At 41.5% G+C, this 141,348-nt stretch overlaps 1 protein-coding gene and 1 long non-coding RNA gene across 3 annotated transcripts; one reads left to right on the forward strand and one right to left on the reverse strand.

The window, feature by feature from the left end:
• Positions 1 to 44,287: 44,287 nt before the first annotated feature.
• ppp2r5a.S (protein phosphatase 2 regulatory subunit B', alpha) lies at positions 44,288 to 103,951 on the reverse strand. Of its 2 annotated transcripts, none has more exon segments than NM_001114844.1 (13): positions 44,288 to 44,946; positions 46,466 to 46,567; positions 48,738 to 48,865; positions 49,352 to 49,471; positions 50,831 to 50,881; positions 56,529 to 56,582; positions 57,406 to 57,514; positions 61,417 to 61,476; positions 61,634 to 61,764; positions 63,284 to 63,376; positions 76,493 to 76,594; positions 80,934 to 81,130; positions 103,342 to 103,951. In NM_001114844.1, coding segments are annotated over 13 exon segments (1,431 nt in total). In that variant the 5' UTR covers positions 103,490 to 103,951; the 3' UTR covers positions 44,288 to 44,810.
• Positions 93,657 to 97,048, forward strand: LOC121394163. The gene is made up of 2 exons (XR_005961523.1): positions 93,657 to 93,806; positions 96,812 to 97,048. It is a non-coding gene; the product is annotated as an uncharacterized LOC121394163 (long non-coding RNA).
• Positions 103,952 to 141,348: the final 37,397 nt, after the last annotated feature.

The following is a 141,348-nucleotide window of genomic DNA, read 5'->3' on the forward strand; positions in this document are numbered from 1 at the left end:
CACGGAAGATAAATGGTTATTAAGAATGATAATGTGATTATCTTGTTCAATAAAGCAGATAATAGTGCCCTGCTGAGTCATGTGATAAGTGTGCATGAAATGGATGAGGTTATTATCTTGTTTTCTTATATAACCGCATGTGCATGGAAAGTAATTGGAAGGCTGAGGCTTTTAAAGGAGAACTAAAGCTTAACTAAAGAAGTAGCTAGAAATGTCGTACATTATGTTTTGGGCTTCTGTACCAGCCCAAGGCAACCACAGCCCTTTAGCAGTAAAGATCTGTGTCTCCAAAGATGCCCCAGTAGCTCCTCATCTTCTTTTCTGCTGATTCACTGCACATGCTCTGTGCTGCTGTCACTTTCTGAGCTTAGGGACCCACTCACAATATACAGTACACATAGAATAGAAATGTCACAATATAAGGCTGATTAGTAATTAATACAGATAATTACTACATGGCAGCACAGAAACCAGTGCAATTAGCATCAGAATTTAATAATCAACCCTGTAGCATCAGCTTATATTACAGACAAACCTCATTTTCTGCTGGATAATTAGTGACGAGCCCTAAGCTTAGCTTCTCAACAGCTGCTCAGAGCCCACTGAGCATGTGAGCGTTGCAGACACTTTCCAAGATGGTGACCCCCTGTGACAAGTTTGAAGTCCTGGATCATTGCTGCTATTGGCAAGCTGAAACTTTAGGCTGGTGCAATAAGTTCACTATATAAAATATGCCATTTTAAGCCATATTCATTTTAGGGTCTTGTTCTCCTTTAATGTCTTTAACTGATAGGTTCCCCACAGTGCTATGCAATATGTTGGCGCTATATAAATACATGTTAATAATAATAATTGTATTCTTCATGCATTGGCACAAACAAAACATAATGTACAATATTTCTAGCTATGTCTTTAGTTAGGCTTCAGTTCTCCTTTAAAGAGTGCTTTGGGATTGCCAAAATTTCTACCTCTGGCTGCAAAGTGGCGGCACCAGCATAACCCACAGCGCCCCTTTACTTTAACTCACAATCTGTGCATGCTTATGCATGGATATTAAAGTATGTATATCTGTAGAACACCAGTTATTAGGAAAAGACTGCTGACCATGTACTTTCCATTACAAAACTAAATATTAACACATGATAAGATCTCACGTTCATAAAATGATATCTGTGGTTTCTGTGTTTCTATAGCTTTTCTTATCTCGACCCATAGTCGACTTGTTTTGATTTGCAGTGATGGAAACAAACCCAAAGACTTTCAAATAAAAGATCCATGACCCCTGATGTCAAAGTCAACAGAGTACTGGGAAAGACTGGTAATCAGTGGAAGGGGCATGAAACTTGGTACTGCATATACACTTGAGCAGCGGAGGGGAAGGGAGGAGGGGAGGGAAGCGAGGGCTTCAGAGGGAGCACAGCAACCTGGACTAGGGGAAGACAGAAGACTATTTAACAGATACCTGCCCAATGCCCACCATCATTGCGCCCTAGGCAGGTGCTTCTTCTTCCCACCCCTAGTTCTGTCTGAGGGTGTTCAGCATGAAGTTGGCACTGACTTTAATGTGCTATGGGTTCTGGGGGTGTTGCACTTGAAGTTGTAGCTGCATTGATGCTGTTATGAGTTTTGAGGGCATTGGGCTTGAAGGTGGAACTGAATTTAATCTGCTATGGGTTTTGTGGGCATTGAGTTGAAGATGGAGCTGCATTGATTCTGCTGCATTTTCTGAGAGTGTTCAACATGAAGTTGGCACTGAATTTAATCTGCTGTGGGTTCTGGGGCATTTTTATTGAAGTTGGAGCTGCATTGATGAGGCTGCATGTTCTGAGGGCTTTCAACATGAAGTTTGGCACCATATTTAATCTACTGTGGGTTCTGGGGGTGTTGCATTTGAAGTTGGAGCTGCATTGATGTGGCTGCATGTTCTGGGGGCCTTCAACATAAAGTTGGCACTGAATTTAATCTGCTATGGGTTTTGGGGGTGTTGCATTTGAAGTTGGAGCTGCATTGATGTGGCTGTGTGTTCTGAGGGCCTTCAACATGAAGTTGGCACTAAATTTAATCTGCTATGGGCTGTGGGGATGTTGGACTTGAAGCTGGAGCTACTTTGATGTGGCTGTGTGTTCTGACGGGGTTCAACAAGGTTGGCACTGAATTTAATCTGGTATTGGCTCTGAGGGTGGTGGTTTTGAAGTTGGAGCTGCATTGATGAGGTTGTGTGTTCTGAGGATGTTCAACATGAAGTTAGCACCGAATTTAACCTGCTGTTGGTTCTGGGGGCGGTGCACTTGAAGTTGGAGAAGCATTAATGCAACTGCGTGTTCTGAGAGCGTTCAACATAAAGTTGGCACCAAATTTAATCTGCTATGGGGTCTGAGGCCATTGTACTTAAAGTTGGAGCTGCGTTGATGCGACTAAATGTTTTGAGGGCATTCAACATGAAGTTGGCACAGAATATAATCTGCTATAGGTTATGGACTTGACGGGGCTATATGTATACTGCTATATGTTCTGAGGCACCATGTTCTGGTATGGCATAATAAGGGTTAAAATGACTTCAAAGGCTGCTTGAGTGGTTTTATGCCGTAAAACAAGAGTTCCAGCACCACAATATGTTTCATATATATCGGAATGTGAAACTGGAGTGGGATATTCAGGCACAGCTTTGGTGGAGAGTATTCCCGTGCACCAGGGCCTAGGGATGAGCGAATTTTTTCACCGTGTTACTGCGCAGAAATGACTTCAATGCATTGTCTAACGGCTACTAAAAAGGCTTAAAACTTTTTCAGAATGTTAATGACTCTTTGCCAGAACTTTGCACGCATTAGAGGCATACATTTTTGATGTGATGTTGCTGCTCTGCTTAACAAGTGGTAATCATTGTGTAACCACAGAAAAGGGCAGGAATTGTATCGGGATGAGGCATTTTTATTCCTGTTCAGGGAAGTTACAGTTACAGTTTTCTGTAAGAATTTTACTTTCCACAGAAAATGATTCACTCAGTAAGTGCACCAATATTTCTCTGGAATCTTTTATATATATCTGTACATTCTTTTACTTTATCTTCATGTTTATGTCATGTGATCACTGGAGGATATTTCCGTGAAACATTTCCTATACATATGTTACTTAACCATTGAGATGTTAAGTGTTCTGAATTCACAACATATTTCACTCCATATTTAAATGAACTGGAGTTGCCATAATGGTTATGTAACACAGAAGAGGTGCTGCTCATGAGTGTTGTTGCTGTAACAGTGGGATACTAGTCTCTGGGAAGGGAGTGTGACTGTGGGATAGCAGGTATAGTAGGGAGAGATGGTGTCTATAGTAACAGTGGATAATAGTCTCTGGGAAGGGAGTGTGACTGTGGGATAGCAGGTATAGTAGGGAGAGATGGTGTCTATAGTAACAGTGGATAATAGTCTCTGGGAAGGGAGTGTGACTGTGGGATAGCAGGTATAGTAGGGAGAGGTGGTGCCTATAGTAACAGTGGGATAATAGTCTCTGGGAAGGGAGTGTGACTGTGGATAGCAGGTATAGTAGGGAGAGGTGGTGCCTATAGTAACAGTGGGATAATAGTCTCTGGGAAGGGAGTGTGACTGTGGGATAGCAGGTATAGTAGGGAGAGATGGTGTCTATAGTAACAGTGGGATAATAGTCTCTGGGAAGGGAGTGTGACTGTGGGATAGCAGGTATAGTAGGGAGATGGTGGTGCCTATAGTAACAGTGGATAATAGTCTCTGGGAAGGGAGTGTGACTGTGGGATAGCAGGTATAGTAGGGAAGAGTGGTGCCTATAGTAACAGTGGGATAATAGTCTCTGGGAAGGGAGTGTGACTGTGGGATAGCAGGTATAGTAGGGAGAGTGGTGCCTATAGTAACAGTGGGATAATAGTCTCTGGGAAGGGAGTGTGACTGTGGGATAGCAGGTATAGTAGGGAGAGGTGGTGCTATAGTAACAGGGGGATAATAGTCTCTGGGAAGGGAGTGTGACTGTGGGATAGCAGGTATAAGTAGGGAAGATGGTGCCTATAGTAACAGTGGATAATAGTCTCTGGGAAGGGAGTGTGACTGTGGGATAGCAGGTATAGTAGGGAGAGGTGGGTGCTATAGTAACAGTGGATAATAGTCTCTGGGAAGGGAGTGTGACTGTGGGATAGCAGGTATAGTAGGGAGAGGTGGTGCCTATAGTAACAGTGGGATAATAGTCTCTGGAAGGGAGTGTGACTGTGGATAGCAGGTATAGTAGGGAGAGGTGGTGCTATAGTAACAGTGGATAATAGTCTCTGGGAAGGGAGTGTGACTGTGGGATAGCAGGTATAGTAGGGAGAGATGGTGCCTATAGTAACAGTGGATAATAGTCTCTGGGAAGGGAGTGTGACTGTGGGATAGCAGGTATAGTAGGGAGAGATGGTGCCTATAGTAACAGTGGGATAATATTTCTCTGGGAAGGGAGTGTGACTGTGGGATAGCAGGTATAGTAGGGAGAGGTGGTGCCTATAGTAACAGTGGGATAATAGTCTCTGGGAAGGGAGTGTGACTGTGGGATAGCAGGTAAAAGTAGGAGAGGTGGTGCCTATAGTAAACAGTGGGATAATAGTCTCTGGGAAAGGGGAAAGTGTGACTGTGGGATAGCAGGTATAGTAGGGAGAGATGGTGCCTATAGTAACAGTGGGATAATAGTCTCTGGGAAGGGAGTGTGACTGTGGGATAGCAGGTATAGTAGGGAGAGGTGGTGCCTATAGTAACAGTGGGATAATAGTCTCTGGGAAGGGAGTGTGACTGTGGGATAGCAGGTATAGTAGGGAGAATGGGGGCCTATAGTAACAGTGGGATAATAGTCTCTGGGAAGGGAGTGTGACTGTGGGATAGCAGGTTATAGTAGGGAAGATGGTGCCTATAGTAACAGTGGGATAATAGTCTCTGGGAAGGGAGTGTGACTGTGGGATAGCAGGTATAGTAGGAGAGGTGTGTAGTTAGTAACAGTGGATAATAGTCTCTGGGAAGGGAGTGTGACTGTGGGATAGCAGGTTAGTAGGGAGAGGTGGTGCCTATAGTAACAGTGGGATAATAGTCTCTGGGAAGGGAGTGTGACTGTGGATAGCAGGTATAGTAGGGAGAGTGGTGCCTATAGTAACAGTGGATAATAGTCTCTGGGAAGGGAGTGTGACTGTGGGATAGCAGGTATAGTAGGGAGAGATGGTGCCTATAGTAACAGTGGGATAATAGTCTCTGGGAAGGGAGTGTGACTGTGGGATAGCAGGTATAGTAGGGAGATGATGGTGCCTATAGTAACAGTGGGATAATAGTCTCTGGGAAGGGAGTGTGACTGTGGGATAGCAGGTATAGTAGGGAGAGATGGTGCCTATAGTAACAGTGGGATAATAGTCTCTGGGAAGGGAGTGTGACTGTGGGATAGCAGGTATAGTAGGAGAGATGGTGCCTATAGTAACAGTGGATAAAAGTCTCTGGGAAGGGAGTGTGACTGTGGGATAGCAGGTATAGTAGGGAGAGATGGTGCCTATAGTAACAGTGGGATAATAGTCTCTGGGAAGGGAGTGTGACTGTGGGATAGCAGGTATAGTAGGGAGAGGTGGTGCCTATAGTAACAGTGGGATAATAGTCTCTGGGAAGGGAGTGTGACTGTGGGATAGCAGGTATAGTAGGGAGAGATGGTGCCTATAGTAACAGTGGATAATAGTCTCTGGGAAGGGAGTGTGACTGTGGGATAGCAGGTATAGTAGGGAGAGGTGGTGCCTATAGTAACAGTGGGATAATAGTCTCTGGGAAGGGAGTGTGACTGTGGGATAGCAGGTATAGTAGGGAGAGAGATGGTGCCTATAGTAACAGTGGATAATAGTCTCTGGGAAGGGAGTGTGACTGTGGGATAACAGGTATAGTATGGAGAGATGGTACCTATAGTAACAGTGGGATAATAGTCTCTGGGAAGGGAGTGTGACTGTGGGATAGCAGGTATAGTAGGAAGATATGGTGCCTATAGTAACAGTGGGATAATAGTCTCTGGGAAGGGAGTGTGACTGTGGGATAGCAGGTATAGTAGGGAGAGATGGTGCTTATAGTAACAGTGGGATAATAGTCTCTGGGAAGGGAGTGTGACTGTGGGATAGCAGGTATAGTAGGGAGAGATGGTGCTTATAGTAACAGTGGGATAATAGTCTCTGGGAAGGGAGTGTGACTGTGGGATAGCAGGTATAGTAGGGAGAGGTGGTGCCTATAGTAACTGTGGATAATAGTCTCTGGGAAGGGAGTGTGACTGTGGGATAGCAGGTATAGTAGGGAGAGGTGGTGCCTATAGTAACAGTGGATAATAGTCTCTGGGAAGGGAGTGTGACTGTGGGATAGCAGGTATAGTAGGGAGAGATGGTGCCTATAGTAACAGTGGGATAATAGTCTCTGGGAAGGGAGTGTGACTGTGGGATAGCAGGTATAGTAGGGAGAGGTGGTGCCTATAGTAACAGTGGGATAATAGTCTCTGGGAAGGGAGTGTGACTGTGGGATAGCAGGTATAGTAGGGAGAGAGATGGTGCCTATAGTAACAGTGGATAATAGTCTCTGGGAAGGGAGTGTGACTGTGGGATAACAGGTATAGTATGGAGAGATGGTACCTATAGTAACAGTGGGATAATAGTCTCTGGGAAGGGAGTGTGACTGTGGGATAGCAGGTATAGTAGGGAGAGATGGTGCCTATAATAACAGTGGATATAGTCTCTGGGAAGGAGTGTGGCTGTGGGATAGCAGGTATAGTAGGGAGAGATGGTGCTATAGTAACAGTGGGATAATAGTCTCTGGGAAGGGAGTGTGACTGTGGGATAGCAGGTATAGTAGGGAGAGATGGTGCCTATAGTAACAGTGGATAATAGTCTCTGGGAAGGGAGTGTGGCTGTGGGATAGCAGGTATAGTAGGGAGAGGTGGTGCCTATAGAAACAGTGGGATAATAGTCTCCGGGAAGGGAGTGTGACTGTGGGATAGCAGGTATAGTAGGGAGAGGTGGTGCCTATAGTAACAGTGGGATAATAGTCTCTGGGAAGGGAGTGTGACTGTGGGATAGCAGGTATAGTAGGGAGAGATGGTGCCTATAGTAACAGTGGGATAATAGTCTCTGGGAAGGGAGTGTGACTGTGGGATAGCAGGTATAGTAGGGAGAGGTGGTGCCTATAGTAACAGTGGATAATAGTCTCTGGGAAGGGAGTGTGACTGTGGGATAGCAGGTATAGTAGGGAGAGGTGGTGCCTATAGTAACAGTGGGATAATAGTCTCTGGGAAGGGAGTGTGACTGTGGGATAGCAGGTATAGTATGGAGAGATGGTACCTATAGTAACAGTGGGATAATAGTCTCTGGGAATGGAGTGTGACTGTGGGATAGCAGGTATAGTAGGGAGAGGTGGTGCCTATAGTAACAGTGGGATAATAGTCTCTGGGAAGGGAGTGTAACTGTGGGATAGCAGGTATAGTAGGGAGAGATGGTGCCTATAGTAACAGTGGGATAATAGTCTCTGGGAAGGGAATGTGACTGTGGGATAGCAGATATAGTAGGGAGAGATGGTGTCTATAGTAACAGTGGATAATAGTCTTTGGGAAGGGAGTGTGACTGTGGGATAGCAGGTATAGTAGGGAGAGATGGTGTCTATAGTAACAGTGGGATAATAGTCTCTGGGAAGAGAGTGTGACTGTGGGATAGCAGGTATAGTAGGGAGAGATGGTGCCTATAGTATCAGTGGGATAATAGTCTCTGGGAAGAGACTTTGGCTGTTCAGTAGCAGGTATAGTAGAGTGAGATGGCAAATTGTAGCAATAGATTGGATAGCCATGCTTTATAAATAATAGAACCCTAAAAATTCTGTTTTCCATTGGGCCACTTAACCCACCAAAAAACACCATTCACCCGAACATTTGCTATTGTTACACACACAGCTGTTCATGATGAGTGGAGCGACGTGAGACCAACTTGATAGCTCATCAGCGAGGCATTGTTCCTGTTGCATCAAAAGGACAAATGGGAAAAATTCCTTCAGATCAAAGTTTCCATGCTGAAATAAGAAGCATGGGACGCTCATGAGACTCCCCTTTATTCCATCAGTTTCAAAATCAAAAGTACAACTGATGTTGTTATTGTCTTATTTTGCCCTGTGGTCTCTGTTGACAGCTGCTTTCTTGGTCTCCTTTGTAGTTTTACTTATGCAACTGCCTGTAATATTGACCCAACAGCTCAAGACCCACCTCATTGGTTGAATGTTAAGAGTTCTGCTTGATAAAATTGGAAGTGGATGCCTCGGAAGAGAGAGTGTTGGCACCGGCTCAGAGATCATTGTCACAGTGTTTGTACAGAACTCTTCTGTTTTGTTCAGGAGGTTTGCACCAGGCCATTACCAAAAAAGTTTGCTTTCAAATAGGTAACCAGATGAGTGGCTGCTAGAATGGGAGCAAACTTTTTATTACATGGCCCAACCTGAAGTTGAATTACAGTTTACATAACTATTAGTCAGATATTTTTATGCCTCTCACAAGATAGAACACCATAGATTACACCAGCCAGATATGCATGGATATGGAAGATACGCCAGCCAAATGTGCATGGATATGGAAGATACACCAGCCAGATATGCATGGATATGGAAGATACACCAGCCAGAGATGCATGGATATGGAAGATACACCAGTCAGAGGTTGGCATATCCACTTAATAAGGAATACCTTATGAGCTGGCACCCCACCTAAAACCCTAATGGGGTTTGTTATGGAGCCATGCTGAGAGGAGTGCCACCTTAAGTGGCCTACAACAAAGGAGATGAGCCATGGAGCTGGCAGCATCTGTTGGTAGATTAGAAAGCTCAGTGCAGCCTGGGCCATGGAGAGCTCTCCTGCTTCCTGTTTTGCCCATATGATGCTGAATTATAGGAATGTAGGGAAGGCCATTTTTAAAGCCGAGTCATGCATGCAGAGCTTTTGAAGAACAATCCATGCACCAGAATTTTGTGTTAATGCGTGTTTTTTAATTGTCAAACTGAAAGACAGGAGAGAAATGCATTTCTTGACATGTTAATTTCAGGTAAATAGATGGGAAGTATTTTTTTCAGCTAAAAATCCCCTTCTTGGGTGATATGCAATGTTCCTCTTCCTCAGAAGTTGCTTCACCCAAGCCTCCAGCAAACTGTACACATACTGCACGTCCTGCACTATCCAACTCATGATACTGTGTGGGGCATTACTCTTGCACAAGTCTGGAGGAAGATTTCTCACTAGCTTGGTGCTTGGGCCAGAATCAAGGGATTAAGCCAGTAGTCATACCAATAATGTAGTCTGAACACACAAGTGAGAGGGGGGGCAAGAATTATCTTTTTCAGGGGATCCTGGGGGCTTGAAGTTACTCTCTTACTGAATACACAAAATCAAATGGAATAAGGCAGTAGGAATAGCCAGGACCAGTAATGTGGGTGAGAGAGGAGAGAGAGAGAAGTATAAAAAAGGTAAGGGAGATAGACAGGGTTGGACTGGGCTGGCGGGACACTGGGAAAAAACCCGGTGGGTCCAGACCTGCTCAAAGACGACAGAGAAGTGGACAGCAGAAGGAAGGATGGAGAAGACAGAAAAAAAGGGGGAAATCTGATCACTAATTTAAAAAAAAATTCTTGTTCAAATGTGCCCAAGAAAACCTAGGTAAATACCAGGACTTCAGCATAAATGTGCTCTTGATGGATGAGGCCGTTTCACTAGAAGAACCTGATACCAATGGTAAAGCATGCTGGGCCTGGTCATGACCCATGGCCAAACGATCCAATCTGGCCCTGCATGTAGATGGGCAGATTGGGAGAAGACCCCTTTGTTTGGGAACCTCACCAATTGAGCAGATGTTAATGTGTGTGGGCAGCTTTACTTACTTTACAACACAGAGTTCCAAAAGTGCTGATTGGCTGGTTGAGTGCTCCACCAAGTGCCTGCTGTTATTTTTTCTGTTAATAATGGTAAATTATTATGTTGTCAAGAAAACATATCTGGGAGTCGCTGCAGCACAAGCCTCATCTGCTCTTGTCTCTGTGTCGGTTTTGCTCGATTGCAGAAAACTGTCAGCGGAATGATGTTTCTTGCTGTATCTTTACTTTCCCCTGACAACATCACGGCGCTGAGTTCCCCTGAACAGACAGTGATTTCCTCCTAGAACTCGACACAGATTTCCCCTTGGAATATTAAAGGCAGTTATTTTCCCAACAAGTGGAACTTCCCCGTCCAGCAAAACCTCCAGTGGTTTCCAATGAAAATAAAAAGGCCTCTGTGGATTTGTGTCGTATTTTCCCTTTGTATTTCTCAGCTGTAACCCTATTGTCAGTGTATCCTGCTTCCCTGTCTAAAAGTCAATGGCAACTATTATATACAGTAAACTCTTTAAAGCTGAAAATCAATTGTCCATCAACCATTATGAATTTGAGCTAAATCAGTTTAGGGGAGGCCAGATCATGCTGCTGTCACCCTAGGGCTCGGTTACTATGGCAAGGTGCAGAGCCAACCACTACATTGTGCCCTCATTCAAATGCCTTTAATTTCTTGTGTCTGTAATTCTTCTTCTTTTGTACTTTGTACAGTTGCACCAAATTGTTGTTTGTGTCCACATTGCTTGATAAGGTACAAGGGGTGCAGGTCACATGGATGCAAGGGCACCCTAAAATCAGCACCTGCCGTATTCTTTCCGGGGACCCCTTCCAGGGCTCAACTGACTGGCGTCTAACAAGGGTGCAAATTAGCGTTGGCATTAGTACACTGGGTGAAAGCTGCTGCACCCGCTACTTTGGGAGGGACCTCAATCATTCTGGGAAATTACACTGGGTTGTGAGTAAAAACACTTGACTTGCACCCAAGGCTTTGCTTCATAAATGAGCCACGATATATACCAGTTATTATATATACCCACTGCAGTAGCTGCCCATCATGGACATTTCCATCGTTCTTGGTTTAGTACCAGTGATGAGAGAATTTGTCCCGTTTCGATTCGATTACGAAACGCATTGAAGTCAATTGCCATCAAAATAATTTTGATGCGCGTCAATTTTGGCGCCCGCGACAATTTTTATCCAAATGCATTAAAGTGAATGAGCGTCCGAATACTTTTGATGCTCGACAATTTTTATGCGCACGACTTTTCTGACGCACACCCAAATATTTTTGAGGTGGTGGAATTTTCGCTGACAGTTTCGCAAATTTATTTGCCAGCAGCAAAAAGTGGAAATTCGTAGCGAATCCGCGCCTGGTGAATTTATTCGCCCATTACTATTTAGTACGACAATATGGTAATGTGCCCCTTGCACTATTATGTTCGTCGTTTGTGTAAATAAGTGTCAAACGCATCAGAAAAGCTCTTCTTCTTTATATTTTCCAGTTTGCAGGTACTTTTTGTGAGCACATGAGACGTTGAATAATGATACAGCCCGACACACACAAACAAGGCACCACTGAGTTTTCTAGCAGGCACTTATTGTAGCACTCATCCAGCCAATCAGTGCTCTTGGAACTCAGTCCTGTTATTCATAGCCCCGAGAGAGAAGATGAGTGTGGAGTGACCGTGCTATGGCCCATGGATCAGCAGCTGTATGCGAAAGGGAAAGTAAAGCTGCCCAAACACATGAACATCTACTCATATGGTGCGGTTGCTAAACCAGGGGATCTATATCCAATAGGGCCAGGGCCAAATCAGGCTGATCCAATCATTTACCCTCTAGGACAAAATCATACCAGAGGCTGATGCAGGTCCCTCATACCTGCTGGTACGTAGCTAGACAATTTTTGACCAGATATCTGTTGGGGTGAGGAAGGGCTCATACACAGATAGAGGAACCGCTGAAACAGTCTGATGGGATTCAGTTGGAAGGGGCTCAAACTTCCCCCACATGTTTATTCTTCTGGGAATAAATAAAGAGGCTGCAGTTGTGGAATTATGTGTATAGTCTAGCAAGGTTTGCCAGAGATGCAGAATAAAATTATAAACATGAAAGGTATGGGATCCATTATCCGGAAACCCGTTATCCAGAAAGCTCCAAATTACTGAAAGACCATCTCCCATAGAAAGGGCCGATCCTGTCTATTTTGCCGCCTGAGACGGCCTTCATTTTGCAGCCCCCACCCCTCCCCATGGCACTCACCTTTCAGGGGGTCGTGGGCGGTCCAGTCACTAGTGCAGAGAGTATTGCACTCCCTGCACTAGAAGAGCCAAATTTCCCAGTTGAAAAACGTAAATTCAGCTCTTAGTTACCAGGAGCGTCATTTTTGCCGGCCCTGTCTCCACTCGCCTCATTGGTGGAGCGCCCTTGCCCATAGACTCCATTTTATCCAAATAATCCAAATTTTGAAAAAATGATTCCTTTTTCTCTGTAATAATAAAACAGTAGCTTGTACTTGTTCCCAACTAAGATATAATTAATCCTTATTGGAAGCAAAACCAGCTTATTGGGTTTATTTAATGTTTACATGGTTTTCTAGTAGACTTAAGGTATGAAGATCCACATTATAGTTACATAGGGTGGCAGAATTTTAGGGGGGCGGCATGCTGCTCAACCACACCAACATTGATTCAAAAAAACTGGGGATCCGCAGGAGACACAATAGTTTTTTAAATTTCCTGTACGCCAATCCCCATTGCTCCTGTCCCCATGATGAAAATTTGAGCGAATGAAAGGGAGGAGAGGGGGTGACGAACGACAGCGGGCCTAGGGGTGCCGCTAGGTAAATCCGGCCCTGTATATATTAGTTTGCTTAGGAGGGACAAAGTGGTGTTTACTCTCCTGCAGACAGATTTCTTATCTGCTCATCTATAGTGAGATTCAGGTTCAGATACGGTGTGATGATCGTAGCCTTCCCCTACGTCTCGTCTAATTATAGCGAGTAGGAAGGAAAACCCATAATGTTAATCCTTGCGGAACAGCAACAGAGACACATTTATACTTGAAGCAGAAAGGGCAAAGTCCTAAAATCATTAAAACAAACGTATGCAAGCAGTGCAGAATTCCACTCCAAATGTAACTTGGTGCAGTGATTCCATTACAAGCGGCACATGTTATTTGCGGCACACAGGTGGTATGTGCAATTCAAAGTGGCACGAGTAGGCAAAGCCCGTCCTGTAGGGAGACTAGTATATAACAGCAGATTAAGGCAAGGGGTAAGTACAAGGCCTCCTTGCTTGTGCCAGGGCACTTATATAGGAACGTATGCCAGGTGTTTAAGTGGGTGGAATGTGCCTAAATATGATACTCAACCATGAGACCTCATGACCAGTCCAGTCAGTAATAAAGTCTAACAGGAGTCCAACCCTCACAATGGCGTCACCAAACGTACATCCTTGCAGGATCAGGGTCATATTTAGGCACCTAAGGGGCTTCTGCCTAGAGTGGCAGCTTATGGGGGATGGCTCTTGTGTGCCTATAGAATTAAAATCAATTTTTCAAAATAAAATTAGTAGGTGAAGGATACAGGGTCCATTGTAGCAAAATGCAATTTTTTCGGAAGTGACATCACATGCGTGATGTCATTCTGTTTGTTGGGAGGTGCTGAAGTTCTGGTGCCAAGTTACTGTGCAGGATTGGGAAAAAATGGCATATATACAGGCAGGGAGGAAGTTACTCTACTGGTCCCCCAAGAATTGATTGAGAATAAGCTGAAAGTGCTTATGTAATGAAAGAATCAAAATTTGATCTTCTAACCCATTACCACCCAGTCAGCTGCTTTTAAACACATCTAGTTATTGCCACCTGCAGATTGGTTGCTATGGGTTACTAGATGCATAGTGTATTATTGCATAATGCTACTTATGTTAAAAATGAAGCCTTATTTCTATGGAAAGTTGATGGGGGTTTTTATAGATAAAAATGTAGGAAAATGTACAATTCTTTGACAATTTATATATATATATTTATAGTAATATATATACATAATATAAATGTCATATTTTGTAGCTTTAGAAACCAGGCCATTGAGCCGTTTGGGCATATGTCCAGTGGGCCGCTCCATTTATGGGTTGGGAAGTAGAGCCAAAGCCAAACCAAACAAAAGCCAAGCCAAAGCTGAGTGGGAAACAAAGCCGGAGCTGAAGCCGAACGGGAATCAAAGTTGAGTGGGAGCCAAAGCCGAATTGGAGCCAAATGGGAGCCGAAATAGAAGCCGAAAAAGAAGGATGGAGATGCTGCCGTCGCCTAGAAGGGAGAAGACCCCCTGCCAAATTTTAAAGGTAAGTTTGCACTGACTGAACACCAATGGTCTTTTTCTATTTCCTTTAATTGGCTGGCCACCAATTTCTTTTTTAAATTTTGGGGGTGTGTGTGTGACAACCCAATGCCTTTTTTTCAACTTGAAGCAAGGCTGGCCTCCAGCGACGCACATTTATACGTGGGATGCTTTTTACTCCCAGTCCATCCCCGAGCCCTAGAGCTAAGGCCACACTCAACCTCATGGTTTCCACAGCATGTCGTGTCAATAGGCACTTGTGTAAATGCCATTATAATGCGCCCTGTGAATATGACATAAACCCCTCTCTGGAAATACTACATTTTATTGTACATATAGTACTTCAATTTACACTGGAATTATTGGGGGAAACCTATCATTTATTCTAGGGAATTATTATAAAGCAGAGGAGACACAGGGAGAGTTTTACCCAACAAGATGCTCTTACCCTCCCCAATGTGAACAAACCCTAAAAGTCATCAGTAGTCACATTGGGATGAGGGCTGAGCATTGGGCCTCATTACAGATCTGTGCAATGTATATTTGTTAATGTTTTCATGGGGATTTTATGAACAGTAATTCCATTTCTGCCATGAGTGGGGTAACTCCCCAGAGAACCAGCCGCCCAACCCAATTTGCACTGATGAGCCGGTTGCAGTCACATCTCATTAACATGAAACTTTCCCATGACTGATCTGATGTATTTAAGGAAACTGCTTATACTGTATGTTTAGATTAAAGACACCCGGTGAATCTAGAGATGAACATATAATGTGTAATGATTTGTATGTGTAATGTGTAAGGCACTTTTCTATAACACAGTAAGCCTGAAATCGGAATAAAAACTGTGGCTCTGAATCACTAGCAGACAATTAAGGACTTTTGTTACTGTCTATCAACAGCATATTCAGCCCAATGAACAGCCTCAAGTTACTCAAGTTTTCTAGGATTTTTGAGAGCTGGATGTGGTACTTCAAGGACAGAGCTGCCCAACTGTTTTGTTGGGGGCTTGGTGTGGTCCTTCAAGGACAGCGTTGTACATCTGAAATGTTGTGGGCTCTATGTGGTCCTTTAAGGACAGAGCTGCCCATCTAGATGGTTGAATGTGGTCCTTGAAGGACAGAGTTTGTCCATCTGAATGGTTAGTTATGGTTCTTAAAGGACATAGTTACCCAACAAGATTGCAGGGGGCTAGGAGTGATCCAAAAATGTCTTTGACCTTTGTGCCCATGGCGACTATAAAGGCTGTTTACAAAGCAAATGTTTTATTAGGGGAATTTTTAAAAAAGATCTTTAAATGTTAATATGGGGAATTTATAGAAAACAGGGCTCAGCAGTGATAATGTTTCCCTTTAGCTCTAAAACGACGCGGCCGTAGGTGAAGTTCCGCTAAATATAGAGATGACGTGAATCGGTGGTGGTGCCATTATCTCCATAAAGCTCTAATTGTGGTGCGAGGGAAGAATCTGCCTTTCCGCAAACATTACATTTCTTTAGAGATCGTTCTTTCAGGAATCCCAGGTATTTCATGTTATACCTGTGCTGCTAAATTTAGCATTCTCACCGGTTTGTTTCCTAGTTTGCCTTTATGTTAAATGTGATATGTCCTTCCAGTGGAAAATATGAAAATGTGTATTTTCCTCTAACAACAGTTCATTTGAGCCAATTTAGTACAATCAGCCATATGCCATATGTGTGGCCCTCATACAGGGGCGAGCGGAGGGTAGTCTGTTGGTTTTCTGAGTTGGCAGTTTTTCAGCACCTCCAAAGATCCCATAAATCTGGCCTATAGTATCACATTAGAGTTTTCCAGGTCCTGAGTCAACCACCAGTTAATGTGGCCATAGATGCAAAGATCCACATTGCCAAACGAACGGATCTTTCCCCAATATGCCATTAACGAGCATGGCTATATCGGGGGTAATCTGAACGTTCGGCCGTACGTGCGAACAATCCGATTACGATGGGCAATGGGCTCCGGCGGGATCGGTTGGGTCAAAATCAAACCTGTCCGATCGACCAAACGACCGATCTCCGTCGGATGAAAGATGTCGGCACTCACAACATACGATCCGAAAATCATACGAATCCTCGATTCGTACGATAGGATCTTTGCGTCTATGGCCACCTTTAGAGCAGCTAAATTGGGCAGCCAGGTAGTAATGACACATGTTGGGGAGTCTCCACCTACCGCCCAGCATAGGGGACGGACAGGGTAGTGAATGAGACTCTTGTTGGGCACCTTGTTGTTCCATAGGAAAGGTCTTATCATTGCCTGTATAAAAAATCACACACTGGACTCTGCCACTTGGTGGAGGGTGCAATCATGGCAGTAGCAAAGTCAGAGTGGGCCCCAGCCACAAAGCTTCCCCCAGGGTTGCCAGGTTGGTGGTTTTCCAGCCAAATTGGGCTACTAATTTAAAGCCCAGGCCAGTTTTGAAAGTACAAACTAGCCAAGGTACGGATTTGGGGTCTTTTTTGGGTCTTGTTTTTACTTTGGAAACCAGCCAAAGTTTTTTCTTGCCCTAATGTGCCAAGCCTGCGTCTCCCAGTGCATGTTGGGTAATGTAGTTTAACAATTTGCCAAGTTTCAGGTAAGACTACAATACCCAGCATGCAATGGGACTGACTAGAAGTCAGAAGGCTCTGTACCCCAGTCTCCTGTCACGCTTAAGCATTCTCGCATTTTCCCGTGAATTTCCTCAATTTCAGACAATTTTGGGGCAAAAATCTGGTGGCCACCAAAATGTCTAGAGAGGTTGACCTTTTTTTACCAATATTTATTGAAACTGTATATGAATTAGGGCCTCATGGGGCCCCTATACCTCCTGGGCCCCCCCTGTATGTTGCCATAGGCACTGACATAAAACTGGCATAGGATATTTATACATGTAGAAAATCGTTTGCTCTTCTAGACAGAACCAACCTCTCAGAGATATGCGGGAGTGCCAGAGCATCAGCCAGCGCCCGTGTGGGGAATCCAGCCCAAGGCACAAAATACAAACGATACATTTTCTACTAAAAATGTAACTCTAACATAACTCTAATATAACTCTGCAACATGCCATTTTTTTCAACCCCCCACTGAAGGGCTTCTAGGTGCCAGTCGCTCTTCTAAACTGTGTTCTTGGCTACACTGGTGCCTGAAAGTTTGTTTTAACTACATTTTTATATGAATGTGAACTAAAACATCATCTGATTTTCAAACCAGTCCTAAAAGTAGATGAATATAACCTAGTTAAACAAATGATCCAATAACATATCCGCGTGTGGCAAAAGTAAGTGAATCAGTATTCAATTACCTTCATTCAGTGTTTGTGACCCCCTTTTGTAACGAAACATTGCGGTAACTGTTCATCGGTCCTGCCCATTGACTCTGCCCATTCCTCCATACGGAGCAGCTTCAGCTCTTGGATGTTGGTGGGGTTTCCTCACATGACCCTCTCGCTTTAGGTCTTTCAACTGGATTAAGGTCAGGACTTTGACTTGGCCAGTCCAGAACATTCACTTTATTCTTCTTTCACCATTCTTTGGTAGAACGACTTGTGTGTTTAGGATCGTTGTCTTGCTGCTGGGGGTCATTTATCAACACTGGGCAAATTTGCCCATGGGCAGTAACCCATGGCTACCAATTAAATTGCTGCATTCATTGTTCTACTTGCAGCTGGCTTTAAAAAGCTACTCACTGATTGGTTGCTATAGGTAACTATAGGTAATTCATTATTCCATCAATGATGGCAAGCTGTCCAGGCCCAGATGCACCAAAAACAGGCCCAAACCAGAACACTGCTACCAGTCTCAGGGGGGCCCGGACTGTGGGGCCTGCTTCCTCTATAGCTAATATAAAAACCCTTCTCCCCAGCTGCTCTCTGATCTGTAGCAAGGAAGGGGAAATACAAGCCGGGGTGGGCTGGGTTGGGACAAGAAGTGTACGGGGCAGAGGCTGGACAGGAATTGGATGGGAGTATAGGGATCGGAGTGTGCCGGGGGGGACCAGCACACTCTAGTTCCACCACTGCTGCCACCACCATGTTTCACAGATGATATGAGGTTCTTATGCTGGAATGCAGTGTTTTTCCTTCTCCAAATGTAACGCTTCTCGTTTAAGCCAAAAAGTTCTATTTTGGCTTCATCCATCCACAACACATTCTATTCGTATCCTTCTGGCTTGTCCGCATGATCTTTAGCAAACTGTAGACAAGGATATTTTGGGGGAGAGCAGTGACTTTCTCCTTGCTACCCTGCCATACACACCATTGCTGTTCAGTCCTGATGGTGGACTCATGAACATCAACATTCTCCAATGTGAGACAGGCCTTCAGTTGCTTAGAATATATCCCGGATTCCTTTGTAACCTCTCGGACTATTAGATGCCTTGCAGTTGGAGTTACTGTATCTTTGGTGATCGGACACTTCTGGGTAAGGTAACAACAGTCTTGTATCTCCTCCATTTGTACAAAATCTGACTGTTGATTGGTGGTGCCCAGACTCTTTAGAGATAGAATTGTAACCTTTTCCAGCTTTATGGGCATAAATAACACTTTTTCTGAGGTCCTCAGACACCTCCTTTGTTTGAACCATGATACATATCTACAAATGTGTTGTATGTGTGATCAGGCTTTGCTGGATCCCAGTTCTTTCAATAAAACAGGGTCTCACTCGCATCGGAAAACACTCCGATTTCACCTTCCAATTTTATAATAATCCTAAGGATTCACTTACATTTGCCACACACAGATATGTTATTGGATCATTCCTTTTCAATAAATACACAACCAGATAGAATAACTTTCGTTTCATTTCTTTGACTAGGTTTTCTTTGTCTACTTTTACGGCTTGTTTGAAAATCAGATGATGTTTTAGGTCACGTCCATATGAAAATATAGAATATTTTTAAGAATTTTCAAGCACCAGTAAATGTGCTCACACACAATGTGGGACTGGGGGCACCAATGGCCCAACAACCAGCCCAAAAACATTTTCTTCTTTCTGAGATTCAATGGGTCTTGCGTCCAAGACGGGTGCAGGGGCCTGAATTTCCCATGGTTTTGCATTTTGCACCCTGCCCTGCACGCTAACCATACCTCCCAACATTTTGGAAGTAAAAAGAGGGACAAAAATGTTTTCCCCGCACGTAGCGCAGCAATTTTTTGACCACACCCCTTTATGTGGCCACACCCCCTAATTACCATGTTTGTTTTACAAAATTTGGCAGGTTATGAAATTTTTAAAATATTTCTCCTTATCTAAACTGTGTTTTTGTGTCTCAAAATTGTTACAAAGTATCTTATTTGCACCTGTTAGCTGTTCTGGGCTCTCTGCTAAAAGCCAATTAAGTGAGAAACTTTGTTTCTTTTTCTGGCTGTTCAGTGCAGAGAAAAGAGGGACTTTCCAGTACAAATGAGGGACTGCGGGTTGAGCTGGGACTGTCCCTCCGAAAAAGGGACAGTTGGGAGGTATGGCTAAATGGATTGCCACAAGTCTTCTTCAGAATGCAGAAAAGGGCAATTGGAAGAAACTAGTGCTGCCTTTAGCATATCAACATGGCAGTGCTTTTAAAAAAAATGTGAGAACTGGTCCAGTACAGGGTATGTACAGTATTACCTAGAAATAAATAAACCTTGTCCTTTCTTGTCCCCACACTGCCATCTTGTGGAAGGGACTGGAATTAACAGTCAGTACAAATAACCCATATGTTTTACTCCAGTGACTGTGGCTTTAAAACTGATTGCTCTATTGTTACTTTTGCTTTTTAATACTGTTTTCCATTCAGGGACTCTCCTGTCTGTTACTGAAACCAATGCCTGGTTGCTAGGGTTAATAGGACCATGGCAACCAAATAGCTGCTGAAATTACAAACTGGAGAACTGCTGAACTAAAACTTCTTTTTTTTTAAAATTAAGACCAATTGCAAATGATCTCAGCATACAACTGACTACACTATTAATAATATAAGGTGCCTACTGGGGATTAAACCTACCTCCAATGTAAACACTTGGGATCTTGTGACATTCAATAGGCCAGCTTTGGGATGTGCTATGTTAGTTATGGGTGCATGACAGTGCAGTATCATCACAAAGAGCAGGTGCTCTGCACGTGGTATTGTTTGTTCTCTTACACAACAGCAAATTGCCTGGTGATATTTGAACTTGATTGGGTGCGCAAACAAGGGAGTGCTGATGTCATGACCAGAGAAGGAAGTTGTGTTTCCTTGTGTGCGAGAGGGAGAAAGAGGGAAGTTCAGAGCTCTATAAATATCTCCCGGGCGTATGACCTGAACCCAAAGGTGCTTTGTAACCAACCACAACAGTAAATATGGGACTATTAGCAGATGGCCAAAGGCTAATGTGGTGCGCCACCCCCTAAAAGAGAAATCCCAGTTATATTGTAGTGTAAAGCAGAAGCAGCAACTGGCTCAGGGCCGCACATACAGCCTTTTAAACTTCCCATAAACAGTTACTAACAGGGACAATCATTTGGGGTGAGGGGGCTGCATATGAAAGACCATGGTTATTAATGGCTGCACTGGATCTACTGGTTTCCCAGTCCATAACTGACCAATATAATCAGACAGGGGCACCCAAGGACTAATTTGGACCCACTAGGGGGGAGCATCCATACAGTTTGGGAATCTTTTGTGTCTGCCCACAAGCACATACCCCCAGGAGGCACTTCACTACGGCCTCTGGTGGTGCATTATTTCTGTAAACTGCAGCTCCAGGAGACACATTTTTTTCCCCTTAACTGCAGCCCCCAGAGGCGCATTGTTCCCCTTAACTGCAGCCCCCAGAGGCGCATTGTTCCCCTTAACTGCAGCCCCCAGAGGCGCAATAGTCCCCTTAACTGCAGCCCCCCAGAGGCGCATTGTTCCCCTTAACTGCAGCCCCCAGAGGTGCAATATTCCCCTTAACTGCAGCCCCCAGAGGCGCACTGTTCCCCTTAACTGCAGCCCCCAGAGGCACATTGTTCCCCTTAACTGCAGCCCCCAGAGGCGCAATATTCCCCTTAACTGCAGCCCCCCAGAGGCGCATTGTTCCCCTTAACTGCAGCCCCCAGAGGCGCATTGTTCCCCTTAACTGCAGCCCCCAGAGGCGCAATAGTCCCCTTAACTGCAGCCCCCCAGAGGCGCATTGTTCCCCTTAACTGCAGCCCCCAGAGGTGCAATATTCCCCTTAACTGCAGCCCCCAGAGGCGCACTGTTCCCCTTAACTGCAGCCCCCAGAAGCACATTGTTCCCCTTAACTGCAGCCCCCAGAGGTGCAATATTCCCCTTAACTGCAGCCCCCCAGAGGTGCATTGTTCCCCTTAACTGCAGCCCCCAGAGGCGCAATATTCCCTTTAACTGCAGCCCCCAGAGGCGCACTGTTCCCCTTAACTGCAGCCCCCAGAGGCGCAATATTCCCTTTAACTGCAGCCCCCAGAGGCACATTGTTCCCCTTAACTGCAGCCCCCCAGAGGCAAGTTCTACAAGTTCTAGTGAGTCTAGTTCCAGGGCTGAGTCTGTAGTCTATTTAGGACTATTTATTAGAATAGTAGATTTAGTACATAGTTGCAGTAGCGGAGTAACAGGACTGGCACAAAGGAATCAGCCCCGTGTGATAAGTCTGATTTCAATGGTCAAGTTCCCTGGGACTGATTTAATAAAATAAGCGCTGAACTGTACAAGGGGGGCAATCCATTCTGATGAGACAAATTTGGGCCACAGCAATGTCGTCCTGCTGCATTTGTGCCCTTGCACATCGCCTGTTGCCCTGGTGATATTTACGCTTGATTGGATCTATAAACAAGGGACAGCTGAGTTCCAGAGAAGGAAGTTGTGTTTCCTTTGGTGCAAACTGGGGAACAAGGGGAATTCCATGCTCTATAAACAGCTGCTGGGTGTATGACCTTAACCTCAAATGTGCATGTTCTGATGTATGTAACTTCAACAGTAACATACAATAGCAACACGTCAAGACTTATTAGAAGCATATAAGAATACGCCAAATGCGACTTGCACTCCACATTTACTTACAAGTACTGCCCTGATTGTATATCTATGGATTCATTCACACCATATATAGGAATATAAACTCCCACAGTGCGTTCATCCCCATCTGCCCACATTTATACAAGTCCATATAATACAAGACTCTCTTTATCAATAAGGGGAATCTTGAGCCCCCACTTGCACAGCCCTGGGCTTGGGTATTATACAAAGAACAACATCGCCACCTAGTGGTCACACACGGGCAGTGCTGGTCTATAGAGGTAATGCCACTGAAGAAGTGATCTCTAAAGAAGTTCCCTCTTTCAGCAGAATTGCAAATATTTAAATAAAAGTTCTATGTTCACAGTGTTTAAAGGGGAAATCCAACTGGTCTCCAGTAGCATTGTCTTCTCCATACAGTGGGAACTACATTTAGTTGGATGGTGCTATTTTACAAAGCACCACTGGTGCTCTTCGTATTTATATTGTAAGTATAAAAAGACATGTTAAACAAAAACTAAATCAGTAATAGTAGTGCTATAACGAGAGTTTTGTTACGTCCATTGTCCTGAGCAGGGGAACAGACATTCTCATTTCTTCTAAATAACAAAATCTAAAATAAAACCCCAAACACTTTACCCTGAAAACCCTTAAAGGGTAAGTAAACCTGAAATGTAAAACTGATGTGGGGGCTATTCTAAGCACTTTTGCATTGTACATTCAGTATTTATTTTTAATTCCAAGATATTAAAGGATACATGTACTGTTAATATGAATGAGTTTTGTTACAACAGCGCCACCTGCTGATCATTTTCCCACCAGTCTGACCACCAAGTAGTCAAGGAAGTTGTCAGGAGAAAGAGAGAGGCTGCTCTGATGCTCTTCTGGTTATCCTAAAAAATGGCTGAGCTTTAGTGCAGAGGATAACCCCAAACCTGAATACAATCTGAAAGAGCAGCAATGTTTCACTGTCATATCATATGTAGAGAAGCCAACCTGGTTAGGGTGAGACAGTGTCGGACTGGCCCGGCGGGACACCGGGAAAATACCCGGTGGGCCCCGACCCTTAATGGGCCCCCGCCGGGCCAGACACCTCTCCAGATATCTTTTAAAAAGTTTCCCTCCCGCACTCCCGCAGCGCCGATCAGCGCAGCGCCTTCTGCGCATGCGCCAGGCGCCTTCACGCTGGTGCGCCAAGCGGCGCCTTTGTGTGCGCGCGCTCAGCGCGTCGCAGTAGGGGTTGGGGGGCGGGTCGGAAGGGGCCCTGGACAGTAGTCCCGGTGGGCCCCGGGCCCCCCAGTCCGACCCTGGGGTGAGATGGGCTAAAAGGAGCCAAAAAGCCCTTCCCGTGCAACACATGCAACATAAAGCCTTCTGCAAACATAAGATATTTACTTGCCTCCTGTCATATATATATATAGCACTGTTTTAATACCAAAAATGAGAGTTTAACTCCGCCTATAATGCCTTATGGTATTAAAGGAGAACTAAACCCTAAAAATAAATATGGCTAAAAATGCCATATTTTATATACTGAACTTATTGCACCAGCCTAAAGTTTCAGCTTGTCAATAGCAGCAATGATCCAGGACTTCAAACTTGTCACAGGGGGTCACCATCTTGGAAAGTGTCTGTGACACTCACATGCTCAGTGGGCTCTGAGCAGCTGTTGAGAAGCTAAGCTTAGGGCTCGTCACTAATTATCCAGCAGAAAATGAGGTTGGTCTGTAATATAAGCTGATGCTACAGGTTTGCTGATTATTAAATTCTGATGCTAATTGCACTGGTTTCTGTGCTGCCATGTAGTAATTATCTGTATTAATTACTAATCAGCCTTATATTGTGACATTTCTATTCTATGTGTACTGTATATTGTGAGTGGGTCCCTAAGCTCAGTAAGTGACAGCAGCACAGAGCATGTGCAGTGAATCAGCAGAAAAGAAGATGGGGAGCTACTGGGGCATCTTTGGAGACATAGATCTTTACTGCTAAAAGGCTGTGGTTGCCTTGGGCTGGGACAGAAGCACAAAACATAATGTGCAACATTTCTATCTACTTCTTTAGTTACGCTTTAGTTCTCCTTTAAGGCAGTGCTATGTATATGGCACAAGGCAAGCGAATACTTTGTTTTCAGAAGGTTTTATGCTGTAATATGATATAATCTCAAAGTGTAATAATTTGCAACATACAGTATAACACCATGTGCCCATTAGATGGCAGCAGGGAGCCGACAGAGAGATGAGAGAGAGAGACTGTTTAGACAAGGAACAGCAGTTGCACGTTCTCACTTCTTCTGCACTTTTGAAACATCTGTTACAGCAAATATAAAGGAGGCGTGACGTTACTGTCCTGAAAAGATGATATTTTATAAATGCATAACAAACTGGCAGATTAGCAGTTGTACAGTTGCAGGCAGGGGTGCTTCGCCAGTGAGGCGAGTTGAGGCTGTCGCCTCAGGCAGCAGCGCCCCACTAGGTACCAGGGGCAGCAAAAATGCTGCTCCTGGTACTTTAAGAGCAAATTTCCGGGGGAGGGGGGGCAGCGGGAACTGCTGCTGCCTCAGGCAGTGGAGGGCCCAGGATCTTCCCTGGTTGCAGGGTACAGCTCCCAGCATGCTCTGCTAGCCATAGGCTGGTGTTTGCAAACGGGGTAGAATCCCTGCCGGAGAGGCCTAATTACGGACACATATATTGAAGCACTGTTTTATAGTAGATAGTAGCCAATAGTAACATCTTGATTGGCCCATAATCCCAGAGACCAGGGGTTTGGACTAATAAACCATCACAAGTAATAGGGTGCGTTGCAGGTCACACATTGTCTCACCCCACTGTGACATCATCAGCAAGTCTCTGCTTTTGCCTGTAACGTATACATGTCTCTGCCTGTCTATAAAGATACCAGGTAAAGATTTAGGAAAAGGTATAAAACGTTATTATTAGCAGTTAATTTTTCAGTAGATATCATAGAATGGCTAATTCCTAGCAACTTTTCATTTGGTCTTCATTATTTATTTCTTATCGTTTTTTTAATTATTTGCCGTTTTCTGCTGACTAGGGATGCTCCAAATCCACTATTTTGGAATTCGGCCGAAGCCCTGAATCCTTTGCGAAAGATTCGGCCGAACACCAAACCGAATCCTTATTTGCAAAGGGAAATTAGGGGTGGGAAGGGGAAAACAGTTTTTACTTCACTTGATTTCCCTCCCCGCCCCTAAATTGCATATGCAAATTAGGGTTTGGATTCTGTTCGGCCGGGCAGAAGGATTCGGCCGAATCTGCCCTTAGCCTGCTCCTGTGGTTGGGGATAATATTTTTGGCCAACAGGTGCTCTGGGCTGTGGCAGAGGGAGTGAATTTGAGGGATTACAATTACTGTATATGGGTTTGCTAGTAAAGGGAAGTGGTTAAATCCTTATAAGCATAAAGGTTTTAGTAAGGGATCAAACCTCGTACTCAGTCTGATACTTTCCCTTTAAGGCGGTGTTTACCTTTAAATTAACTTTTAGTATGATGTAGAGAGGGATATTTTGAGACAATGTTCAATTGTTTTTATTTTTTTTATCATTTGTGGTTGTTGAGTTATTTAGCTTTTTATTCAGCGGCTCTCCCGTTTGCAATGTCAGCAATCTGGTTGCTAGGGTCCAAATTACCTTAGCAACCATGCACTGATTTGAGTAAGAGACTGGAATATGAATAGGAGAGGCCTGAATAAAAAGATGAGTCATAAAAAGTAACAATAAAAATTAGGGATGCACTGAATCCACTATTTTGTATTCGGCTGAACCCCTGAATCCTTCGTGAAAGATTCGGCCAAATACGGAACCGAATTCTAATTTGCATATGCAAATTAGGGGTGGGAAGGGGAAAACATTTTTTACTTCCTTGTTTTGTGACAAAAAGTCACAACATTTCCGTCCCTGCCCCTAATTTGCATATGCAAATTCGGATTCGGTTCGGCCAGGCAGAAGGATTCGGCTGAATCCGAATCCTGCTGAAAAAGGCCAAATCCTGGCTGAACCCCGAACTGAATCCTGGATTCCGTGCATTCCTAATAACAATAGATTTGTAGCATTACAGAGTATTTGTGCTTAGATGGGGTCAGTGACCCCCCATTTGAAAGCTGGAAAGAGTCAGAGGAAGAAAATGAAGACCAATTGAAACAATGCTTAGAATGCTTGAATTACTAAAATTAATTTAAATGTGAATCATCCTTTTAAGCTTTGTAGTGGGTTGGGTTTAGAGTTTGTGCTTGGAGTCGTCTAGGAGATGTAAGTAATCCGTCTCGGAGCTGTTCACTATTGTTTCCATTGACTTGGTGTTGTGTTAATTGACATACTGTATATAGAAAGGGTATTTTTGGTTTGTTTACCCTTTAAATGTGACATGAATAGTAAACGCTGCTTACAAGAAGTGTATTTGTGTCTAACAGAGCTATTGTCTCGCCCGTTCCTACATCAGCTGTTGCAGTTTCAGGCAAATCCGGTGCCATTTGTCTGCCCATTGAATGGAGCTTTTATCTGCGTGTGTTCCTGGTGCAGAACAGCAGTTTGAGACAATATCCCCTTGTTCCCTGATACAGAGAAACTAGAAATCTCATTTATACCCTGGCCCGGCTGGTTTGTCAACTTGCACTCAGCAATCAGCATCGGTAAATCTGGGTTATTTAAAGGGCCAAAACCCAAAGTGGGTGTAAATGTTTGGATTGCGCCTCGTACTGGTTTCTCTAATGAGAGAGAACTTACACTGATCCTTATCCTTTTACAAACCGCAGGCTTTTTGTATGAACGACATATTGTTATTAGGCACAACGGCCTGGAGGTGATGCGCCCGTATGTGGCCAGACTACTCGAGGTCTGAGGTTTTCCATATTGCAGCATCTCAAATCTACTTAAAGGGGTTGTTCACCTTCAAACAACTAGTTGGTTTCCGATAGATCACCAGAAATAACAACTTTTTCCAATGACTTTCTATTTTCTATGTGTTACCGTTTTTCTAATATTGGAGTGTAAAGTGTCATTTCTCTACTTCTGAAGCAGCTCTGGGAGGGGGGGTCGTCGACCCTGTAAACTGTTCTAAATGGGTACATTTAGTTGATACATTTCTTATCTTTTTCCCTGCTGAACAGAATCCCTGAGTTTCATTACAGGCAGCTGTTAGAATTGATACAATAGTTGCTAATACTCCAGAGATGCTGCTGAGAAATGTATCAACTAAATGTTGTACAACTGTAACAGTTTACAGTCTGCACCTGAATTACTGAGCTGCCAGACTCAAACACGAACGTTCACCTTTACACTTAGATTTTGGAAAAAACTTAAAAAATAAATAATGGAAAGTAATTGAAAAAAAATCTTTATTTCTGGGGAACAATCTAAAAACAACTGCATTGAAAAAAGTGTTTGGAAGGTGAACAACCCCTTTAAACACCACAAACAGTATATTTGATATGGGAAAATCAATTTATAGAGTCAGGAGCAGCAATAAATACATACATAGTAACATAGTTGTTCATCAAGTTCAACCTTTTGTGTTTTTTTTTAACCTGCCTAACTGCCAGTTGATCCAGAGGAAAACCCATCTGAAGCCTCTCCAATTTGCCTCAGAGGGGGAAAAATTCCTTCCTGACTCCAAAATGGCAATGGGACCAGTCCCTGGATCAACTTGTACTATGAGCTATCTCCCATAGCCCTGTATTCCCTCACTTGCTAAACACCATCCAACCCCTTCTTAAAGCTATCTAATGTATCAGCCTGTACCACTGATTCAGGGAGACAAATCCGCATCTTCACAGCTCTCACTGTAAAAAAAATCCTTCCGAATATTTAGGCGGAAGCTCTTTTCTTCTAATCGGAATGGGTGACCTTGTGTCAGCTGGAAAGACCTACTGGTAAATAAAGCATTAGAGAGATTATTATATGATCCCCTTATATATTTATACATAGTCATCATATCACCCCTTAAGCGCCTCTTCTCCAGTGTGAACATCCCCAATTTGGCCAGTCTTTCCAGTAATATGCAAAACCATCAGTTTATTTTGTAGATTTGCTCCCTGATTTAAATTTGCACTTCCAGAGTGACTTGTAGTCTCCCCCTGGTCTTGGGCAGCCTGGTGTTCTATCCCCTAAACTTATAACTGGGGAACACTGTTGGGGTTTATGGGGCAAAGAAGCCTTTTTACCTTTACAATTTTGCTCAGTGGCACATTAAATTGCAGTTTACTCAAGAAAACTGTAAACAAATTGTTGTCAATAGAAGCTAGGGATGTACCAAATACAGGATTCGGCCAAATCCTTCTGCACGGCAAAACCTAATTGCATATGCAATTTAGGGACGGGGAGGGAAATTCCATGCCTTTTTGTCACAAGACAAGTAAATAAAAAATGTTTTCCCATTTCCACCCCTAATTTGCATTTGCAAATTAGGATTCGTATTCAGCCGAATCTTTCGCAAAGGATTCGGGTTTCAGCCGAATCCAAAATAGTGGATTCGGTGCATCCCTTATAGAAGCCACATTATCCCCTGCTGCATCTGGAGGGGGAACACATAGAGGCCCATTTATCAAAGGTCGAATTTAGAATTCATGTGAATTTTTTTTAAACTCGAATATACTCACAATTCGACTGGGAGGTTATTTAAGAAAAAATTTGAATGCGCACAACCCAAAAATTAGAATTGTATTCGATTCATACAAATCGAGTTTGTCTCCAAAAAAAAAAAAAAAACAACTGGAATGTCAGGAAGGCTATTACCATATTGAAATGGCTCAACGGACTTCGGCCATTGGCTAGTACATGAACTCGGCGGGTTTAGCGTGGGGGATATTCGAATTAGGGCTGTTTCCATGGTCGAGGTGTGATAAATCTAACATTTAAATTTACATTTGAATAGGGGGATTAAAATTCTAATATGTGAATTTTCACGAAAAAAAAAAAAAACCACAAAAATTCAAATTCAGATTTACTATTCAACTCCTACTAAATGTGCCCCCTAGTGACTGAGACAGATTTCCACCGGGTCACTCTTCTTTTTGCCCTTTGTTTGGGGTGATCCACCAGTGATCACCTCCCATTCTGCAGGCAAAGCCCAATCTGTCAAACTGTTTCTTCTTTGTTTTGGTATCACCCATCTATGAAGCCACTCCCCCCCCAGGTGGTGTGTCCACCTCAGAACCCCTTGCTTTTGCCAGGATGATTAGGGGGGTTATTTATAAAAATCTGATTTTATCTCACCATTTTCTGCTACAAACTCCGATCAAATCCGCTCGGGTTTTTTACACTTATTTATTATTACATTTTCCCGAAAAATTGCTTTGCGGGAAAAAACTCAGATTTTGACGATTTTTTGGGATTTTTCACCTGATTACTTATGCTTTTTTGCCCTGAAAATTCCAAAAACTCTGGGGTATTGCACGAAACAAGGCGCACATCAAAATATCATTGGGACTTCTCCCATTGACTTATATGCAACCTCGACAGGTCTGAGAAGCCATTTTTTCTAATTCGGTCTTTTCCATCCTAGGGGTTTAATAAATTCCCGAAAAATTTGTGATTTTTTAAAAGTCAGGTTTTATAAAAAAAAATTAAAAATTTTTCGTGATTTTTGCATTTGGAGTTAAGTAAATACCCCCTTCGAGTGGGGGTGTTGAGAGGAGTAAGAGAACTGGTGGATATGGTGCCTTTCATTTTGACACTTTATAACCAGAGCTGCTGGGCATGAGGAAAGAGGCTCCAGCGCTGAGCTTAGCACTAACACAATAAACTTCTCCCTGAATTGACAGAATTTCCGGATTATCTAAAACACCTTTGCTGCATAGTTGAGCTGTTGCTGCTGGTGATCACGTCCCGAGGGCTCTGTCATGCATCAAGCGCTGAGGCTCCGTCACACAAACATGATTGGAATTTACTTGCGAGGGCGATGAAGATACGCCAGTACCCGGCCCTTTATCTGCCTGATAGGAAGATGTGACAGATTCCTGCCTGAAAAGGCCAAAATGAAACAGAGCATTGAACAAAAGCTACGGGTGAAATCACCTCTTTTCATTGGTGGCTATATATATATATATACTGTACATATATAGACGGTAGAACGTGTTCCTCATTCATAAGAGACTAAGCTTCCTTGTGTTGAAAGGGGAACTATTGTGAAAATGAAAATTTAATATAAACTTCCTCATACTGAAATAAGAAACGTTCTAAATATAATTAAATATTCTGCATTGTTTCTGAAATAATTAATCTTATACGTTTATGTTCACTATCCCTCTCTCAGCATCTGTTTCTCTTCATTCTGTCTTCTTGCAGGAGTTGGGTGTCAGATATTTACTGACAGTTAGATCCAATATATCTTAAGAAGGTCATAGACGCACAGATAATATCGTACGAAAATATATTTTTTTTTTACGATTTTCAGTGCGTGTATGGTGGGAAACGAGCTGACCGATGTCGTTGGCTATTGGTCGGCTCGTTGATCGGGCCGGACAAAAAACATCGGCCATTGTTAGTGCTGAATAGTCAGATACAGGTAGAATTCTATTGTTTCTTCCTGTATATCCGACAATTCAGCTCTAGACGCGTGTGTTGAAACGAACGATCTTTCTTGGAAACATCTTTTCCAAGAAAGATCGTAAATGTTATGTCTATGGCCACCATTATAGGGGGCTGCTTTCCTAGCAGATGAATTAGAGCTCTTTCAAAAAACGGATTCCAGTAAAAAAAAAAATCTAACAAAATAACTGCCTTTTGCACAAATCCTGCATGTAGAGAGACATGATGTCTGGTGATTTTAATAGAGTGAGCTCTAATACATACAGAATATGAAATTGATTGTATTTAGAAAGTTTCTTATTTCAGTATGATGAAGCTTATATTAAATTTTCATTTTCGCGATAGTTCCGCTTGAAGGTTGAACTGTTGCTTAGCAAGAGGCAGGGCAAGATAATCTGACACTAATGTCAAAGCACAATGAGGGTCCATGAGAAGAAACAGATGCAGGTAGAAGACAAGGGTCATTTTAAGCTTCCACACAATGAAATGCCCGGGGGCACAGAAGCTTCAACGTTTTACTAACAGCTCTCCATTGGTCTCTCAGTTGGGAGCAGACGGTGGGGGGGGGGGGGCAAGGTGCAGCTCCCTAATTCTGGGTCAGATGGGGGGGCATAAGGTACAGATCTGTAGTTTCCACACTCAGTCTGTGTAAGAGGAGGGCGAATGTTTCAGATATTTGCAGTTTGTTAAATTGGGGAACAGAGAAAAGTAGGCGAGTTGCAGATCTTCATCGTGTTTGGGGGTCCCAAAGAATATGTGTAAACCTTTAACTGCTGCTCAGTCAGGACTAGATAGGAGGGGACAAGGTGCAGGCTGAGTTATACAGGGCAGGGTCATTCTGAGGTTACTTTTATTAGTTGACAGCAGGGGGCGCATTGTTTTCTATTAAGCAAAGTTGTAGCAAGTCAAGACACCCAGGAGTCCTCTTCTCATTTAGTATTTCAGTTACCCACTGTAACAGTCTCTATGTATCTTATGAATAAACAGAATTGATGTTGGTTGTACAGGCTGTACAGATCTATAGCTCAGCACTGACCCTGGAATCATAAAGAAGATAAAATGTGCCAATCGCTAGTAGCTTTACTTGCACACAGGGTACTCAGCACTCATTTATGATCCTGTAAACTTCCATTCAGCACAGGTGTGCAGGTTACCTCTACTGTGAAACTCACAGGTACAAGGGAGCAAACCGGTTTTTAGGCCTGACCAATCCACATACAGATAATCATAGTACCTGGATACAGATGAGGCTCAGCAGGTCAACACATACCATTTTATCAGTGCATGTATGGGACTGGCTAGTTACATAGTTAAATAGGGTTGAAAAAAAAACCCCAAAGTGCATCAAGTTATAGTTTATATAAACAAGCTGCTGTGTAGCCATGGGGCAGCCATTCAAGCACAGGATATATAGTAGATAACAGATAAGTACTACTATAGTTTATATAAACAAGCTGCTGTGTAGCCATGGGGCAGCCATTCAAGCACAGGATACACAGTAGATAACAGATAAGTACTAGTATAGTTTATATAAACAAGCTGCTGTGTAGCCATGGGGGCAGCCATTCAAGCACAGGATACACAGTAGATAACAGATAAATACTACTATAGTTTATATAAACAAGCTGCTGTGTAGCCATGGGGGCAGCCATTCAAGCACAGGATACACAGTAGATAACAGATAAGTACTACTATAGTTTATATAAACAAGCTGCTGTGTAGCCATGGGGGCAGCCATTCAAGCACAGGATACACAGTAGATAACAGATAAGTACTACTATAGTTTATATAAACAAGCTGCTGTGTAGCCATGGGGGCAGCCATTCAAGCACAGGATACACAGTAGATAACAGATAAGTACTACTATAGTTTATATAAACAAGCTGCTGTGTAGTCATGGGGGCAGCCATTCAAGCACAGGATACACAGTAGATAACAGATAAGTACTACTATAGTTTATATAAACAAGCTGCTGTGTAGCCATAGGGGCAGCCATTCAAGCACAGGATACACAGTAGATAACAGATAAGTACTACTATAGTTTATATAAATAAGCTGCTGTGTAACCATTCAAAGGAGAAAAGGCTCAGGTTACACAGCAGATAAGCTCTGTAGAACATAATGGTGTTATCCGTTATCCACTATTTATCCTGTGCCATATAGCCTTTTTTCAATTTCCGCCATTGCTACTCAGCAGCTTGTTTATACTTGTTTATCAGTGCAGCGCAACACTACGTTATATTGTCATTACATTAAAACACTTTCATTTTTGGTGTTCCTGTTCCATTAACAGCATCACAACATCACCCGGCAGTGCATTCCACAACCTCACTGTCCTGACTGTGAAAAAAACCCCTACGTTGCTTCAAATGAAAGTTCTTTTCTTCTAGTCTGAAGGGGAGGCCTCTGGCTCGGGGATCCTCTTTATGGGTAAAAAAATTCCCCTAGGTAGGCTAGGTAAAGATTTTGGTTGCACCAGGTTTCCTTTGCAGTCTATAGACTTAGACCCAAGCAGAATACGATCTGCTGCCCAACAGGACTCTGAGCTCACCATGAGGCCAGAAGCTATTGGACCACCTCTTGCTTTAACCTTATCCTCACAGTGTGGCTGAAGGTTGTTCTCTGCACTGGGAGTATTCATAGAACAAGTCAGAAGTTCAGACTGGTAGGTAGACTATGTCGTTTTTCGCATGCCTGGCATGTTTTCTATTTTTTCAGATAAGACACAGGGACCAACTGATAATATAGCTGATGATTGGTTTGGAATCAGTCATGTGGAGCTCTGCAAGTTTGGTATCCTGATTTCACAGCCCTACTTATCTCCCCTCTCTCACTATTTTTTGCTTGTAGATCATCACAGCCAATCCGTGGAGTATGATCGCTCTGCTATGCAGCGTCTTTCTGGTTTTATTTAAAGCGGCAGTTTTCGCCAAACTCAGCGTTAAAGGGGACTTTATTTTATCATGTTAGTCAAGCAAAATGAACCTTAATAACACTATAACATTATTTTAGTCTTGTTTCCTTCAGTCTGGGAATTCATAATTATAACAAGCAGGCAGGAGCCATTTTGTGGACACTGTTATTAAGACAAGTCTTGTATCATCTCAGAATCTTGTTTGTGCACCAGAATGGGGGACCTGATGTCCATCCCCATGCCCTGGCTACACAATTAAATGGTGAAGAGAACTGGGGGAATGTGGGGAGAGCAGTGACATCTAGGAAGTGCTGAATGGAAAGTGAAAGTAATTGCCTGCCCCGCCTCTATGCCTAATGGTGGCCATACATGGGCAGATAAAGCTGCCGATATCGGTCGTTTGGACCACTTTGACAGCTTATCTGCCCGTGTTTGGGGCTTCCGACGGGTCTTCCCGATCGATATCTGGCCACGATATTGATCGGGAAGGTTTGATTTTTAACCGACCGACCCGTCGGAGCCCCTTGGCGTATCGTAATTCGATCGTTCTGCCATACGGCCGAAGGTTCGAATTACCCCCTATATAGCCATGCTGTTAGTGGCATATTGGGGAAAGATCCGCTCGTTTGGCGATGTTGCCAAACGAGCGAATCTTTGAGTCTATGGCCAGCTTAAGGTATAGAGGAGGGGCAGGCAATATTTGATTGACAGATGAGATTTTTAATTTCATTTACAACAGCTAGGAATGCTTAAATAAAAAAAATAATTTGGGTTTCATGTTTAATTTGAAAAGGACTTCGTATACAGCTTATAGTCTGGGTGACAGGTCCACTTTAAGTGGATGAAAAGGTAGGAAGGCGACACCTGGAGAAGAAAGCTCGGGAACTGAACCACATAAGCTGAAGCCACTTTCATGATATTTATGTTGCCCAAGACCTAAATGGGATACAGGAATGTATGAGGAAGATGCTGCTTAAAGCCACATCCGTTAAAGGGAAATGACACTGGAGGATGGCAGTTTTACAGACTAACTTCTATAGGTGCTGAAAATACTAAAATCAACACAAACTGTCTGCCACAATCCAACATGGAAACCCAGTTTGTAAATCTTAAAGGATGTTGGGCTGATAATTCTAAATAAACTAAAATGTTTTATAAAATAAAACACCACCTGGGAGAAAACTGGATAAAAATGAAGTGACGTAACAATGTTACTGGGGGGGGTGAGTAAATTAAAGGAAAACTATACCCCCAAAATGAATACTTAAGCAACAGATAGTTTATATCAAATTAAGTAGTATATTAAAGAATCTTACCAAACTGGAATATATTTAAGTAAATCTTGCCCTTTTACATCTCTTGCCTTGAGCCACCATTTTGTGATGGTCTGTGTGCTGCCTCAGACATCATCTGACCAGAAATTCTGCAGCTCTAACTGTAACAGGAAGAAGTGTGGGAGCAAAAGACACAACTCGGTCTGTTAATTGGCTCATGTGACCTAACGTATAGTTTCTTTGGTATGTTTGTGTGCAACGTGAATCATATGATCCATGGGGACGGCCCTTATTTTTTTAAATGGGAATTTTCTATTTATGATTACCCAATGGCACATACTACTAGAAAAGTACTATATTATTATGAAAATGGTTTAATTACATGAAGCAGGGTTTTATATATGAGCTGTTTTATGCAATATCTTGCTATAGAGACCTACATTGTTTGGGGGGGGGTATAGTTTTCCTTTAAGGTTTATACTCCCCCCTTCAATAAAGGGAAGGCAGGCTGCAGCAGAGTTGCAGTTGGCTATGGGAGGCAGCAATATTATATCCAGCTGGTGATACAGGACCACTCCAACGAGGTTCCCATTGTAGCTTTTTCAAGTACAAGTGAAACTAATGACCTGTCACCACTCTGCGCCTCATTAATCATAAAAATAAATGTTCGGGAGCCCTGACCCCCAAGCCCCGCTTCCCACCATGGACTCCATATTTTCTCAAATCTTTTCAGTGAGCCTCTGGCTAGTAAGGTGAGTTTAATGAGGCAGATTCTGATTCACCAACGTTATCCAGTTTTGCACCATGGGCGGTTGGGGACCCATCCATGCCATAGCAATTACTTTCTTAACATAGTACAACAGTGTTTGTTATCAAACTCTGGCATGATTAGTGTATATGACTTCATCTATGACTCCTGGAGTGTGTTTCCCCTTTAAACATTCCACTTCCAGTAGTGATATACACAATTTATTCTTGACATTCAATCCTTGCTAAATTTCCATCAAAGTCGAAAATTGGATGTATTGCCCGAGGTATTTATCTAGCAGATCTCACTCTCCTCGTGGTTCCGCTTTTGTACCGTTAATCAGTGCCGCTGGGCTAAGCTTAAAACTAGGCCAGAGCCTTCTTGACACTGGCTGCTTTTAAATATCTGAACTTACTGCACTGTATTGGTTTCTATTTTCTCTATTACCATAGGAGTGGATTTTTTTTATTTTTTGGAGACCTTAATTACTTGGTTAAAAGCAGGGTGTTGACTAGGCAAATTGCCCCATGAAGAGAACACAGAATATTTAATTTTGAAATATGACATGGGGCTAGACATATTGTCGCATTCCCAGGTGCCCCCAGTCATGTGACTTGTGCTCTGATAAACTTCAGTCACTCTTTACTGCTGTACTAAAAGTAAGAATGATATCACCCTCCTCCTTTCCCCCAGCAGTAGAACAATAGGAAGGTGACCAGATAACAGCTCCCTGGTAGATATAAAAACAACACTCAATAGTAAAAATCCATGTCCCACTGAGACACATTCAGTTACATTGAGTAGGAGAAACAACAGCCTGTCAGAAGCAGTTCCATCCTAAAGTGCTGGCTCTTTCTGAAAGCACATGACCAGGCAAAATGACCCGAGATGCACCTACACACCAATATTACATTTAAAAAACACTTGTTGGGCTACGAATGAAATTGTATATGGTAGAGTGAATTATATGCAGTGTAATTTAGAAATAAAAACTACACCGTAAAAATCATGACATAGTCCCTTTAAACAGAACTGCGTGCTTAGGGGAGCTCATCTGCATCGCAAACATATTCAACATATGGGGGGGGGGGGTACATGTCTAAGGCCCCTAAGCTCACAGCAAAATTAACTTTGCATGAAGGTTGATTTTAGAGACGACATGGACAGGTATTTAAGAGTCACATGGAACATTTTCCCTCCTATTTAGAGGAGAACATTAGCGGAGTGCATCTGTAGCAGTAAAATAAAGCCAAATTCTAGTATGGTAAAACCGTTGTGCTGCTGTAGATCAGATTGGGGCCCTCGGGCATTAGAGACAGACAGGCTTGCTTACAGCAACAGGGCAATTAAGAATGCTGATTAGTTAACAGGAAATCTAAATTGATTACTTAATTCTCCCTGGGAGTCCCCATTGGCTCATTTGCTGCTGCAGCTGCCATGTCTATTCCCTCAAAGTACTTTATTAATTCTGCTCTTAGCACAGTGAGACAGTAGAGAGCAGTACATACAAATGAGGAGCCCACAACATGACAAAAGGTCTCTGCTGGAGGTGCCTGGAAGCCTCTGAACCACAACATACAGGACACAACAGAGACCCATGATAATAGTGTGTGGCTGAAAGGGACCAACTGATGCGGATCGTTTGCATATATTTGCATAGAAACCTAATGAACACAGGTTAAGTGGCTAGTAAAGGCAAGTAGAGGCCTTTGCTTGTGGCGCATGTAACCAGCATACGCAATGCCGTTAGGTGTAATCACAATGTCATTCGGTTGTTGCTCAGCAGTTCAGCGCATCCCTATAGAAAATACCAGGCTCCATTAAAGGGGTGGTTCACCTTCATGTTAACTTTAATTATGTTTTAGAATAGCCAGTTCTAAGCAACTTCTCAACTGGTCTTCATTATTTATTTTTAATAGTTTTTTTTTTTTAATTATTTGCCTTCTTCTGACACTTTCCAGTTTTCAAATGGGGGGGGGGGTCACTGACCCCATCTAAAAGACAAATGCTCTGTAAGACTACAAATGTATTGTTATTGCTACATTCTATTACTAATCTTTCTATTTAGGCCTCTCCTATCGATATTTCAGTCTTTTATTCAAATCAATGCATCGTTGTTAGGGTAACTTGGACCCTAGCAACCAGATTGCTGAAAATGCTGGGTGGAGAGCTGCTGAATGAAAAGCTAAATAACTAAAAAAAACTACAAATAATAAAAAATGAAAACCAATTGCAAATTGTCTCAGTAAAAAGCCTATAAGACCCTCACTTGTGTTTTTAATGGATTCAAAGCTGCAGAGCAGAGCCATCCATCTGGCCGCCATGTTGGTTGTAATTATACTTCTTAAAAAGGCACCTGGCTGCAAACCAGCACATGGACTGTGAGGCTGAGAATCTCTGCACATGCACAAATTTCAACTAAGGCAACTGCACAGGAGTGAGAAAAGCCAAGGCTTTGAGTAAGCAATTGGAAGACAAGGACATTGCATACTTCAACAGATCCATATACATCCTACAATATGGTGGTGTTTGGTTTGGCTTTCTTTCCCTTTAAAACAGAACTAAGCCTGAAAAATGCCATATTTTATATACTGAACTTATTGCACCAGCCTACAGTTTGAGCTTGTCAATATCAGCAATGATCCAGGACTTCAAACTTGTCACAGGGGGTCACCATCTTGGAAAGTGTCTGTGACACTCACATGCTCAGTGGGCTCTGATTGGCTGTTGAGAAGCTAAGCTTAGGGCTCGTCACTAATTATCCAGCAGAAAATGAGGTTGGTCTGTAATATAAGATGATGCTACAGGGCTGATTATTAAATTCTGATGCTAATTGCACTGGTTTCTGTGCTGCCATGTAGTAATTATCTGTATTAATTACTAATCAGCCTTATATTGTGACATTTCTATTCTATGTGTACTGTATATTGTGAGTGGCTCCCTAAGCTCAGTAAGTGACAGCAGCACAGAGCATGTGCAGTGAATCAGCAGAAAAGAAGATGGGGAGCTACTGGGGTATCTTTGGAGACACAGATCTTTACTGCTAAAGGGCTGTGGTTGCCTTGGGCTGGTACAGAAGCACAAAACATCATGTACAATATTTCTATCTACTTCTTTAGTTAAAGGGATACTGTCATGGGAAAACACGCCTCATTTCAAAACACATCAGTTAATAGTGCTGCTCCAGCAGAATTCTGCACTGATATCCATTTTTCAAAAGAGCAAACAGATTTTTTATATTCAATTTTGAAATCTGACATGGGGCTAGACATATTGACAGTTTCCCAGCTGCCCCCAGTCATGTGATTTGTGCTCTGATAAACGTCAGTCACTCTTTACTGCAAGTTGTAATGGTATCACCTCCTCCCTCCCCCCCCCCAGCAGCACAAGTCACACGACTGGGGGCAGCTGGGAAACCGACAATATGTCTAGCCCCATGACAAATTTAATATAAAAAAAAATCTGTTTGCTCTTTTGAGAATTGGATTTCAGTGCAGAATTCTGCTGGAGCAGCACTATTAACTGATGCATTTAAAAAAAATGTTTTCCCATGACAGTATCCCTTTTACGCTTTAACTCAATCTACAAGTGTTCATCTGATTAGGAAAGTAATTTCAAATGAAGACAAGAAATACAAGAGGAACAATATACAAACATATATACTTTATTATTGGTCACTCCCCACCCCACCCCCAGCAACCATCTTTCATTACAAAAGAGAGAGTGGATCACATGGCTGAGAGTAGAATTGGAAAAAAAAAAAGGCAAAAATACTTCAGAGATAAGACTTTCATAGCCGGCTGGTGGTTTATAGTGAGGGAATACTGCTTGCCGGCTACACAGGACGAGGCAATTGAAGCCTACAGGGCAGGGGCACTGACTGCTTTCACATAGATTAACACTGAATGTTGTTCTGTTCTCATTGCCCCTTAGGATATACAGATACCTTCATATTGGACCAATACACAGTTCCCCACACACAGCACAATTTTAGCCACACCCACCGAGAGGAACATCTATACGTTTAGCTTTCAACGTTACAATAAAAATAGACATCTGCCATTCAATATTCCTCCTTGTAATATGAAAATAGCCACTGAATAAAGGTACTTGGCATCACTGATCTATACTGCACAGTTGCCAATAGCAACCAACCCGTTTTTATCAGTCTACTAATAGCTAGAAAACATAAAGCAAAGATGTGATCGGTTTCTAGGCAATTGATCACCGCTGTTTGTGCGAGTGGTACACCTTCCAATTAAAGGGGATCTAAACCCCCAAAAATGAATTGGTGTTACACCTACTCAAGAGTGGTCCTCTGAGCATTTCTGCAATTTTCAGAATGATCAGTTTTAAGTAGTTCCTGAGATATTAGCAGTTTTAGACTGCTTAAAGGTTCAGCTCAACAGCTCCGAGTGTCAGCGGCCATAACTGAGTTTATTTAACCCTTGGGCTGCCTAATCTCGGTTGAGCCAAAAGCCTGCTATTGGCAGTCTAAAAACGACAACATCACAGAAGCCATTTAAATAAAACCTGCAACATTTTTTGTTACCTGTTTGCCTGCAGCTCCTCTCTAAAAAGCCAAAGGGAAGGGATTTCTCTTGCCCATCTCCTGAGCTCAGATTCAGCGGATGAAGCATTTGGAATTCATATAGCAATGCCCTACAGCCATGATCATGAGATTTACCCAGAAATTTAAAGCTGCAATGAAAAAAAAGCATGTTTATTGTGAACTTCAACACTTAAAGAGGAACTAGATGAAAATGTATTATAAGCTTCAGCATACGGAAATATTTCTAAATACAGTAAATGAAATATTCTGCATCATTTCTGAAATAATCAAGTTTATCTTCACTATTCCTCTTTCAGCATCTGTTTCTCTTCATTCTGTTTTCATACAGGAGTTGGGTGTCAGATATTTACTGACAGTTAGATCAAATATATCTTATAGGGGGGGGCATCATTTCCCAGTAGATGTATTAGAGCTCATTCAAATAACTGATTCCAGTATAAACAAAATTTAACAATTGTGCCTTTTACACAATTCTGCATGTAGAGAGACATGGGGACAAATTCGGACGCTGGCGTAAATTCGCTAGTGTTACTTCGCACCCTTACGCCTGGCGAATATACGCAACGGACGTAACTACACAAATTCACTAACGCACGCAAATTATTCTGAACGCTACCTTTTACGCCAGACTTCCTTCGCCACCTCAGACCAGGCGAAATGCAATAGAGTAGTAGATATGGATTGCTTCAAAAAAAGTTAAAAATTTTTCTAAGTCCCAAAAAACGCTGGCGTTTTTTCATTTTTTATGGGTGATAGGCTGAAAAAGATCGAAAAATTTTTTGGGGCTACCCTCCTTCCCCCCCCCTACATTTCCTAACTCATGGCAACTTAACTATACATTGCGCACATGTGGTGGGCAAAATAAAAATTTTATTTGCTGTTTTGAAGGTTTCCCAGGCATTTGTAGTGATTCTACGTATTCCTCCATTGTAACTTCAATTTGGCGGTGTATGCAAATTAATCATCGCTAGTGTAACTTCGCTTTGCTTGGCGAATTAACACTAGCGCAACTTTGCAACCATACACTTCCCCTGAGTGCAACTTCGGATTTTACTGAATTTGCGTAGCGCTGGCGAAAATACGCCTGGCGAAGTGCGTCGAATCGGACACTGGCGCAACAACGAATCTTAGTGAATGTCCCACATGATGTCTGGTGATTTTAATAAGCGTATAAGATATATTAGAACTAACTGTCAATGAATATCTGACACCCAACTGCTGCATGAAGACAGAATGAAAAGAAACAGATGCTGAGAGAGGAATAGTGAATTATTTCAGAAACGGTACAAAGTATGTAATCGATTATATTTAGAAAGTTCCTTACTTCAGTACGCTGAAGCTTATATTCAATTTTCATTTTTGTAATAGTTCCCCTTTAAAAGAAATGTAAAGTGAAACCATTCTCTTTGCCTGGTGTCATCCAAACAAAACAAAATAATGCATTTGAACATAGGTATAAACAGCCCCTTTTAAGCATTTAAAGGCTGTATTCAATTCTTGATAGCGGAGTAGCCAATATTTACAGAAAGTGGGTGGGTGTACATGGTAACGAGTTATTTCTAAAGGTAATTACAAATGCAGAGGGCACTCTCAGAAAGTTCTGTCTCCACCACACAGAAAAGTAAGTGCATCTGTGAACTACCTGAATTAAATCCATGTTTAAAGGAGACCTAAACCCCCTTGCTAATACTGAAACGTAGAAGATGACCCCTGTAAGCTCCACTGCGCTGACTCTGCAACGAGGGTTAATTACCTGCTATGGGGCATTTACTTGTGTTAACACCTGTGCAGGGGGAGGAGGGGATATGGAGGGTAGGGGTTTTTTTTAGCAAACAAGTTTAGTTCTCCTTTAACATGCCCTGTAAAACTAAAGGGCAAGAAAAAAAAAAAAAAAAAGAAGAGTTTCTCAACAGTTCAAGGAAATCTCCGTTTGAATGAAAGAATGAATGCAAGATTAATGTATAATACCAGTAAGAAAAAGCTGCCAGCTTTGCTGCAAGTTGAGGTTAAGATGCATAAAATATTCACTTTGAGACTCCAACAGTCAAAGAGGATCTATACTGCCATGAATATGATGGTGTGCTGCTTTTATAGAGTGTGACCCTGTGGTCTACTAAGCAGAGCTGCAGCCAATCAAAAGCTTTCTTTATTATAAGAAGGGTAGAGAGACATGAGTCTATATAACTTTGGTTAAATTTCGACTATAACTGTACTTTCCTTGTACCCAATCCTGCCCCTGCTACAGCAACATGGCACTGCCAGCCCAGTGAGTAAGAGGTACACGCTGTAAGAATCTATTGCTTTGTCTACAAAAGAAAAAAAAAAACTGATGCCAACAAGCATATTGCCATTTAATTCATATCTAACGAAGGTCAAGAAGAAATTAAAAAGCTTCATTTCTGATGTGCAAACGCTCACTGTGATGAACTGGCCAATCAGATGCTTCTGTGGTCCCATCCATTTCTAGGTTAGCCAATCACCCACAGCTCAAGCAATTTTCTTTATTTGCTGTAAAGTGCTTGGCCCACAGGAACCACAGACAGATTAAAGGCCAGCCAATCCGTTTTGAATTGGAAGAATGGATGAAAGAGCTGCCGTGTGACCATCTTTATCATGGGACTTCCTTACCTTTTGTTAACTACAAAAATATTACCTTGTGCAGGTAATAGTCTTACATATTAGCTAAAGGGGCTTTGCTTTTTTTTTTTTTTTATAACCAGCTGAACTGCTTATTCCTAGTTCAACTTTAAAAAAAAAAACGCAAGTTCAACTAAAAATCCCAGCGTAACAGACGGAAACTAAAACTCTTACAAAGAGACTGAACAAGTGAATTGCTGGATTTATTTGACACATTATGTCTACTTTAGCCGTATACATATATACAGGGACAAACGCCTGCTGAGGGCACAAAAACAACAGACATATAGTAATACTCCCCCCAACACTCTGTATTGTCTAATACTTACTGGAATGATTTGCATAGGTCACCACTAAAATGCAAATGACTGGCGAAGCTGGTAAATCGGTGTTTAGATCGTATAGTAATACCAGCATATCTCCTGTTATTGTTTGGGTTAGGGATGAATCGAATCCACTATTTTGGATTCGGCCGAAGCCCCGAATCCCTCGGGAAAGATTTGGCCGAATACTGAACCGAATCCTAATTTGCATTTGCAAATTAGGGATGGGAAGAGGAAAATATTTTTTACTTCCTTGTTTTGTGACAAAAAGTCATGAGATTTCCTTCCCTACCCCTAATTTACATATGCAAATTAGGATTCGGATTGGCCGGATCCAAGTGCTGCTGAAAAAGGCCGAATCCTGGATTCGGTGCATCCCTAGTTTGGGTGGTACAACGGAGCTTGTAGATTTGGGGATACATATAAATCTCAAGTCAATGACAAATGCAATTCTGTGTAACAACTAGTATAGCTCTCTGGGGATAAAAACAATAGGAATCATGTAATAAATGTGGCTGACTCCAGTAACCCATAGCAACCACCCAGAATAAAATATTTACCATACCTCCCCAACTGTCCATATAATGGTAAAACAGCTAAGAGGCATAAACCTGAGAAGGATATGGGTTAATTGGAGAGTAGGTGGGGTTTAAAAAAAAAAAAACAGTTTGGGTATAGCCTGGGCAGATCATGGGTATGGTCTAGTGTGCCCTGCTTTTTAAATGTGGAATGTATATAGATATATAGATAAATGTCATGGGATAATAAAGCAGACTTATTTGGACGCCCACATACTGGGCTAATGCAATTGCTTGGCCCCTGCTTGGCAAGTCATCAGGAAGCCCCATACACCTTTAGCTTATGATACTACATGACTTATATTTACATATTTGTATATTTGCAATCAATATTCATTATTGTGGCAGGGACTGTTTATCCGGTTTCCTAGTGAGAGTTTGCGTTTCTGTGCTGAATCATGTAAAATGTTTATCCCATTTTATAGCAGGAAGGCTAAGTTAAAGGTTTTTATTAACAAAAAGGACTGGTTTGAAGGTTAGGCAAAAAGCACCTTCTGTTTTTTGGGATTTTTTTTTTTTTTTTTATTTGAAAATAGAAACAGTATTGCCAGGAGCCATAAGTTTTCGATAAGAACCTCCAAAAGGAGAATTGCAGATGAGAAAAACAAATGTAAAACGCCAAAAAAAAAAAATACATAGCAGACTAACACACCTATGTGCAACACAATCAAAAAAATAATATATATATAATAATATTAAAGAATTCAAGTCATAATTCTTACCACTCCCGGAATTATTTTACCTATTTTACAGATTATAAAAATTAATTCTTCTCCCCAGCAATCAATGACTGGATATAGAAAAAATTGTTGGGAAAAAAAATATTACACCGGGTTCATTATCCGGCTGTCAGAAAGGCCTGTAACCTATTGCCCTGCAATGCTCGCTACCGGCCTGCCTAACAGCCAGTCCCTCCAAAGAGTTGGCGGCTGTGTGTGACACTGAGAAGGTTGCTTGCTTGCTTTACATTAGCGGAAAAAAGCCATGTACAAAAGTATATGCCTACGGAGCAGAGGTTATCATCATGTGTTTATTTGGCACTTGCATTGTTCTGTATGTTCTGCACACAGAGAGTAGGGTTCTGCTTGTCAGCCAGAGCTTTCTTTAACAGCAGGTCATCAAGCCTCCTCCACAATTCTTCTCGTTCTAGTTCTTTCTTTTTCTCTCTGAAGGAAAAGGAAAATTAGCTTGAAATTTGTCAATTCTTGGCTATACAGATCGCAAGCCGAGTGAAAACCATTTGCATGTTCATTTAGGAGCCGTCAAGTTCTCGTTGAATTAAACGGCCTATATGCATCTGTTTCCATAAGTAGTGATGCAAAGCAATTAAGCATCTTAGAAAGACTTACATTTCAGCTGCTCTGAATCCTTCAACCTAAATTCCAATAGTAGCCAATCAACAGTCAGCCTTTTTTTTAGTGGATTTTAAAGGAGAACGAATACCATTTTGACCTTGGGGGTGCCAAATGTTAGGCACCTCAAGTTATTACTTACCAGACACCCCGGATCAGTGCTCTGATCAGCGGAAAACCGCACAGGCCCGGGGTTCTTCTAGCGAGCACCACAGAGAGATCCTCTTCCTTCTTCTTCAGGTCTTCTCGCAGCTACGCATGCGCAGTAGAGCTAAAAGCCATATTTTAAAGGGATTCTGCCATGATTTTTATGGTGTCGTTATTACTAAATTGCACTGCAAATAATGCACTCTACAATTTAAAATTGAATTCTTGAACCAACAATTGTATTTTTTCAAGTTGTAATATTGGTGTGTAGGCAGCCATCTCAGGACATGTGCTTTCAGAAAGGGCCAGCTCTTTAGGATGGAACTGCTTTATCGCAGGCTGTTTTTTCTCCTACTCAATGTAACTGAAAGTGTTGTAGTGGGACCTGGATTTTAATATTGAGTGTTGTTCTTATAACTACCAGGCAGTGTTTATCTTGTGTTAGGGAGCTGCTATCTGATTACCATCCTATTGATCTGTTGTTAGGCTGCTGGGGGGGGGGGGGATATCACTCCAACTTGCAGTGCAGCTGTAAAGAGTGACTGAAGTTTATCAGAGCACAAGTCACATGACTGGGGGCTCCTGGGAAACTGACAATATGTCTAGCCCCATGTCATTTCCAAATTAAATATAAAAAAAAAATCTGTTTGCTCTTTTGAGAAACGGATTTCAGTGCAGAATTCAGTACTATGAACTGGAGCATTTTGAAAAAAATTTCCAATGGCAGTATCCCTTTAACGAAAAAGTCGGCTATTTCACTCTACAGCGCATGTGTCTGCCCCGGCAAATTAGAAAATCAAAGAAGCAGGAGGATCACTCCCTGGTGCTCGCTAGAAGAACCCTAGGCTGGTGCAGTTTTCTGATGATAGGCGTACCGACCCAGGGTGTCAGGTAAGTAAAAGTAGTCACTTGGGGGTGCCTAAGTTTTGGAACCCCAATTGTAAAATGGTATTCCTTCTCCTTTAAAAATATGAAAACATGCAACACTCATTGGCTATGACGGGCTACTCTACAGGGGAAAACATTGCCAATGTATTTGCAAATAACCGCAAAAGAAAAACACATGAAGGAATTACAAATATGAATAGTTTGGAAATGCAAGATAAAGATATATTCAAAATTTGTCATCTACTTGGAAAAATCTAGCCAGACACACTAAGCTTATGAACAATCAGTATTCGCATACCTCTGTCGCTCTGCTTTGTATGAGCCTGTTAGTTCATCAAAGAGTTTTCCGTTCATTTCCATTAAGGTTTTCAGCACGTTGTAAACCAGAGCTACAATGGTTCTAAATAAAACATATGGATGTTCAAATCAAATCCATGCGAAAACACAAAAGCGTCACAAACGCCACCTCCGAATATTATGCACAACAAACATTGCATTGGCCTATATTAGACAGGCTTTTAGAAAATGTAATGCACTGTGTGACATACAATTTTGAATATGGCTAATTATTGTGCTCACACATTCAGGGTTCTGCATGTATCAAACACAATATTTGCATTTAGCACAGGTCTCCATATACACAATGCAAAACTATAGCTACAATGTAAACAAAACATGAAAAACGTGAGCAGCTGTGGGGCCACACAGAAAAGCAATGGATGGCTTTTCGTTTTGGGACCAATTAAATGCCTTCAATCTGCTTTATTGTAGGTTTTGTATAGAAGTTACAGGGGTTTAGTGTAGAGCTCTGCATGGGTTTGGCCGGCAGTCTAGTGCCTAACTTGGACCTGCTGACTCACATCCAGAACTGCACCCACCACTAGAGTCCTGCAGCGGGTCGGGTACCTGTGGGTTACCTGCAAAAAAAGCGGGCACCCTGCGGAATGAGGGGAGGATTTTCAGGTGCGGGTATAGATGCGCATTGTGGGTCTCAACTTAATTTCTTATCTTATGTAATATTGTTTATATTTTACTCCTTTTCAAGTTTTACAAGACTTGTTTCTGTCCCTGCCCACTTTTGATGATGTCACTTCCGCTTTGCAGCACCACCACTTCCTGTTTGATGGTGGTCAGCGGGTTGCGGATAAGGCAGTTGCGGGTCCGGGTCGGGTAGCAGATCAAAGTGGGTAAATATGCTGGTTGTGGTTTGGGTCTTAGAAATTGGTTCCACTCAGTACTCTACATCACCCTGATATAACCCCTAACCAAACCACCTACCCGCACTGTGTTTATTTACCACCCGCCTCGAAAGCAGATCTGACATCACCGCGGACTGGAAGTGATGTCTCTGGGGATAGATCAAGCAGGTAAAGAAAAAAAAATAGCTAGATCTTCAAGGGTGGGCAGGAGGGCTATGGACTTCAGCTTAACTGGATACCCAAGTCAGGGCACCCACGGATCACCCACCCAGTTCGTAAATCTCCCCCAAACCCAACCGCTTTGAGGGTATTCCATGGGTACCCGATCCACTGCAGGTCTCTAGTTGAACAGGGCTTGGACTAATCATACTTCGAAAACAGAGTAGCAAAGTAGTTGGCAGCCAAATCTGGACATCTCAGGCCAAGAAGGGGCATGTAAGGAATGCAGCAAGGTGGTAGCCAATTGCAAAGCACTTGATGAGGTTGAAGAGGGGAAGTGTGGCCTTTGTGGGCGGAGGCTCTATGGGAGGGTTACTTATAAAAAAAAAAGTGATATGAGATGGGGTTGATTTAACAGAGAAGGAAAGACAAATTAAGTAAGCTTTATCAGAAAGGTCTATATAAATACACCAGTAAACCCTCAAAGTAATGCTGCTCTGAGTCCTCTGTCAAAAGAAACACCACATTTCTTTCCTTCTATTGTGTACTCATGGGCTTCTGTATCAGACTTCCTGTTTTTAGCTTAAACCTCCAGGACTAGGGCTTGAGCATGCTCAGTTTGCTCCTCTCTCCCTCCATCTCCCCCCCCCCTGTAATCTGAGCCCAGAGCTAAGAGCGAGCAGGGAGAGACTCAGGCAGGAAGTGATGTCACACCAAGCTAATATGGCAGCTGCTATCCCAAACAAACAGAGAGCTTCTAGAGCAGTTTACATCATTCTGCAGAACAAATATAGTCTTATAGCTTGCGCTATTGTGGCTAATCTATTGGCAAACTGCTTCGGTAGCTTTCCTTCTCTTTTAAACAATTAAACCACGGAGTGCTGTCTTAAGTATATATTTCTTGCTTGTCTTCAAAGTGTGAACTCTGTAAAGGCCTGCAATCCATTTAGTAACACAGCACAATTTGTATTAATATTATTTCTTTTAAAGTTTGCTTTTTAGTGTGAGTGTAATGTAAGTATTAAGAGGTTGAATCAATCTTTCCCTCTTCTTTTGTCTTCCATAGTTTCTTTGTGGGTGTTAGTGACTCTGTATCTCTCTATAAACATACAAATCCTAATTATAAATAAAATATGCATCTATGGTTGGTGTATGTAATACTACTAGTACTGTACAATTTTGAGCTTGGAATAAATGTACAAGTTTACGTACGGGTTCCAGTGTTCTTTGGAGATTTTGTATAAGCTACCAAACATGATTGGTAGAATTTTATCAATGTTTTCTTCGATGAGGCTGAGAATGTATTCATTGTTCCAGAAGTACAAGGCTCGTTCCGCAACCTGAAAAATATCCACAATGCAGCTAAAGGAAGTGTTCCTTGGCAATGGAGAGGTGATTGCCACTCAATATATGCACAGATTCTCTCTCTCGCTCAGTGTATATATAGAAATATCAGAATTTAGCTGTAAAAGTCAAACATACGTCCTTATGGGACTGGAGAGACATAATAAAGATTCAGGAAGCTGAGATGCAAATGAAGCTCTGACACAGCTGCTCCAGCTTTATTGCATGAGAGCTTCTGCCGATGATATAAAGGATTATTTAGACCTTTCAAGCACTTGCTAATGATCTAGTAACGCACACAAACACCAACACACATTGCTAATAATAAAGCAGAGGGCTACACCTCCAGCGATCAAGAGCCATTAGCATGCCAGGTTTTGAATTTTATTTGCTCTGAATCCTTAAAGCACAGCTGTATAGCAAATATATAAGGCCTTTCACCAGCGGTTTTCTTTATAGGAAAAGGTATTGCTTTTACCCACCTGGAAATGAGAACTGGAAACACATTTCGATATTTGCTTAAAAAGAGGTTCCTGAATCTTTTTAAACTGCGTTGGCTCAATTACGTCCAAAATTTCCTCGATTTCACCTAAGAACATCACCTATTAAAAAGAGAAAGAGCAGAAGAGAAGCACTTAAGTATTATATGTAATTATATGAATTCACTTATTCACTACAATCTATTAAAGAAGAACTAAACCTAACAAAGAATATGGCTATAAATGCTGTATTTTACTCTACTAGTCCAGAGGGGACCTGTTATCCAGAATGCTCAGGACCTGGGACTTTCTGGATAAGGGATCTTTCCATAAATTGTATTTTTATACCTTAAAGGGGTTGTTCACATTTAAATAAAATTTCAGTAAGGTTAGAGAGTGAAATTCTGAGACCATTTGCAATTGTTTTTGTGCTCTTTGAGTTATTAACTTTTTATTCAGCAGCTCTCTAGTCTGCAGTTTCAGCAATCTGATTGTCAGGGTCCAAATTACCCTAGCAACCATGAATAGACTTGAATAAGAGACTGGAATATGAATAGGAGAGGCCTGAAGAGCAAGAGGAGTAATAAAAAGTACCAGTAGCAATAACAAAACATCTGTAGCCTTACAGAGAGAGCATTTGTTTTTATGTAAAAAACATTTAAACATTAAGCAAACCCAAGAGCATTGTTTTGCCTCCAAATAAAGATTAATAATATCTTTGTTGGGATCAAGTACAAGGTACTTTTACAGAGAAAAAGGAAATAATTTTTTTAAATTTTAATTATTTGATCAAAATGGAGTCTATGAGAGATGGAAGTCATGTAATTCTGAGCATTCCAGATAACAGGGTTTCTTGATAACAGATCCCATACCTATACCAGTAATGAGCGAGGCCTTCTAAAGTGTTTGAACTTTACTTCTCCTTTAAAGGATAACTAAACCCTAAATATATGGAATACGGTTGGAAATATGGTTAGGAATGCCATATTTTATATACTGAATTTATTGGACTACACTAAAGTTTTAACTTCGCAATGATCCAGAACTTCAAACTTGTCACTAGGGGTCACCATCTTGGAAACGAACACGTTTCGTGCCTGTATCTCAGCACTTCCTCAGAGGAAGAGCAGAGATACAGGCACGAAACGCGTTAATTTGCACCCCACTGCTGTAACTTGCAAATGTGTGCTTGAAAAAAAAGCCGATTTTTATATTAAAACGTCTCCCCTCTTCGGATCAGCGCTCGCAAGAGAGGTAGATGATACCGAATAATAAAACAGTACCTTGTACTTGATGGTAACGAAGTTGCATGAATTTGCATTGGTGGCCAAACAATCCTATTTAGCATTTAAATGATTTTTCACAGACCAACGGTATGGAGATTCAAACTACAGAAAGATCCTTTATCCCCAGGTCCCAAGCATTCTGGATAATATCTCCTATACCGGAGTTAAAGTTACAGTAATAGTTTTATACAGCTACCTCTTTCTGGCTGCATGTTTTTGGCCAGAACTTCAGTAATCCTCGTATAACCTGCAGGAGAAGAAAAGGCAGCATTTAAGCAACAAGCTCACAATTGAATTCATCAAAGCATTTCCCATACAAGATGGCTTCGTTAAGAAAACCCAAAATCAACAGACTATTTCAAATCATGAAATCAACCAGGAAGGGGCTCTAACCCCCAAATGTGATATTAGAACACACTCGTCAATCTGCTACGGACAGAGAAGCCCACATTTAATAGTAAAACCCCACCTACAAGGTAGGATTTACCTTCACTTCATTTTTCTTGAAGTCCCATAATTAATTTTAGTATTAAAGAGGTTATTTATCAAAGGTCGAAGTTTGAATTTATGTGAATTTTTTTTTTAACTCTAATAAATTCGAATACACTCTCAACTCGAGTGGGAGGCTATTTACGAAAAAACGAAGTCTAATATTCGATGATGCCTTGACAAAGCCGTACTCGGTGAAATGTGCGTTGGCGTGAGAGCATCGAGGTACTTGGCCTTTTTTTATCCGCGTATGGGAGCTAATAGGAGGAGGCGAGTGCAGTATTTATGCCGGATTATTAAGCCTGGTAAAAGACGCCATATTTGTTGAACTGCCCCTCGCTTCCCAAATGAATATGTGCTAATCTCTCTCATATAAAGTAACTGGATCCCATAACAGAACTGCTGCAAATACCGTCTCTGCCCTAAATAGCTGTTAAAGGTTAGGCTGCACAGTGCTATAACTGTATCCCAGTTCCAAAATTGATTTGAATTGCTGCATCAGTGCAGAACGGTTGTGCCTTAAAAGAAAGCGGATATAGAATCGGCCATCATATCCTCACAGACTTTTTAAAAGAATTAATTTGGATTGGTTAATGAATTCTCATGGGATCATACACTATGGATTTACTCATCTAATAAATTGTTAATGAACTTGAGGCTTACTCTATGCTAATTTGACTCCATATGAATTGATCATGAACCTTAATTGCAAGCTGATGAATTGTGATCATTTGTAAAACAAAAAACAAAACAAAACTTAAGCACTTTATAACTTATTAATAATTGATTTATCGGTCGAGTTAATATGTGGTATATATGATTGATTATTGTAAATATGTATCAATTTATGATTTAACAGTTGATCATTTAATAAACTGGGTGACCTCAAATTAATTGAATCAAATTGAAGTAAAATTACTGTGTGCAGACAGATACTTACATTTACATTTGAACCTTGTTTATCTCCTGCACCACCCAATAATGTCGGCAGTGTAAGTCTTCAAAACATATTAGTTGAGTTCTCTGCCAATGAATTAAAATTATGTCTCATATTTGATCGAATAGTCCCGAGCCGGAAATTCGAATGGAATTTGAATAGAGTTTTGTCAGGAAGGCAATTAACATATTCAAATGGTTCAACGGGACTTAAATGAACTCCGCGGGCTTTAGGTGGCGAATATTCGACTTAGAACTGTTTCTATGGTCGAGATGTGATAAATCTACCATTCGAATTGGTGCTTTTAAATTCGAATTTGGGTGTTTTGACACACAAAATAATCGAAAATTCCAATTTGAATTTACCATTCGAACCTTAATAAAATTGCCACTAAGTGTCTTTGATGGAGAAGATTTTCTTTGCACTACTGCCTCTCCATGACAGCAAACACAACGTGCATTAGAGTTTTCCTGGAATATAAGGGTTAAAAACAAAGCTACATGTGTTTTGTGTTTGATAAAGCCTACAAGACTCAAACCTCTCCTATCATTAGCCCGGTTATTTTTAAAACAGGACACATTTTATCGTGCCGGTGCCGCCTACTTGAAATTAAAACAAACCTTTTTATTGCATTTTCTGTCTAAGCTCAGGATCCAAATGTTGCTTTTGGCTGTTCTTTCCTCAAGGTGAACTCTACTGTTTAGGTCACAGGGATTTGTGAAGGTTTCTGGTCTAGCCGCTTTTGTGTGTTAATAGACATTGGAATTTTGCTTCATATTTCAAATCTGCTTGTGCTCATCTCTTTATTTACCAAAATATAAATACAAATAATAATTATAAAAACCCAAATCCTACATCCCCATTACAGGAGTATTAAATGGCATGAGTGTTTGTTTAGAGTAGGCTGAACATGAAATCCATGCCAATGATCACAGCTGCTGACCTTGAGGCAGATCCCCAGTTCCTGTTTAAGCCAAGTACAGAGTGAACAGCTTCCTTTGCACCGTTTGCTTGGTGAGTTGCAATATTGAAAGAAAAACAGTGCAAAGCAGGAGTCATTTTATTTACAGGGAAAATAAGCCAGCTTTAAAGGCCCAGCATTTCTTTATTTTTTATACAGCCCTAACATATTAAAGGGATTCGGTCATGATGCAGTTTTTATTTCTAAATTACACTGCAAATAATTCACTCTACAATATAAATTTTAATTCCTGAACCAACAAGTGTATTTTCTTTAGTTATAATATTGGTGTGTAGGTGCATCTCGGGTCATTTTGCCTGGTCATGTGCTATCAGAAAGAGCCAGCACTTGGATGTTGTTTCACCTACTCAATGTAACTGAATGTGTCTCAGTGGGACCTGGATTTTACTGTTGAGTGCTGTTCTTATATCTACCAGGCAGCTGTTATCTTGTATTAGGGAGCTGCTATCTGGTTACCTTCCCATTGTTCTGTTGTTAGGCTGCTGGGGGGAAAGGGAGGGGGTGATATTACTCCAACTTGCAGTAAAGAGTGACTGAAGTTTATCAGAGCACAAGTCACATGATTGAGGGCTGCTGGAAAAACGAAAATATGTCTACCCCCGTGTCAGATTTCAAAATCAAATACAAAAAAAATCTGTTCACTCTTGAGAAACGGATTTCAGTGCAGAATTCTGCTGGAGCAGCACGATTAACTGATACGTTTTGAAAACAAAAAACATTTTTCCCAGGCTAAAATGAAAAAACGCCAGGGCAAATCACAAGCGGCGGTTAGTTTTCCGGAGGAAACTTCGGGCGACTTCGGAAAATGGATCGCCGCGTGTGATTAGCGCTGACGAGTCAGGGAAGGCGTTTGGGGAGATTGGTCGCCGCAAAAACGAGGCGATTAGTCGCCAGGAGACCAAATCTCCCCAAAACGCCCTGTGTGGACTAAAGGTCCCCACAGACGCAAAGATTTCTCTTGCCGAACGACCGATTTTAGCGAAGTCCAACCAATCCTTCGAAATTATTGTGCGGTTAGTGGGATTCAAACATCTTACGATTTTTCGGCCCTCAGGAAATTGATCGGCCAGGTTAAAAATTCTTTGTCGGCCCCAGTGCAATCTACCTATGTCTGCAGGGCCAAGCAGGCAGCTCCCCTTTGTTTTCCTGGCAAATTGGTCTTTTTAGTTGATGGACAATTCGTACGATCGTTCCGAGATAATCGTGGTCTCATCTATGGCCAGCTTTAGAATGTAAGGCTAAGGCCACACTAGGCGATAGCGCCGCGATTTGACTCGCCGCGACTTTTAAGCCGCAATCGCTGGGGAAACTTTTGCGCTGGCGTCTATGGCGAATCGCGTAAAATCGCCAGCGTAAAAACACACGCGGCGATCTTTTCTCTACTGTCGCTCGAAATTGCCTCGCTAGGCAAGATGCGTGTGTTTTTACGCTGGCGATTTTACGGCTTAAAAGTCACCGCGAGTCAAATCGCGGCGCTATCGCCTAGTGTGGCCTTAGCCTAATGGTCCTCAGTCTGCCAAGAGATCTGTTAATCTCTAAGTATGGCCTGATCCTTGGAAACAACTGAACAGCCCTGCTGAAGCTTTAATTTCCATAACCTTGAATATTGTCGCTCTCAACAAAGAGAAAAGGCGTTTAGGAAACAGATACCGATCTCTCTAAGCAAACACAGTGAACAGGTAAAAATAAAATATACACTTCAGACAATATGTTTGCAAGTAGGAGTCAGCAGGATTTTATGAGAAGACAACCCACAGCTTATTGTGCTATTAATTAAAATGTTCTAATTAAGCTGGTGTGGAGGAGTTGGTTTAAGGTTTGACACTGCAGGAATCTATTCTGTAACACAATAATTGTTTCCCTTTCAAATGAAATTGAAATGCATCTAATGACTGTTAGATGACTGACTTGACTGCTAAACCCCACCAACAAGAAAAGGTTAGTAAACTAATGTCTGTGCCTTTTTTACTCTTTAGGCAATGCCTCTGGGTAGGGTTTGATTCTCACAGAGAGAAGGTACTGATCTACCTAAACAGCACCATGTTATACAACTGTGTGACCAGAGTACCCAGCTATTGGGAATATTTCTGTTTGCCTTCTTCACAAACAGCATGTAATTGGCTTGACTGATTGAGGATATGTACAGAGATGGGGATTATATACTAGACCCTAAACTATCATAGTATTATTTCATCAATAAAGGATCTGAAAGACCTCTCATCATCATCATTTATTTATATAGAGCCGACAAGTTACGCAGTGCTTTAGTGCTCCCAAAGTAGAAGAGGTGAAATGGTTATCGGGGAACTCCGGCTTTCAAACCAAAATTTGATAAAGAGCCCAGTTACAGTTACCCGTTTCTTTAAAAAGTATGAATAGATGTAATTGTTTATGCTGCAATCCAGCTGGTTAACAGTTCTTCTCTTTCTGCATCATTTGAAATCCTGGCAGGGAAGGGGGGACTAAACACTGATGTTACAAATTGTAACAACTTCTCTACAGCTTACAGGAACTACATAACCCACAATGCATTGCACCACAATCTTCCTTATTTAAATCATGTGTGCAGGGAATTGTGGGGTTTGGAGGATGCAGGCTGAGGATAGATGACTGTTGATCCAAAGTAACAGTAGTCAGACAGCTCAGCAGGAGGCTAAGCTTAGGGAACAGCCAGAAACTATTAAAAATCATGGAAAGTCTGCATAGTTTTTTAATTGATGTAAAGTTGCTTTAAATTAGGTTTACTTTTCAAAAAGCTTAAGTTATGTTTTTGTGGAGTGCGGAACTATGTCACTATATATATATATATATATATATATATATATATATATATATATATATATATATATATATATATATATATATATATATATATATATATATATAGCAATTAGACTGGGACCCGCACTCCAATGTTAAGTGAAGAAAATTAGTATTTATTCATACTTGTGCATCCAACGTTTTGGCCCATGCTTGGGCCTTTATCAAGGTATTCCCTGTCTAATTGCTACATGCTTGAACTTTTGACCCAGCACCCACAGCAAACCTAAGTCTGGATTAGAGTGCGAGTGTTTACCAGCGTGTGTGTGTGTGGTGTGTGTGTGTGTGCGTGTATATATATATATATATATATATATATATATAAGCTGGCCAACTACGTCAAAGTCATCCCATATCTGGCCAGTCCTATGCTCAATTTTCATCTGATTCATTAAGAATTCTATTGCTTCATTATACATTTTATAAAAGGGACGAATACGTTTTACCTGCAACTTACTAGCTGCTTTCAAAGTAAAACTCCTATATATATATATATATATATATATATATATATTATATATATATATATATATATATATATATATATATATATATATATATATATATATATATATATATATATATATATATATATATATATATATATATATATATATATATATATATATATATATTCAAGTTGGAAAAAAAAAACAGAATACTTACTGGCTCTGTGAGAGTTGTGTCTTTCTCCATGAACTGTACAACACAATATGCTAGCTGCATACAAAAGAGAAAGCAAAATAAACCGCTTTTAGCAGAGGGCCATGACAAGACGAACATTCAAAATAAATTGTATTAAAATAGGGAAACTAGTGAAAAGATGTGGCAGAGTTACAGATTAAGAGTTGTTCATTCACTATATAGGCATAGATAAAAAGGTGCAGCAAAGGCATCTTAACACATGCCACACATTACTGACATGGTGCAGATTGGACAATCATGCTAACACATGATTAATATGACACCACAACTAAATGCATAGTAGCAAACAGAATATTCAGGCCTAGAGCTACTCGCATACTTGCCTTCCCTAAATAAAGGTTTCTCCCTGAAGCACCACGAGTATGCCATTGCCTGCAAATGAGTGCTTCTGAAAAAATTGCATTGAGCTGCTGCCTGTCATGACTGCACTATGGAGGAGGGTGTCGCATAAAAGCGTAGAAAGAGATGGAAAAGAGCACTACTATATAATGGAAAGCAAAGTAGGTGGAAGAAACTGAGTCACTGATGATTTAGGCTACCTCAGATTAAAGTCAATGGGACAAGTTGTGGCAGGCAAAAATATTTTTGAGTGAAACGGCATTGCAAATTTAAGTAGCTTTTACACATTTTATTTATAGCAGATTCTTACTGCACGTTTCAACATGGTGTATCATGGAGTGATGTGCTGTATTCCCATTGTCACTTTTTCAAAGCTTTATAAATGCACACCTTTATATCCTTATATTTCTGCCCATACTTTATGTATTGTAATATACAAATATCAGTGAGTTGGAATTTATTGAATAAGTTGTATAAAGGTTTGTGCTCTGGCACTTACCTGTGCATGAAACAAGGCCAAACCCTTTGCTGTGTGCATAGGAATCAGGACCTTCATGAGGAACTGCTTATGTTCCGATTTCAGCGGTAATGCAAATCCATTTATGATACTAAGGAGAAAACAAAGGACAATTAAAAACAAAATCAACGTATTAGAATTTCTAATAATAATTGTGTATACACAAGTACACACAAGTAAGTTAGTGGTAAGTCTTTAGAGAAAAGGACTACACTAATGCTGCTTACTAAGTATTAAATTGGGTTACCCCTTAGAAGTATGGCTGCCTTGTTTTAGATACAGATATGGGACCTGTTATCCAGAATGCTCAGGACCTGGGGTTTTCCAGATAATGGATCTTTCCATAATTTGGATCTTCATACCTTAAGTCTACTTGAAAATCATGTAAAACATTAAATAAACCAAATAGGCTTGTTTTGCTTCCAATAAGGATTAATTATATCTTAGTTTGGATCAAGTACAAGCTACTGTTTTATTATTACAGAGAAAAAGGAAACCATTTTTAAAAATTTGGATTATTTGATATAATGGAGTCTATGGGAGACGTCCTTTCCATAATTCGGAGGTTTCTGGATAACAAGGTTTCCAGATAACGGATCCCATACATGTACACTGAATGCACTGCTGTTCACTAGAAACAAAAAAAAAATAACTGGAAAGGTAAAGCAAAGCAGGCTGCTCTTCTTACCAGATAGAAGAAACAGTTAAACGGTGTGTTTGTGTCTATATAAACATATTTTAGGTACAAACATGTATCTGTTACTTTATTATCAGTGGCACAGCTCTTATGTGAAAGGAATCTGTTCATTGATTCAGTCACTAACCTTGTTCTGAATATAACAAACAATTATTGTCTGGATGCCTCACAATAAAAGAAGGCACGGTATTGGCAGTATTACAGGAGAAGAGAATTGCCTTCTTGCATTTAAGCTTAATGTACTTTAAATTTTACTGTTCTGCACATGATAAAAAACAGAACAACTGGGAGCACAAGCCCAATTCATAGAACTCATGTTTGAAAAAGGAGTAGAGTGCTATATAAGCATGTCTCTGCATAGAATTTACTCAGGATGATAATGTCTGATAATTTAATAAAAAGTTTAAAAGGGAACTATTGCAAAAATGAAAATTGTATGTAAGCTTCATTATACAGAAATAGGAAACTTTGTAAATACAATCCATTAAATATTTCTGAAATAATCAAGTTTATGTTCACCATCCCTCTCTCAGCATCTGTTTCTCCTCATTCTGTCTTCATGTAGCAGTTGGGTGTCAGATATTCATTGACAGATCATATATATATATATATATATATATATATATATATATATATATATATATATATATATATATATATATATATATATATATATATATATATATATATATATTATATATATATATACATACACACACCGTATATACTCGACTATAAGCCGACCCGAGTATAAGCCGAGGTACCTAATTTTACCTACGAAAACTGGGAAAACTTATTGACTCTAGTATAAGCCTAGACACAACTACAGCCCTGTCTCCCAGCAGCACACATTCTGCCAAAGCGACTCCCCCAGCGATCAACCGGACTTCTTTGCAAAGTTGATGGTGACAGAGAATTGCCAAACGGATTACTATGTGCATTGTCCCACTGTCCCACTACCATGTGCAGAGGGTGCTGTGTGATATTGCCATCACTGTTAATCTTTCATATAACCAACAGAGGGCGCTGTGTGATATTGCAGTCACTGTTATTCTTTCATATAACCAACAGAGGGCGCACTGTTATTCTTTCATATAACCAACAGAGGGTGCTGTGTGATATTGCAGTCACTGTTATTCTTTCATATAACCAACAGATGGCGCTGTGTGATATTGCAGTCACTGTAATTCTTTCATATAACCAACAGAGGGTGCACTGTTAATCTTTCATATAACCAACAGAGGGCATTGTGGGATATTGCAGTCTCTCCCCAAGTGAACTGCTGGTATAGGAATGATTAAACCGCTGACCCGAGTATAAGCTGAGGTAGACTTTTTCAGCACATTTTGGATGCTGAAAAACTCGGCTTATACTCGGGTATATACGGTATATATATATCTATATATATCTATATCTATCTATCTCTATCTATATATATATATCTATATCATTCATTCCTAGCAGATGTATTAGAGCTCACTCAAATAACTGATTCTAGTACAAACAAAATCTAACAAATGAACTGTTTTTTGCACAAATCCTGCATGTAGAGAGACATGATGTCTGGTGATTTTAATAGAGTGAGCTCTAATACATCTTCTAGCCAAAAGGAGCCCCCCTATAACATATATTGGATCTAACTGTCAATGAATTTCTGACACCCAGCTCCTGCATGAAGACAGAATGAAGAGAAGCAGATACTGAGTGAGGAATAATGAAGATAAACTTGATTATTTCAGAAACGGTACAGAATATATTTTAAGAAAGTTTCTGATTTCAGTAGGCTGAAGCTTATATTCAATTTTCATTTTCGCAATAGTTCCCCTTTAATAAGCCAATGGGGAGAAGATACTTGCAGCATTTATTAGGCTATACTGGACTGGTGACCGATCTGGAAATAAGTGGTGCACAAGGAACATTTTTCACAAGCCCTTGTCTCATACATCTTATCAACAATGGGCATATTTGCCCATGGGCAGTTACCCATAGCATCCAATCAGATTGTTGTATTTATTGTTCTACCTGCAGCTGCCTGAAAAAAGCCAAGCACTGATTGGTTGCTATGGGTTACTGCCCACGGGCAAATTTGGCCAGTGTTGATAAATGAGCCTCATTGAATGGAATGTAGTGCAAGTTGCTGCCTCAGGGGGCACCAATACCCTTTAAACCAGGGTTTCACACTGCACACTTGTTTCATCCAAAAAGAACAGAAAAGCAAGCCCACTCCAGTAAAACCTGGAAGGTAAGTGAAGCAAAGTTGCTTGGTCTTACATGGCATAAGACAACAGGAAGCAGAACAGCAGCCATTTTCCATAAGAGTAATTAAACAAGGCCCACTATTTCAACCAATGGAGAAGCACCCAGGTGAGTAGCCTGATCATTTATCTTATGGGAATCTGCGTGTCACTGGGTTTCAGCCAATAAACACCCATTTTCATTAAAACTAATGGCAGGACCCTCTGCATGAAATCAGGCGTCACAAGTCAGGGAGACCCATTTATCAATGGTCGAATTTTAGAGATATGTGATTTTTTTTTCTTCTACTAAATTAGATTTTATTCGAAATTCGAATGGTACATTATTTATGAAAATATTTGAACGTCTGAAATTCAAACAAATAGTCTTGACCTGAAATTCTTATTGAATTCAAACTCGGGGGGGGGGGACTTTTTTGCTGCACAACATTTTTTTCTCCCATATGGGCTGCATTTTTGCCTCAAAACTTGGCAAAATTTGACTTATCACTCTTATGAACATTTTCAAATAGTTCAAGGGACCTGTGCCTCGGGTTTTAGGAGACTAATATTTAAATTTGAACTATTTCCAGGGGCGAGCTGTGATAAATCTCACAATCGGATTTAAAATCGAGTTGCTGCGTTTAAATTCTAAATTGTGAGTTTTGACCAAAAAAAAACAAAAAACATGAAGATTGGAATTCAAATTTACCATTCAAACCTTACTGCCTCTTAGTATCCTTTTAACATATTATGGCTAATCTCTTCTTACCTGACATAATATAGTGTAGCAATGCATCAGGGAGCCTTCATCTACAATGAACTTCAAATCACAGCGTTTACAGAGAATGCTCTGTTGTCATTTATCCAAGAAGAAATGTTTTTATCTGGCAGCAGTTATTTATTGTTTAGGAAACAATGGTGAAGCAGGACATAGTTATAAGCTTTTCAGATGAGCCAGGCAGAGTACGAGAACGAGAGTGAGGAGGCGGCCGACCACAAAAGCTTCTTTTCATAATAGTTTACACACAAAGAGGTTTTTTTTTTTTTTAAATGAATTACCTTCCCAGTATTTCCAGCAATTCTGCAACACCATTAAAATGATCCGTTTCATAGATAAACCTGTTCATGTAAAAAAAAAAAAAAAAAAGTAAAATATTTGCTTATTTAACATTCAAATTTATTTCAGCTACAGCATTGATGTGACAATAGAGGCCAAATACCAAATGGATAAAATCAAAACACAAAAGGAATTACATATTCACTAGAACAAGAATACCTGAGAAAAATATTGTTAATCTGTTTCCTTATAAATGCTCTGAGGCCTAGAAATTTCCCATAAATTCGATGCAGCACAGTCTTCAAGAAGTCTCTCTCTCTGGGGTCTTCGCTATCAAAAAGATCCAAAAGCTGTAAAATTAAGAGTGTAAGTTAGCTGATGAAAGAATATTCAGTGATTACAGCAATGCCCAAATGCAACCTAGTACTAATATTCAGAAAACAGATATGGAGGATAAATCTAAGTATTATATGGGATGATTCCAAAAGCTTTGAACTCTCTCCCCTCCGATGCTGACCAGGACATTCAGGTTACCCATCTAAATTGCTTACCTGGCCCATGTCATGTCCAATTAGGCACAAATCCCACCCAGGATCCCGCCAAACTACAATCGCCCCCCTGCAAACCCTGATTAGACCTCGCATTTCCGACAACTCTGGGTTTAACAGACAAGCAGTATACAGGCATGGGATCAGTTATCCGAAAACTAGTTATCCAGAAAGCCCTGAGTTACGGAATGGCTGTCTCCCATAGACTCCATTTTATCAAAATAATCCAAATTTTTAAAAAGGATTTCCTTTTTCTCTGTAATAATAAAACAATACCTTGTACATAATCCAAACTAAGATATAATTTATCCTTATTGAATGAAGAGCCAGCCTATTGGGTTTATTTAATATTTATAGGATTTTCTAGTAGACTTTAAGGGGTGGTTCACCTTTAAGGTAACTTTTAGTATGTTATAGAATTCTAAGCAACTTTTAAAATTGGTTTTCATTATTTATTTTTTTATAGTTTTATAATTTTTGCCTTTTTCTTCTGACTCTTTGCAGCTTTCTAATGGGTGTCGATGACCCCTTCTAAAAAACAAATAATCTGTAAAGCTACAAATGTATTCTTATTGCTACGTGGTATTCCTCATCTTTCTATTTAGCCCCTCTCCTATTCATATTTCAGTTTCTTATTTATATCAATGCATGATTTCTAGGGGAATTTGCACCCTAGCAACTAGATTGCTTAAAATGCAAACTGAAGAGTTGCTGAATATAAAAACTAAAAAAAACCTTAAATAATAAAACATTAAAACCAATTGCAAATTGTCTCAGAATATCACTCTCTACATTATGCTATGTGAACCATACCAGAAGGTATGAAGATCCAAATTATGGAAAGATCCACCATCTGGAAATCCCCAGGTCCCAAGCATTCTGCATAACTAGTCCCATACCTGTACTAGTTTCCCCACTATAGGGTATAATAATCTAAACGTGCACTCTGCTCCCCAACTGCAGCACCTCACAGGTAAGTGCTATTAATCACACCAGTTATGTGCAAATTAACAGAGAAAGCAATATAAGCAGCACATGCCTGCACTCTGTGGCCTACACCTGATTCACACTTTTTCAGGGCATTGCTTGTCTAATCTAACAGTCTTCAAAATCCTTGTGATATCCCAAAATTATTATTTTTTTTTTTATTTTGCCTTGCAACCCCCATGATCCATTCTCTCATTTTACTCTTATCTTATAATATTGCTCCCTGTGTTTTTATTCTCTCATGTGACACTGATTTATGTCATAGAAAAGCCACAATGTTGAAAATGAAAGGGTTTATAGAAAACATGACTTAAAATGTAAAATATAAAATTACCTGCTGTACAAATTTCTGGTCCACAAACCGCTTTGCAATACTAGGCTGAAAATCTGGACTCTCCAAAAATCTGAGGAGAAACTCATACACGAGCTAGAAAAAAAAAAACACAATAATTTATTTAGGGTGCATTATAATAGCCAAATAGTGGATTCTGAACATGGGCCAAACTGGCCAAATTTAGGTGATGGCCTGGGGCCGATAACCCCCCCCCTTTTTCAGGCAGATCTCATTTGGGGAAAGTAGTCCTGAGCTCCTCATATGTGGACCAATGAGTTGCCAACTGTTGCCAGTCTTGAGGGGCAGAGCAGGCCCATGTATACAGGGTTGGACTGGGCCAGCGGGACTACGAGAAAAAACCCAATGTGCCCAGACCAGCTGTTAGTGCTGCCTCCTTATCTCCCACCGAACGGTTGTGGCTGCAATCATAAAAAAGGGTAGGTGTGGGGGGGCCAGGGTGGTTGCAGCTGGGGCCTGAGGTTTCTGTGTCTGCGCCACTGTGATGGCCGCCGGGGGGGGGGCCCAAAGTAGTGACCCGGTTGGCCCTAGCCCCCCCCCCCTAGTCAGACCCTGCATGCATACGCAGTTTAAGGCAACTAATTCCCATCCAATAAGTACACCAACCAAACAGATCTCTTTTAAAGGGAAACTAAAGTCTCAATTAGAATAAGGCTAGAAATGCTGTATTTTGTATACTAAACATAAACATGAACTTACTGCACCAGAAACCTAATCAAACAAATGATTTATGCTTTCAAAGTTGGCCACAGGGGGTCACCATCTTGTAACTTTGTTATACATCTTTGCAAGACCAAGACTGTGCCCATGCTCAGTATGGTCTGAGCTGCTTAGGGATTGTCAAATTATCAAAACAGACAAATAATGTCTGCCAGAAGCCGATACAGCAAGACTGATTGATAATCAGAATATACAGACTGCACTGGGTCCTGTGTTGTCATGTAATCTAATGTGGATTTTATAGTTTTTGTATTGTTTAATACAAACTTTCTCCAACTCTGCAGAACCAGTGGCTGCAGAAAAATAATCCTTTAAATATAATCTCAGTTTATGTGTTTAAATCTGGCTCCATGATCTTTGTCCCTGCAGCTGGAGTTGGAAACAGTAAGGGGATGTAAAGGCAAAAATACAAATCTCTACACAGTCGCTGACTGCTCTACAGGGAAACAAACAAAGCTGCTTGAGTTCTGCATGGCTGGGAAGTAAGGTGGGGGCTCCCCCTGCTGTTCATAAGTATGATTGTTTCCCTGCTCAGCAGTTAGGGACCGTCTGACAATTCCTATCCACAGCAGTAAATGAAGGGAGAATTCCACTGCATACAGTCAGGTTTCTTATAAAAATGGTACAGATGTTTAAATTATATTGGAGATAGATTTTTTCATTAAAGAAAGTATAAAAAGGGATTTTATTTTTTTGCCTTTACATGCCCTTTAAAGACGATTTTGGCACATCATGGTCCTATTTCAAAAGGCACATCTATATTACATTAGGGCAGTGGCACAGCTAACAATCTGGAACATGTTGATGCTCTCAGAAAACAATATAGCTGGAGCCAACAAACCTGGCGGGGGGCTCCAAATCGGCTTTGCAGACATTTTTGCTTGGAACCATGTACGTCTTTATTCAGAGTTACAATTTATTCTTAAAGGGATTCTGTTATGGGAAAACATGTTTTTTTTCAAAATGCATCAGTGAATAGTGCTGCTCCAGCAGCACTAAAACAGCAAATGGATTTTTTTTATATTTAATTTTGAAATCGGACATGGGGCTAGACATATTGTCAGTTTCCCAGGTGCCCCCAGTCATGTGACTTCAATAAACTTCAGTCACTTCACTGCTGCACTGCAAGTTGGAGTGATATCAACTTGATTTATTTTACATGGTAGAGTGAATTATTTGCAGTGTAAACAGTGTAACTTAGAAAATAGAAATTACACCATAAAAATTATGACAGAATCCCTTTAAACGTTGCCCAAATGTGGTCAGCGATTGACAAATAATTGGGTAGAATGGGGTTGATTTCAAATATTGCATGTAAGATTCCTAATGATAACACATGCAATTTCCAATTACAGCATGCCAACTCTACTGCATATATTCTATGTTTCACTTGCTGTCAACAAGAGGAGCGGCACAGTTGAAATGCCCAGGCATGGAAAGGGTTACATATGCCTTAACTCAGCAGATGGTCACTTTATTTATGAGGGTGGGGCTGGTTCTACATAGCAGCATGTGATTGACACAGAGAGGTTTCACTATCACAAGATGCAGCAAGATGTTCAGCATAGGGAATAAGTGTCTGACTGTTACATATAGAACAATGGAGGGCTTGTGACATTCTCTGAAACAAGATTCACTAAACGTCTCCTCTCACTCGCCTGTCTCCTACTAATCAGCTGTCTCTCACACGCTTTCCTGGTACCGCATCTGTCACTCCGTTGTATACTTAAAGGGATACTGTCATGGGAAAATATGTTTTTTGTTTTCAAAACGCATCAGTTAATAGTGCTGCTCCAGCAGAATTCTGCACTGAAATCTGTTTCTCAAAAGAGCAAACAGATTTTTTTTTTTTATATTTAATTTTGAAATCTGACATGGGGCAAGACATATTGTCAGTTTCTTAGCTGTCCCCAGTCATGTGACTTGTGCTGTGATAAACGTCAGTCACTCTTTACTGCTGTACTGCAAGTTGGACTGATATCCCCCCCAGAAGCCTAACAACAGGACAATGTGAAAGTAACCAAATAGCAGCTCCCTAACACAAGATAACAGCTCCCTGGTAGATCTAAGGCAGTGGTCCCCAACCAGTAGCTCGTGAGCAACATGTTGCTCACCAACCCCTTGGATGTTGCTTCCAGTGGCCTCAAAGCATGTGCTTATTTTTGAATTCCTGGCTTGGAGGCAAGTTTTGGTTGCAGGAAAACCAGATGTACTGCCAATCAGAGGCTCGTGTAGGCTGCCAGTCCATATAGGGGCAACCAAATAGCCAATCACATCCCTTATTTGACATCCCCATGGACTTTTTCATGCTTGTGTTGCTCCCCAACTTTTTTTACATTTAAATGTGGCTCACAAGTAAAAAAGGTTGGGGACCCCTGATCTAAGAACATCACTCAATAGTAAAATCCAGGTCCCACTGTGACACATTCAGTTACATTGAGTAGGAGAAACAACAGCCTGCCAGAAAGCAGTTCCATCCTAAAGTGCTGGCTCTTTCTGAAAGCACATGACCAGGCAAAATGACCTGAGATGCACCTACACACCAATATTACATCTAAAAAAATAAACTTACTGGTTCAGGAAAGAAATTCTATATTGTAGAGTGAATTATTTGCAGTGTAAACAGTGTAATTTAGGAATAAAAACAACATCATAAAAATAATGACAAAATATCTTTAAAGCAGGCATGTCAAATTTACACCAGCCCTCAGCCTCCATCATGAAATTAATAATAATGCGGCCCGCCAGCACAGTGCAATCAGGAATCACCTAGGTGTAGCAGTAATATTTGGGCACATTAGTAAAATGATCTGTAGCTTGGTCTATACTGCTGCCTGTGTGCTGAAGGTGTTAGCAATAGACACGTACTGGCACGTAGTGATGCGCCACTTTCTATTTCCTCGTGAGGCAACTTCGGACGACTTCAGAAAACAAAGAGCCGCGAGTGCCATGCCTCAGGCGTTTTTTTCATTATAGCAGGCAGAAGACAAGGAAGCCGTTCGGGGAGATTAGTAGCACCTAAGAAGAGGCGATTAGTCGCCGGGCGACTAAATCGCCCCTAATCTCCAGGTGTAACTTTACCGTAAAGCAACTCTGACCCTAAACTGATCTAAATTGATAAATTTAGTTGATACATTTGTTATCTTTGTCCCTGCTGAGCAGAAGAATCCCTGGGTTTCATTACAGGCAGCTGTTAGAATTGATACAATAGTTGCACAATAGACTCCAGAGATGCTGCTAAGAAATGTATCGCCTAATGCAGCAAATTTTTACAGTTTCGAGTCTGCACCTGAATCACTGAGCTGCCAGGGACATTAAACTTTAAACTTAGATTTTAGAAAAACTGTAAAAAATAAAAAAAACAAAGGAAAGTAACTGAAAAAAAGTCTATTTCTGGAGAAGAATCTGAAAACAACTCAACTGAAAAAAAGTGTTTGGAAGGTGGACAACTTTAAGCAATGGGATTTTGGCCTGAAACACATTTGAGCGTTTTCAATCATCAATTGCCATTATAATGTACGAGAGACAGCCTGAGACGTGGCATTACTCCACTGGCAGGGGCAGGCATATGCTGGGGTGGAAAACACCTGGCATTTGGGCAAGTGCCCCGTAATTCTTGGAGGTGGAGGTTAAAATAATAAAGTGGGATTCAGAGCTGACCTACATGGAAGGGTGTCCATGGCAACCCCCCAGCCCCAGTGATGTGAACATGGCCTTCCATTGCACTCCTCAGAGTTCTGGCCTTGGTAGGTTCTATCATAAAAAACACCATTATACAGAAAGCTTCATAATACAGGTGTTTAAATATACAATTATTTTGTTTAAAGGTGTGGTTCACCTTCAAGTTAACTTCAAGAGATACTGACCTTAGAAAATAACCTTTTTTTATTATCTATCATAACATTGTCTTTGAACGCTATTTATAATTTTGCCATAAAAGTATTTGCCTGATGCATATTTACCTTTCTTACTACCCTGTTCCTATATGAGGGGGCTGCCATATTTGTGCAGCAGGAGTCCATTAGCATTAGAAACTCTAACTGATAGGTTAAGTCAGGTTGGCAAAACACTCAGGTTTAGGAACTTCAAGTGACAATTATTTACAAAAGCAGAACTCAGCGAAAAACGATTATTGTAGATTAATATTTTGAAAAGAAAATTTTTAGTGTCACTATCACTTTAACTTTTAGTATGTTATAGAAGCACCGATTCTACACATTTTTTTCAACCGGTCTTCATTATTTCTTTTTAGTTTTTGAATTATTTGACTTCTTCTGACACTTTTCAGCTTTCAAATGGGGGTCACTGACCCCCATTAAAAAAACTCTCTCTAAGGCTACAAAAAAAGTTGCAATAGCAATAAATATTAGTTATATTACTATTCAGACCCTACCTTAATTATATTCCAGTCTCTTATTCAAATCAGTGTATAGTTGCTAGGGTAATTTGGACACTGGCAACCAGAATGCTGAAATTGTAAGCTGCGGAATAAAAAGTTAAATACCTCAAAAGCCACAATTAATGAAAACCAATTGAAGGTCATCTCAGAATTTAACTCTCTACATAATACTAAGTTAACGCAGAGGTGAACAACCCCTTTAATTAGTCCTTGAACTTGATGCAAGCTAAGCTGCATACATTCATGTTGATGGCAAAACAAACGAGCTTTCTATTGTTTATTTATTTATTTTTATAGTCTTAAAGGAAATGTTCGCTTTTGGAGAATCCAGATTGGCTGCACAATGACATGCCTACAAACCACCCGCGGGATGGCAATCGCGGCGCTTCATTTTCCGAAGTCGCCCAAGGTATTCAACTTTGGAAAACAAAGTGCCACAGTGCCATTCCACTGGCGATTTTCGTTATAGCCGGCGGGAAGGTAGGAAAAAGCAGTTCAGGGATGGGCTCTCGATTTATTTTCCGATGTAGCCCGAAGTTCGGCGACTTTGGAAAACGAAGCGCCGCGAGTGCCATCTCACTGGTGATTTTTCATTATAGCCGCCGGGAAGGTAGGGGAAAGCAGTCTGGGAAGATTGTCGCCCCGAAGAAAAAGAGCAGATTTGTCGCCGGGGCGATTAATCTCCGTGTGCCCTTACCCTTAGGGTAAAACTACACGGATGACTTGCAAGCAAATTCATCGGATCCGACGTGCTGCAAAAAAAGGCAGGTCGTCAAGTTGGATGCCGTGGAAAATAAGGTAAGCACTACAAATGTCGGATGGCGTTGTGCCGGATGAACGCTGCGACACCATCCGACATTGCTATAGCCTGCTTTATTTTCCAACCTGCGTTTTGGCGCAGCGCGTCGGATCCGCTGAAATCACTTGCAAGTTGTTCGTGTAGTTCTACCCGAAAGGTTGCCTACAACTGGTTATAAAGGTTAGCACAATAAGGTCTGGGAAAGATTTAACAACCTTCCAAAAGGCAAACACTACTACAAAATCCAGATGAAGCGATGGGCATAAATGTTTTTTATGAAACCATAAAAGGGGTGTGGCTTAGTGGCCAGGCTATAAAGGGCACACTCTAGAGATAGGACAGATCTCTACATTCTTTCATAGCCCGTTTAGAGGTTTTAGATATGAAAATGTATGCAATACACTGAGATTACCCCCACTATATGAAAAATTCCTTAAAGGGGTGGTTCGCCTTTACGTTCAATTTTAGTATTTTATAGAACGGCAAAGTCTAAGCAACTTTTCAATTGGTCTTCATTATTTATTTTCTACAGTTTTCAAATGATTTGCCTTCTGACTCTTTCCACTGACCCTGTCTAGAAACAAAATGTTCTGTAAGGCTACAAATGTATTGTTATTGCTACTTTTTATTAGTCATCTTTCTATTCAGGCCTCTCCTATTCATATTCCATTCTCTTATTTAAATCAATGCATGGTTGCTAGGGTAATTTGGACCCTTGCAACCAGATTGCTGAAATTGCAAACTGGAGAGCTGCTGAATAAAAAGCTAAATACCGTAACTAAAAACTACAAATAAAAAATGAAAACCAGTTGCAAATTGTCTCATACTATCACTCTCTACATCATACTAAAAGTTAATTTAAAGGTGAACAACCCCTTTAAGGAAATGTGAGGGTACAGTATGCTTTTAAGAAAATATGGCCTTTCTTGTCACCTCAGTGCATGCACCTGTCCAATCTGGCAGTATCTACTGGTGAATAAAAGGTTACTGTTATGTTCTACTTCTATATTATGATTATATCACCCAGTTAAGCCTCTCTTCTCCAGTGTAAATAATCTCAGTTTGGCCAGCAGCTTTACTTCCATCAACAGATCCTTAATACCCTTTAATTAGCTTAGTCTGCCTTGTTTGGATTGTACTTATATCTATAATGCCCTTTCTCCATACAGGAAAGGAAAACTACAACACACACATTATGGGCAGTTACCAGTGCTCTAGAGGGAAACAGAAGTACTTTGGAGAAGGACCTAAATGCCCCCAATGCTTTTCCATGGAGTATTTTTTGAGTTCCAGTGATACGTGTTTTTTTTTTTTGTTTTTTTTTTAGACCATGATATTATGTAAATGTACCAAGGAAGCCTTTCAGAAGGCTACTATTGCCAAGGCTATTGCATAATTTTATTTTAATCACCAACATATTCTGCAGGTCTCTAAACAGTAACTTTACATAATTCCCATCAGTCCCTGCCCCAGAGGAGCTTATAGTCACACTATGGGTCATTTTAGCAGGAGTCAAATAACCTGCCTGTGTGTTTTTGGAGTGTGGGAGGAAACCAAAGCACTGACCCTTAAAGGAAAACTAAACTCCCCCAAATAAGAACCCCCCCCCCATTCATTATCCTAGATAGTCCACTCCCTGATTTCTCCCCCACATATACAGTATTCCAAAAAGTGTCCCTGAATCGCATGCTCACTTATTTATGCAGAGTAGCACAGCGGAGCTCATAGGCCCCATCTTCCAGATCTTAGGTCTTGTTCTGTAAGGCTAAGGACACACTAGGCGATTTTGCTGCGAAAAGTCGCCCGCGATTTTTAAAAAGAAAGTCGCGGCGACAAGGCGACCGTCATTTGCTACAGCGATTTGGAGCAGCGACATTTACAGGAAGCGACTGTTATACCACAATGCCATGCGAAACTAGCACGTCATGTTCACGTTTTCTCTCGGCGTCTTGTTCTCTCGGCGTCTTGTCTCGTGGTTTTGTGTGGGCGTCTTCTCGTTGCGTCCTCTCGTTGCGTACTTCTGTGTTGACGTAGCGTATTCTCGCGGCGACATTTCGTTCCGTGTGTCAGTGTAGACACACAGTGTACTATGTTTGCTAATGTACAGTCTATTTCACCCCTATCGCTCCAAAAAGGGTATGGACGCGATTCGAAGCTATTGGCGATCTGAAATCGCGCTGTGTGTATTTGTCGTGGCAATTTACATTTATGTTTCCGCTACGACAAAACGAACGACTTGTCGCCGCGACCCGCTTTTAAAAGATCGCGGGCGACTTTTCGCCCGGTGTGGCCTTAGCCTAAGGGAATGCCGACACAGAGGTATTTGGCACTTGTGCAGTTGGAGCAGTCCAAACATGCAGAAGATTTTCTGGACCCACCCCTGACCCTAACCCAAATCGGCCCCTCCATTTAAAGACCCGCACCAGACGTGACGTCACAAATCTATAAACTATAAAAAGGGTTAGGTGCCGTGACCAGAAGAAGATGCGGCAGCTGGCCCGAACACACCCAACCCGCAGGTCCCACGGGTTTCGGGCCGCCCCCCACATCACTACTCCGCTGCACTACCCTACATAAATAAGTGAGCATAACATTCAGGTACTATGCAGGGCGGAAGCAGGGAGGCGGGACTATCTAGTTAAGAAAAGCTCTATCTAGGGTAGCAGATAGAGCTTTTCTTATTGGGGGTGTTCGTTCTCCTTTAAAGCCGAGAAGGAATTAGAGTGAAACACTGTTGCAAGGAACTGAGTAAAAAGAGACCTGGCTGAATCGACTCGACTGCGCATGTGCGAAATGTGTGCGCGCATGCGCAGAAGCGCATTTTTGCGGAAGCTGCCAGTGCCAGCCGAGGAGAGACGTGACTGGACACGGGGTAGGCGACAGAGCAGGTACGTGCCTGGCGCCCCCTCAGCTTTGCGCCCTAGGCACGTGCCTACTCTGCCTACCCCTAGTTCCGGCCCTGCTTCTAACTGGACTTAAAGGAGAAGGAAAACCTGTAGGAAAAAACAGTCGTACCTCCCACCCCACATAGACCCCCCCTCCCTCACTCCTTCCCTAGCCTAACTGTGCCCCCCCCCCGGGAAATGCCCCATATATTATACTTACCCCTCGTCGCAGATTCAGGCAGCAGAGTTCCACGCAGCCATCTTCCGGGTCCTAGATAAGCTGACTGGGAAAACCGGCAAATTGCACCAACTGCACATGTACCGATATATATCGATCTCCCAGTCAGCTTACCGAGGACCCGGAAGATGGATGCCGTGAAGTCCGCTGCCAGAATCTGCGACTATGGGTAAGTATAAAGTATGGGGCATTTCCCCAGGGGGAGCAGTTAGCCTGGGGGGGGGGGGGCTCTACGGGTTTTTTTCTACAGGTTTCCCCTTCTCCTTTAAGTCCAATTAGTTCAGCCAGGTCTCTTTTTACACAGTTCCTTGTGACAGCGTTTCACTCTAATTCCTTCCCAGCTATGTCCGCAAAAAATTCTTTTGAGCACACACTTTAAACTTGTGTGCAGGTCAGAAAAAATGCGAAATTGTGTCTTTTCACACAAAAAATTTTGTGCACACCACAATTTGTTTTGTGCGCTGGCCTCAAAATTTGTGTGTGCATGCACAAGCACACAGCTTAGAGGGGAACATTGCTGGGGGTTTATTTCTCCTTTAGACTGCACATTTTGGGGGGGGGGGGAACAGTATAAATAAAAGATGGAAAGCAATTGAAAACAAAAAGAAAATCTTTATTTCTGGTGAACAATCTTAAAGGATAAGTAAACCTTAAAAATAAGTGCAAAATTTACGAGGGTGCTATTCTAAGCACTTTTGCAACGTACATTTATTTTTACTTCCAAGATATTAATGGTTACATGTACCGTTACTATGAATGAATACTGTTACAACAGCACCACCTGCTGGTCATTTTCTGACCATTCTGACCACAAGTAGTCAATGAAGTTGTCAGGAGAAAGAAAGCGGCTGCTCTGATGTTCTTCTGCTTAGGAAAAATATTAGAAACCTTTCACAAATCTTTCATAACCAGTAAACCATCAGACCAGTCTCTTTCTTTCTCCTGACAACTTCCTTGACTACTTAGTGGTCAGATTGTCATAAAAAATAATAATAAATAATAAAATGACCAGCAGGTGTCGAGTTGTAACTAAATTCATTCATATTAACAGCACATGTATCCTTTAATAGCTTGGAATTAAAAAAAAAAAAAATAATAAATGCACATTGCAAATTGCTTAGAATAGCATCCTCATCATTTTACATTCACTTATTTTTAAGGTTTACCCCAGTAGGGCTGCTATGGGAACACAGTGATCAACAATGCAGACACAAAAGAAGATTCCTTGATTAATAGAGCAACAAAAGTAAAAATCAATGACCTTTATAGAACTGGGTATGTTGTTCTTCAGTGTCAGCAAGGCTGGCCTCAGTTCATGGCATCTTTCTGTACATGCCATAGCTAATGCTAGGCTTAAAGTCAACAATTACTGGCCAAACCAACAAGCAGATCATTCAGTGACCCCTTAAAATTTTCATTCAGGTTGATTGTTTATAACAAAGTTGCCCTTTAAGTGGCTTGGAATCTAATTACACCTGCTTTAGAGCACTGATTTGCACCACATTAATCTTAGTATTTCCATTTCGGTCTCCACCAACTTGGCAAATGACAACAATCTTATGCAACCTAAACTGTAGGAACCAGTGTAAGCTCCACTGAGTCAGTGGCTGATGTGAATCTCTATAAAGAGTAGGGATGCACCGAATCCTGGATTCAGTTCGGGATTTGGCTAGGATTCTGCCTTTTTCAGCGGCATTCGGATTTGGCCGAATCCTTGTCTGGCCGAACCGAATCCGAATACTAATTTGCATATGTCAATTAGGGACAGGGAGGGAAATCATGCGACTTTTCATCACAAAACAAGGAAGTGAAAAAAATGTTGGCACTTTTTCCTTTCCCGTCCCTAATTTGCATATGCAGATTCGGTTTGATATTCGGCCAAATCTTTCACAAAAGTGGTGCTATGTAAATCACAATAATACATGGTATATTGCAATTTTCTATCTAGATATTTGTAGATATCTACAGGAAGAGTTCGGCCTGAACCTGCCAGGGGCCCAAATACTTTGTCATGGTCCCACGGGTTCCAGGCTGACCCGCACATCACAGAAATCCCTCCACACTGGATACTACTTGTTTGCTACACAAACTTATATTCAAAATCAAAGGGCTTTTCAGATCACATTCCCCCAATGTGATATACAGTCCTCAATGCACTAAATGCCCCACAGCAAATTATTAAGGAAGAAAAAAGTTATCACTGTGTTAAACGAAGAACTTAAATAGTTACGACAGGGTACAAACTGCATAGAAACCAACCACTTGGTTCCCGTTAAAAAACAAGTCAGCTCTCTTCCAGCCAAAACTGGCCTATTAAGGTCCCCATACAGGGGCCGATAAAAGCTGCTGAGAGACCAAGTCGGCCCGTGTGTAGAGCCCTCCGACGGGCTTTCCCGATCGATATCTGACCTAAAGTCGGGCAGATGCCGATCGGGCAGGTTAGAAAATCCCATCGGATCACGGCCGAATCTTTTCGTTGATGCGGCCCCACAATCGGACCGCCCATTTGGCCTCTGTTCTGATCCGATCGTTGGGCCCTAGGGCCCACGATCGGATAAGTCTGATATCGCCCACTTCAACGTGGGCATATCGCAGAGAGATCCCTGTGTATGGCCACCTTTAATCAGCTGGCTTCTGGTACATTGTTTAAAAAAAAAAAAAAAAAGAAAGAAACGAACCACCAGGAGGAGCAAGGGACAGACAAATGTTCACTCTTACAGATACAATGGCTTTTATATGAGTGATTGCTTTTATAAATGTGCCCCCTATTGGTTAGAAAAGCACCCCAAAATAACATTTTAATCATGTAGATGGGAATCACTGTAGGTTCAACATACAACATATGTACAGGTAGTTTGTGGTAAGGCACTTAGTTGTCATTTAACTATAAACGTCAGCATACTTTAACGTATAGTGGAGCTGGTAGCTGTAGTCCATCAACATCTCAAATCAACCTAGACAATAATAATGTCCTTATGAATAATAACGAAAAAGATGCTTGACATTCTGGTATGCAACATTATCACTGGTTAATTCTTTTTAGGGATGCACCGAATTCACGATTTGTGAATCGAACGAATCCCTGAAATCCTATTCGGGCGAATAACAAACTGAATCCAAATCCTAATTTGTAAATGCAAATCAGGGATTTCCCATCCATAATTTGCATATGCAAATTAGGATTCAGATTCAGGAAAAGGTGGGGGGGGGTTTGTGATGAAAAATCACGTGATTTCCCTTCCTGCCCTTAATTTATATATGCAAATCCTGGATTCTGTGTATCCCTAATTATTTTACATTTGTAATAAGTTTTGGTTAACTTCAGAGTTTTATATCAAACACTAAAGAAATTGGTGCACTATGCCAGTAACTGTACCATTATAAATCAAAAAAGAAAAAATATCCAAAACAATTTAATGAAAGGAGAAAAATACTCACAGTTCACCCCAGTCCATGGGTGCAAAAATCTGGAACAGCAAAATGTTGCAAGTTTCCCCCAAAAAGTAAAGACCAAAATTATAATTAAAAATTCAAATAATTTATTAGGACATACAGATGACTGCCTAATGTGTTTTGTGCCTACTGGGGTACTTACTCATAGGCCCATGAGTACTCATACTCAGCCTATGAATAAGTTTCCCAGTAGGCACGAAACGCATTAGGTGGTCATCTGTTTGTCCTAATAAATTATTTGAATTTTTAATTATAATTTTGGTCTTTACTTTTGGGGAAAACTCACAAACTTTTCCTGTTCCTAACTTCAGAGTTTGCCGTTTCTTGCATTAAACATGGCCAAATCTGAATAGGAAAGCTAAGTCATTCTGCTTCTACTCCTATTCTTACAAGCACAATTAAAACCAACCACCTCTCTGCTGAAAAGCCCTGTGTAGAATGAGCTGCTCCTTATCCGAAAGCCTTACAAAGGCTTCCATTTGGGGATAGGAGAAGAGACGGTATTGTTTATACAGAGGGCTTTCTCAGTGGAGGAAGTAGAATATCGGTTTACTTTGAACTGCAGATTTTGCCCAGACAACAGGCAAAAAGTATGTTCAGCTCAAGCCCTATTCATTGAACTAATGTTGAAAAGGGTGTGTATTGTCCATTCAAATATAAATATTAGCATTTCCAAAACCTAAAGACAAATTCATACTTGTATGTGGGGCCATGATGCTTCTAATGTAGGCTCATCTTCTTCGGGGTCAAAATCTGGATTATCACTTGGTGGAAGAGTTCTAAAAATATTTGAGCAAATCTGCAGATAAAAAGAAAACTACGTTAGTCTCCACCTATTATAGATACAGCAAAGCAGAAAATGCTTATATATTGTTTGTTTTTATTAGGAGGGCATTGATTAAAATAGAATCATTGTTACTAAATATTAAGAAACACAATACAAACAAAAACATTCCATCAGTTTAATCCAGTAAGGAAATAAAAGGAGGCAAAATACAAATATCAGTGTAATAAAAAATGTCTTACATTAAAGATGCAAAAAACATTTAACCAGCTGTACAAACCCCTTATTATTAATGGATAAAAGGAGAGCATGTCCCCCCTGAAGCTGGCCCTGGCAGAACAAATGGGCTAAGACCCCAGCCAAATAGCCCAAATAGCAAGTGTTGAAAGTTTTTTTTATTCTATGGTTTGCACTTACATTAAAGGGATACTGTCATGGGGAAAATGTTTTTTTTTTTGTTTTTTTCAAAACACATCAGTTAATAGTGCTGTTCCGGCAGAATTCTGCAATGAAATCCGTTTCTCAAAAGAGCAAACTTTTTTTTTTAATTTTGAAATCTGACATGGGGTTAGACATATTGTCAATTTGCCTGGCTGCCCCCAGTCATGTGACTTGTGCTCTGATAAACTTCAGTCACTCTTTACTGCTGCACTGTAAGTTGGAGTGATATCACCCCCCTTCCTTCCCCCCAGCAGCCTAACAACAGAACAATGGGAAGGTAACCAGATAGCAGCTCCCTAACACAAGATAACAGCTCCCTGGTAGATCTAAGAACATCACTCAATAGTAAAATCCAGGTCCCACTGTGACACATTCAGTTACATTGAGTAGGAGAAACAACAGCCTGTCAGAAACCAGTTCCATTCCAAAGTGTTGGCTCTTTCTGAAAGCACATGACCAGGCAAAATGAGATGCACCTACACACCAATATTACAACTAAAATACACTTGCTGGTTCAGGAATGACATTTTATATTGTAGAGTGAATTATTTACAGTGTAAACAGTGTAATTTAGAAATAAAAACTACATCATAAAAATGATATGAGCAAAGTTTGTGTTGAAAACGTTCTTTTGCACTTTTTTTACAGTTAAAGAAAACATTTCATATCATTTATTATTACAAAGCACTATGGGGTCTGGTTTTTTTTTTGCCTTAATTCAGTCTCCTATCTCTTCGGGATAGTCTGTTTAAATAAAAATAGTAATCCAGACTCATTCATTCCCCAATCTGCAACCTGTGTCTCAGTCTTACAGATATGTATGGGTTCATTCTAAAGAAAGGTACATAATTTAATGATCTTCCTTCTCCTCTAAACACATGAACCAGGAAGCTGGGACAAACAAAAGAATGTAAATTATCGTATCCCCCTTTAGCTCTTTGTACCTCCTCAGTCCTGAAAAACAATTAGCCAGAGTCATTTCGTTACTTCGCCGATTTACTAACGGGTGCTGGCATAAATTCGCCAGCTATGGTGAAGGGACATAACTACGCTAATTCACAAACTTGCGTATTTTAGTGAACGTTACCTCTTGCGCCAGACTTGCCTTCGCCTTCGAAAGGCGGAAAGGAATAACTGCCACATAGCTGTATAGTTAAAGCATTCATGACAATTAGGAGCACATTTACTAAGGGTCGAATATTGAGGGTTAATTAACCCTCGATATTCGACCCTCGAAGTAAAATCCTTCGACTTCGAATATCGAAGTCGAAAGATTTACCGCAAATACTTTGATCAAACAAAAAATTGTTCGATCGAACGATTACATTTTAATCCATCGATCGAAGGATTTTCCTTTGATCAAAAAAAGCTTATAAACCTTATGGGGAAGGTCCTCATAGGCTAACGGTAGGTTTAAAGTGCCGAAGTAGGTAGTCGAAGAGACAGTACTTGACTGTCGAATGGTCGAACGATTTTCAGTTCGAATCGTTCGAATTGAAGTTGAAGGTCCTAGTAGCGTATTCGATGGTCTAAGTACCCAATAAAAAACCTTCGAAATTCAAAGTTTTTTTTACTTCGAATCCTTCACTCGAGCTTAGTAAATGTGCCCCTTAGATTCAATTCACAAGGAGTGCTTTACGAGCTTTCCCCAAACCCACTGATCGAGTATCTAGCATAAATATCCACTTATGTAAATCAATGCCAAATTCACGATCTACCAAAGTAGATACAGGTATGGGACCTGTTATCCAAAATGTTCGGGACCTGCTGCTTTCCGGATAACAGATCTTTCTGTAATTAGGAAATTAATTAAGAAAGAGCGCTTCGTGGTGCTCACTGGTATAACCCCGGGCTGGTGCAGTTTGCTGCTGATAGGAGCACCGGCCCAGGGTTTCAGGTGATTCAATAAAATCACTTTGGGGTGCCTAACATTTGGCACCCACAAGTGCTGCAAGCCTTTCCTTCTGCTTTAAGTAGATATTGCTGTCACCACACCTTGCCGCGAGAAGACATGGGCATAGGGCAGGACTACTTTAGGGAATGCAGCACATTATTGTAGCATGGCAACTTCAACATCACAGGTTTTCCTCAAAGTCTAGTTGGTAGCCAGCCGGCATTTAGTAGTTCTGTTTGTGGATGACGCCAGGGTTGGGCACTGCTATTGCTGGTTACTGGAGCATGTGATTACAGCTGTGGTGGCTTACAGCTGGGTAGCCTCTGTGGTTCATGTATGTAAAATGACTAAATTTGGAACTCTAGGTAGCTAACTTTGTAACCCAGAAAGGGAAAAGCCCCTGTCGTAAATGCAGATCAGGGTTTGATTCCTTCTGCCGACCACAAAGGCAGCTTCCAGAAGGGACAATCACATGATAGGCCAGGCAGGCCATTATAAGGACCAATCTGGCCATGAGTTGTAATGGTGCCAATCACAACTAATACTGCTGGGGTGCCATTTGGAGAGCATGCCCAGTTCAGTCTGAAGTCCAAACAGTACATAGCTCTTGCATAGGGTCTCGTGGTTAATTATGTGTATTGTGTTACAAAGGGTACTGGTTTGTTTGCCCTCAAGTTAAGGGTCACTTACCAAAGAATGAGGGTCTGGCTATACAACATCAAATCATAGGGAAAGGAGCAAAGGTTATCATACACATACCATTTGCTGAAGCAGTTAGGAGCAACTTAAAGGGGTTGTTCACCTTTGAGTTTACTTTAAGTATGATGTAGAGATGATATTCTAAGAAAATTTGTAATTGGTTTTCAATTTTTATTACCTGTGGTTTTTGAGTTATTTAGCTTTTTATTCAGCAGCTCTCCAGTTTGCAATGTCAGCAATCTGGTTGCTAGGGTCCGTATTACCCTAACAACCATGCATTGATTTGAATAAGAGACTGGAATATGAATAGGAGAGGACCTTACTAGAAAGATGAGAAATATAAATTAGCGATAACAATAAATGTGTAGCCTTACAGAGCATTTGCTTTATAGATGGGGGTCAGCTACGCCCATTTAAAAGCTAGAAAGAGTCAGAAGAAAACAGCAAATAATTATAAAACTATAATAAATATTGAAAACCAATGGAAAAGTTGCCTAGAACTGGCCATTCTATTACATACTAAATGTTTACTTAAAGGTGAACCACCCCTTTAAGTTTGTTTTATCACAATTGCCATTTTACATCTCTTGCCGTGACCCACCATTTTGTGATGGTCTGTGTGCTGCCTCAGAGATCACCTGACCAGAAATACTACAGCTCTAACTGTAACAAGAAGTGTAGAAGCTAAATATTCTGTCTGTTAATTGGCTCATGTGACCCAACAAGTATAGTTAGTTTGGTATGTTTGTCTGAATCGTACAATCCCCGGGGGGCGGGCGTTTTTTTTTTTTGAGATGATAATTTTCTATTTATGATTACCCAATGGCACATACTAATAAAAAGGTATATTATTGTGAAAATGGTTTATTTACATGAAGCAGGGTTTTACATATGAGCTGTTTTACTCTATATATTTTTATAGAGACCTACATTGTTCGAGGGGTATAGTTTTCCTTTAAAACAAGTTAGTAGTTAACCTGACAGGGAAGGGTGTGCATTCCAGGGAATGGGTGCAGCAAAGGAGAAGTGTAAGTAGTGGATGAGGGCGGAGATAACAAGAGAGGAGTAAGTCATACGGGAGTACACTACTGGGCTGTCATATGCAAATGCTACCATCACAAAAACTGCAGCTATTCCTATATAAATGTTCTTCATTTTCACAAAGATGTAACAAACACAACCACAGTGTGACCCAGTTTATATTTCTTCTCTCTTTACTTAATGAAGACAAGCGTTTTCAAAACATCACAATGCTGTCCTCTCCGAACTCCCTCCCAAAAATCAATAGGTATAGTTATGTGTGCTTGTACATGTCCTTACCATTTTAATGATTTCTGGATATGCGGTTTCCACTAATACCCCTCGATTTGTAGCTACATATTCCACCAGTTCATTTAAGGTGGCTCTCTTGATCTCTTTGCTCTTCAGATCCGATATAGAGTCCATGAAATCAAAGAGTACGCAGCACTGTTCCAGCTTCTGACAGAAAAGATCTTGCTGTTCATTGGAAGTGGCATCTGTGCAAAAGAAAGGCATACATTCAATATATCTATTGGTAAGAAACACTATATACACTCAAACATAGTAGACGAGATTGAAAAGAAGTCTGATAAAACATCCATAACTAATAAAAGAAAAGAGCAGGTCAGCATGAACGCTTGAGCACAAGGATACCAGTGGAAATGACGGCACTGGGTGTGGCTCATCCTAATTACAGAGCCCTGGCAGAAAAGGCGAGATTGGGAAATTCGTCAGATTACTCCATTTTGACCCAACATCCCTATCCCCAGGCTTTATTCTGTCACTTATACGGATATCATCAGTATTGCTCGTCCCCAAATCCATCAACTCCACTCCTAAGCGATCAGAAAGGACATACACTTTCTAGAGAATAAATAGAGGATGTGCCACTGTGATAATGTAGGTATTTAAACAGGTTATTCACAAATTCTTTATTAGAGGAGAAGGAAAGCCACAGAGGCATTTTATTGCCAATAGATTAGCTGCAATAGTGCAAGCTAGAATGTTATATTTATTCTGTAGACTGTTTTACCATACCTGAGTAAAAAGCTCTAGAAGCTCTCCATTTGTTTAGGATAGCAGCTGCAGTATTAGCTTGGTGTGACAACACTTCCTGCCCGAGTCTCTTCCTGCTCACTTATAGCTCTGGGCTCAGATTACAGCAGAGAAGGGGGGGGGGGAGAGGAGCAAACTGAGCATGCTCATGCCCGGGGCAAGGAAGTTTAAGCTGAAGGCAGGAAGTCTGATACAGAAGCCCATGTATACACAATAGAAGGAAAGAAATGCTGTGTTTCCTTTGACAGAGGACTCAGAGCAGCATTACTTTGAGGGTTTACAGTTATATTTATGGACCTTTCTAAGTTTTAACCTTTCCTTCTCCTTTAAGGGGCAGATTTTGAATGGTAAATTAGAATTTTCAAATTTTTCTTTTGGTCAAATTCTAACTTAAAACTACCAACTCTGATTTGAATTAGAATGTGAGATTTATCAACCCTCGACTTCGGAACAGTTCTACTTCAAATATTTGCCAACTAAAACTTGATGAGTTCATGTACAAGTCAATGGCAGAGGTCTGTTAAACCATTTAAAGATGTTAATTTAAAGTTTTTTTGTTTCGGAGGAGAACTCGATTTGAATTAGATTTGAATTTCCGGGTCGTTCTTATTCGATCGAATATTATATGTTCCAGTTTTTTCATAAATAACCTCCCATTCAAATTTATTAGGTGTATTGCTAAACAGCCTTCTGTAGGCTGCCAGTCCACATAGGGGCTACCAAATAGTCAATTCTTTATTTGGCACCCACAGAAAGTTTTTTTTCATGCTCGTCTTGCTCCCCAATACATACAGTACCGTTTCGCCAGCACACTCTGGAACCACCTTGAAGAAACGCAGTATTCCAGATCACAGATAATAGTTGACAATCTTTATTTTCATATCTGATTTACAAACATAGCGTCAGAGGTCTGACGGGTTTCGTGGCTACGCACTTCCGCAGAGACCTCCCCAATTCTTTTTACATTTGAATGTGACTCACGGGTAAAATAGGTTGAGTCGTATTTAGTTTGAATTTTTGGATCTTTTATATTTTCAGTTTTTTCTTAAATAACCTCCCATTCGAGTTGAGAATACATTAGAATTTATTAGAATAAAAAAAAATTAACATAACTTCAAAATGAGACCTTTTGATAAATCTGCACCTAAATGTCATCATATAAGCTTCATTCAAGATGGAGAGCAGCAGCTTTGGGTTGTGCCAGATACAAAATTCTGGTCTGACAGAGTGTGTGTCAATCATTTCATTCGCTGGGCTAACATACTAATTTCAGCATGAGTAAGTGAACTGGAAAATTCAGATGCCAAGCAGCATGACTACATTCTTTGCAACAGGAATAAAAAAACAGGAATATTTAGACTGTTAGAAGAAATAGCGGAAAAAGAATTATATTGGAGCGGAGAAGAGGTCTGTACAGGTATGGGACTGGTTATCCAGAATGCTCGGGACCTGGGGTTTTCCAGATAACATGATTTGGATCTCCATACCTTAAAAAATCATGTAAACATTAAATAAACCCGATAGGCTGGTGTTGCTTCCAATAAGGATTAATTATATCTTATTTTGGATCAAGTGCAAGATACTGTTTTATTATTACAGAGAAAAAGGAAATCAATTTTAAAAATCTGGATTATACGGAAAAAATATAGTCTATGGGAGAAAACCAATTGATTAGTTGCTTAAAATTGGCCATTTTATAACATACTAAAAGTTACCACCCCTTTACCTAACATGAACTTACATTTATCTAAAATTAATGACCTAGCTGTTGTATCTGGCTTGGATCCCCGCTTTAATTATGTTCTGAAGGGATGTAAAACTGCTCATGAAACCAGAAGCAGCGGTGCAGAAAGTGACAGAAATAAACTGCTGTCAAGTGCAACTACATTTGCATACAACCACTGCACATCATTATAATTCTGCTTAGAATTAGAATAAATTAGGATAAAAGGTTATGTTGGTGTTTACATCCCCTTGAGGATGTGTCTGGGTTCCCAGAGCATTTCTGGAATATCCAAAAACCTGATGACCTGACTTCATAACATGAAAGGAGCAGGCATTGCTTTTCTACACTGAAGACAAGCTTGTTTCGGCTCCTTAAAGGAGAAGGAAAGGCTAAAATTAAGTAAGCTTAATCAAAAAGGTCTATATAAAATACACCAGGTAACCCTCAAAGTAATGCTGCTCCGAGTCCTCTGTCAAAAGAAACACTGAATTGATTTCCTTCTATTGTGTAAACATGGGCTTCTGTATCAGACTTCCTTTAGCTTAAACCTCCAGGACTAGGGCTTGAGCATGCTCAGTCTGCTCCTCTCTCCTTCTCCCCCTCCCTCCCTGCTGTGATCTGAGCCCAGTTATGAGTGAGCAGGGAGAGACTCAGGCAGGAAGTGATGTCACAGCAAGCCAATATGGCAGCTGCTATCCTAAACAAACAGAGAGCTTCTAGAGCGGTTTACTCAGGTATGGTAAAGCATTCTGCAGAATAAATATAGTGTTATAGATTGCACTATTGTGGCTAATCTATTGGCAATAAACTGCTTCGGTAGCTTTCCTTCTCCTTTAAAGAATATGAAAAGGAGACTTTGCATCTGACAAACCAAAAAGAAATATAAGGGTAATGCTATCTGTAGGATCTGGCTTCCTTGAATGCTGTAAAGCCTTATGCCTAAGAAAGCTTTAAGGTCCAATTAACTGCTCAGTACCCTTCTTCCTGTGAGAAGAAATTTGAGAATCTGTATAAGATTCTATATCATGGGTCTCTGAATAAAATCTTCATATGGAGGAAAGATGGTTATTTTTGGATGAGGGTTCATCCAAGTTCTCCATCAATAAGCTCTCTAGCAACCAGTAAGTAGTGCAAAAGACATACAAGGGTAATATTTACTGATAAGTATGTCAGTTAGGTAACCTACTGTGATACAAATTATCTGTTTGATAAAGGGATTCTGTCATGATTTTTATTTCTTAATTACAGTTTACACTGCAAATAATTCACTCTACCATGTAAAATATTAAATGGGTTATCCACAAACACTTTTTTTTTTTTTGTCGTTTTCAGGTTGTTCCTAGGAAATAAAAACATTTTTCAGTTACTTTCCATTTTTTATTTTTAAACGTTTTTCCAAAATCTAAGTTAAAAGTCGATTGTCCCTGTCTCTGGCAGCTCAGTAATTCAGGTGCAGATTCTAAACGGATACAGTTTTGCAACATTTAATTGATACATTTCTCAGCAGCATTTCTGGAGTATTAGCAACTATTGTATCAATTCCAACAGATGCCTGTAATGAAACTGAGATTCTGCTCAGCAGGGACATGTAGGGATAAGAAATGTATCAATTTAGAACAGTTTACGGGGTCGGTGACCCCCCTCCCAGAGCTGCTTTAGAAGGTGAAAAACTACACTTTACACTTCAATATTAAAAAAACGGAAAATATAAAGTCATTGGAAAAAGTCATTATTTCTGGTGATCTATCTGAAAACAACTAGTTTGAAGGTGAACAACCCCAACAAGTTTAATTTTTTAGCATAATATTTGTGTGTAGGCAGCCATAGGTCCTTGCTTGATCCTGTGCTTTCAGAAAGCCAACACTTCACAGTAGTAGTGCTTTTTGATAAGCTACTGTTTCTGGGGGAGTTGCAGTGAGACGTGGATTTTTACTATTGAGTGCTTTTCTCATATCTACCAGGGAGCAGTTATCTTGTATCAGGGAGCTGTTATCTTGTTGCATTTTGTTTCGGTTGATGGGCTGCTGAAAGGAAGGATGGCATTTCCTTACATATTCTATACATTTATATTCTTTTTTATGTGTACTTCCGACAGACTTGGGAACCACCTGACACTACAAATACAAGTGGTTCTGGAACTGATAATGCATTCTTAGCCACAGACTGGCTGTACCAGTAGGGTTGCCACCTTTTCTGGAAAAAAAAATACCAATATATATATATATATATATATATATATATATATATATATATATATATATATATATATATATATATATATATATATATATATATATATATATATATATATATTTTTATTATATATCCCCTTTTTCCCTATTAAGAACATTGGGCTCAACCATAATTTTTACCGGCCAGGCAGGTAAAATACTGGCCAGGTGACAACCCTATATACCAGTGGTGTCAGGCCCCATGGGCACTATGGACAGTACAAGGGTTCCCGAGATAGACTGGCAGCAAATGCAACATAGACCCCCAAACAATGTCTCAATGATTTGTTACCGATTACTGCCGCTTAATATAGAATTATAATCAGCGATCTCCCTCTATGCCTTATATATCGCCTGTGTCAATTTCCCAAGTTGGAATGAACGGAGTGCTATTTCAGCATGTTACTGGGAGGTGATATGCCACCAGTTGCTAGGATACTGCCCTCTCCATGCACCAAAAATAACAGCAAGTCTCCAGAGGTAAGAGATAATAATATCACATTTCAAATGTAATAGAAGCAGCACTGGGACACTGTAATACTTTCTATTTATGTTGAAACAGTAGGCCTGTGACGTCAGATGAATAATTGGGTGCCACGGGGAAGAGCGCATAATGAAAGCCTGAGTGTTATATCATGCTATGGCATGCTGCTATTTATTGAGACTGGCACGGATTGAGATACTCAACACAGGTTTCAAAATGGAAAAGGGGTGGGCGTTTGGCTGCCTTGGAACCCTAGCAAATGTAGCAGATATCCGTTATCCATGATCAGATCAGCAAAATAATATGAATAATATTTCTTTCATACTGTTATCCAGTGCTGCCCAGTTTGGGTTCAACATTGTGTTTGCTTCCGATAGGGTGGCCCAATATCAGTTCCCACCGCTCACATCATACTCAAAACTCAAGAATAGCCTGATATGATGGTTGTCCTTTTGTAGAACATTTTTTTGGCACACATAATACCTCTGCCCTACACCAACATATTTTCACCATTTGTACACTTTTGAAAATTTGCCAGAATTACTAGAAATCCATAAAACTACCCTGCAGTGAATTTGTCATACTTACAACAATTATGAACAGTGTTCTTATCACATTTGTCAATTGCAATGTGATACAAAAATGCCTATGACATTACACAAAATGCACAGAGCAATTACAACATTAATACTGCATCTTACATTTATTTTTTGGTAAGGATGCACAGAACCACTATTTTAGGATTTGGCCAAACCCTGAATCCTTTGTGAAAGATTTGGCCTAATAACGAACCAAATCAGAACTTTAATTTTCATATGCAAATAAGGAAAACAAGGGGGGCAGCCGTGCACGGTTAAAACATTTTTTACTTCCTTGTTTTTGTGATTAAAAGTCGTACGATTATTTTGACTCTGTGCATCCCTATTTTTTTGGTAAAGTATAAAGGCTAATATTACATCTATACATAAAAACTTTATGCACTTTTCCTCTTTTAGTTCCACCCCATCCCTTGCTTGAAAAAATTCTGCATCTGACATTATTAAGAGGGATAGATGATAGATAGATAGATAGATAGATAGATAGACACATAGATAGACACATAGATAGACACATAGATAGACACATAGATAGACACATAGATAGACACATAGATAGACACATAGATAGACACATAGATAGACACATAGATAGACACATAGATAGACACATAGATAGACACATAGACAGACACATAGACAGACAGACAGACAGACAGACATCTGAATGTACATTTGTCGATAGATAGATAGATAGATAGATAGATAGATAGATAGATAGATATAGAGCAGTGGCCCATCATATGTGGACTAACTTTCATTCAGGATAAATCTTTTGCCACAGAATTAAATAAAAGTTTAAGATATATACAAACGTTCCTTCAAACAATGTTATCCTCTGTGACACACCCATTCAGTGTTTGCACAATTTACTATGTACACAATGGCTTAGCAACACATTCTGGCACATATTATACACACATTCCAACTGGCCAGCAATCATCAAAAATGAAAAAAAAAAAAAGGAAGGTAATGCTTAAAGGGGCAGTGTCCCACCCCGCCCCTTTTTTTTTTTTAAATCAAATTCAAACAGGGGCTATGCTTGAAATACTTTCTTCCAATTGTCTGAATTCTGAAATATGTAAAGTATTTGTTATCTTATGTTAAACTGCACAGTCTGAAACTCCTACTTCAGGTTCATTCAAGTAGAGTCCTGCAGCGGGTCGGGTACCTGAGGTACCCTGCGGATTGTGGGAAGAAGTTCTGCGTGCGGCTATAGACGCGGGTCAGCGGTTCTGCGGGTCCGGGTTGCGGATAAGGTACTCGCGGGTCGGGTAGCAGGTCCAAGCAGGTAAGAATGCCAGTTGCGGGTATGGGTCCCAAAAAATGGACCCGCGCAGGACTCTACATTGAAGCACACTCAAATTCTTGATCAGGTCCTTTGGAGGCACCTGAACATCAGCCATTGTTGGTGTTGAATTCTGTTGTTTCTACCTGTATATCTGACGCACACACAATTGTATACCATTGGGGAGCTTTCCCAGGACCAAGGGAGGGTTGTACCTAGGGTTGCCACCATTTAATAAAATGCTCACTGGCTGGTAGTGAGGGCGGAAGCAAATGGGTGGGCCATGACATAAAGGGGTCGGTCCGTGATGTAGAAAGGGGTGTGTTGTTACATAGGGGCGGGGCCTGAATGTGCGATTGGCCAGAAGACAGCAAAAACAAACGTACATTTTGAGCGGGTTGGGGGCGGGCCCGAAGACTTTTGTTAGGAGTATTACAAATTTACCGGCAGCTACATTGCCGGTGAAGTTGTAATAAAGGCCCCGGAAGGTGTTTTACCAACTAGGCCTGTAAAATACCGGCAGGGTGGCAACCCTAATTGTACCCCCCAAAAAGGGTGATACTTTGGTGGTATAATAAATGGGGTAAGCTCCCCAACTGCATACAACTGTGAGTTTAGCTCCGTTAAAATACTAAAATGTTAAGCAAGAATGACAGACACTGACAATTAGCTACATTAGTAACTGAATCTTCACAGCTGTGCACTGCGCAGTGAGCATGAGGGACATATCCAAAAATGCAGCTGGAACTTGAACCCCCGACTTTTAGCTTTAAGTTTAATCCACCCTTATCACAACATTGTAAGCTTCTGACAAACCATAGCCAATTACCATAGCAATTCTAATATAAGAAAAAGCCAAATAAAAGCATTTGAAAAAGGGGTGACATTGTGTTTGTGTACCTATTCACTCAAGTGTTTCTTGGTCAGATCTGGTGCCAATAGCTATCGAGCCTAGGTTTCTGCACTCCACTTATTGCTTGTCAAACAGAGAAAAAAACTAGCAGATATCTGTACCCACTTCTAGCAACAAGTGGCTGCTAGGAATAGACTTCCCTGCAGTCTCAAATCTTGCTGCAAGTATTTAGTATGCCTACCTGCATTCTCATTTACCCCACAAAATCACAAAGATTTTGCAGTACCCATAACCTTTGTTGGCATATTTAAACTTTACCATAATCGTATCCAAGAGGAGGGAAGCTACAGAGCAAATATAACCAAAATAGTGTAAACATAATATCCTAAAATACTAAGGCACTGGCACGTGGGAAGTTTCACAGTGTTTTGCTGTCTGCATTATTTCCAGCTCTAGTGACCCATAAATGCTACTGGTTGATTGGTTGAAATGGGTTACTAGACCTGGCGCTAACTCTGTAACTGCTATTACATTACCCTGTCAGATTCTATTCATGGAAGAAACTGGAGACCATTTCTAGTAATTTACCAGCACTTGAGACAAAACACCACGTGAGCAAGTGCTCTAAGTTCAGTGGCACACCAGATGTGAATGCCTTGGCCACGGGTTGTCTCTCATTAAAGGAGAAGGAAAGCTACAGAGACATTTTATTGCCAATAGATTAGCTGCAATAGTGCTAGCTAGAATGCTATATTTATTCTGTAGAATGTTTTACCATACCAGAGTAAAAAGCTCTAGAAACTCTCTGTTTGTTTAGGATAGCAGCTGCCATTTTAGCTTTGTGACATCACTTCCTGCCTGAGTCTCTCCCTGCTCACTCATAGCTCTGGGCTCAGATTACAGTAGAGAAGGGGGGGAGAGATGAGCGGAGCAAACTGAGCATGCTCACGCCCGGGGCAAGGAGGTTTAAGCTGAAGGCAGGAGGTCTGATACAGAAGCCCATGAGTACACAATAGAAGGAAATAATGGCATCTTATCTGCCATAAGATGCCATAGAAAGATGGGGTCACCTTCTGGTGGTCTCCTTAGCCCTCCATTATAAGCCCAATTTATTCCAGTGCCCTGAAGGCCAAATATGGTCTGAAGCAACTCTTGTTGTCTATCTGGCCATATGGATAAGTGAATGTTACTGTGTGAGCTTTTAGGGAAAGCAAAACTGTAACACAAGCTCTTATACTTGGTGAAAAAACGCATATAATTAGGTAGTCACCCATCAGGTTCTCAAAGCTGTGCGAGAATGTTGAACAGGCACCATCAGGCCCGGACTGGCAATCTGTGTGTTCTGGCAAATGCCAGATGGGCTGCCATAAGATGCCATAGAAAGTCACTATTTAGTGGGCTGGGGGGGACTATTTGGGCCTTTCTGTACTTGAAATTCCAGGGCCTATTTTGATTCCCTGTCCAGACCTGGGCACCATAATTAATCCATAGCCACCACCGTACTCAGACAGACAAAGAACAAGCATAGGGGGTTGTGGGAGCACTCCTAGGCCAAATAAAAATACAATGCAAGTGCAGCTGATCTGGCCAGGATAGTTACAAACATACACGGGACATTTCCTGGTCTCCTGTTTCACAAGTAATTTAGTATCCAAGCTAGTGCATGTATTTGGCAAAAAAAAAAGACTAAGAACAAGCTAAGCACATCATGGGACTGCCCAAAGCAGATACATCCTAGCAGAAGCCTTGCAAATCACACTTGAGGGAATTGTTCAGTGTAAAAATAAAAACTGGGTAAATAGATAGGCTGTGCAAAATAAAAAAATGTTTCAAATATTTTCAAATATAATTAGTTAGCCAAAAATGTAATGTATAAAGGTTGGAGTGACTGGGTGTGTAATATAATAGCCAGAACACTACTTCCTGCTTTTCAGCTCTCTGGTTACTGCCTGGTAACCAGTCAGTGTAAACCAAATCAGAGACTTGAGGGGGGGGGGGCACATGGGTCATATCTGTTGCTTCTGAATCTGAGCTGCATGCGGAGGATCAATTGCAAACACACTAACAGATATGTACCATGTGCCCCCCCCCCTTCAAGTTGCTGACTAACTCAGAGTTATACAGCTGAAAAGCAGGAAGTAGTGTTCTGGCTATTATGTTACACATCCAGTCACTCCAGCCTTTATACATCACATTTCTAAGTATATTAGAAACATTTTTTTATTTTGCACCGCCTATTTACCCAATTTTTATTTTCACACTGGACTGTTCTTTAAGGTGGCCATAGACGTAACAATTACAATCTTTCCAAGAAAGATTGTTTGTTTCAATACACACATGTAGAGCAGAATCGTCAGATATACAGGTAGAAACAATAGAATTGTAACTGTATCGGACGATTCGGCACGAACAATGGTCGATGTTTAGGTGCCTTCAAAGGCACCCCATCAAAATTTTCCATCCAGCCCGATCGATGAAACCAACCGATATCCAAGTCTTCTGTCGGCTCTTTTCCCACCATACACGCACCGAATATCATCCGAAAATTTGTTTTGTAAGATATTACCTGTGCGTCTATGGCCACCTTTACTGCCTTGTCATTGTCCATACAAGTGGACTAATAGCTTAGTATTCATGCATGCAGAGAAGTAGCAGGCAGCTGAATAACTTAAGAGTGTTTAGAGGACATGTAAAAAAAACCTTGCAGCAAATATATAAATAATGCATGCAACTGTAACACTCAAACGTTTACAGGGATACTGCATCCAAAGCATTGCACTGTGGTTGCTAATAGTAACAAACTGCCTAAAATAATGGAATCTAATTTCCTTAATTGTATCTCTCCATTTCCTGGTATAGACGCACAAGTCTGTACAGCACAAGTGAAAAAGAGTATCAATTACCTAAATAGCAGAGCTCCAACGACACTTTGTGAGTTGTGACGCAATACTAGTTATGTGTTCAAACCAACAGAGAAGTTACCCATTTAGAATTTGGCATCACAAGTAGAATTAATGTGCACAAGACAGACTCCATCCGCTCCATCAACCCGATTTTGTTTAGGACTGTAAATATTAGGGATACACCCACTCTTTCGGGATTTGGCCAAATCCTTCATGAAAGATTCAGTCAAATACCTAACCAGAAGGGTTTACAAAAACAGTGCATAGTGTGAGGTTAAAATAAATATTAACTTCCTTATCTACGTGACAAAAAAAAAAAAAGGATTTTAAAGGGGTGGTTCACCTTTAAATTAACTTTTAGTATGTTATGGAATGGCTCATTCTAAGCAACTTTTCAACTGGCCTTCATCTTTTTCTTTTTTAATAGTTTTTTTAATTATTTGCCTTCTTCTTCTGGCTCTTTCCAGCTTTCAAATGGGGGTCACTGACCCCATCTATAAAACAAATGCTTTATAAGGCTACAACTGTATTGTTATTGCTACTTTTTATTACTCATCTTTCTATCTATTTTAAAGAGACGGAAATATTGTAGAAAAAAACCCCGTACCCTACATAGATCCCCCTCCCTTCTCCCCCCAGGCAAATTGCTGCAACTGCGCATGTGCAGACATACCGATCTCCCGAGGGGTAAGTATAAAGTATGGGGCATTTCCCCGGGGGGGTTTAGCCTGGGGGGAGATGGGGGGGTCTACTTGGGTTGGGGGGTACGGGGTTTTTTTCTATAGGGTTTCCTTCTCCTTTAAGGTATGATTACAAATATTACAGATTCCAGATCCATTATCTAGAAAACCCCAAGGTTCCAAGCATTCTGGATAACAGGTCCCATATCTGTACCTGCATTCAAATGGCTGTTTGGTTAATACACTTAGTTCAATATACAGTTCAGGATAGTATTCAGTAACATTTGTCTCCTACTCCATCCCCTGTATTATCAGAGTATTCTTAAATGTCCCTGACTGCCTAAGGAGTTCTTAATGGTTGCTGCAAGCTACCATAGTATGCAAATAGCAAATAACTTTGAATGCACCTTCAAGAAGAACTAACCCCTAAAAAAAAAAAAGAAATTTTATATGCTGCACTTTCCATTAACCTAGATGTTCAACATCCCTGTAACAGTAAAAAGCTAGGCAGGACAGGATCATTTTCTAAGTGTCAGTGGCACTGCACATGCTCAGTGTGCTCTCTGCAGACAGATACTCTTCAGGCTGCTGTATTACCACATATAATGGGGGGAAGCTATTCCCTATCCCCAGGATATTGGGGACTGTTGACTAATTTAGAAGGGGGTAAAATAAACTGAACTGATCTGACAAAGACACCCAGTGATGGTTGGGACCATGTCACTTTCTGTATCAGGCTCCATAGAGCAATATTAGAGTATGGATCTCCACATGCATGGCTAGCTTTAAAGATAAGAAAGGATTTGCTTGAATGACTGATTTACAGTTTGGCAGAAATCACTTGGGTGTAGTATCACCAGAGGATGAATATCCTAAGCTCTTATGCCAATAAGGCTAGGGCCTACTCAGAAAACCAAACCATAAGAAAGTTTGGAACATGTGGCTGGCATTAAATGCAAACAGGATTATATGTATAGACAGAACACTGCTGAGCACGTGTCTCCCTTAAAGCAGGACTGAAGCTATGAAAGGCTTGTAGAGACTGCAGTTGCCAAGTCAAGGGCTGTGCATTTGCCTCTTATTTAAACTGCTAATTAGCAAGTCAGGACATGTATTTCCAGTGGAAGCATTAGCATGAGGCAAAAAAAAACAAAGTAAAATGAATGAAAAGAAAAATAGCTATAGGCTTCAAGCCTCTTCCTTCAGAAGAACCACATGATAAAGTTCCATCCCTTCAAACAGCATTGAATGGTTGGCCTACATTTCTTGAGAAAAGCTCAACATAGACGTTAAGATTTTTCTCTCCTTAATGACAGATCTCAGTGGGATCTGACAAAACTGTCAGATTAGAGAGAGGTAAGTGGGCACTGAACAATCATGTATCTAACGACTTTTCATCTGACATAGGTCAGAAAATCGATTGGGCAGGTTAGAAGATTATCATCATTCACAGTGAAATGTATCCATTGTCCAATTGTTTGCTGGGCCAAGCAGGCAGCTAGCCACAGTTTTCCTGGCTTCAACTAGACAATATCGCTTGAAACGGTCTCTTTAGTTGATGGACAAATTGTACATGGGTTTTCACTGGCCACTACGCTTTATACAAAAACATACAGGCAAGTTAACTGGATGCAGATAAAATTGGCCCTAGTGAGACAAGAGTTCCACTGGGGCAGGGATTGATAGAAATTATGAATCATCTCTGTATAATTCAGTGTGAATGTGTCTGTACTATATAAATAAAAGGGCAAATAAAATAAAGATATGTGAATAACAGCTGTAAGGGCATAGAAGTTTAATATCTATATACATAAAAGGGCAAATAAAATAAAGATATGCGAATAACAGCTGTAAGGGCATAGAAGTTTAATGTACTATATACATAAATGGGCAAATAAAGATATGCGAATAACAGCTGTAAGGACAATGGCTGTAGAATAAGCAAAGTGGATTCTGCATGGAGGCAATAAAAGTGGCCCAACTCTATTTTCAGTAAAATGTAAACAAAGCAGACATTTTCTACACTGTTCAAACAATGATTTTTTTTTTTTATAATTAAACTAAATGCCTTTAATGGAAACACATTAAACGGCAAATATCTTAACTAATCTTAAAGGGGACATTTGATATAATCTTCTTATTCTGATATAGTATTGACCCATCCCCCAAATGTGTAATGATGCAGAAAAAAAAAGCATTTTGATAGCAATTTACCTCCTAAAACTGTCACTATATCAGAGCTGCAGAGAGATCCTTACTGCTGAGAGTCTAAGATGAAATGAGGTGTGGGAGTGTCTGTTCATTCTCTCACAGGAAATGGTCACAACATTGACTGACAGGTTGAAATCTGCTTAAGCTCGCAGAACCCCTCCCCTCCCACTGCCTGTGTCTGTTCCCAGCTGCACATAGCTGTCTTTGCTGCTGCCTTATCTAGTTGTAACAGAAGAAAATCCTCAGCAGTTGTGCTGAAATAAGTGAATGCAGGAAGTTGTTACTAAAAAATGTGGAATTCAACTACTTGATACCAATATACAAATTGATTGCAGAGGGCTGTTAAAAAAAATTAAGTGCTGTTTAGATACGCTATCCTGAGCATTATTGTACAGCGAGTCATTTATATTGCCTGCTTCAACGGTATCTTCCTCCCTCACCTCCTCTCTCCCCTCTCCCCCTTAGCAGATTTCTCCCTGCCTGGCTCTCACTCCCCAGCTCACTCATTCTATGACTCCCCCTTCTCCTTACAGCACAGATAACAGAAACACTTGACAGGTCTTGATTTTTGTTGCCTGTCTGCTTCAAAATGCTCTCCCCCTCACACACACATAGAAAGGAGAAAAGGCAACAAAAATCAAGACCTGTCAAGCATCTTATCTGTGCTGTAAGGAGAAGGGGGAGCCATAGAATGAGCGAGCTGGGGAGTGAGAGAGCCCATGAGGGAGGGGAGCGAGAGCCAGGCAGGGAAAAAGCTGATAAGGGTCAGGCCACACTGGGCGTTTTGGAGAGATTTGGTTGCCTGGCGCCCAATCTCCTGGAGACCAATCTCCCCAAACGCCTTCCCTCACTATGTGCCGGCTGAACTGAAAAAAGTTTTGAAGGTGAACAACCCCTTTAAAAATTTTAAAAAAAATATTGAAAAAAATGTAATTTTTTGATAGAGGATTTCAGTAGCCTTAACCGTTTACGGTTCCAATATAGAGTAGGGGGCCCGAATCTTTTTTTACCCGTGAGCCACAATGAAGATGTACAAAGAGTTGGAAGCAACGCAAGCATGAACAAATTTCCTGGGTGGGTCAAATAAGTGCTGTGATTGGCTATTAGTAGTCCCTATGTGGACTGGCAGGCTACAGAAGGTTCTGTTTGGCAGTTCACTTGGGTTTTGTGCAACTAAAAGTGGCTTCCAAAGCAGGAATTCAAAAATAAGCTTCTGCTTTGAGGCCACTGGGAGCAACATGTTGCTCATGAGCCACTGGATAGGGATCACTGATACACGGAGATTAGCCAGCCAGCAATAAATCTTTGCTACGTTGGCCGACTGATTTCCTCAAAATGCCTTCCCTCCAGCAAGAATGGGAATCACTAGAGGGATGGCATGTGCGTCAATTAGCTTTCCAAAATCGACCAATGTTTCCTTGTGAGGCAACTTCTGAAAACGAAGCAATGTACATGCCATCCCACTGGCCATTCCCATTCTTGCCGGCGGGAAGGCATTTCAAAGAGATGAGTCACCCACAGTAGTAAAGATTTATCGATTGGCGACTAATCTCCCCATGTGGCTCCACCCTTAAGGGCAATGTATCATAACCAGATATTTATTTAGTATAATACAGCAAATGGGAAATAATTAGTGGTGCCCTTTATCACCTCTATTATGTGGAAATAGAGCCCTTAGCCCAGTTCATTTGGATCAACTCCAACTTATCTGAATATACAAAATAGGGATGCACCAAATCCACTATTTTTAATTTGGCCGAACCACAGATTCCTTCACGAAAGATTCGGCCGAATGTGGAAACCAAATTCTAATTTGCATAGGCAAATTAGGGTGGGAAGGGGAAAACATTTTCACTTCCTTGTTTTGTGACAAAAGCTCACACGATTTCCCTCCCCACCCCTAATTTGCATATCCAAATTAGGATCCGAGGAAGAAGGATTAGGCTGAATCCGAATCCTGCTGGAAAAGACCGAATCCCGAACCGAATCCTGGATTTGGGGCATCCCTAATACAAAATGAACCAAAGCACAAAATTTTAAGTTTGTAAGCAAATAATACACTGTATTCCCTACTATTATTATTATTATTATTATTATTATTATTATTATTAAACCCCTGATGAGTCTTCCCATTTTTTCCCATGTTTTAGATAAGTGTCGAAGTATCTGGATTAAAATGTAATCCTGCAAAAAAAGAAGCTTTGGCATTTAATGTTCCCAAGCAACAGGTGAAACTAAGAACTAAACTTCACTGGAGAGCAGAGACAGCAGATTTAGGAATTACCTGAACAAATCCTTTTCCACTTTGTACAGAACCACTTACACATCTATGTATCAGCAAGTGTTCAGCTCCCTTTCAGACTAAAATAAACTCCATTTTGAAGGTTTTAAGGGTTTAAATATTTTCAGACTTTAGATGCTCCAGCAGAAGAGAGACCTTACAAGATAACCAGCTTCTACAATTCCAACTAAATGGACAGTAACATCATTCCTCTTCCAATTAAAGGAACCGTAACATCTAAAAATAAAAAAAAGTGTTTTAAAGGAATACCAATATCCTTTAAACTTGTGACAGATTTGGAAAACAAGCTGAAAACTCCAGAGATAATGGCAATAGTTCATTATTAAATGCCCAGATCATGAAGATTTATGCCCATTTGTATAGTATGAAGGTTTAATATATGGGATATGAATATATCAGCAATATTTAATCCTTCTCTTTAGGAGGAATTCCATTGTATGTTTGAGCTATGGGGAAATAACCGCACCCCAAGACAAGGTATGGGGAAACACTGCTGATTATCATTGTGTGTGCAATGCATTCAAAGCCAAAGTTTATACAATGAATGAATACTCTATCTCTAGCAACAGCAAGTAAAGGTCAGTAACCCTGCTACAGAAGGACTAAATATCCAGGATACCAGCACAACAGAGCACAGGGGCAGGGGGGTGGTGCAAGGAAGCCTATCCAAACTAGAGTTTTGCCTTGCCACACTGCTCATATGCCCAAGCATTTCTATAGAAATACCAGGAGAATATTTACTATTATGTACAGCTTCTGATCATTTTCTTGTAGATATATCACAGGAATAATGTTGATCGAGTGCTGTGCCAAGAAAAACAAAGACGTTTCCAGATCTAGGTTGCTTATAGAAACAAACGGAGCTATAAACAAACTTACCCTGAATGTATTCAGGTAGAACCGTTGCCTAACGAAATCAAAACTGTTAGGGTCCAGTGTCAATCATCAAACTAGCTACACTCAGTGCCTTTGCAAATCTATGGTTGAATGGCCAGTTCTCACCCAACAAAATGTTTAGCCTTCCCAATGAATATTTGGCTAAAACCCAGTCAAAAAGTAACATGGAAGGCATCAGTTTGGCCTAGATTTGGGAAAACATGCTGCCAATTCAAGTGAAACCAAGTCCGCATCACATACAGGCAGACTTAAATCTGCAAGCTGAACCAGCAATAACGAGAGAATAATGATATATTAAAGGGGATCTATCACCCTAAGAAATAATTCCAAATCCTGTTTTATCATGTTCAAGAAGTGAAAAACTTTACTCGAACTATATTAATTAATTTTAATCTTGTTCCCTTCAGTCTGGATATTCCTAATCATAGCGAACAGGCTGGAGCCATTTGAGAACACTGGTTTCACCCCCAAACTCTTGTTTATGTGCCAGAATGGGGGAACTGATGGTCATGTCCATGCACTAGCTACACAATTTAACATAAGGAGGGTGGGGGAATGTGAGGAGGGCAGAATGCAAAGTGAAAGTAATAGCCCCCCAGTGCACACTTATACATATACTAATCTAGCTATACACTATCTATATCAACACTATAGCCTTGGATATTATGCCTGTTCAAGAAATTACCCAAGCCTCTCTTAAAGGTGTTAAAATAATCTGCCATCACAACATTATCAGGCAGGGCATTCCCCAACTTCACCATGAAGAAACCCCTACACTGCTCCAGCTGAAAGTTATTTTGCTCTGGGTTCTGTTAACTATAAAGGATCAGTAACATGACATTTAAAAAAAAAATTGTTAGTATGGAACAAAACAAAAAAAAACACAAAGACAAATTAAACTTTTAAATCGGCAAGTCTTTATCAAGAAATAATTTCAGAAAAGGCGACAAAACGATGATCCATCATGCCGAGCTCGATTTCTCCTCCCTGGCTATCTCCTATAAGGAAAGCAGGGAGGAGAAATCGAGCGCCGCACAATGGATCGCCTTTTCTAAAGAGGTGCGCAAGTGGAGTTTCGGTAAGTTATTTCTTAATAAAGACTTAGCGATTGAAAAGTTTAATTTGTCCTTGTGGGTTTTTTTTTCGTTCTATACTAAAAAAAAAATGTTGTTTACAAAAAATTGATCTTACTGGTCCTTTAACCCACCCCCCCCCCCAACTAGAGAGCATAAAATAATAACCACTCCAGGTTATTACCCTTTAGGATTCAGTCAGACTTCACTGCTACTCTGGAAGAAAATTCTGGGTGGGAAAAAGGCCATCAGATGATTTTTGAGGCACAGTAATGTTCATGGCCAAGTTGTTTGTAAGTAGAATATTTATTAACTCAATTTAACATTTTACATTAATGGATAGTTATTTTAGTTAGCTGAACGGAACCAATGTATTCTCCCAACCTCACCAAATACTACAGATGATTACCAGACAGTGGATCTTGGTTGTTTGATATTAAAGGGCCTGTTCACCATACAAAACTTTTTATTTTCATCAGAAATAAAGACTTTTTTCAATTGCTTTTTTGGCCTGGCCGGTAAAAATGATGGTTGATCCCAATGTTATAAATAGGGAAAAAAGATAAATATATAGGAAGGCCGGTATTTTTTTTCCAGAAAAGGTGGCAACCCTACCCAGGCCACATGGTCCAAGCGGCCATCAGCCCCCCATGTGTCAAAGCTCTTAAAGTAAAACACCGAAGGTTGCACCACTTTTGTAACAAAAAATACCCAGGTCATTTATTTATCTTTCAAAAAGAGGCACACTGGCCCAGGGGGAAAAAAAAAAAAAAAGATGTTTTCCGTACAAAAATGGCATCCCCCAGTATTTTTTAAAAACATTTAAACATTTTAATAAATGTGTAATGACAGTTGCTTACAATTATTTTTTTTATTATAAAAATGGGATGGAGTTACCATTTAGGGGCAGATTTATCAAGAATTTGATGTGTGCTTATGGGAAAATCCAAAAGCCAAAACCTTGCATGAAAAACAACGGGGGAAAAAACGCTAACAATCGAGTTGATGTGCCCAAAAAATTCGAATCAATCAAATTTATGTCCCGGAAACTCGAATTGATCGAATTTTCGGATAAAAACAAAGTTTTTACATTTGGATTCGATTCTTTTTCTTAACTCGGACCTTCAAGTTTTTGAGAATATCCCTCTTATTGTCCACTGTCCTTTCCAATCTATGAGATCTTGAATTAGAACACACTGTACCTTATGGGGTATATTTATCAAACAGTGAAGTTAGAGGTCGCCACAGTCCTCGAGTGAAATTCCGCCACTCTCCATTGATTTCTATGGGATTTTGAGTCGAGGTTATCAAAGGATGAACTTTCACCCATTGATAAATACTTTTTTAAAAAACCCATAGAAATGAATAGAGAGTGGCGGAATTACACACGGAACTTAAAACATCATTGTATTTAAACGGGATGTCTAGAATCCAGTCTCATCTACTTCTCAAACACAATTCAGAATCTCTGTCTAGTCTTCTGCTTGGATTCATCACCTTGCTGTGCAGTTGCACCCAACCACCCACACAAATGTACTTTAGTCCTGCTTGGGCGCAAACCCTTGATGCAATACAGGGTAGTGATCTCACATTTAGTTTAGTTAAGTCACTGCCTTGCAACCTCACCCTTAGGCTGGAATCAATATTATTGGAAGAGGAGACACAGCTAGTTTGCATGTTGTGTACTACAGATATACAAACACATACAAATGTAGGTTTCAGTACCGGCACTTGAAAGCGTATATTGCCAAGGATCAACGCTAAAGTGGCCAGTTTCTACACCCTAAAGCAGTTATTTGAGAATACACAAGAATGACACAACAGAAAATTCCTATGGATAGATTTTCTGTCTTCGCTTTCTGTTGACTTATCGTCTGTCTCCAGAGACTGGCTATCCATGGACATCGCAATCAGCTCTGGTTTTCACTTCACGTCTGGACTGTCAGTGTGGTGTGCTGACCTATAAGTTAGTTTTGGGATGCTGGGAATTATACACAAGAAACAGCTGTAGAATAGCAGGGTGAGCAGTCCAGCATTAAAGGGCTGCTCTTATTACTGTCAGAGACCTGTAAAACAGGCCTGGAATGTTTACTGTATCCACACAGGCCCTGCTAGTATATTCACCTCCTACTATTACTAAGAACCAGCTATTTTCTTCCCTATTCCACCTACCAGGTGTGGTTTCCCCTTTTCTGCACTTATGAACATGCGTCCAGTTATAGCCCATTATGTAATGTTGTTCGTATTCCTTCATTTTCTCTGCCACCCACTATATATTAAACTGTGCCAGTGACCGCTCTGCTCCTTGCTCTAGCTACTCATTTAACCCCTCAGCCTCTTGTTTTATCCCACACTATTTGTAACTGTGTTCCCTTTAATCTGACCGTAGCCCTTCATGTATACTTTTATCCCCCCTATTGTCAGGGCCAACAACCTGCTATTGCACTTGTGCAGTATTTTCTCTATTGGTGTACTTGTCCTCCCCAATCCTGTTCAATATTTTATTATTGTACCTGTGAACCCCCCCTGTTTTTTTCCTCTGCCCAGGACCCAAGATGGCTCCCTGTGTCCCAGACCCTTATTCTGCCCCATGCCATACTAGTAAAAATGTGCCACTCCACCCCTACTATATTAGTGATCCAATGGGCCTTTCTGCCCCTGGTCTACTAATGTAACTAACGGACCAGGTAACTGTGCATACATCTTTTGGTTTTCTGCATCATGCTACTAATTTATTTGTGCTCCCCACTTATTCTGCCCAATACCCTTAAAGAAGAAGGAAAGCTACTGAAGCAGTTTATTACCAATAGATTAGCCACAATAGTGCAAACTATAACACTTTATTCTGCAGAATGCTTTACCATACCTGAGTAAACAGCTCTAGAAGCTCTCTGTTTGTTTAGGATAGCAGCTGCCATATTGGCTTGCTGTGACATCACTTCCTGCCTGAGTCTCTCCCTGCTCACTCATAGCTCTGGGCTCAGATTACATTAGGGAGGTGGGGAGGAAGAAGGAGAGAGGAGCAAACTGAGCATGCTCAAGCCCTAGCCCTGGAGGTTTAAGAAGAAAACAGAAAGTCTGATACAGAAGTCCATGTGTACTAAATAGAAGGAAATAAATGCAGTGTTTCTTTTGACAGAGGACTCAGAGTAGCATTACTTTGAGCGTTTACTTGTGTATTTATATATATATATATATAGACCTTTTTGATAAAGCTTACTTAATTTTAGCCTTTCCTTCTCCTTTAAAGTGCACTCTTTGCTACAACATGCTCTACTACCCCCCCCCCCATCAATTGCAGTACAGGTATGGGACCTATTATCCAGAATGCTTGGGACCTAGGGCTTTCCAGATAACAGATGTTTCTGGAATTTGGATCTTCATACCTCAAGTCTACTAGAAAATCATGTAAACATTAAATAAACCCAACAGGCTGGTATTGCTTCCAATGAGGATGGATTATATCTTTGTTGGGATCAAGTACAAGGTGCTGTTGTATTATTACAGAGAAAAAGGAAATCATTTTTAGAAATTTGCATTATTTGGATAACATGGAGTCTAAGGGAGATGAGCTTTACGGATAACGGGTTTCTGGATAACAGATCCCATACCTGTACAACATTTCTCTACTATTGTATTGTAGGGGCTGATCCTCATCTGCGATTGTGAATTTCTATATACACAGCGGGGAGACTGTGGAAGGATCGGCAGGAGGAACCACAACTAAAGGACAAACTAACCTCTCTTTTATTTTTATTCTCTACTATTGTAACAATCCCCCTATTTCTTGCTCTGGGACCTGCTATACTGTTCTTCTGTATAGATACACTGTACTGCTGCCAATCTAATGGCCCTATTCCAGCATCTTGTTTGCTCTATTGTGACATATTAATAAAAGCCCTATTTCCCCATCTCTTGGTCTGCACCATTTTCTACGAATGCCCCTATTCCAGCACATCTTTCCCTGTCCCATATGAAGTGCCCGCCCCCCATTTGTTGCTCTATGTTATACACGTATACTTCACATCTGCTCACATCTCCTGCCTTGGGTCATACCATCTCCTGCCTTGGGTCATACCATCACAGATTTGTACCACACCCAGACACCTGTGCCACCATCTTGTGCCCCCACGGTGTCCCCTTCTCGTGATCACCCCCATATGCCAATAACAGACTTGTCTGCCCCCTCCAAACACAGGGGCCGTGACTTTCAGCCACTAGTGTAAATGTGCCACTCCCTGCACTGACATGCGCTGCGCCCCCTAGTGTGCGGGTATAGAACAGCCTGAGTCACATTAGAGCTGCCTGGGGGGAGATTTGCCCTCTCACAAGTGACTGTGAAGCCCGCAGGGGTTGCTGGGAGTTTGGGTAGAGAAGGAGTTCAGAGGCCAATCAGATCCCGCCTTACCTTTGAGAGCGGGCAGAGGAGAAAGCTCCACAGGGGGCCCCTGGCCGAGGAACTGGGACGAGCCCTGGGAGCGCCTCTGCCTCTGGGCTTTCCGCACGGACTTCCGCGTGAATCCATCCACCTTCTCCGCCGCCGATATCGCCGACATGTCCACTGACAGGGCCCGCGGGGCCACCTGCCCAACCGAGCAGGGAAATGGGGGTTCGGGCGGGAAGCGTGAGGTAAAGATCACGGTGACAGCCCCCTCCTCCCCCTAGCGCTGCCCTCCGGCAGGAGAGGAGGGTCCCCTCTAACTGCTCCTCGCCCCTGTTCTCCCCGGCATTTCCCTCTCCTCACAGAACACACAAAGTTTTTTACAACGCTCCGAACGCCATACACTGGGCAGCTCGAGGGGTTGTTGGGCGGCAGATAGGCTTTCCGTGTCGGTATAGAAGTCCCCGGGTAGATCCAACAAACCGCAATCCCCCGAACTCACACGGCGACCTGTGGCGGCAACGTCGCTTACCGCCGCCAGCACCGACTTCTAGCTATTGAGTGACAGCTCGGCGGTCCAATCGGGGGAGCCAGGGGACACGTGACGGAGGCGGAACGAGTCGTTTAGAAAGGACTTTTCACTCAGCAGCCGCTAGGGGTCATCCGAGTGCCCAGGGAAAGAAGGCGAGGTCTAATAATGGACGTCAGACTTTTGGAGTTATGTGATTGGTCTGTACTGCCTGTCATTCAAGGTGTTGTGGTTCGGTGACCGAAGACAAATACGATCACGGCAAAGAAGCAAATGACAGCAAGAAGGCCCTTGTAGTAGACGGCCAGTGGTATACAAACTCTCTATTGGCTGATAAGGAAGTGGGTCTGACCAATCACAATAAAGGCCTGACCAACGGGGCGCGTCCCTTCTAATGATGCCTCGTTGTGAGCGCGTTGCTGAGGTGATTCTGTGAATTCCTCCCTCCCTCGCGTTGCTTTTTAGTTTGGGGAATCGGCTGTTGTTGCAAAAGCGCCATATTTGTTAGGTCTGAAGTCTCACGCGCAGTTGCGTGAATTCTATAGATGTGACTGGCCGGGCGTTTGGCTTTATATAGAGGATACATCGAGACTTTGCTGCCTGTAGTTGTGTAGCAGCTGCTGCTTATTTTCAGTGGGAGAGAGAAACCAAAAAGGAGACATATAGGATAAATGAAAAAAACCTAATTATAAGTAATATCTGGTGCTAAAAATTAATATTATCTTCGAAAATAGTCCCTTTATTGGAGCTCCCTATTGTTGTTCTCTGGTCCGTGTCTGTTTTTCAAATGAGGGATGGGCGTGTCCTAATGGTCCCTGCCAGAAGCACAGTAGAGGGGGGCAGCCAATCACAGCCCTGCAGTTACACAATCACAGACAGGCTTCAGTTCCCTATCAGGTACTGCTAGCTGCTGATTGGTTCCTGTCCTACAGTGCAGTGAGCGCCCGTAGCCTGGGAATTCAGGCAGTAGGAAGTGGATGAGAAGGGAGGGATTATTAGGGTTTTTGCAGAAATATTCAATAAATCAGACTGGAACACTACTTTTTTAAGCAGAATTCTTCTATATCTAAATCAGTATAATGCACTGGTACATTCTTATTTTTTACAAAATATGTTTCCTTTAAAGGAGACTGGATATATAAAAAAAACAAAAACGAATTTTGTAGGCAATAACAGGGTCCAACTAGGGGGCCCAGTGCCCACAGGGGGTCGCTATTTCGGGGTCCCACGTACCCCCTGCTTGGCTCAGATACAGTGGCGAAGACACAGATACCTCAGGCCCAGCCACAAACCCCATGCCCTCGTTTTTTCTCGATGTCGCACTGGCCCAGTCCGACCCTGGGCAATAATGTATTGTATACTATATAGTGCTGGTTTCACTTTTGGCCAAAAATTAATATTGTCTTTAGGAAAGGCCCCTTTATTGGAGCTCCCTATAGATATGGTCCCTGTCTGAGTTTCAAATGCAGGGTTGACGTGTCCTAATGGTCCCTGCCAGAAGCACAGTAGGGGGACAGCCAATCACAGCCCTGCAGTCACACAAGCAAAGGCAAGCTTCAGTTCCCTATCAGGTCAGCCTGGTTGCTGATTGGTTACTGTCCTACAGCACAGTTTGCTGACTGCCACCTGCTCCCCTGCACAGCCTGGGAAAGGAGGCAGCAGCATGTGGAACAGATGGGAGGGACTAATAGGGTTTTTGCAGAAATTTACAATAAAGTAACCAGAAACACAACTTTTTAAACCACGTTGCTTCTCCTGTATATCTAAAAAAATTTAATGCACTGATAAATTCTTGTTTTTTACATTAAATATATCTTCTTTAAAGTAATTACATTTGATGTTCTGTTGCCATGCACTGGGGGGGGGGGTGCAGGGAACAGGGGAGCCCCCAACTGCAGGATCTGCTACTATAAAGCTAAAGAATCCCTCCCTCCCCAGCTGCTCGCCAACCTTTGAGTGGGGACTCTGGGGAGGGAGTGGGCCGGCAGGGGGTGGAGAGTAGGCAGATGGGGGCGGGTAGGGATTTCTGTGCGCTGGGCCCCTCTGAAGGTTTTTGTTTTAAGGGGAGGGGGCAGGGCACGGCACAATATTAATGCCATCAATTACATAGTAGGTAACAGAAAAGTTTTGTAGAATCCCTTGAATCTACATTGTTATCCGCTATGTAAACCAGAGACCCTTTTTTCAGCTTTAGATGGCTGCCCCCATGGCTACACCAGGGTTTTTCTCCATGTGCCACATTCTGGGGAGATTAGTCGCCCAGTAACAAATCTCCTCGGGCAACTAATCTCCCCGAAATGCCTTCCCGCCGGCGATTTATATTCTAGCCAGCGGGAAGGCATTTAGGGGGGTTAGTCGTCCGAAGAAGAGAAGATTTGTCGCTGGGTGACTAATCTCCCCGAATAGCAGCGTGTGCCACCACCCTTAAATATAAAAAAAAGTCAGTTGTACACATGGTCTTTATGCCTCCAAGTCAGAAATCCAAAAAATTAGCTCCAAAAACATCTTGGTGAGATGAGGGCTTGGTTAGCAACAAGTTGTTTCCAAGCCACTGGTTGGGGATCACTGATATACATTATGGCTGTATTTCTAAGACAAACACAATATTTTAACCAGTGCAGAGCAACAGTATATTATAAATTAAGCTTTTACTTTTTGGTGTTACTGTTCTTTTAACTCCAGGGCCCTCAACACATCTTGATGTTGAGGCACACGTAACACACTTTAATAACAGAAAAAGAAGAGGAACATTGGAACCAGGTCCCTCCACAAGTTTCAAAAAATATTGGTGCCAGGGCCCTCTACAAGTTTAAACAACATTGATGTCAGGACCCACTACAAGTTTAAAAACTATTGATGCCAGGGAACTTGACAAGTTTAAAAAACATTGATGCCAGGGCCCTCTACAAGTTTATAAAACATTGGTGCCAGGGCCCACTACAAGTTTATAAAACATTGGTGCCAGGGCCCACTACAAGTTTTACAAAACTATTTCTCCTCTTCCTCACCTCACTCAACCTCTATTCTTCTAGTCTCTTTTCTTTCTATTCTATTATTTATTATTATATCTATTTAGCCTCTCTGTTCCCATACAGAAGTAGGTATTGACCATGAATCAGGCCAAATGGTTAGAAGCAGGAGGGCCCACTGACATTTGGGCCCACCGAGAGATTTCCTGGTATCCCAGTGGGCCAGTCCGACACTGAGAAAGGAAATTAACATCTTCAAACGGTTTAATGGACGTCTGGCATTGACTTCTACATGAACTCGGCAGGTTTTTGGTGGCAAATATTCAAATTAGAACTGTTTCTAGGTTCAAGGCATGATAAATCTCACATTCAAATTCGAGTGGGTGGTTTAAAATTAGAATTTGAGTTTTAACCAAAAATTATTTTTTTTTAAAACTCGAAATTACCATTCAAACCTCAATAAATTTGCCCCCTGGTTTTTATGTAACCAAAACTTGCCTCCAAGCCTGAAATTGAAAAATAAGCAGCTGCTTTGAGGCCACTGGGAGCAACATCTAAGGGGTTGGTGAGTAACATGTTGCTCATGGTTGGGGATCACTGTCCTAAAGCTTAATTTATTCTTATTGGTCTACAGATACAAACCTCTGCTTTGGGCCTAATTTATTGATATATTACCCAAAACTGCATTTGATGGATCCTGGACAGTAGTTCTACCAGTGGAGCCCGTCTACTACCCCCTGGTGCTCCTTTCAAGCCTATACAACAAGTGTGACTCATTGCATGGGAGGGCAACTCTCAGGCACACTGGGTATTTAGTCAAGCATCTGGTACAAATGTTGGTATCTTTATGTAAAATAACAAACAAAGGACAAGACATGCAACCTCCTTAACTGTTGAGAACTTTCCCTTGTATGATATGTATAATGCCCCTGCCAGTGGAGCAACTAGAGCCCCACAGCAAAGTCAATTCAGGGCCCCATAATATTGATAAGTTGATTTTTTCTACGAAAACAAGTTAATTATTCAAGCTCATTATTATAGAACGATTTTAATCCCTCGATCGAACGATTTTCCTTCTATCAAAAAAAGTTAGGAAAGCCTATGGGGACCTTCCGAATAGGCTAACATTGGTGCTCGGTAGGTTTTAGGTGACGAAGTAGGTGGTCAAAGTTTTTTTTTTTTAAAGAGACAGTACTTAGACTATCGGATGATCGAATAGTCGAATGATTTTTAGTTTGAATCGTTCGATTCAAAGTCGTGGTCGAAGTAGCCAATTCGATGGTCAAAGTACCCAAAAAAATACTTTGAAATTTGAAGTATTTTTTTATTCTAATCCTTCTCTCGAGCTAAGTAAATGTGCCCCTAGAGTTTAGCCAATTCCTTACTTTGTCTTTCATACAAAAAGTGAGCACACATCTGACATCTGGTATCAGTGAGAACATTCTTAGATGTGTTTCTTTCACTTGCGTCAATGTTAAAAATAAACGTACAGTATCTTTATATCAACAACACAGGACACTGGATCATATCATAGTTACTATTTTTGTATTGTGAGAGAAATTAGGTCACACGTGTAACAATGAATCCTTCTTGACATAGGTTTTTCCAGTGAAACATTTCTATGTAAAGGAATAAATAATTTCCAGGAAATTCACTAAATGCAAGTGAAAATATCAGTGAAATGAAGTCTCACTTCAGCATTTCAGTGGGAACATGATGGGGGGATGTAATTTTTTTTTCCAGATCTGGTTTCTCAAGGCAATAAATCAGATGAATATCTTTGGGATACTGGAACAGTTATTGCATATCCCGTGGCTTGGATTAAAGGATCAGTAACATCAAAAAAAAAATGTTTGTATACTACGAAAAAAAGACACCAAAACATATTAAACTTTAAAATCCCAAAGTCTTTATTTAGAAAGACCGAGTCTCCGCTTGTGCTCCTCTTCAGAAAAGGCGATCGGGTGATCCATCGTGCGGCGCTCAATTTCTCCTCCCTGCCTTCATTATAGGAGATAGCAAGGGAGGAGTAATTGAGCGCCACACGATGGAACGTCGCCCTGTTGCCTTTTCTGAAGAGGAGCGCAATCGGAAATTCGGTACGTTATCTCTTTGCGATTTTAAAGTTTAATATGTGCTGGTGGGTTTTTTTCGTAGTATAGAAACAATTTTTTTTAAAAAAATTTTTTGATGTAACTGGTCCTTTAACGCATGGGCCATGGGCGTAACTACAGAGGAAGCAGACCCTGTAGTTGCAGGGGGCCCCAGGAGTGTAGGGGGCCCAGTGAGGTCCTAAATAATGAGCAAATAATAAATAATGAGCAATTTTAACTTGTTTTCGTAGAAAAGATCAACTTATCAATATTATGGGGCCCTGAATTGAGTTTGCTGTGGGGCTCTAGTTGATCCACTGGCACGGTCATTATACATATCATACAAGGGAAAGTTCTCAACAGTTAGGGAGGTTGCATGTCGTGTCCTTTGTTTGTTATTTTACATAAAGATACCAACATTTGTACCAGATGCTTGACTATTTACCCAGTGTGCCTGAGAGTTGTCCTCCCATGAAATGAGTTACACTTATTGTATAGGCTTGAAAGGAGCACCAGGGGGTAGTAGACGGGCTCCACTGGTAGAACTACTGTCCAGGATCCATCAAATGCAGTTTTGGGCAATATATCAATATATCAGGCCCAAAGCAGAGGTTTGTATCTGTAGACCAATTAGATCCCCAACCATGAGCAACATGTTACTCACCAACCCCTTGGATGTTGCTCCCAGTGGCCTCAAAGCAGCTGCTTATTTTTCAATTTCAGGCTTGGAGGCAAGTTTTGGTTGTATAAAAACCAGGGGGCAAATTTTTTGCGGTTCTAATGGTAAAGTCAAGTTTTCAAAAAAACATTTTTGGTTAAAACTCAAAAATTCTTATTTTAAACCACCTACTCAAATTTGAGATTTATCATACCTTGACCCTAGAAACAGTTCTAATTTGAATATTTGCCACCAAAAACCTGCAGAGTTCATGTAGAAGTCAATGCCAGAAGTCCATTAAACCGAAGATGTTAATTTCCTTTCTCAGTGTGGGACTGGCCCACCGGGATACCAGGAAAACTCCCGGTGGGCCCAAGTGTCAGTGGGCCCTCCTGCTTCTAACCATTTGGCCTGATTCATGGTCAATACCTACTTCTGTATGGGAACTGAGAGGCTAAGTAGATATAATAATAAATAATAGAATAGAAAGAAAAGAGACTAGAAGAAGAATAGAGGTTGAGTGAGGTGAGGAAGAGGAGAAATAGTTTGGAGAATGGGCCCATGGACTAACACTTTCTGGTGGGTCCCTGGCATCCCAGTCCAACACTGGCCTTCCTGACATTCAAGGTTTTTTTCTGAGGAAAACATGATTCTAATTTGATTCGAATTTTCACAAAACTTCGAAATTCTACCTTTGATAAATTTGCCTCTAGGTGTATTTCTAAACAGCCTCCAGTAGGCTGCCAGTCCACATAGGGGCTACCAAATAGTCAATTCTTTATTTGGCATCCACAGGAAGTTTTTTTCAGGCTTGTGTTGCTCCCCAACTCTTTTTACATTTTAATGTGGCTCATAGGTAAAATAGCATGAGCCGAGGTCCCCTGCTTTAGGAGAATTTAGTTGTAGGAACTCTGTTAAAGGAAAACTATACCCTCAAAATGAATACTTGAGCTACAGATAATTTATATCAAATTAAGAATCTTACCAAACTGGAATATATATTTAAGTAAATATTTCGCTTTTACATCTCTTGTCTCTTTGTGATGGTCTGTGTGCTGCCTCAGAGATCACCTGACCAGAAATACTGCAGCTCTAACTGTAACAGGAAGAAGTGTTGAAGCAAAACACAAAACTCTGTCTGTTAATTGGCTCATGTGACCTAACGTATGTTTGGTTTAGTTTGTTTGTGTGCACCGTGAATCATACGATCTCAGGGGGCGGCCCTTATTTTTTAAAATGGCAGTTTTCTATTTATGATTACCCAATGGAACATACTACTAAAACAGTATATTATTATGAAAATGGTTTATTTACATGAAGCAGGGTTTTACATATGAGCTGTTTTATGCAATACATTTTCAAAGACCTAGAGAGGGATGTAGTTTTCTTTAAACAGAAGAGGAAGGGAGGAGCCCAGATCAGGCATCTGTAGTATTTCTCATCTGCAAATAAATCTTATCTATTGTGATCAAAAAATCTTTAACATTCAGTGAGCACAGGTACAGGATTGCAAGATAGGAGCTCAGATTACAGGCTGGGGGCAATGGCATACAAGGCAATCTTTAGTGGTTTGTTACCTGGCCTTGTTGTAGCTCTGTGTGTGGGTGTCAAATTGGCAATTATTGGCCCCATGTCACTTGAAACTGCAATTGTCTGAAGGTATTGGTGCACCAGATTTGTTAGTGAGTAAAGGTGGCCATAGACTCAAAGATCCGCTCGTTTGGCGACATCGCCAAACGAGCGGATCTTTCCCCGATATGCCACTAAACTGCATGGCTATATCGGGGGTAATCCGAAAGTTCGGCCGTATGGCCGAACGATCGAATTACGATGCGCCAAGCGGCTCCGACGGGTCGGTCGGGTAAAAATCCAACCTTCCCGATCGATATCGTGGCCAGATATCGATCGGGAAGACCCGTCGGAAGCCCCCATACACGGGCAGATAAGTTGTCAAATCGGTCCAAACGACCGATATCGGCAGCTTTATCTGCCCGTGTATGGCCACCATTAGTGAGAGATAATTGCCCTTTGAGGGTGTTAACGTATCACCAGCAAACTATGGCATAATAACTGGGGAACCAGATGATGGCAAGAGGGCGGGAGTGCCTATACTTTACTAATGCGAGCTTCGGCATTTTGTTAGAAATTGTTAAATACTTAATATTCGGATAGAGCCGCGGATTTTTCTTCTTGTTCTAGTTCCATGATGATCTACATCCATAAAATCATTGTAAGCATTCTGTTCCATGGAAAATATTATTTAAATATTGATTTATGTGAAAATGTCAGTGTTCAATTTAAGAAACAACTATTTCTTGTGTAACCTTAATGTAATAAATATCTGAATGAAAAGCATGAAACAGGAGGGTGATATAGACAAGCTGTTTGTTGACATTGTCTCAAGATGTACTGATCACCAGCTAAAGTTCTACTGGTAGATCCAGGCCCAGACTGGCCATCTGTGGGTATGGGCAAATGCCCGGTGGGCCGCTTACTTTAAAATGTAAATAGGCTGCTCACCTACAAATGTAAATGAGGTCTGTCTTTAATATGTAAATGAGTCGCTAGCTTTAGAAATGTAAATGAGCTGTCCTTAACAGACACCCACAGCTAAACCAATGCAGGTAGTATGGGTCAGGACCAGGAACTCTGCTATCTACCCAATCTCCAAGCAGTAGATCTAATCCCACCCTTTACCTATCTGAGATTCAACAAGCAGTGCAGCTTTGCCTGTCTCTTAGCCTTAGTACTCAATTGGAAAAGAGCAGACTGTACAGATTAGTTTTGGGGTCCATGCTGTATGGGGTGAGTTCCTGCTAGGTGCTGGGTTGATTCAGTTGCATTTTGCTGATCTGGCTTCACAATCACACAGGCATGGAACTGGGGCCAAATTTTGGAGACAGGCTAGTTAATGTGGTTGGAAAAAAAGTCTGCTTTTTTATGAGTGTACAGTATTGATGGAATATACTGTAAGGGTTACTAGATAGAAAGATAGGGCTACTAATCCAATGAAATGTATAGCCATGATAGAAAAAAGGGGGTGAGATACTTGTTGCAAGGGCCAGTTTCAGCACATAGGGTGTATAATAATGCTGCGGATTTTATGTTAATGGACTCCCGCTTGGTCCAGGAACTAGTGCTCTATTTATTAATAAACAGTAGTTCTAGTTAACCTTGGGGTCAAAAATATTTATCATGCGCGTGAATACATGGGCTGCTTTGATACTTTTGCCAGGGCTGCTTTTTCCTCCCATTCTGGCACTGGGAAGATCCTGATCTACCTTTTGGGCACCCCTGCAATTGGGCATATTTCTTTATTCATGCTCTTAATATGTCAATCTGGTCTTCCTTTTTACTACATTGCTTTACCGCCTGCATCATCATGTACAGGCTGCGTCTGTTTCATTTACTTTCAATCAATTTTAATGTGACCTTTCTGATAGAGCAGACTGGAACATTCAGTAACAACACAATATATATCTGCTGTGCTTTGCACTGTGGGGAGCAAAGACAGTGACAGTAAGTGTGTTTCACAGGAAAAGTAGCGAGGAACTTGCGCTTTAATCACTCTCCATCTAGTTCAACCTCTTTCTTTTAAAGTAAAGTAAAGTAAAGTATGGTTGAGAATGATAGATATCGATTTGTATAGAGAAATGGCCGGATCTTTTTATAGAACAGTAACTGCAATATTATCTTATTTCCAATATATCTCTTCTCTCTCTTCTTTTAATTTGGTTCCTGTAAACACAACACAGTTTCAGTGTTGACAATGTTGAGTATATACTGGAACCCGGCATTGGTCCAGCTATTGTTCTGCATCTCAGTTTTGCACAATGATTTCCATTTGATACAAGATGAATGAGCTGGATTGTGGCTTAAAATATACAATAATCCCTTTTTTTTATCATTTATCTAGTTCAGTGTTTGAGAGGAGTCACGGTGCCTCTAATAAAGCATGGAGTGAAATAAAGCCAGAGATGAATATTATGAAGCACAGGCAATCTAATAATAGCTAAGAATATGGAATGTTACCAAAAATATGGAGTGAGTCTGATGAGGCAGAAGTAGGAATTGTGTGAACAATTTGTACTTTTCTCTTAGACCGGCAGTGATGTCTCTTACTATATAAAGTGAAATACATGTCAGGATATGTTGTACCGATACACCACCAAAGTGCACAGCACTGTCTTTGCTTACAAAACTGCGGTAACACAATTATGACACCATTATGCATCCTTTTGTGGCTACCTTCAGCAGAACATGGGCTACATTCCAAACCCCTGAAGCTGAAACACGGTCCAAGCATATAGCAGCTACAGTTACTAATAGTGATGGGCGAATCTGTGCCGAAAAATTCACGAAACGCATTGTAGTCAATGGGCCTCAAAATAATTTTGACGCGCGTCAATTTGTATGCGCGTGCCAATTTTTTTTTTGATGCGGCAGATTTTTTGGGGGCGAATTGTCGCAACAGTTTTGCAAATGAATTCACTTGCAGCGAAAAGCAGAATTTCATCGCAAATTCGCGCCTAATATTTGTCCATCACTAGTTACTAACTAATTGAACAGGGATGTCACATACAGGTGCAGCATCGGACTGGAGGGGTGTGGGCCCACCGGGGCTGCCACATCAGGGGCCTGCAACCACCCCCAAGAGCCCCCCATCCCTCCTCTGCTACCCCCCACAGGCCCCCATCCCAGGGCAAATCCCCTCTGTCCCCCCTAGGGTTGCCACCTTTTGGCTCGGTTGAATCTGGGTGGGGTCATAATGCAATGGGGTGGGGCTGTGATGCTGCAGGGAACGGGCTGTGACTTCAGGGGAGGGGCTATTACGTGGTGACCGGTGATTGGCCGATCTCAGTGACAATCATAGGGAATCCTGTCCAGTTTTCCTAATTTCTAAAACCAGGCAGGCAGTTATGACCTGGGCAGCCCTTAAAAAAACCAGGCTGTCCAGGTCAAAACCGATAGGCGGCAACCCTAGCCCCCCCCCCACCCATACCTTCTTTGTGCACCGATTAGTGTTGCGGACGGAGGGAGGCCAGGAAGGAATCGGCTTTGCCAGCCACATGAGATTAGATCTGGGCCAGCGGGTCCCACCAGGGCTGGAGGCCCATCAGGTTTTTTCTCAGACTCTGGCCAATCCAGTCTGACCCTGTAATGGTGTCATGCTAGAATTAAGGGGTGGCTCACCTTTAACTTTTAGTATATTATACAATAGACAATTCGAAGCAACTTTTCAATCGGTCTTCATTATTTATTTGTTACAATTTCTTCTTTTGACTCTATCCAGCTTTGAAATGGGTGTCACCAACCTTATCTAAAAACAAATGCTCTGTAAGGCTACAAATGTATTGTTATTGCTACTTTTTATTACTCATCTTTCTATTTAGGCCTCTCCTGTTCATATTCCAGTCTCTTATTCAAATCAATGCATGGTTGCTAGGGTAATTTGGATCCTGCTAACCAGATTGCTGAAATTGGAAACTGGAGAGCTGCTGACTAAAAAGATAAAACCAATTGCAAATTATCTCAGAATATCACTCTCTATCATACTAAACGTTAACAGGGCCTGTTCCAGTAGCGGCCCTGGAAACCCAGCGCAGATCATGATATCTTCCAATTGTAAACGGGACATCTGCCATTGACTTCTACGTGAACTCTGCAGGTTTGAGATGGATTACTTTTTCATTCGGACTTTTAACACCATCAGGGTTTGAGAAATTATGTGAAAAAATTTTAAAATTTTCTATGAAAAAAATGGTGTTTTACCTTTTAAAAATCCGACCAGAAAAAAATCAAACTTTAATATATATATAACCCCAGACTGTACAGCACTTGTAGGAACATCCAAGCTCTTCCATTCTCTCTACCCAAGGGTAACAGTTACTGCAAGGAAAGTTCCATCCCTGGACACTGCAGGGGGGGCTGATTTAGAAGCACATCCTACATGGGTATGGCCAAACAGCTTATAACTATACAATTATTATGAAACACACATGCCTCCTATTCTCATAGGACAGTACTGCATTGTGGAACCAATTTTCTAGGCATATACATGTGTATCGAAAATAGGTGTCCTTGTTAAATTCGGGGTATGTTTCTGTAGCTCAGCAAAAACTGGACGCCAACAAAATAGACACACCTGGCATTAATACTGACCATTTCTAATTTTATACAATGTCATATTTATTCATTTGTACTTAGACCAAAGGCATTTCTGACCAAGAGGCCTTGGGCCCCATAGCAAACACCCACTCTTCCCTGTTTTTGTTGGTTTCATGTAGGTGTCCATGGAAACAGGAAATAATGCCATGATGCTGAATTCAATTAAATATGTGATTCATGCATTTAAATACATTACTGAAGCCAGAAAATAAATATCGGCCTTTCCTGGCACTGTACATATTTATGAAAGCTGTAAACGTCAACAGTTTCTTGAGGCAGATTTGTGTTTGCTCCGTAATCTCATTATGCGCACGGTACTTCCTATTTATCAAGATGAATGCAGACGGTTCTATAAATACCCCCGCATTGATCTTCCCTCTGCCGATTTGCATATCTCAGAACAAAGTAAGCAAAATAGAACACACAGTGTTTATTGAGCGACACGGGATTCCGTTGTGTTGTTTTGCTATTAGCTATTTGTGTCTAGGCCTTTGCATTTTGTGCATTCTGTGCTATTTATGGTGGAGAAAATAATCGCCCTGGGTCTTTTAAAAGTTCGGTGACCTGGAATTTTTGTGCTCAGTTGATTTAACTGTACATGAGGGAACATTAAAGGAACAGTGATGCTACAACAGAAATCGGGGCTCTGGTGAGATTCACATAGATACATGTAACATTTTGGATACACTGGAAAACAACAGGAGCAAGCGTAAGTATACTGGAACAACAGTAACCTGTAGGGCAGGCGTCCCCAACCTTTTTTACCCTTGAGTAGTGTTGGGTGAATCTCTCACGTTTCGCTGAAAAATTCACAAATTTCCCACAAAATTTGCGAAACGAAGAAAAATGAAAATTCGTGAAATCGGACAAGTTCACCAAAAAAATGGTGAAATTCTAACGTTTTCATGAAAAATGTGCGAAATTCGAACGTTTTCACGAAAAAATAGAGCAATTCGAACGTTTTCACGAAAAAATAGTGAAAATCGGAAATTGGCGCATTTAAGTTTTCGCAGGAGATTTGCAAATTTATTCACTGGCGGCGAAACGTGGGAATTCAGCTGAAATTTATATCACTACCGTTTAGCCACACTTGAATGAAAAAGCAGTTGAGGAGCCACTCAAGCAAGAAAGAAGAGCTGTGATAGGCTAATAGATAACCCCATGTGGACTGCTATAGCCTGCAGGAGGCTCTGTTGGAGTTAACCTTTGTCTTTATGCCTCCAAAACTTGAATTTGTCAGGAATTCGCAGGAGCGGCATAAAACAACATTTTCTGGGCCCCCCTACAAGTAAAAAAAAACATTAGGCATGGCCCCTCTACAATTAAAAGAAAACATTGGTGGCCAGGGACCCGTACAAGTAAAAAAAAAAAAAACCCTCGGTGACCAGGCCCTCCCCAAGTAAAAAAAAAAAATATTGGTGGCCAGATCCCCCCCAAGTTAAAAAAATCAGTGGCCAGGCCACCCCCCCCACAAGTAAAAAATAAGTGCCCAACAGTTTCATAAAAAAAAAAGAAGGCCAATGGCTGGTGTTCAGTAGAACTTACCTTTCTTCTTCCTCTGCTCCTTTCTGTGGCTTTGGATTCGACTTCGGCGGCAGCTCCTACTTCAGCACAACTCGGCTCCTTCTTTGGTGCAACTTGACTCCGACTTTGGCGCAACTCGGCTCCTACTTTGGTGCAACTCAGCTCCAACTTAGACGCAACTCGTCTCCTACTTCAACGCAACCCAGCTCCTTCTTTGGCGCAACTTGGCTCCTTTTTTGGCACAACTCAGCTTCTACTTTTGCGCAAATCAGCTCCTACTTCGGCAGCTCAAGGGGACCCGGCTAATACAGGAAACACAGCATGGCCTGGTCCCCCTTAACATATAGAAGCCATCAGGCCCAGGACGATTGTCCCCCAGTGCCCCCCCGATGGCAGCCCTGGATTTCAAGAGATGGAAAATTCTCTATATTTGTGCTGTTGTCATATGACTTTTCCATTACCACACCAAAAGCCAGAAATGTATGTTGTTGCGATGGCATCTTTGGCAGGAGCCCCTTCTTCTCTAACCTCCAGCTCAGTGTGTCTGTGAAATTCATGAAGGTTTTCTCTTCAAAATTTTGGACATTTTTCCTGGGAACCAGCAGAATCCCAGCATGTGACATTTACCATAATTCCAGCGGGAGAAGCTCCAGAAATAGAATTTGGTTTGCTGGGAGAATTAATCACATTGCATACTGTGCACAGAAACATCTCCTAGCACTTCTACCTGTGAAACACTTGTCTGCTGCAACTGTTGTGATACCAAACCTACAAAACAACAATACAGGTATTACAGCTTAGAGTCAACAATTTTTGCCCCACAGAAATATCAGGGGGCAAGAACCTACAGGTAAGAATATGTTTCATGCATGAAACCTCCTGATGGAGATAAAAGCCCAACATTTTACTAATGTGAGAAAATGTTGTTCTAACAACTGACAGCAGTATTTCCATATCCGTTTCTGCACTGCTGGCTCTACCTAGTGAAACTACATAGCCAAAAGCAGATCTTATCCAGCCAATACTGCATTTCCTTGCACTTTTCTTTACAGATTTCTTGTTCAACTGACTTTGGCTATACTATTTCAACATTCAGAACCAGCAGTGCATAGAATATCAACTCTTAACATTGAGCAAGATTTTACTTTTAGGTTCACATCCTAATTTAAAAGGAATGGGGGGGTACAATACAGGATGAGAAGGGAGACCTGCAGAACAACCAGGCATCTTAAAAATCCCAGTTGTTGTGGCAGCACAAGGGGAACCACGTAGAGATTCACAGAAAGGAAAGACTGAATATGTCAAATTTAAAGGAGAAATAAAATGTGCCATTGAAGTTTTAGGATCAATGCACTGTAGCAGTTATGATGCCCCAATATCTGCCCATCTTTTTTCAACTGTTGATTCCCTGCACATGCTTTGGACTGCTGTCACTTACCTGTGCTTAAAGGATAACTGTCATGGGAAAACATGTTTTTTTTCTAAATGCATCAGTTAATTGTGCTGCTCCAGCAGAATTCTGCACTGAAATCTATTTTTCAAAAGAATGAACTGATTGTTTATATTTCATTTTGAAATCTGACATGGGGCTAGACATATTGTCAGTTTCCCAGGTGCCCACAGTCATATGACCTGTGGTCTGATAAACTTCAGTCTCTCTTTACTGCTGTACTGCATGTTGGAGTGATATCGCCCTCCTCTCTCTCCAACTTCCCCCCCCAGCAGTCCATCAGCAGAGCAATGGGAAGGTAACCAGATAACAGCTCCCTGGTACATATAAGAACAACACTCAATAGTAAAAATCCAGGTCCCACTGCTACTCCTTCAGTTACATTGAGTAGGAGAAACAACAGCCTATCAGAAAGCAGTTCCATAGTGCAGCACTGGCTCTTTCTGAAAGCACATGACCAGGTTAAATGACCTGAGATGCTACAACTAAAAAAATATACTTCTTGGGTTAGGAATGAAATGTTATATTGTAGAGTGAATTACTTGCAGTGTAAACAGTGTAATTTAGAAATACAAACTACACCATAAAAATCATGACAGAATCCCTTTAAGGAACAATTACAATATAACATGTACAGTATATACAGTATATAACACATATTACAGGGCAGCATAACAATCTGGCATTTGCATCAACATTATGAATCAGCCATGTTGCATCAGCTTCACTTCACTCACAGTTCAGTATATAAAATGCAGCATTTCAACCATGATTTTTTTAGGATTTAGTTCTACGTTGAGTGTGACAGTCGACAGCTGTATGACCTTTAAGCTGCATAGCTCTGCTTTCTATTGGAAGGTGAACAGCATCTCTCTGTGCTTTAGTACAAACATAACAAACAGGACTTTGGGTGAGTCAATATGTTAGGCTTTAGGGCTCATCCGCTTTCATTCATATGTCAGAAAGTCTTTATTATATATTGTAGTGAACATTATTCTTATTCACACAAAAGAAATCTGTCATGCACAAACAGGACACCAACATTACAATTAGCATCTTTTCATCTCTACTGTACGAGTCTCCAGACTCACAAGGAGCGACTTAGGGAAATACGAGGCAGCAATAATGGCACACCTCTGCTCTCGCCGTGACATTATTTAGTGTCCATATGGTATATGAGTTATATTTATGCAGGTTGAACAGGTTTTTTAGATTAGTTTTATGTATGCATACTTCTGAGTCCATTGCTTCACTGACATGCATTCCTTCTTGCTCCAAAATGAGCCATCAGAGCACGTAAAATACAATAATGTAACCGATTCTTGGAGCTATCTCCTGTATCTTCCAGTACCACCTCTTCAGATGTACTGTATGTTCTCAACTTGATAGAGGTCCAACTGAGTTGACTTTGTTTTGGCCCACCCTTAAGCTGGCCATCGACGTGCATATTTTACCCTTGTATAAAACGAGAAGTCCAGATCTTCCGACTTGCCACTATTAAAGAAAAAATTAAAGAAAGTAGTAAAAGAACAAATCAGACAATATTCTGTCCATAACATCAATTGTACGAAAGTTATGTCTGATAAATAGTAGTGACAGTCACCCATTAATATTGTCTGATACATGCAGAGATATTAGCATTAGCCGATAACCTGTCCCATCAACTAAACGACTTATTGCATTGTATGAAAAATGTCTGGTCGATCCGCAGACAGGCTGAAAATCGTATGAAACGTCAATTCATATGACTATATCTTTGGGTCTATGGTCAGCTCAAACCTATAGCACAGTTATAGAAAAGGAAACACAGTCACCCTGCTATAGTAGTAGGAGAATCAAGTTTAGCCATTGAGCATTATACCCAAATCCACTGCTGAACCTTAACCATAGAGGGAGCGACCCCACCACTGTAATTACTAGATTGTATGGCAACTGCCCCAATTGAGTCCTCCATCACCCTGTTGTTATACCCAAATTCACTGCTGTGCCTTAACCATAGAGGGAGCCATCCCACCAGTGGTATTACTAGATTGTATGGCAACTGCCCCAATTGAGCCCTCCATCACCCTGTTATTATACCCAAATCCACTGCTGTGCCTTAACCATAGAGGGAGCCATCCCACCAGTGGTATTACTAGATTGTATGGCAACTGCCCCAATCGAGCCCTCCATCACCATGTAGTTATACCCAAATCTACTGCTGTGCCTTAACGATAGAGGGAGCCATCCCACCAGTGGTATTTCTAGATTGTATGGCAGCTGCCCCAATCGAGCCCTCCATCACCCTGTTGTTATACCCAAATCCACTGCTGAACCTTAACCTTAGAGTGAGGGACCCCACCACTGTAAATACTAGATCGTATGGCAACTGCCCCAATTGAGCCCTCCATCACCCTGTTGTTATACCCAAATCCACTGCTGTGCCTTAACTATAGAGGGAGCCATCCCACCAGCGGTATTACTAGATTGAATGGCAGCTGCCCCAATTGAGCCCTCCATCGCCGTGTAGTTATACCAAAATCTACTGCTGTACCTTAACCATAGAGGGAGCGACCCCACCACTGGTATTACTAGATTGTATGGCAACTGTCCCAATTGAGCCCTCCATCACCCTATATATACCTTTTCTGTGTTTCAACCTGTAGAAGGGAGGCATATGGCTTCATTGCTATTCCAGAAAGTGCAGTTGCTTTGTTATAGTATGATCCATGCAAACGGATTCTTCAGGGCTGCTACTCATCTTATAAGCCTATGTTCTAAGTGTCAGTGGCACTGCACATGCTCTGTGAGCTCTGGGCTGCTGATGAGAAGTTAAGCTTAGGGGTCTTCAAAAAACATCAAGACATTAGCAGAAAGTGAGGCTCCAACTGTCATAGAAGCTTATTCAGTGTAATAGCAGCACAGAGCATGTGCAGTGAATCAGCAGAAAAGAAGATGGGGAGCTACTGGGGCATCTTCCATCCTCCTACATATTGGCTTTCCCTAACACTGATGTTTTAAAGCAAGGGTCCCCAACCTTCCCTGCTAAAGGGCTGTGGTTGCCTTGGGCCGGCAGAAAACTCACAAACATAATATGCAGCAATTCATGCCTAATTCTTTGTCAAACTTTAGTTTTCCTTTAAGACATTTATTAGAAAAAGCAGCTTGACTTCTCTCTGAACTCTAACAGTTTACACACAGAAATATTACAACAAAGAGGCCGTCGTCCACAAAATAATTGCTTATGAGGCTCTGTACCAAAAGTCTTAGCAAAATCTAAGCTGTATAAAGCTGTTACACCAAACAGTCCAAATTCCTTTTGCTGCACACTTCTACATAAAACATGAGTAAACCTGCTTGACAAGGGCTGTCACTCATAAATCCAGGCTGACTCATGTTTAGGATATTATTCTGCAAAAGCTTGTTTCTTTCTAATATGATCCCACAACTCAGCTTTAAATATTTAAACCAAAGAATGTTGTTGCACAGTTTCATGTGACCTCTGGATCTGCCATCCTCCCACATATTGGCTTTCCTTTACACTGATGTTGTAAATAGTGTTGCCACCTTCTTTTAAAAAAAAATACCGGCCTTCCTGTATATTTAGATTTTTTCCTTGTTAATAACATTGGGGTCAAGCATAATTTTTACCGGTTAGGCTGGTAAAATACTGGCCAGGTGGTAACCCTGGTTGTAAAGCAAGGGTCCCCAACCTTTTTTACCCGTGAGCCATATTTAATTCTGAAAAGAGTTGGGGAGCAACACAAGCATGAAAGAAGTTCCTGAGGGGTAGTAAATAAGGGCTGTGATTTGCTATTTGGTAGCCCCCTATGTCTAAAGGAACCTCTGTTTGGAAGTGCTACTGGTTTTTATACAACCAAAACTTGCCTCCAAGCCAGGAATTAAAAAATAAGCAGCTGCTTTGAGACCACTCGGAGCAACATCCAAGGGGCTGGTAAGTAACATGTTGCTCGTGAGCCACTGGTTGGTGATCTGCTGATATATCTTATTTTCGAAAAATATTTTTTTCCATGCCTTGGCTGGCAATCTGTGGTTTCTGGCAAATGGCAGAGGGGCTGTTGTTAGATATAATATACTATTTGGTGGGCTGGTGGGGGCTTTTTTAAATGCCAGAGCCTATGTTTAATCCCAGTCCAGACCTGTGTTCTATATATAAACTATTGTTGCCACAATATTCTTTCTCAAAAGAGAAAGAGCCTGTAAGATAGTGAGGGAAGATGGTGGGAATGCCAGTTGTTGCTGGCTTTTTGTAAGTAAGAGGACCACCAAGCAGAAGTGAATTGGAAAGACAGGGACAGTTCTTCTTGCATTCTCCTGCTCAGCAATGGTGGCCAAGGCGCCTGGGAACAGACGTAAAGTCCCCAAAAATGTCCACAGAAAACACTTTGCAGCTCTGCACTTTGGCAGGAGGCAGTGTCGGACTGGCCCACCGGGATACCAGGAAAACTCCCGGTGGGCCCAGGCAGGTCCGGACTGAGAATTTAAATAGGCCCTGGCATTTCAGGTACACAGAGGCCCAATCAGCCCACATAGAGGCCCAAACAGCCCCCACCAGCCCACTAAATACTGACTTTCTATGGGACCTTATAGCAGCCCCTCTGGCATTTGCCAGAACCCACAGATTGCCAGTCCGGGCCTGGGCCCAGGTGTCAGTGGGCCCCCTTCCTTCTAACTATTTGGCTTATTTCATGGTTATTCCCTATTTCTTTATGGGAAAATTACCTAATAATGGAAGAATAGATTATAGTAAGAAGATATAAAAGACTAGGAGAATAAAGAGGTTGAGTTAGGAGAGTAGGACCCATGCTCTAAGGTTTTCTGGTGGGCCCCTGGCATCCCAGTCTGGCTACTACAACTAGTAGAGGGTGATATAGATGGAGGGCAGGGGCCTTGAAATGGAGTGGGAGTTTAGCTCCCCTTTAAAATTAATTGTGACTGTGTTGACTAAGGATGCACCGAATCCAGGATTCAGTTCGGGATTCGGCCTTTTTCAGCAGGATTCGGCCGAATCCTTGTGCCTGGCCGAACCGAATCCAAATCCTAATTTGCAGATGTAAATTAGGGGTGGGTAGACAAATCACGTGACTTTTCATCACAAAAGAAGAATTTTTTGCACATTTTCCTTTCCTGCCCCTAATTTACATATGCAAATTAGGATTCGGTTCGGTATTCGGCCAAATCTTTCACCAAGGATTCGGGGATTCGGCCGAATCCCAAATAGTGGATTCGGTGCAACCCTAGTGTTGACCATGTCACACAGATTAGAAAATATTTGTATTTTCCTTTACTTCCAAGCCTGTAGAAGATATGTAGAAGATATTTCCATCATCTGAAAACCCATTATCCAGTAAACTCCAAATTACAGAAGCCGTCTCTCATTGACTCCATTTTATCCAAATAATCCAATTTTTTTTTTTAATTATTTCCTTTTTCTTTGTAATAATGAAACTGTAGCTTGTACTTGATCCCAACTAAGATATAATTAATCCTTATTTAAAGCAAAACCAGCCTATTGGGGTTATTTAATATTTACATGATTTTCTAATAGACTTAAGGTATGAAGATCCACATTACAGAAAGATACATTATTTGGAAAACCTCAGGTCCTGAGTATTCTGGATAACAGGTCTCATACCTGTATAAAGCTTTTTTTATGCGTCAGGTGAAAAAGGGACACATCCATGAAATGCTGTGTTTTTTTTTTTTTTGCAAACTGCATTTTCTTCATGCTATTGGGGTAGCCATCCTCCTCCTTTCACTACTGAGCACCGGATATTTGCCTATAGGAGAGACCAGGGGTGCAATGCACTATTTTGGAATGCACTATTGCACTATTACTGTGAGGGGAATACGTCCCTCACAGTAACCAGCAGTAAGCACATTGTGTTTACATTTATTTAGTCAAGTGCACATTTGCCTACTTTTAGCAAATGAGCTCCAGTCTAATTCAGCAATAAGCGTTTAGCCACCGGAGCATCTTTTCCCGGCATTTTTCTTTGACCTCCTGTTATTTGGATCAAGCCTATGAGTTCAACTATTCTCTGATTTAGCACATTGTGTTCAATTGTGAATTTCAACCAGACTCTTTTAGGGCTCTTACTCTCGAGCGGTTGTAGCTGCGCTCCCCTGCGTTCCGTTTTTCTGTTTTCAGCCGCAGGGGAGCGCAGGAATAGACGCATTACATTTTTTCCAATGGGGCTGTACTCACACAGGTGCGTGTAGGCGCCGAACGCAGGTTGAGACGCAACATGCTGCATTTTTCCTGCGTTTGGCGCCTACAGTCGCCTGTGTGAGTACAGCCCCATTGGAAAAATGTAATGCGTCTATCCCTGCGCTCCCCTGCGGCTGAACGCAGAAAAACGGAACGCAGGGGAGCACAGCTACAACCGCTCGTGAGTAAGAGCCCTTAGCCACCTAGGAATACTTTGCAGGCTCCTGGTATTTGATTTTGGATCAAGCCTATGAGTTTGATTCTCCTCTGATTTGGCACTTTGTGTTCCAGTGTGACTTTCACCCACCCTGGCCAACTACATCTAGTTCCTTGATACCAGTAGGTACAGTAAGGACTTGCATGCAGCTCCCACATTCTTAGTGCTTGACTTGTGTTTGCCTTGCTTCCAGTGACAGGTTTATTTGTCTGGGCAGCAAATATACAATAATCCCTTCATTATCTTTCCCCTGGGCTGGATATTTGGCAGGTTTACAGGGACTGCAATACCCTGGAATTTTGGCTGAAGGCAGTGACTGATCTGATGAAGCTATAGACAAGATTATGACCTTTAGACAAGGATCGGTAATTCTATCCCTGTAGTTAAAGTCACATTTGCTCACCAGAAAGTAGTTCCTGAAGAGGGACAATGCTAAAGGCTGGTTTATGAACATGGGTGCTAATTTGCTCAAGTGCAGTTACCGTTAGAAACCGGACACATCTTTGCTGGCATTTTCCAGCTTGTAATACATTGTTCAAGGACAAACACAGGATACAGGCTGGCACGATTCCGAACCACCCAATTATCACGTCACAAGCTGCTTAGTTAAATTAAAAGCATTTTTAGTTTATTAAATCCACACACAACTATACATAAATAGCTCAGGAAGACAAAAAGGTGGCACTCAACCTGCGTTCGGCGCCTACACGCACCTGTGTGAGTACAGCCCCATTGGAAAAAATGTGGGAACGCTGATGGCTGAGCACCCAAGGAAGCAAAATAAAGACAAAAGAGATCCTCTAATGCCCTAGATATGAATTGTTTAATGGGTTTTAAATATATTTAAATTACAACTTTTAAACATAATTCCACTTTAAAATATGAAAAAACACCAGCATTTTGTCTTTTTTTATGACTTTTCACATACAGGATATGATGTCACTGACATAAGGTTGAGGAGGATGTAGCTTCATCTCATTAATTCGCCAGGTAAAACCTGGTGTAGCAGACTCTGGCGAAAAGGGTAACGTAGCGGGAAATTCGCTCTTTGATGGATTTGTGGAGTAGCGATCATTCGCCTGAGCGAAAATTAGTATGACGAAAGGGCACAAAACGTAATTAGCGCTGAGCACTTTTGCTAGCGAATTGCGCCTGTTAGTAAATTGCCGATGTTCCTGCGAACTGTTGTTTTGTTGAATTTTCGCTAGTGACTGCCACTTCACCCTTTAGTAAATTTGTCCCAATGAGTGATAGCGTGTAACTGGCAACTCCCACCTTATCTATAAACCAATTGCATTCTAGAAAAGGTATAACACTTCCCACCAATCCCGTCCCATATCCATGTACTTTGGATATTGGTTGGTTTGGGATAAGACATAGACGATATGAATGTATTGTCAGCAGATACATTGCTGTCCCAGTTGTTAAAGGGGAAGTAAAGTCTAAAATAGAATAAGGCTAGAAATGCTGTATTTTGTATACTAAATATAAACATGAACTTACTGCACCACAAGCCTAATCAAACAAATGATTTATGCTTTCAAAGTTGGCAACAAGGGGTCACCATCTTGTAACTTTGTTAAACATCTTTGCAAGACCAAGACTGCGCACATGCTCAGTGTGGTCTGGGCTGCTTAGGAATCGTCATAAATTATCAAAACAGCACAAGACAAATAATATCTGTCAGAAGCCGATACAGCAAGACTGATTAATAATCAGAATAGGCAGACTGCACTGGGTCCTGTGTTGTCATGTAATCTAATGTGGATTTTATCGTTTTTGTGTTGTTTAATACAAACTTTCTCCAACTCTGCAAAACCAGTGGCTGCAGCAAAATAATCCTCCAAATAGAATCCCAGTTTATCTGTTTAAATCTGACTCCATGATCTTTGTCCCTGCAGCTGGAGTTGGAAACAGTAAAGGGGATGTAAAGGCAAAATAAAATCAAATACAAATCTCTACATAGTCACCGACTGATCTACAGGGAAACAAACAAAGCTGCTTGAGTTCTGCATGGCTGGGAAGTAAGGCGGGGGCTCCCCCTGCTGTTTATAAGTATGATTGTTTCCCTGCAGAGCAGTTAGGGACCGTCTGACAATTCCTATCCACAGCAGTAAATGAAGGGAGAATTTCACTGCATACAGTCATGTTTCTTATAAAAACAGTACACATTTTTAATTAAAGTATATTGGAGATAGGTTTCTTTTTCATTAAAGTAAAAATGGGATTTTATTTTTTTGCCTTTACATGCCCTTTAAGGCTGTTTGCCCCTATCAGTTGTAATAATAGAACTGTGGCCTACTGTGATTGGCCAATCATATGCTATCCAGTCTGTGAGATGATTGACTGTATAGCTGTTGGCCAGTTTATGGGCAGCTTTATTACAAGGGAAGCTTTAACCAGGACTAATTCTGGAGCAACTGAGAACTGCATAACTTTACTTAGATCATGGCAGTTCATGATCTATTGGATATGGCCCAAGGGTGATGTAATAATGTCAGAGTACTCTGGGGCAGTTTCAGTTTAATGAGATCAATGTATCTGGTGGTTTATGATGAAAAAAATCTATTGTAGTCTATAGGGAAACCTGCAATTGAATTAGGAGAGAAATCTTATTTATAACATCACATTTACGGTGGCACATCAGGCAGTTGTATATAATATGATGTTCTTCAGCCCGGAGGTTTTACATTAGTACTTTTTAAGATGCTTTCTAAATATTTGACTTGACAGTTTTCTTTTTCAGGTGTTTGTAGCCATTTTTGGACAGCGCAAGTGCCGGAATATTCTTCACATGACAAAAAGGTTTCACAATAAAATAGTTCCAAAATGAAACGACCCATTGGAATGCACATGGGTCCTTTAACCTCTGAATTAGACTGGGCACCCCAATCTTCTGTGGGAAAGAAATAGAAATGAACAGTGTTTGTACTGGAACTGGCACGGAAGCCATTAGTACATTTTACCCATTAGTCATGTGATCTTGGCGTATTTCATAGCCGTGTGCCTGACCATCGCCATTAGTAAGTACAGGGATTGGATTATACTTGTGATCAACTGGATATGGCAGCAGAAAGAAGGACATATATTATAATTTACAGTCAATGCCTTGCCAGATATGAATTTAAAGGTATAGTTGGATGCTAAACACATATGAGCACTGAAATCTGCTCCATGTGACTGCACCCAGGCCGACGCAGTTAGGGTTGCCACCTGGTCTGTATTTTACTGGCCTGGCCAGTAAAAATGATGGTCGATCCCAATGTTATTAATAGGGAAAAAAGATAAATATATAGGAAGGCCGGTATTTTTTCCAGAAAAGGTGGCAACCCTATTGGCAGTAGACACAGGAGAAAGTGGAGGCCCAAGGATAGGTTGGTACTTGGTCTATATCTATATGTAGGCCCAGATTCAGTGGGGGGTACCTCATTAATTGTTACCCCTTCCAGTGATTAAGCCTTTCCTTGTCCATTACTTCACTAAAGAAGGCTTGGAACCGCCTTTGCTAAGGATTAGGGGTAGCCCTGGTACAAACAGACATTATTTCCCGTCTCTGTACAACACCCATGCAGTTTATTTAGCAGACAGGGTCCCCTTTGTATATTCAGCTAACAATGGAAATGGCCTCACACTGGAGGAAGAAGTGGGAAGGAATTTCCCTGCCAGTATATTTGTTTTTTTACTCCTCCACCGTCACAGATAAAGCAGAGCTGCTTTGTGTGCCAGGCCTGAGACGGAACTCTGTCGTTGTGAATTGTGCTTAGTACAGGGGAATACCTATACTGACCTTAAACTTGGAAATGGATTAGGACATAGCAAAAGTCATGCGAACAAATAAGGCTGCGAAGAGACAGGCCGAAAACAATGAAAACTCTGAAAGTCTGAATCTGCCAGGAGCAACCCAATATGAGAGAGGAAAATAATGATACATTCACCTCCATGAGACAAAGGGAAGAAAAACAAGGCATAGTAGCAGAACAGAATCTATGATAAACCGTGTTCCCATGGATATTTCTGGCGCAATAAAACTTGTTATGTGTCGGAATTCAGCACACTGAACTAAATCCATTCCATCTGATAACAACATCGATTCCCAGACAATACACTGTATTTCCAGGTGACCTTGCTTCTATCAGACCAGACTTATATTGGACTGTGATGTTCCCAATGATAGGGATCAGATCCAGGATTGAAATAAAGCTTGTTACAAGCAACTAGGGCTGCACCCAATCCAAGATTCGGCTCAGGATTTGGCCAGGGTCAGACTGGACATGGGGGGGGCCTCGCGGGTTATTAACCACCGGGCCCCCCGGTGAACGTCGACGCACCCGCTGGCGTGCATGTGCAAGCGCCAATACGCAGCACGTGTGCACTACTGTCACCGCAATTAATTTTATTTTGGCGCCCGGAGATTGGGGGCTGGGCCAGCGGGTTTCCCAGAGATCAGGGGAGGGGGGCTGGGCCGGTGATGGCCCATGAAGGCCAGGGCCCACCAGCCCAGTCCGACACTGGATTCGGCCTTTTTCAGCAGGCTTCAGAAACGGCCGAATGCTTCTGCCCAGCCGAATCCGAATTTGCATTTGCAAATTAGGGGCGGGGAGGGAAATCACGTGACTTTTTGTCACAAAACAAATAAAAAAAATTCCCCTTTCCACCCCTAATTTATTTGGTTTAGTATTCGGCCAAATCTTTCGGATGGGAGGGAAATCCCCTTTCCACCCCTAATTTGCATATGTAAATTAGGATTCGGTTCAGTATTCGGCCAAATCTTTCGTGAAGGATTCGGGGTGTCACCAAATCCAAAATAGTGGATTCAGTGCATCCCTACAAGCAACCCCCTGCATGTGCTTAGGTGTGATTGCCTTCCCTGCATATGACATAATAAATTGTATGTCCCAACTAATGTCAGGACAGACTATGGGTTTTTAATATAACTAAATACTGAAATGAATGCAAGCCAATGTTTTTCATTAAAGGGGAAGTTCACCTTTGCATTATTACACTTTATATAGTGTTTACATATTCCACAGTGCTTTACTTATGGATGCACCCAGGCAACCCGACTGGCCACCCCCCACCCATGCGTGTTCGTGCACCCAACCGCTGCTGTTTACACATGTGCCTAGTAGTTGGGTAGAGTGACAGGGGGGAGGGGTGGGAGAGCAACTAAGGGGAGGGAGAGTGATGGAGAGAAGGGGATGGCAGAAAGAGCAAAAGGGGGAGCAACCACGGATAAGGGGTAGGCAGAAGACAATTTAAGAGGTACCAGCCCAGTGCCCCCCTAGGCAGGTGCTTTCCCTAGTTCCAGCCCCCAGAAGAAGAACAGGCAGGGCCGCCATTAGAAATCACAGGGGCCCAGTAAAACAAAATCTTGGGTGGCCAGGGGCCTATATAGTATTAAAATATTACATTGGTGACCAGGGGTTTAAATAAAAAAACGCATTGGTGTTCAGTGGAACTTACCGTAGGCTCCTTTTGTGGCTTTTCGCTGCTTCGGGTCTTTTCATGGCTTCAGCACCGTTTGCAGCTTTGGGTCTTCAACTCTTCAAAACGTCAGTGCTTCGGGATAAATGTAACCCCTGTACCCCCCTGATGGCAGTCTTGGGAACAGGTGAACAGCCTACTGTAAAAAAGCATCACTGGTCAACATTGTCCCTTTCTGCTCCTGCAAATTATTCACCAGTCCAGGTGCCCACCCAGTTCCGCACAGGTCAGACATTTCTGTCATCCACCCAAAACCACGTCCTACTTGTCCCCATCCCTTTTGTTCCTCAATGTGAAATCAATCACAGCTTTAAGATGCCAACGTTGTAGTCAAACCACTGTTGGACTGGGTTTCCTAGTGGGTATGATATCAGTCGACTGGATCAGTGGGTCCCACCGGGTTCCAAACCTTTGGGGTCCCATACACATGTGCAAACGCCGGGGCGCGAGTTACTGCATATCTTTTTTTTGGGGGCCAGCCGATCAGGGGAAAGGGTCTGGGGTCTCCCAAGGGCCCACCGTGTTTTTTTCCCTATGCCCAGCTGACCCAGTCTGACCATGGGTAGGGTTCAAATGTCCAATACTGCAAAGCTTAGCTCATTGGGAGATTTTCTGGTAGGCCAGTCCAACCCTGAGACAGAGTGATAGAATGCTCACAAGAGTCAACTGCAACAGGTATGTGAAATGTATCTTCCTATACACAACTGGTTTCACTTACAGAGGAAATGGGACACATTTAGGCTGTAGAAGTTCAGCATGAGAAGGTTCCTTGACCTTGCTATTGGAAGTGATGCCACCTGCCATCCAGTCTGTAAATGCCGTCGGCAGAATCTGTGGCCCCACAAAGCTGGATTCACACCAACTGTGCCAGTCTATCACCAGCTGTTGGAGAAGATAACACATAGTCGCACTGTATTGCTCGTACGACAGCTGTTTTATTTCCTTCAGTAATTCTCCTCATGTCCCCTCAGCTGCTCCGACAGGAGCCTGGATACCACGTTAGAGGTCATCTGAAAATAGAACCGTGGAATGGCACAGCTTGCCAATGTTCACATAAACTGTCAGATTACTCAAAATGATTTACTTGCTTCTTTTATTTTTATTCCTTCTCCCAAGTTGTATTGGCTTGGGGTGTTTAGCAATTGTATTCCTTAGAATGTGCCATTTAAATTTGTGCATAATGAGCAAGTCACGGCATTCGCTCATTATGTGCATGCGTGTGCCCCAACATGACCAATCGTACTGGGAGCTCTCTCCTGGTGCGGGTGAGGGGCAATTTAAAAAAAAAAAAACCTACTGTTACCCCCAACCAGAGTACAGGCTCTGTTAGCCCGCTCCTTTGGTTGGGATAATATTTTTGCCCAACAGGTGCCCTTTAATGTGCTTTTCCTAAAAGGAAAAGTAATGCTACCAATTAAGGTTTTAAATCATCTCTTTTATTAATATAAATTTATCATTTATTTTAATTAATATAAAACCCACGTGCTGCATGGTTTATCTGTGCTGAATTTAGACATATGCTGCAGGCTGAATTTGTTTCTGTGTAACTGTGGATAGGTTTCTGAGATATTTACCTGCAAATAAAACAAAATTGCTTAAATGATGGTCACTAGCCTCTATTGGCTGCAGCGTTGTCATTGGGGGTCAAAGCCAAATACATGAAGCCCCTTCTGTCACCTCTTTCAGCACCAGCAGACTGGCTGTTCTAGAGCCCAGTTATCCTCAGTAGGTTCCTAAAGCACCTTTTTTGCTGCTCCACAGAGGATTTTGAGTGGGACACAGAAGTAGTGTCTCTATGGAAGGAGACACATTAATGACAGGGACTGAAAACTGTGTGATTTTCTCCTCTCATGGTATGACCACAGAAGGACAATTTAATCGCCCGACCATCAAGAGGAATATGTTTTGTAATGATGTGGTTGTTTCAATCCTTAAAGAACCAATTAAGGAGATCTCCATTAACCCTGTAGTTCCAGCAGTGCTGCATTGTGTGAGTACATCCATGGACTGTAAATGTAGCCCCTGGGGGCAAGAATGGTCAACTCATGGGTCACATGCCTCCAAGGCAAGACTAAGCTGCAGTTAGCCGGCTGCACTAATTGCCAGGAATGCTGATTTCTCTACAAACCCCCAAATGGCTGCACTTACACATTTCTCTCTTTAATTTGTTAAATTGCCTAGAATCAGTTCCACAGATGTGATCAATGAGTGACGCTTAGTGCTTGCCTTAGGGCTAAACTCCTCTAGCTTTTTGTGGCATGGTGTCAGGTCGACAAAACGCATGAAGAAAAGACTCCATCCAACTTTACATTCAAGCCTAGGGGGATCAGATTGTGTAGCATCCTACAAAATGTTGTGCTGTTGTGTGGTGTTGTGTTTCATGGAGGATCAGATAAAAATCTGACCCACAAAATCTGATGAAAATCACTCGTGGAGTTTTACCCTGTTGCATTGAACAGCCCCCGAAGGTCAGTATAAAGTACCTCTGTATTCTGAATCATTTATACAGTGTAAGTGTGAAACAAATCCCACTTTGTAAATTCCTGCAAGATCACTTTCTACCAGTGTGTCTTTATTATGGACCATGTAATGGAGGAGGCAAGGTATGTGGAAATCCCACATAAGAAAGAGAAATGATGGGAGAAGTAGAAAGACCAGAGGGCAGGAGAGGGATAAAATAATAAGTTATATGTGTGGGAGAGGATTGTGGGTAGGAGAAGTATGGTGGACAAGTGGGATAGGCAAGAAAAGGTGGTGGATAATTTGGAAAGGAACTAATGGAAGGCAGAAGAGGCACAGAAGTGAGGGGGGCAGGAAAGATAGAAGGGCTCATGGTGGGAGATGTAGGAAAGGATTGTGGGCAGAGAGAGATGCAGAAAAAAGGAAGGAAATGTCATCCAAAAGTAGGATAGGTAGATTAAATAGGTAGGAAATGTTTGACAATGGGATAGGAGAGGTTGGTGGTGGAAAAGGAAGGAAAATATGGGTAGACAGAAGATGTAGGAAAGGAAGGCAATGCGGGTAGGAAAAGACAATGAACAGAAGGGAATGAACAGAGATAGGAAATGCTGCTGAATGGAATAGGTAGGATAGAAATTGATTAGTTGGAGAGACAGAGAAGTCTGGTAGGAAGATGAGGGTGAATATGAGGACATGTGGAAATGATGGTGGGAAAGGTGAGAGAAGTGAATGTGGAGGAAGTTGGGAGAGGTAGGAAAGGATGACAGGTGGGAAAGGAGGACAGGTAAGAGAAGATGTTAAGTGGATGAGGTATAAAGGCAATATTACGTTTAGATTTCCTCTTCATCAATTGTATTCTAAATTACTTAAAATCTACAGTCCCCAGCCATAGACGCAAAGATCTTTCATTGGTGAATGATCGATTTCAGTGCAATCTGACCAATCCGTCAAATTAGGTTAGTGGGAACAGAACGATCTTACATCTTACGATTTTTCGTCCGACATCTGTCAGAAAATTGATCGGCCAGGTTTAAAAAAAATGTATTGTCCCAGTGCAATCTATCTATGATTGCTGGGCCAATCAGGCAGATACCCCCAGTTTTCCTGGCTTCAACTATACAATATCGCTTAAAATGTTCTTTTTAGTTGAAGGCCAAATCGTACATTTAAATGATCGTTTCGAGATAATCGTGGTCTCACGATAACGAAAAGATCTTTTAAAAATCTTTACATTTATGGCCAGCTTAAACCGTGCCTGTATGTGGGATCGGGATAACGAGCCACCATCTGTAAATCCATAGCCCCTGATCCTTTTGGCTCATAAGATCAGTATATTGACCCTTTCATTGTTCTCTTTTACCAGCCCTAGAAACAAGGTGCTACGTGCCCATGGCATTATCATTTCTCAGCTGATTTACATCCATTGAAATAACCTGGTGTGAAACAACTGCTATAAAATGTGGTTCCTCTTTGTAATCTTTATTTCCACTGTCCTTGGGCAGAGTCCTCTGTCATACCCAGATAAATTGCACCATTTATAGATACATTTATAGCTCTCGGGTTGGTTTATCTCTACTTATTATTGCCTTATGATACCCTGGTGTTGTTTTATGGGGATTGTATGAAAGAGGAATTCCAGGTTTAGAGGGTGGGTTTGGCTTATACTTAGTATTTATATATAAAGCACAGAATACAACTGTAGACTATTTTGATAATGTACAACCTTCATCAACAGCTGTGTACAGAAGTTATGCGGCTCCCATTTGCTGTTACAGGTGTAGGATCCGTGATATGGAAACCTGTTATCTAGAAAGCTACTAATTATGGAAAGGCCGTCTCCAATAGACTCCATTTTATAAAAATAATCCAAATTTTTAAATATGATTTCCTTTTTTTTCTGTAATAATAAAACAGTAGCTTGTTCGTGATCCCAACTAAGATATAATTAATCCTTATTGGAAGCAAACCCAGCCTATTGGGTTTATTAAATGTTTACATGATTTTCTTGTAGACTCAAAGTCTGAAGATCCAAATTACGGAAACATCCATTATCTGGAAAACCCCAGTTCCCGAGCATTCTGAAGAACAGGTCTCATACCTGTGTATGAATACATGTGAATGGCTGGGTTTATAGTGGAGAGTAATTGATACAAGACCCTGCCCCAGTGGGCCAATTTAATCAGAAGTCAGATAATGTCTGTCAATGGGAGGAAACTGATGTGCCCAAAGGAAATCCAGTGCAAGGGGCAAAGTGCGGCACCAGTGGGTATAAGGCAACTTTGTCCTCACTGGGCAGTCGGCAGTGGCGTAACTAGATATTACTGGGCCTGCAGCAAATTATTTTTCAGGCCCACAAAATGTTTAGAGGTTAACATGTTTTACCAATATTTATTGAAACTATATATGAATTAGGGCCTCATGGGGCCCCTATACCTCCTGGCCCCCCTGCAGCCAAAGGGTCTGCTTCCTCTATAGTTACACGCCTGGCAGTGGGCAGTTACGGGACGTCGGAGAAGCCAGCACACACCAGTGCTCCCTATAGTCTAATTTTGGCACACAAGTTAGGGGACAGGCAGGAGGTGGGTGGGGAGAGAACGATGCATCTCCTAAACACAGGCAACACTGTATTCATGCGGCAAATGTAGGATTCTGCACTTAGAAAAACAGAACATTTCTGCTTACTGAACGGCAGGGTGCAAAATGTGAAAAATATGCATAATCTGGCATGTTTATGGCATTTTGCATCCTGTCCTGTCGGAAGTAATTGACCTCTACAAATTCCATTCCCAGGACACAATGAAACTCAGGACACCTACACATTCCATTCCCAGGACACAATGAAACTCAGGACACCTATAAATTCCATGCCCAGGACACAATCAAACTCAGGACACTAACACCACATGGCAGTAATACCAACAAATAAGCAACCGTGATGCTCCTAACAGAGGCAGAATGCAAAGGCTCCCAGTAGGGGGCACCTCTGTGCACCATGAACATTACAGTGCATATAGAGTAGAAAAGGAAAACACTAAAATAGTAGGTTTTGCCTCAAAGAGCTTACAGTTAAAGATCCTCAACTTAATATCAGATATTCAAACCAATTTTTCTTTCAGACTATTCTTAGGCTCCTTTCGCGGCTTCAGGTCTTTCCGTGGCTTCAGGACTTCAACTTCGGGTCTTTTTGGGGGGTTCGGCTCCATTCGTGACTTCGGGTCTTCAGAACTTCAGGACTTCAGCGCTTCAGAACTTTGCCTCTTTGGGACTTCAGCTAGTGGCAGAACTACCGGGGGAGCAAAGGGTGCAATTGTACCAGGTTCCGCACCCCCTGTGGGCACGCCGTCAGTTTGCGCGAGCGCGCTAAAAAAACGCTTCCAGTTTGCACTTGGGCTCGGCACTCCATAGTTACGTTACTGACTTCAGCGGTTCAACGCTGTCAAGGGGGGCCCTTCTAGTTTGAAAAAGTGAAGCACAGCCGGGCCCCCCCGATGACCTGGCCCCATCTATTAGAAAGATTACAGTAATTGTGTAGCAGCTGGAACCAGGGTCGGGCTGGGCTGGCCAAGCGCTCTAGGCAACCCAGCCGGCCACCAACCTCCCATGCGGGAGTGCGCCAGACAGCGCCCGGGGGGGGGGGAGGGGAGGGAGGAGAACGTGATGGAGGGGAGGGAGGACAACGTGATGGAGGGGAGGGAGGACAACGCAACGGAGGAGAGGGGAGGGAGAAGAATGCGACAGAGGGGAGGGAAGGGTGACAGGAGGGAGGGCAGAGCAATCGAGGGGTGGGTGACAGGGAAAGAAGGGGAGTAAGAGGTGAGAATCTGGCTGGGGTAGGCAGAAGAATTTTAGAGGTAGTTTCCCAGCGCTCCCCTGTCATTGCGCCCTAGGCAGCTGCCTCTTCTGCCTACCACTAGTTCTGGCCCTGGCTGGAACTGCAAGTGCCAGCAATAAATTGGCTATTTTGGTTTAAAGAACCACTGGCACCCAAGTTATTGTGACAACATGTGTAAAACCAGCCAAAGAGAAGTTGCCCTGTGGAATGTGGGGTCGGCTGAAGTAGTTCTGGGGCAGCCCAAATATTTAAAGGAATACCATCATAATTCCTTACCCTTCAAAGGGTAAAGGCCTAAGGGGCCCTTGGGCAGCTGTGTTGGCCATGCACAATATTAAATGAATTGAATTATAATATGCCATGCAGACAATGTAAAATCCATATAATGTACAAGGAAGCAGGTGTCCCTATAATCTCCCCGTCATAATTCTATGTATCTGGATTTGTAGCTGAACAATCAGTGGCCCTGGGCAGAGCAAATAACACAATGTTCTCCAGCAGCTGGAACCTTCTGCTCACTATCACTGTAACGTGGCCATATAGATTAACTGTGATACTGCTGCTCTCGGCCTCCCATCTCATTCACGGTTATTCCATGCAAGGATATCAATGGGCAATGTTTGCCGTGCCGAAAACAAGCGGATTGTGACAAAGTTTCTGTTTGCAGAAGGATATCGATCAGGCCTTGCTCCACTGTGTCTCTTTCTTTATCTCTGATTGTTATTGGTGCATATGTTATATATATATATATATATATATATATATATATATATATATATATATACATACATGAAGGTCTCTAGCAGTATTGACTTGGTGCAAGCGCAGTAGATTAAGGGGCAGATTTATCAAAGGTCGAGGTGAAGTTTCGAAGTGAAAAACTTCGAATTTCAAGCTATTTTTTTGTGTACTTCGACTAGGGAATAGTCATACTTCGAATTTGAAAAAACTTTGAAATTCGAAGGTCAAATTTTTTTGAAGTACTGTTTCTTTAAAACTTCGACTTCGACCATTCACCACCTAAAAGCTGCTGAAGTGCTGTTTTAGCCTATGGGGGACCTCCTACAACCCGTATGGAGGCAATTGGGGGAGTTTGGGAGATCAAAGGTCAAAGTTAAAAAAAAAATTGGAATCGAAGTACGATCGAAGTACAAATTCGGCCTACTTCGACCCCCACTTTGACCTCCATTCGATTGTTCTCTTTGACCTTCGACCTTTGATAAATATGCTCCATAGTGTTTAATACAGGCAGATCTCTTTGGCCATGCACCCAGGGAAAGGAGATGCTCTAAAATACAACATTAGTCCAATCCAATTCAACCCACCCCAAAAAAACACCCATCAGGTTGATTTAAAAGAAGAAATAATATAACCACCTACCACAGCAAGGCAGATACAAATCCATGCTCACAGGGGATTCCTTTCTTACCCCAATGGTGCCATTATAACTATATACAGTATGACCTATAATAGGAAAAATTCCATTCAACCTACTAATGACTCGCCTCCTGGAATGTAACACTGTAACCAGACTGCTTCCTTCCCTTCCTATGCTGATGCTGACATCTCCTTTCCCCTGTAAGTCTTCTTTGAATATTCATCTACTGTACCTGCGCTTCTTCGGCTCCTTCCCACCAGCGAATGTGCGGTGCCACTGTACAATCAGAATTATCAAGGATGCTATAAAATCCTCTCACGTATTATTCCTATTATATCTTGTTTGCTCATTAAGAACATTCCTTCTCTGTATATTTACTTATAGATTTGAGCGAGAGCCGCCATGTTGATGTCGCTTTAGGTCCAGCAACTCATAGTGACCAATCAAAAGGAGTGGCTGGTTTAAAACAAACTTCCCATTAGCTGGCTGGGGGTTACTAGAAACTCTAGGGCTTACATTATGGTACCCTCAGAGTGGCCTTTATCATTTGTGGGTTTTTGCCTAATTATTCCTTGGTTGGAATGGGACGGGTGAGGTCAAGTTACCAAATGGGAAGATAATCGACACAAGCAAAACATAAGAAAGAAATATGCAGAACTGTTGTTGGAGTTGCTTTAAATTTCTGTTTGAAGCTATAAGGAATTAAAAGGTGATTAGGCACTCTCATGCACTAAATACAAATATTTAGATAAAATACATTCATTTAAATATACCGTATATACTCGTGTATAAGCCGACCCGTGTATAAGCCGAGGTACCTAATTTACCTAAGAAAACTGGAAAAATGTATTGACTCGTGTATAAGCCTAGGGGCCCCATGTCAGATTTCAAAATGTGAATGTGTAAATGTGTAATCATGTTTTATGGCAAAGAAATCTATCTAAAACGATTTAAAAGAGTCAGAACTATTAGCTGGACAATTGCCACTTGTTTTCCCTGTGACCTCCCACCTGTCATGGCTGCTCAGAAGATCAATGAGGTGCTGCACCTAGGAAAGCAGAAAAAAGGTACCGTACCGTACGCTCCTTCCGCGGCCCCAACACACCTCCCTCTCCCATAGCGCAGGACTGTCTGTGCCTCTCCCATAGCGCAGGACTGTCTGTGCAGGTCCAGTGCAGGTCCAGGAGCAGATACGCTCCTTCCATCAGTTCCATGCTGATCCATTAACATTTTCTGATGTTGAGTTTTTCATTAAGCTATTAAAGAATGGATGGCCCGACACCATGCAACGCACAACTGACACAATGCAGAATCTTCTGCAGCCTTAACAAGAGTGACTGTATTGCTGATGTCACAGGCTCCATTCATTACCTTGTAAACTCTAACACTGTAACGATCGCCGCCCGGAGCAGGTCCAGGAGCTCCGGGCGGCGCGTCCTTCCCTGCCGGCGTTCGCTCTCAAAATGGGGGCGCCCATGGCCGCCACGTGGGTAGCGGCGCCGGCCGCTACCCCACGTGGCGGCCATGGGCGCCGCCATTTTGAGAGCGAACGCCGGCAGGGAAGGACGCGCCGCCCGGAGCTCCTGGACCTGCTCCGGGCGGCGATCACACAGACAGTCCTGCGCTATGGGAGAGGGAGGTGTGTTGGGGCCGCGGAAGGAGCGTATCTGCGGCCGGTGAGGGATTGGCTACGGTATGACCCGAGTATAAGCCGAGGTCGAGTTTTTCAGCACATTTTGGGTGCTGAAAAACTCGGCTTATACGCGAGTATATACGGTAGGTTAAAACTTCTCCTTTAAAGTACAAGTAAGCATGAGCCTTGTTATTACTGCTATTTGCTGGGGGAGTAACACAGCTTGGTTGGAGCCGGGTGAATATATATGTAGGGCAGTTTAGATTATACTCGGCTGCATTATTCTTCATCTGTCATATTCCCTGCCTACAATATAACCCATGTAAAGGTGGGAAATATTACAGGTATGGGACCTGCTATCCAGAACGCTCCGGGACCTGGGGTTTTCCGGATAACAGATCAGTAATTCGGATCTTCATACCTTAAGTCTACTAGAAAATCATATAAACATTATATAAATCCAATAGTCTTGTTTTCAATAAGGATTAATTAAATTTTAGTTGGGATCAAGTACAAGCTACTGTTTTATTATTACAGAGAAAAAAGGAAATCCATTCTTTAAAAAAATGGATTATTTGGATTAATGGAGCCCATGGGAGACGGCTTTCTTGTAATTTGGAGCATTCTGGGTAATGATTTCTGCAGATAACGGATCCCATACCTGTACTTCCCTTGAGTCACTAGGCCCTGCTCTATTCTACATACCAGTGACTGGTTAGTTGTGCCCAGGTAGTGCCAACCAGACCATCCTTAGGTGAAGAATGCACTCCCTCCTGCTCTGTTTTTTTTAAATTTTATTATTTGAGTTTTCATAATAAACACAAACAACAATACAAGTTATACAACCTTAGAAAGAAAAACAAAACAAAGGAAAGAGAATGATTTTCAAGGGCCATAGGAGGTGGGGGTCAAGTGAGTTCCACATCTAAATGTTTCAGTGTCTCTACACCACTTTCTTATCTTCGCACTACTACCCAGGTACCCCACACTGCATCACACATTTTTGGGCAGCCTCTGGCTACATATGTAAGTTTCTGTTTAGGTCAAGAATCATTAACTATTTTTTTCCAAAAATTGAGCCTTCCTGCTCTGTTTAAGTGACGGCTAATAAAACTTGCTTATAATGCATTTACTGTACTTGCCTTTAGCAGTGGCCCAGTGTGTATCAGTGCAGGGACACAATGAGGCAATTCTTTAGCACATACATAACTAATTGTACTGGTTACGCTTATGCCAACTCTTGTTGTGTCTCGGATCCTCATAATAACTTCATTCTTTCCATCCAGCTCATTCACCCCCTCCCCCATATTGTATTATAGGGTGATTGAGCTATTGCCACTGGCTGCCTTCCTCATGGCTGAATTGGGCATAACACTTCCTTCTAACCGAGCCTAAAACAAGTGAGAAATTTTTCGGAGGACATATACT

Source organism: Xenopus laevis, chromosome 5S, assembly GCF_017654675.1.
Source record: "Xenopus laevis strain J_2021 chromosome 5S, Xenopus_laevis_v10.1, whole genome shotgun sequence".
Taxonomy (NCBI): Eukaryota; Metazoa; Chordata; class Amphibia; order Anura; family Pipidae; genus Xenopus; species Xenopus laevis.

Bases quoted from the DNA above. Each gene is read 5' to 3' on its own strand.
- ppp2r5a.S (XM_041563872.1), bottom strand. From the start codon at position 81,059: ATGGACTCTATATCGGATCTGAAGAGCAAAGAGATCAAGAGAGCCACC. The intron at 61,477-61,633 runs GTATTCTTGTTC...TTACATGAACAG, and splicing joins ATTAACAATATTTTTCTCAG to GTTTATCTATGAAACGGATC. The intron at 57,515-61,416 runs GTAATTCATTTA...TTTTCTCCTTAG, and splicing joins TTGCTGGAAATACTGGGAAG to TATCATAAATGGATTTGCAT.